This window comes from Schistocerca piceifrons, chromosome 3, assembly GCF_021461385.2.
Source record: "Schistocerca piceifrons isolate TAMUIC-IGC-003096 chromosome 3, iqSchPice1.1, whole genome shotgun sequence".
Taxonomy (NCBI): domain Eukaryota; kingdom Metazoa; phylum Arthropoda; class Insecta; order Orthoptera; family Acrididae; genus Schistocerca; species Schistocerca piceifrons.
Window position 1 is genome coordinate 372,858,695 of NC_060140.1, and position 144,179 is coordinate 373,002,873.

Here is a 144,179-nt window from a genome sequence, read left to right on the forward strand (position 1 = left end):
AGGTTGCATGTATTGCGTAATGCATCATGAAATTTACCTGTTAGCTTGTAATGATCCAGATGCACTTTACAATGGTATTTGTTAATGCTAGCTCACAAATGTAACACTCAACAGCTTTATCATACACTGATTAAACTTTCTGCATAATAGTTAGAGGAATAGTGGTGTGGAAATCTCATCAACTTCCTCTGCAAGCACTTGAAGCTCAGAGAGCAGTCATTTTGCAAGATCTTCTATGTCATACAATTTAAAATAATTATAAATTGAGTAGTGTGAAAGTAAAACCCAATACACTACAGCAGATAGTGCGTGTTGTCCTGGGAGAGTTGGGTACAAGGCAGTGGGGTTACCCTCAGCCAGTCACAGGAACAAGGAGACATTCAATGTTGGCATTCATTACAAAAGATACTCATTACTTGTGTGGAGGATTCTTAAACCTTAATAACTTTTTTGCCTCAGTAGGTGTCCCTACACATACTGGATCTGGGTAAAGCAGTAGAATTATATCATGATGAAAAAGAGCATTTCAGCTAAATGATAAATATTTATTTATGGTCTAACTTGTTTCGTGGCATTAGAGTCACATCTTCATGGATATATCTGTTTATAAACAAGGGCAAAAAGTATAAAGATACTGTTTTGGCTAGAAAGTAGTAAAAATATATACAAAACTTCATAGAAAAGTTATATACTACTCACACTTATTTCATGGCTCAAATGATGACCAGTAAATGACTTACCATTCTCTGTCAATTCTGATAAAAATTTTCAATTGTCAAGAGGTTGGTAGTCCAAGATAAAATATGGCAGAATGCTTGGAACATCATCCCGATAAAGGAAATATAGAATAAGGATAAAACGGTAAACAAGATACATGTAAAAGTACAAAGCAATGATAAGTGTAGGTGAATAAACTTATGTTCATCTTGTAAGATAAAATAAATTTCATAAACCAGAGCCTCTATGATTGCCAGTCAAGTTTGGTAAAGTATTACTTACAAAAATAGACAATCATATTGATAAACAAAGGACTGGGAAGCAGGAAAATTAAAATATCATACAGACAGAGCAAAGGTGAAAGACTGTTTTGACAACTCACAATGACTGCCAAGACTGGAGCTGAGCTGTCAGGGCTGGCACCAATACGGAAAAGTCATATGCATGTAAGAATGTATGTAATGAGGGGCAACACAGGAATTGAATCATAATTGCTGGCAGAGAAGGTTAGGTAACATCTTTACATATAATTTTAAAAGTGAAAGGTAGAAGAACCTAAGATAAAACTGTCATTTTATTTTCAAAGCAAGGGGGAGCAATATTGTCTATTGAATTGTAAAATAAAAGGAATTATAAAGGACTTTGCTAATAAACATCTTTAGAAATAGAAAATACATAACTGGTGATGTAAGAACCTCATATTAATTGAATTTTCTAGAAAGGAAAAAACCACCAGATAAGCATTGTGTCAGCATGACTTTTTCTGAGCCTTGTATGAATTGTTATTTATGGGAGAACTTATTGAAAGTAGGCAACTCTCAATTGAGCTTTGATGATAATGGGCTTGCCATCGGTTATAACTCATCTATAATATATTCAGAGCTTATGAATATACACAGACATACACACATGAGCTCAAAAAATATTTTCACTTCTTACACCCAACGCTACCTGCTACTGCTGCAGCTTCTGCATCTGGTCATCATTTGTAATAATACATATCATGTATAAACCCTATAAAATTAACACATTATTAATATAAAAAGGTTTCTTATCACTTACCAGCTGTTTCTGTTTAATGAAGGCAGTTAAACAGGTCCATAACCAAATCTTCCTTCACCTTATTGACTGTAGTATGGTATATGGAAAGAATTCTTGCATTGTGAATACACACACAAGTTAAGAAATATATTTCAGTACTTACACTCCACTTACTGCTGTGTTTGCTGACTGCTGTTGCAGCTAGCTAAATCCTTGCTGCTGTGATACCTTTCTCTATGTCAGCGATTAAAAAACAACAAAACTGGCCTCCTTTTGTGCTGTACACTGTTGAGGTGTTGCCATGGGTGTGCTGTGTTGCTATGCATGAAGTCAGTCAGTGAGAAGGATGTTGCATAAGGGATCCAGATAGGAGACTGCATGCTGGTAAATATGCAATATCATTCTTTTTAAAAAATCATTTACACATTGTCCAAACTAATATTAATAGCATATTATCATCAGTAATATGAAGTTATTATTCTTTCTCAAAATATTAGTGCATGACATCCATATTGTTCCAATTTCCTCATTGAGGCATTTGCGTATATGGTATGCATCCGAGCACCTTTCTCGCCACCTTTCACATAAACAGCAGTATCATTCAAAGATCCAGAGCAGTGTTACCATAGCTGTGTAGGTTATTCCCAGATTGTTCCAATGTATCATGGTAATTATGTGTTTACCATACTACAGTTTTTCATGTCTTAATACAGTTCACATCTCTGAATGGCTTCTGCAACACAACACTTGTGCTGAAGATGGTAATAAAATGTCTATCATTTGTGAAAGCAGCGGACACTATATTCTTAATCATGAATCAACCATATTAATCATAGAATCCCTGGGTATCAATAATGATGTTTGTAAACTTCCTGGCAGATTAAAACTGTGTGCCCGACCGAGACTCGAACTCGGGACCTTTGCCTTTCGCGGGCAAGTGCTCTACCAACTGAGCTACCGAAGCACGACTCACGCCCGGTACTCACAGCTTTACTTCTGCCAGTACCTCGTCTCCTACCTTCCAAACTTTACAGAAGCTCTTCTGCGAACCTTGCAGAACTAGCACTCCTGAAAGAAAGGATATTGCGGAGACATGGCTTAGCCACAGCCTGGGGGATGTTTCCAGAATGAGATTTTCACTCTGCAGCGGAGTGTGTGCTGATATGAAACTTCCTGGCAGATTAAAACTGTGTGCCCGACCGAGACTCGAACTCGGGACCTTTGCCTTTCGCGGGCAAGTGCTCTACCAACTGAGCTACCGAAGCACGACTCACGCCCGGTACTCACAGCTTTACTTCTGCCAGTACCTCGTCTCCTACCTTCCAAACTTTACAGAAGCTCTTCTGCGAACCTTGCAGAACTAGCACTCCTGAAAGAAAGAATATTGCGGAGACATGGCTTAGCCACAGCCTGGGGGATGTTTCCAGAATGAGATTTTCACTCTGCAGCGGAGTGTGCGCTGATATGAAACTTCCTGGCAGATTAAAACTGTGTGCCCGACCGAGACTCGAACTCGGGACCTTTGCCTTTCGCGGGCAAGTGCTCGACCAACTGAGCTACCGAAGCACGACTCACGCCCGGTACTCACAGCTTTACTTCTGCCAGTACCTCGTCTCCTACCTTCCAAACTTTACAGAAGCTCTTCTGCGAACCTTGCAGAACTAGCACTCCTGAAAGAAAGGATATTGCGGAGACATGGCTTAGCCACAGCCTGGGGGATGTTTCTTTCAGGAGTGCTAGTTCTGCAAGGTTCGCAGAAGAGCTTCTGTAAAGTTTGGAAGGTAGGAGACGAGGTACTGGCAGAAGTAAAGCTGTGAGTACCGGGCGTGAGTCGTGCTTCGGTAGCTCAGTTGGTAGAGCACTTGCCCGCGAAAGGCAAAGGTCCCGAGTTCGAGTCTCGGTCGGGCACACAGTTTTAATCTGCCAGGAAGTTTCATATCAGCGCACACTCCGCTGCAGAGTGAAAATCTCGTTCTGGAAACATCCCCCAGGCTGTGGCTAAGCCATGTCTCCGCAATATCCTTTCTTTCAGGAGTGCTAGTTCTGCAAGGTTTGCAGAAGAGCTTCTGTAAAGTTTGGAAGGTAGGAGACGAGGTACTGGCAGAAGTAAAGCTGTGAGTACCGGGCGTGAGTCGTGCTTCGGTAGCTCAGTTGGTAGAGCACTTGCCCGCGAAAGGCAAAGGTCCCGAGTTCGAGTCTCGATCGGGCACACAGTTTTAATCTGCCAGGAAGTTTTCATATCAGCGCACACTCCGCTGCAGAGTGAAAATCTCATTCTGGAAACATCCCCCAGGCTGTGGCTAAGCCATGTCTCCGCAATATCCTTTCTTTCAGGCGTGCTAGTTCTGCAAGGTTCGCAGAAGAGCTTCTGTAAAGTTTGGAAGGTAGGAAACGAGGTACTGGCAGAAGTAAAGCTGTGAGTACCGGGCGTGAGTCGTGCTTCGGTAGCTCAGTTGGTAGAGCACTTGCCCGCGAAAGGCAAAGGTCCCGAGTTCGAGTCTCGGTCGGGCACACAGTTTTAATCTGCCAGGAAGTTTCATATCAGCGCACACTCCGCTGCAGAGTGAAAATCTCATTCTGGAAACATCCCCCAGGCTGTGGCTAAGCCATGTCTCCGCAATATCCTTTCTTTCAGGAGTGCTAGTTCTGCAAGGTTCGCAGAAGAGCTTCTGTAAAGTTTGGAAGGTAGGAGACGAGGTACTGGCAGAAGTAAAGCTGTGAGTACCGGGCGTGAGTCGTGCTTCGGTAGCTCAGTTGGTAGAGCACTTGCCTGCGAAAGGCAAAGGTCCCGAGTTCGAGTCTCGGTCGGGCACACAGTTTTAATCTGCCAGGAAGTTTCATATCAGCGCACACTCCGCTGCAGAGTGAAAATCTCATTCTGGAATGATGTTTGTACTTTGAGATATTGTTTTTACAAGTTTTTGTAACATGTGAGCTGTGATAAATTTACAACATGGTCAAGTAATATTGATGCACATGTCACTGTGTTTTGGGGAAACTTTTCCAAAGCTTCAGATTCTACATGAACATCAACGGGACCTGATTTTACAGGTTAATTGTGTTTTGAGTAGTCTGTTATGATGATGGGTACAGTATCTCTAAATTCTCATCGACTTAGCATGCACCTATCTTCTCATGGTATGAAGCATGAAATCATGTTCCAAATTGAACAGTGAGCTGTATACATTATTACTCCCATCTTGTTGCAAATTATCATATGGACAGAATTCTGAACTAATGTAAATTTCAGCATTAGTTGGTTCACAACTATCAAAATCACTTAAATCACACTTGAGATTCTGATTCCACAAACAGCTCTCCTGTGCCATTTCCCCTCATACCCCCCAACCCCCCCCCCCCCCTTTCAAGAACCAACCACAAAGCAATGTCCCCTTCATCACCAAGTACCACCCTGCACCGGAACAACTGAACCACATCCTTCGCTAGGGCTTTGATTACTTGTCATCATGCCCTGAAATGAGGGACATCCTACCAGAGATACCTCCCATCCCTCCTAAATTGCTGTTCAGTCTCCCACCCAATCTCCACAACATCCTAGTCCATCCCTATGCCACTGCCAATCCATCCCCTTGTCACAAAGATCATATTCCTGTGGAAGACCTAGGTGAAAAACCTGCCCAATCCACCCACCCAACACTTCTTATTCCAGTCCTGTCACAGATTTATCCTACCCCATCAGGGGTTGGGCCACCTGTGAAAGCAGCCACATCATTTTCCAGCTCTGCTGCAGTCATTACACAGCTTTTTATATTGGTATCACTACCAATCAGCTGTCCACCAGGATGAACAGCCACCGCCAAACTGTGGCCAAGAGCAAAGCAGACCACCATGTGGCACAACATGCAGCTGAACATAGCACACTTGATTTCAATGTCTGTTCACTATCTGAGCCATCTGGATCCTTCCCTCCACCATCAACTTTTCTGAACTGTGTTTTAATTATGTTTCTCTGCAACTTGACATGTCTTCTTTATGGTAGGTAGCAATCTGTCTTTTCCTACACTGCTGAACTGATGGTTTGATACTTTGATAGTCCATGGCTGTCAAGCAGTTTTCAGTAGTACAGGAACTTAATGACAGTTGCATTCCTGAGCTAAATATCTCTAAATGCTTTAATTATTTCTCATCAGCTGCTGAAATATGTGGTATCTTCTGTATTAGTTTATCAATTCCAATCTTATTCACTTTAGGCTTGGATTTCACAGATCTGTTATAAGAATTAGCACCCATTACTTCATATCAGAATGAATCCTTATTTTACATTGTTACAACACATTTCATGTCTTCCAAATACCTAATTAGCAGTTTGAGAGGTAGACAGGCACTAGTTCAGTTGTATTCCATTATTGGCCTCCCCTCTGATTTGTCAGCAACTCATCCTGCATTTTCTAATCTACTCAGATCTGATTTTGATGCAGAAGCATACTTGTAAGGGTAGATGTCAGCCTTGCATTATTCATATTTCATATCTTACTTACTGAAATAAGAGTACAAGGGTCTGCCACATTAGATGTGATGTTATTGTAGTTTCTCCAACCATGCACAAAAATTTTCCTTCCAAGCATAAGGAACTATTGCTTGGAATTGTTAAAACATGCTGGTACTGTATTACAGTATTCTAGTTTATCATTGTTATTAAACATTGCTGAAGTAAAAGGTATGTGTCAGAAATATTCATATCATATAACCTCTTCCTCAAAGACTTCTGGAACAGTAATATCAAATGACATCATAGCGCAGTTTCAAACCTATAGTTTCAAGTGAGTTGTAGTTCTGTGTTAGAAATTGTGTTTCTGCTGTGAAATGGTACACTGGTGGCTGTGTGTATAAGTTTTATACCATACTCCCAATTTCTCCTGCCTTAAGTGTACACATATTATGATTTCTTTATCACAAAAGAAAATGAGGTGTTTGTCTTCATGTATAGTATTCAACTCAAGATTGTCTATTGTTTGGACTATAAGTGGAAGGTATATGGTCTTTGCAGACATGTTATTCATTTTATACCCCAGACCAATTCTAGGGAAAAATCCATAAATTGTATGAATCAGTTTGTCATTGAGATATGTATTTGTTGCACTATTGCCTGTGACTCAAATTGAATTAGTTGAGGTGACTCATAAAATTTATCAGGATTGGCTTTAAAGTTCTGTTCCTTTGAGAAACATAAAAGAGACTGTATAGAATCTTCCTGTTTGAAGTCTATTGACTCATTTGTTATTCATATTTTAGTCTTAAGTGTATTGACATTTGCACGGAACTCAAACCCTTGTAAAGACTGCTCTAAATATGTGTTTAGATCAACATTATTGAATCCACCATATCACATGTACACAACTTTACCATCTCCAATATATAGTTTACACTTTGACAATGTGATATCAGGAAATCTGTTACACATCTCCAAAGCAGCTAATGCAATACTCCAATTAGAGCATACAACACTACATCTAAAGCTCATGTGGTGAACAGATGTGTACAGCTTTTTTATATATATATATATATATAATTCTTCTTTGCAGCTCCCAGGAGGAACATGAGACATAACTGTAAACATATGTATGAATTAAAGTCTTGATGTCTTTGAAGATTGTAGAACACATCGTTGTTGGCATAATAGAGACATAATTCGTTGGGTTGGCATTGGCCTGCAAATGAATCAATTTCTTAACATATGCCACCTAGTAAGTTCCAGGTCTTCCAACAACATCAAAATTTGCAGTTCCACATTATCAATTTCCATAAAATCTCATGTAGCATATTTCACATAAATGTTCCATGTAAACTTGGAATATAAACATTTCTGTTGAATTCAAGCAATTTGTATTTGTAAGCAGTCTTTTGGGCAGTACAGCAATAAGATTTTTTATGGACAGTCATTGTCAACACTGGTATGGTTTTAAATACAGTCTTTTTTGACAGCTACAGATTCCATCACTCTGCTTTTTATTTTCACCACATCGAGCTATTCTTGAGCATTTTTTGTATTGTTCACTGTCTGACCTATGGACATAGCCCCACCAGCTATAAAGACCTGAAAACTAAAAGCTCAGGAATTAAAAGTGGAAGAAATCTACCAGATGGTTATTGCTTAGGAAAGAAACAGATTTTCGAAGACTGGCTTTTCTCGTTAGCAAGAACAAAGCAAAAATCCCAAGTGTTAATGTTAAGTCTCAGAAAGTTGCAGACAGGGGACAGGGGAATGGGAAAGGAGAAAGCAGATGGCATAGGAAAGATACTGACTAAAATACTGAAAACTACAACTGATAAGTTTGATTTTGAAAAAAAAAAAAAAAAAAAAAAAAAAAAAAAAAAAAAAAAAAAAAAAAAAAAAGAGAGAGAGAGAGAGAGAGAGAGAGAGAGACAGAAGACATAGGAAAGAAAGTAACTGGAACAGTGTAAACTACAGCTGATCATTGGTTCAGCACAAGAGAAAAGAAGAATATAGATATCTGATGAACTAACAATGATCTGTACCAAAGAAACTACACAGAAGAAAGAAGAAATCAAGATGTCAATCAGGGCAGCTGTGAACCTATTGCATTTGTCAAAAATGTTGTCCAAGTGACTGAAAAATCTTATGCTGTTGCAGGACCTACAATCTCAGTGGCAACAACCACTCAAGCATCACTCTCACAGCAGAAGACACTTCAACAGGATCTGTGACAACTTCACAACTATCAAACCAACCTCACCAACAGCAACTGCAACCATTTTAATATCTGCACAAACTACCCCAGCAGTAGAAGGAGGTTCAGCATGCCCAGTTGGATGGAACATGTGGGAGCCAAGTCATCTGAAGGATTTTTTATTGCCAAAAGCAGCAGTTACGACACTTCCAAATGAGCAGCATTTAAACTAAAGGTAAGTAGTACTTGTAAATATTTCCACTAGATCTTTCGCTAAAGTATTCATTCCTCATACAAAGAAAGTTGAGGATTTGAATATGCTAATAATGCATGAATAAGAAGATATTTCTGTAATGTGTCTTTCAGAGCATTAGCTTGATGAAACTTTAATAAAATCTGTCTCCCTTTAAAAATCTGTCTCCCTTCAAAATTTGTCTCTGGTTGACAACTATTATTGACCTGGTAGTCACTATGAGGTAGTAGCCATATTCAAAAATGATAATATACAAGTTACACTCCAAAGCTGTGAAAAAGACTTCAAGATGGCAGCAATAAAAGTTTCCAAATTAAGTTTGATAAATACCGCAGTATACAATTCTCTATCAAGAAATATTGAATTATTTCTGGAAAATGGGATGTTTTTACATGAAGTAAGCACAGTAAGGTATGATGCTTTAGTTTGTGTTAAGTTTAACACAGACCTTCTCAGTAAATGTAAAGAGAGAGCTTCTCTAATCAATCTTACAGTCACAATAAACCTTCCAATGAGAATAGCACCCAACAGCCAGACAGCCTTGGATCAAATCCTGACTGATAAAAAGAAATGTAAGTCACCTGTAAAAGTATTCAGTGTCAGATTCAGTGACCATAAATCTTTAGTAATGACCATCACCATTGGAGGGGGACAGGGAAACAACAACATACTCAAGGCCAAAAAAGGATCTTATGTCAGGAGAGCATAAACCACTTTAATTCATTATTGCATGGTGAAGATTGGTCTGCTGTCTGTGAAACACAATGCCTGGACACAAAATTCATCTTATTTATGGAAAACTGATACAGCATTTTGATACAGCCTTCCCACTAAAAATAGTAAATATCAGAAATTCCTAAAGGAATTTGATTGTATTGCCAGAAATAAGAGAACTAAACCATATCTGCAAGGAAAACAGTGTCACAGCAGACATTCTTATTCACTACAAAATATACACAAAAATTTTACAAAAAATCATAAAACAGGCAAAAAAAAAAAAACAATATGATAGAAACAAAAAAAAAAGCAAGAGCTATCTGGGAAATCATAAAAAAGAAAGCAGGCAAAAATAAGAAAACCAATGAGAATATTGTCTTGTAGCATGACAGTAGAAAAATTACAGAGTAAATATATTCAACAGCTAATTCACTAAAATAGACAAAAAAATTAGTAAAAACCATTTTTGCTGGAATCAGCAGCCAGCAGAAAACAAGATAAACAGCTGTAGATTATCAATGTCTATGGATCATGCAAGCAGGGAGGAAACAGTCAAGGCTGTTAGAAATCTAAAAAACAACGTACTCAGCAGGACCTGATGGTATAGCCAGCAAAATCTCAGAGTTCTCCTTCCAAAATATAATTGACACCCTCACTCACGAATGTAACTGCTCATTAGAGATGGGTTCCTTTCCTTTCAGCTAAAAAACATCTTAAGTTATTTCTACATTCAAAATTTGTGACCAGGATAAAGTGATAAACTATTGCCCCATTACAATAACATGCTGTTTTCAAAAATAATGTACAATTAGTTAATAAAGTTTATACCCAAAGATGAAGTATTAGCCACTTCTCAACATGCTTTCCAAAGTAAGAAAGCAACTAAGACCACAACCTATGAGAGCATAACTACTGTTTAAAAGGCATTGATGAAAAACGGGAAACAGAAGGTATATTTTTAGATTTAACTAAACATTTCTATATTGCAAACCACAGAACTCTTCTAAACAAGCTTGAATACTATGGCATCAGAGGATTACCTAATGAATGCTTTCATTCCTTTCTTCATTACCACAAGCAAGAAGTGTGCATTAGACTTGTAGATGAAAAAGCCCAAATAATCTCAGAATACCTGTCAGACAAATGCCCAAGTCCCTATGGAGTACCTCAACTTACAGTAATGGGACCTGTACATTTCCTGCTACATATCAATGATCTGGATCTGCATGCTAAATCATACAAACTAATTCTATTTGCTGGTGACACAACAATATTAGTAAAAGCAGTAAAATGTGAAGATATTCAACATGAGTAAAATCTTTTACAAATCAATTAAGTAAATGGTCAACAATGAATCACATTATAATAATCAGACAGGAAACTAGTAGCATCAAATTTCCATAACCGTCAAACCAACACACTGCATTATCCAGATACTAACAACAATCCACTGTCTATAAAGGGATAAAAAAGTTTCTTGACATTTCGATTCAGAGTGACCTGAAACGGGGCAAACATATTGAACACATTAACGCCTGAGTACAGGCTGCTACCTTTTAAGGACCCTAAAAACTTCCATTAATGTGTGCTATTATGCACATTTTAATGCATATTTAAAATATGGACTCATATTCTGGGGAAATTCACAAGCAGCTCTGGGCACCTTCAGAAAACAGAAAAGAGCCATTAGGATTATTACAGGGAGCAGAGCTAGACAGTCGTGTATGTTGTTGTTGTGGTCGTCAGTCCTGAGACTGGTTTGATTCAGCTTTCCATGCTACTCCATCCTGTGCAAACTTATTCATCTCCCAGTACCTACTGCAACCTACATCCTTCTGAGTCTGCTTAGTGTATTCATCTCTTGGTCTCCCTCTACGATTTTTACCCTCCCTGCTGCCCTCCAATGCTAAATTTGTGATCCCTTGATGCCTCAGAACATGTCCTACTAAGCAGTCCCTTCTTCTAGTCAAGTTGTGCCACAAACTTCTCCCCAATCCTATTCAATACCTCCTCATTAGTTATATGATCTACCCATCTAATCCTCAGCATTCCCCTGCAGCACCACATTTCGAAAGCTTCTATTCTCCTCCTCTCCAAACTAGTTATCGTCCATGTTTCACTTCCATACATGGCTACATTCCATACAAATACTTTCAGAAACGACTTCCTGACACTTAAATCTATACTCAATGTTAACAAATTTCTCTTCTTTAGAAGCTCTTTCCTTGCCATTGCCAGTCAACATTTTATATCCTCTCTACTTCGACCATCATCAGTTGTTTTGCTCCCCAAATAGCAAAACCCCTTACTACTTTAAGTGTCTCATTTCCTAATCTAATTCCCTCAGCATCGCCCGACTTAATTCGACTACATTCAATTATCCTTGTTTTGCTTTTGTTGATGTTCATCTTATATCCTCCTTTCAAGACACTATCCATTCCATTCAGCTGCTCTTCCAAGTCCTTTGCTGTCTCTGACAGAATTACAATGTCATTGGCGAACCTCAAAGTTTTTATTTCTTCTCCGTGGATTTTAATACTTACTCCAAATTTTTCGTCTGTTTCCTTTACTGCTTGCTCAATATACAGATTGAATAACATCAGGGAGAGGCTACAACCGTGTCTCACTCCCTTCCCAACCACTACTTCCCTTTCATGCCCCTCGACTCTTATAACTGCCATCTGGTTTCTGTACAAATTGTAAATAGCCTTTCACTCCCTGGATTTTACCCTGCCACCTTTAGAATTTGAAAGAGAGTATTCCAGTCAACATTGTCAAAAGCTTTCTCTAAGTCTACAAATACTAGAAATGTAGGTTTACCTTTCCTTGATCTATTTTCTAAGATAAGTCGTATGGTCAGTATTGCCTCACGTGTTCCAACATTTCTACGGAATCCAAACTGATCTTCCCCGAGGTCTGCTTCTACCAGCTTTTCCATTCGTCTGTAAAGAATTCGTGTTAGTATTTTGCAGCTCTGACTTATTAAACTGATGGTTCGGTAATTTTCACATCTGTCAATAACTGCTTTCTTTGGGATTGGAATTATTATATTCTTCTTGAAGTCTGAGGGAATTTCGCCTGTCTCATGCATCTTGCTCATCAGATGGTAGTGTTTTGTCAGGACTGGCTCTCCCAAGGCCATCAGTAGATCTAATGGAATGTTGTCTACTCCCGGAGCCTTGTTTTGACTCAGGTCTTTCAGTGCTCTGTCGAACTCTTCCCACAGTATCATATCTCCCATTTCATCTTCATCTACAGTCTCTTCCATTTCCATAATATTGTCCTCAAGCACATCGCCCTTGTATAGACCCTCTATATACTCCTTCCATCTTTCTGCTTTCCCTTCTTTGCTTAGAACTGGGTTTCCATCTGAGCTCTTGATATTCATACAAGTGGTTCTCTTTTCTCCAAAGGTCTCGTTAATATTCATGTAGGCAGTATCTATCTTACCCCTAGTGAGATAAGCCTCTACATGCTTACATTTGTCCTCTAGCCATCCCTGCTTAACCATTTTGCACTCCCTGTTAATTTTCTCCTTTCATCAATTAAATTCAATATTTCTTCTGTTGCCCAAGGATTTGTACTAGCCCTCGTCTTTTTACCTACTTGATCCTCTGCTGCCTTCACTACTTCATCCCTCAGAGCTACCCATTCTTCTTCTACTGTACTTCTTTCCCCAATTCCAGTCAATTGTTCCCTTATGCTCTCCCTGAAACTCTGTACAACCTCTGGTTTAGTCAGTTTATTCAGGTCCCATCTCCTTAAATTCCCACATTTTTGCAGTTTCCTCAGTTTCAATCTACAGTTCATAACTAATAGATTGTGGTCAGAGTCCACATCTGCCCCTGGAAATGTCTTACAATTTAAAATCTGGTTCCTTAATCTCATGTAAAAGTCATGTATACTAACATTTAAAACAATGAAAATTCTTGATACAGTAATATACACTCCTGGAAATTGAAATAAGAACACCGTGAATTCATTGTCCCAGGAAGGGGAAACTTTATTGACACATTCCTGGGGTCAGATACATCACATGATCACACTGACAGAACCACAGGCACATAGACACAGGCAACAGAGCATGCACAATGTCGGCACTAGTACAGTGTATATCCACCTTTCGCAGCAATGCAGGCTGCTATTCTCCCATGGAGACGATCGTAGAGATGCTGGATGTAGTCCTGTGGAACGGCTTGCCATGCCATTTCCACCTGGCGCCTCAGTTGGACCAGCGTTCGTGCTGGACGTGCAGACCGCGTGAGACGACGCTTCATCCAGTCCCAAACATGCTCAATGGGGGACAGATCCGGAGATCTTGCTGGCCAGGGTAATTGACTTACACCTTCTAGAGCACGTTGGGTGGCACGGGATACATGCGGACGTGCATTGTCCTGTTGGAACAGCAAGTTCCCTTGCCGGTCTAGGAATGGTAGAACGATGGGTTCGATGACGGTTTGGATGTACCGTGCACTATTCAGGGTCCCCTCGACGATCACCAGTGGTGTACGGCCAGTGTAGGAGATCGCTCCCCACACCATGATGCCGGGTGTTGGCCCTGTGTGCCTCGGTCGTATGCAGTCCTGATTGTGGCGCTCACCTGCACGGCGCCAAACACGCATACGACCATCATTGGCACCAAGGCAGAAGCGACTCTCATCGCTGAAGATGACACGTCTCCATTCGTCCCTCCATTCACGCCTGTCGCGACACCACTGGAGGCGGGCTGCACGATGTTGGGGCGTGAGCGGAAGACGGCCTAATGGTGTGCGGGACCGTAGCCCAGCTTCATGGAGACGGTTGCGAATGGTCCTCGCCGATACCCCAGGAGCAACAGTGTCCCTAATTTGCTGGGAAGTGGCGGTGCGGTCCCCTACGGCACTGCGTAGGATCCTACGGTCTTGGCGTGCATCCGTGCGTCGCTGCGGTCCGGTCCCAGGTCGACGGGCACGTGCACCTTCCGCCGACCACTGGCGACAACATCGATGTACTGTGGAGACCTCACGCCCCACGTGTTGAGCAATTCGGCGGTACGTCCACCCGGCCTCCCGCATGCCCACTATACGCCCTCGCTCAAAGTCCGTCAACTGCACATACGGTTCACGTCCACGCTGTCGCGGCATGCTACCAGTGTTAAAGACTGCGATGGAGCTCCGTATGCCACGGCAAACTGGCTGACACTGACGGCGGCGGTGCACAAATGCTGCGCAGCTAGCGCCATTCGACGGCCAACACCGCGGTTCCTGGTGTGTCCGCTGTGCCGTGCGTGTGATCATTGCTTGTACAGCCCTCTCGCAGTGTCCGGAGCAAGTATGGTGGGTCTGACACACCGGTGTCAATGTGTTCTTTTTTCCATTTCCAGGAGTGTATATTGAAAAATGTTATTGGAAATAATAATTGTATTAGAAACAATTGTGTCTTCTGTAATTGCAACACTAGATGAAGCCAAAAAAGTTTGTATTGGAAAGGTATTTGCTGTATGGGAATAAAACCATTCAGTAAACTGCCAAATGATGTAAAATGCATACTAAATACCAATCCTTAGATCTCTTTAGAGAATATCTACTGTACCATGTCTTCTATTCAGTAAGTGAATACTTGAACTACGAGAAATGTATAGAACTGTTAACTTTTGTAATGTATAACATTTAGAACTGCATATTATATTGAAAACCATTCTCTGTAATGAACAGAGTTAAGTTCAGTATTGTCTTTTACATTGTACTGTATATAATCATAGTAAGAAGTTACCATTTAGTGTCTTCTGTGATCTTTCCAAGGGCTTTGATTGTGTAAACCACAAGATACTCTTGGAGAAGGCCTATCATTATGGAATCAAAGGGCCTATGGATAACTGGCTAAAATCATATCTTGAAGACAGGAAACAAAAGGTGGTTCTAAATGGCTGCAACAAAGGATCTTCTAATCTAGTGGATTCTGAATGGGGCAAAATACAGCATGGAGTTCACCAGGAATCTGTCCTTGGACCCTTTCTGTTTTTAATATATGTTAATGATTTACCACTGTCCATTAGTAAAAATTATGAATTCACAATGTTTGCTGATGATACAAACATTGTAGTAGTTGGTAAGTCTACTACTGATCTGGAGACTGATGTTAATGATATACTCAGAGAAGTTACAGCATGGTTTTCCATTAATTCTCTTTCAGTTAATATTAAAAAACTAATTTTATACAGTTCCACACAAAAAGAACTCCAGAAAATATAGTAATTGCTCATGACAACTGGGAACTAGAACAGGTGCACTTCACTAAATTCCTAGGGGTTCACATTGACAGTAGGCTCAGCTGGGAACAGCATGTGCCCCTTACTCTAAAAAGGCTTTCATCAGCAACTTTTGCTTTAAGAATCATTACTCATTTTGGGGGCATCAACAATTTAAAATCAGCTTACTTTGGATACTTTCACTCATTAATGAGTTATGGAATAACCTTCTGGAGTAACTCACCAGCCTCAAAAAAAAAAAATCTTAACTGCTCAGAAGAGAGCAGTCAGAATCATATGTGGGGTTCCTCCATGAATCTCGTGTAGAAAACTTTTCACACAGTTAAGTATACTGACTACAACATGCACCACATATACTCTCTGATGAATGTTGTTAATAAAGACTATGCTCAGTATGAAACAAATTGTCCATACCATAACTACAATACTAGAGGTAAAGATGATCTACATATTGAACTAAAAAATTTATCACTTGTACATAAGGGAGCAAAGTATGCTGCTATAAAGAATTTTAATGCATTGCTAATTATATTATATGTACAAGAGAAAATGAAATGCTGTTCTAAGGTACGTTAAAAAAAATCTGCTTGACCATCCACTGTACTCCTTACATGAGTTCTTTTCCAGAAATAATGCCCTCCCCTAATAATACATGTATTTAGTCTCTTAGTTATTAGATGGATGATACAATATTATGTTAATGTTATAATGTTAATGTTATAGTGTGAATTGCTATACTAGGCAATGACAGCTTGTGAATGAGAAGAAGTGATACTTATTAATATCTATACCATTGTATTATATTACTATTCTGTAGCATCAATGGTATTTGTACAATTGTATTGACACGTTCCACATCCAGGTGAATCACTCGCATGTACAGATCCATGGAAGACGCATACCGAATAAATAAATAAAATAAAATAAAATAAACACACAGACACACTCACTCACATGCACACGCCTGTCTCCCTACACTATTCTCAGTCAGCTGAGCACAATATAGGGAGACAGGCATGTGTGTGTGTGTGTGTGTGTGTAAAAAGGAACCTAACAAAGCTCTATATCGTTTGTTTATGTACCTATTGATGACGCAGCACTTTTGCCTTTCAATGAGTCATCTCCTTTATTCCTAAATAATTCATAATTATCAACCAGAACTTTCTGTACATTATTATACAGAAATATTGTGGGGGGTAATATACCTCAACCATTTCTAAGGGTGTGGGTGGCAGTGAGAAGATGTGACAGGTGGAAATATTCAATAACGATGGATATTAGTATCAAATCAATACCGTTTGGAGTCACTCAACTTATCAGTGACAGTCGCTATGAAGTTTCACCCCTAGAGTTGGTGGTAGGAGAGTGCAAATTTAGTGCCATAGCAGCATATCTCTGTGATGCTTGAAGGAATTTCTTTCAAAATTGGCATACTGATCACTTACTATCAGAAAAAATTCACTGTGAGAGGAAGTCCCTCCTATTATGCTATGGCTGAGGGTTTTAGCTGTAAAGCAGTGAAACAGAAACAAAACCCAGGAATGTCTGGAGCAATTTCAACCAAATCTGATACATGTAAAATCCATAATTTGTATAAAAACATTGTGTAAGACACCCCTCCAGCCACTAGCGGTGGAGTTGAGGATAAGAAAGGGTGACATGGAGAAATGTCTGAAAATGAATTTCTGGTATTTCCTTCCTGCCATCTGTCTTTTTTTTCGCTGTCCAACACATCAGCCACATTGTGAGAAATTGCGGTTCAGCATGCCAATAATTTTGCCAGCGTATTTTGGGGCCAAAGATCATGCTTCCCATCTCAATGCCACTTTAACAACCTCTCTAGAACTGTATGGTATAAAACAGCATAGAATCTAACAGTTGTCAGCAACAGTCCTTTTTCTCAGAACAACAAGGATTCCTGGCAAAATGACAAGTTTCCCTAGAGTTCAGATAAAACTACAAGGTGAAATTTGCCAGAGATGCAAATGGTATATGTGTACAAATATGTGTGAGATATATTAAATTTATCTGAAATATACGACACTTATGCACACTTGAGTAAGGCTGCAGGTAAAAAGAAGTTAGTACATAATAAATTCTAGTTTCAAGATCCATCACCTAGCCTGTTAACATATTAAGCTATTTTATGGTGTTCCAAAGCCTTTCAGTGGTGTGTTTTGTGTTCATCTATAAAAATATTCACTAATTCAGCTCTGATGTTTCATCTGCTTGGATGTATCATATGATCATATTTGACCATGGTGGCTTATGTACTGATATACTTACATAAGGGTACATTATCCTTTTTTATACAAAAAATTAAAAAAACCTTGAAAATTTCTTTTGCATCATCCATCATTCAATGTTCTTGTTTTATCACTGAGTAAGAAACCATTGTAGCTTTATGTCTGCCAAAGCAGAAATAGTTAATGGAAAATCTCATATAAAGATGTGAAACAAATACTAACAAAGAGATGGGCTGGCCAGTACTTACCTCAGCTCAGTTCAGCCGATAGATACACAAAACAGAACAGAAAATTTATGTATCCTAGCTTCCAGAACTTTGTTTCTTTGTCAGGGAGGAGAGAGGGGAAAAAAGGGGAAGAAGGTAAAGTGGATTCAGTTACTTACAACCCAGGTTATGAAGCAACAGGGGGAAGGTAAACAGGGAGGGTAGCAAAGATGGATGCCTCCTTCTTTGCATCATAGCCTGGGTTGTAAGTAACTGAATCCACTTCCCCTTCTTCCCCATTTTTCCCCTCTCTCCTCCCTGATGAAGGAACAAAGTTCCAAAAGATAGGATACATAAATTTTCTGTTCTGTTTTGTGTATCTATCAGCTGTACTGAGCTAAGGTAAGTACTGGCCAGCCCCTCTATCTCTTTGTTAGTGTTTGTTAAAGGAGAAATAGTTTCTTATTTGCTCCTGTTTTTTGCAACGTGTGCTATCAAAATTAAAACTGAATCCAGATTTGCCTTGTTATGGATGGTACATATGTCCTATCACTATAATTACTATATGTTAGACCATCAGTACCTGACAATGTCTCCTGTAATAGTTAATATTTGCACTGGAATAATGTTTTTGAAAAGTGAAATCCATTAGCATGTACCAGTAACAACATAACATCATTCATTTCCCTACTGTAGGATGGATCTGCAATTATTTCTCGCATATTGTCAAGAAGAATTGAACCATTTCAATTTGGATTTTTCTTTGTATAAACCCTGTAAAATTTTTTTCTCATCTTTCATGTAAAAAGAAGACAAAATATGTAAAGTGTAACTAACAAAATATTATTTCCCTTGATTGTTAAACATATAAATCAATCATTCTCTCTCTCTGCCTTCCTTTCTATATGACAATGGTGTTAAAGGTAACAGCCTTAAGCTATTAAGATCATATTTACAAATCTGTAAGCAAGCCGTCTGTGATGGGAAAGAAATGTCCAGTATAGAACAAGTTAAGGTAGGTGTTCTGCAGGGATCCTTGCTGGATCCTTTCCTTTTCCTAATAATGATAAATGACCTGCCATCATTTATTAAATCCAGAAAAGTACTCTATGTTGATGATACAACGTTTCTGAACAGCAGTAATGATCTTAATAGCCTTAAAACATGTGTTACAGAGACAATTGAGCAAGCTTCACTCTGGTTTAAAGCAAATGGGTTCTTGCTTAATGAAAGCAAAACCCAGCAGATGGTATTTAGTTTAAAAGACAAGTTTCCATCAGATGATCCTAGTTGCGTTAAATTTTTGGGGGTATATTTGGACGATAAACTTTCTTGGAATCCACATATTAAGTATATTAGTGGTAAATTTTCTAGGGTAATATATTTGTTAAGGCGATCAATGCACTGTGTACCTAAAAATTATGTTAGGGTATCTTACTACTCATTTTTCCAAAGCATCATATCCTATGGTATTATTTTATGGGGAAACTCCACTTGTGTGCATGATATACTATTGCCGCAAAAGAAAGCTATTAGAATAATTATAGGCTCACCATACAAAGCTCATTGTAAACCTTTGCTTACTCAATAAAAAAATCATGACAGTAATAAACCTATATATTTATTATGTTTTAAGCTACACAAAAAAGAACTTACCTAGAGTAAAACGCAGGGCAAATATACATTGTTACAGCACTAGGACTACCACAGACTGTCAAAATCAGTTAACAGTTATGAACTTATGGGCCACAAAATTATTTAACAAACTTCCACAAGCTACACAGAATTTACCAGAGCAACAATACAAACAAATACTTTATGACTGGTTAGTTGTAAACCCATTCTACAATATAAAGGATTTCATGACCTGTGATATTAAACTGTAATGTTCATAACAATTCTGTTCTTTTATAGCATGTACTGTATCGTATTATGTGTATGACTTTGTCTATTGCTGTAATGGCTTAAAGACAATAAAATTATTATTATTATGGATATGATAAAATGGATGATAATAAATTGAAATTGAAATTTTCATTCGTTTTTTTCTATAGTATTGTATGACCAGTCAGTTACAATGAAGCCTTGTAAAGAGGCTGTTTCTCCCACACACTCATTTTGCTAATTATGTGGTTACATTGGTACAGTTTTGATTGAGATTTTTAGTTGTGGGATGGAGGGTTGAGAGGTGGTGGGGGTGGGGGGGGGGGGGGGAGAGATATGTAAACACTTCAAATTGTGTGTTGGTCCAATTCCATAGAGGGTTTGAGTATTTCTAGTGAAAATGACTGCAATTAGCATTGAATTATCATATAGATGAATCCATTGAGTCGTGGGTAGTGTCATTCTGCTGTCACAATGTAGAGGGTTTTTGAAAATCACAAATGGGTTGAATTCATACATCATCAAGGTTGGGGCCAGCCTTAGGCATGTGTAAACAGTGTAACTACACGGGCCCCCATGTTTCTGGGGGACCCATGCAAAATTAGAGATATTTCTCTAACTATCATCTGAAATGTTGGTATTGCAGATAAAATGAAAAATTAAGTAAACCTTGAAAGAAAATCCTGGTCCTCCTAGAAGGGGGTTGAACAGATGGCTGCTAACCAACTCTCAAAAAACACAGACTATTCCCAGTACTCAAATGAGCCTCGGAAACAGGGCGGTCTCAAAGGTAAATGACAAGGCTATGAAAAAGGACAAATGAAAATGGATAAATGGACACATCAAAGTAGCAACCTGCAATGTGAGAGGAATTTCTCAAAAGGAGGTAGAACTAGCAAATATACTAAGCAACATGAATATCGATACTGTAGCACTTACAGAAACTAAAAAGAAATTAAGAGGAAATAAATGTGTAGGGGATTACATTATGTTCTATAAGGGTGTTGAACAGTGTAAAATAGCAAGAAAAGGTGTAGCACTACTCCTGCATAAAAAAGGGAAAAAGACATTCAAGAGTGTACATACATAAGTGAAAGAATACTTCCAGTTAGGCTGAAACTGATAAGGGGTAACGCCTCCTTTATAAGTGTATATGCACCTGAAGAGAGGAAAAAAGATGAGTCTGAAAGCTTCTATGAAGAACTGTAGTTCTTTATTGAAGACTCTGAGTAAATACAATGCTACTGATCAGATTATTATGATGGGAGATTTCAATGCCAGAATAGAAAGTATCCCGGTAAAAAAAAACATTATAGGTCCACTTGGAGAACCAGTATGTAATGAAAATGGAAAATTACTAAGAGATTTTGCCACTAACAACAATTTAAAAATCACAAATTCACTTGTTAAGAAAAAGGATATACACAAGTATACTTGGGACAGCAGAGGTCTTAGATCAATAATTGACTACATTTCAGTAAATGATAAGGTAGCAGACCAAGTAAGGGATACAATAGTTTATAGAGGACAAGATATAGGATCAGATCATTTCTTACTAATCTCCAGAATAGATCTTTTTACAAAATGGAAGAAAATAACTAAACAAGTAACAAACCAACAAGAGCAAAGCATTTATAAGGCATACTTGCTTGAAGAGGACAGTATCAGACATCTATAACAAAGGAGATTAAATGAAGAACTAGAAAACTTACAAACTAAAGCAGACAATATAGAAGAAGAATGGCTAACTCTGAAGAATACTTTATGCAGAGTAGCAGGAAAAGCTCTTGGAAAAAAAAGAAAAAAAAAAGAACGGATAAGAGAAGGCCTAAAAATTTGGTATGTGGATATAATGAAAGCTGTCAGAGAAAAACAGGATGTATGTATAAAATACTTAAGCAACACCACTATTGAGGACAAACAATACTATAAGGAGAAAAGAAATTATGCTAAATGCATGGTAAGGAAAGCACATCAGTAACACTGGGATAGGTTTATTTCTAATATCGAACATGATATCCACAGAAGACAACAAATGGCATATAAGGTTTTAAAAACTTTAAACACAACAGAAAGAGAGAAGATACAAATAAATAGTATTAAAGAACAGTGGATAAATCTTTACAGTGAATTGTGGTACAATAATACAGCACAAGAAACTGAAATTGAACAACTAGATGAGAAAGGATTAGATTAAATACAGTCTGACAAATTAACATCTGCACTAACATCACTTAAGAACAGAAAAGCAACAGGAAAAGATGGCATTAATGCTGAATTATTAAAATATGGAAGAACGATGCTACACCAACGTCTGCTACATATCTTCAATGAATGTTGGAAGAAGAAGAAAAGTATTCCCATCAATAGACGGAAACTTTGGGAAATAATGACGAATCTTAGCTATCCAAAGCATTTTTCAAGAGACCTTTAACTGGTTTACCTCTAATGGACTATCACTAAATTTTGAAAAAACTCAATTGATTCAATTCCATTCAAGCCAAAATATCGAAGGTGAGATTAATGTTAAATACAAAGATGGGAATTTAGCAAGAGTGGAGTCAACAAAGTTCCTGGGTCCACTTGTTAATAGCAGTCTAAACTGGTCCTTACACATTCTCTATCTATATAAAAAACTAAGCTCAGCAATTTACGCTATTCATGCGCTTGCTTCCTTCAGTAACTTAAATACTTTGAAAGCTGCCTATTTTGGTTATTTTCATGCCCTGATGGCCTATGGAATTATGTTCTGGGGAAATCAGCCAAAGGTAAACAAAATCCTCATAGCCCAGAAAAGAGTGATTAGGATTCTGTGTGGTGTCAACTACAGACATTCCTGCAGGAAACTCTTCCAAGAGCTGAGAATACTCACAACAGTATCTCAGTACATTTTCTCTCTCATGTGTTTCTTCTGTAAAAACCATTCCCTTTTTGAAATGAACAGCATTTATCATAACTATGACACTAGGATAAAGAATGATATACATCTTGAACAAAAGAATCTAAGTATGGTACAAAAAGGAGTACACTACTCTTGCATAAAAATATTGAATGCTCTCCCTCAGACAATAAAAATGTCAGTTACTTATCCACCTACTTTTAAAGATCAACTTAAACAATATCTACTAAGTAAAACCATTTACTCACTGGACGAATTTATGTATACGTGAATTGATTTTGATCTATTGTAAGTCTGTTCAATGTAATTTGTAACTTTTTACAAAAAAACAATTCTTATAAACATTTTTTTCTATGTAATATATTATTCATTGTACAACCTATTATTATAAACAAATGTCTCAAATCTATGTGAATGACACGTTCGACACCCAAGTGATTTATCGCTAATGGGTCTACAGAACACAAATGAAATAAATAAAATAAATAAATAAATATATGAAACCAATAAGTGCAAAATTTAACATGGAAATTTCAAAAGAAAAAACTAAGACAATGGCCTTCATGGGAAAAGAACCAAGTAGAACCAAAATAGTGATAGATCAGAAGATTTTAGAGCAAGTAAACCATTTCAATTACCTTGGATGTGAACTGACATATGGCTACAGCAGAGATATTGAAATTAAGCTTAGTAAATTCAGCCAGATATGCAGAACAATTAACAGAAGCCTAAAAAAACAAAACCAGGAAAGACACTCAGATCAAATTTTGCAAAACTGTTGAAGTTCCCACACTGATCTATGGAAGTGAGACCTGGCTGATTACTAAGAAGCAAGAAAGCCGGATTCAGGCACAAGAATTGAAATTCCTTAGAGGTGTTAAAGGTTGCACAAGAGGAGACAGGGTAATAAATCAAGATATTAGAGAATAACTGCAAATCTTTAGCCTCAATGATGAAATTTGAGATTACAGAAGAAAATGGTATGAACATCTACAAAGAATGGAGAGTGAGAGACTTCCCTTAAAGGCAAGAAATTATAAGTGCCGTGGGAGAAGACCTCGACAGAGATGAGTACCATAACAGGCAATACCTGCCTAATACCTGAAGAGAAGATGAAGATGAAGATGAAGGTGAAGCAATGTATTTTTGACAAAAACTTTTAATTTTAATGTAAATGTATGAGGGGCATTTGAAAAGTCCATGCAAAGTTCTAGAGATGGCACCACCAGCACATACTGAGGTCATGTTTAGTTATTAGCATCTTTGGAAAGAACACACACACCAAGTTTCAGCAATATTGGTCTATTTCCTTGTGTTTGGCATTCGTGTAAATCAAGGAAGTTGAGTGATTGTCAAAAAATGAACAAAAAAGAATTTTGTGTGGTGATTAAACATTACTTTATGAAAGGCAAAATTCCTCAGGAGACTAAAGAGAAGCTTGATAAACATTACAGTGACTCTGCACCTTCGATTAGAACAGTTTATAAGTGGTTTCAAAATTTTCGGAGTGGCCTTATGGGCACAAGTGATGCTGAACGTTCTGGACACCCTGTGGAGGTTACGACTCAAGAAATCATTGATAAAATCCATGATGTGGTGATAGGTGACAGAAGGGTTAAGGAGCATGAGATTGCATCTTGAGTGAATGGGTACATATTATTTTGCATAAACATTTGGGCATGAGAAAGCTATCCGCAAGATGGGTTCCACGATTGCTCATGCTTGACCAAAAACGGAATCACGTGAAGTGTTGCAAGGATGGTTCGCAGCTGTTCAGGAAGAATCTGCAGGACTTTAAGCATAATTTCGTCACTGTGGATGAAACATGGATACATTACTATCCCCCTGAAACCAATCAACAATCTAAACAATGAGTTACCAAGGGAGAATCTGCACCAAAAAAGGCAAAGACTATTCCTTCGGCCAGAAAGGTTATGGTGACTGTCTTTTGGAATTCGCAAGGGATAATCCTCATTGAGTATCTGGAAAATGGTAAAACTATTACAGGTGCATATTATTCATCATTATTGGACCGTATGAAAACCGAGCTGCAAGAAAAACGCCAGTGATTGTACCGCAAAAAAGTCCTTTTCCAGCATGAGAGTGCACCAACACACACCTCAGCAGTTGTGATCACAAAATTAATGGAAATAGGATTCCACCTCGCTTCACATCCCCCCTATTCTCCAGACTTGGATCCCTCGGACTACTATTTGTTCCCCAATTTGAAGAAATGGCTGTTGGGACAAAGATTTTATTCAAATGAGGAGGTGATTGCAGCAACTAATAGCTATTTTGCAGACTTGGACAATTCCTATTATTCAGAAGGGATCAACAAATTAGAACAGAGTTGGACAAAGTGTATAAGTCTAAAAGGAGAATACGTCAAAAAATAAAAAAGGTTTACCCCAAACACGTAAGTAGTTTTTATTTTTGCATGGACTTTTCAAACACTCCTCGTAATGTAATTGTGGTATATATCAATTGTGATGTGACTACATGGCTACTGGTGTAAATCACAAAAAAACTATCGCTGCATCAGAGTTGAGGGAACCAAGGACTACAATAGTTATGCATGGTAGTAGTATCTATTGTTAACTTATAACATTCGTAAATTAAAAGATACATGATGCATTGTCTCTCAGTGACCCTCCATGCCCTTGCAACCCACTGTTGTGACTAACAGTCAAGCATTACATTCATCAGTCAGCTGGTGTTTCTCACCAAAGATTTGTTTACTGTTGTGAGTTTAAATGCGCATTTCCAGTTTGCACAATCTCATGTGTTGTGCTTGCATTCTGCATTAAGATATAGTGGTTTTCCTATTCTGTGGAGTTTCAAGAGCCAACAGGGAGGTGTCTTGCAACAGGGACAGATTTAGGAGATAATGATCCAAGTGCTTAAAAGAACAAGAAAAAGCTACACCAGGAACAATTTCTGAACTCACAAAAAGGCACTTTTGAAAAGTTGCTTTGACCAACATCTTTACAAGTAAAACTGAAGTACACTTAAATGGGGATGGGGTGATGGCATCAACAGTAGCCTCTCATCATGTGCAGCTTTAAGTAAAATGAAAATGAAGTATTGAAATGTGAACCTCCTGCTATCCCCATTCAGGTAGGTCTAGTAGTAGCCATATTGAAATAGTCCCAAATCTGGACCCAGGCACTGGACATTATGTGTTAACATATTTCATGGTAGACAAACTTGTATGGATAGGTCCTATTAAAATTGTAAATTTTGATTATCTTTTAAATGAGAACAGAAGAAACTTTTCAACTCATTTTTACATAAGAGCTTTATCCAATGGAGAGAAAAAAGGGGCTGAGAATGGTTTGTATATTTGAAATCTACTGACAAAGTTTTTTGTTATCGCTGTAAATGTTTTGGATCTCCTGCAGACAAGCTGTCAAGCAATGGACTCTGTGACTGAATTCATTTAGGGAATCAGCTTCAAGAGCGTAAACAATCATTTAACCACATAGAATGTACAAAAAATGGATAGAATGTGAGATATGTTTGAAATAAAAAAGGGGTATTGATCAAACTGACATTGGAAGAGAGGGAACATTGGCGTCAGGTTCTAAAAAGAAATGTACCTGGCTCAGCACGATATGGCCTTAATTTATTTATTTATTTGCACGTCAAGTCCCGTAGGACCAAATTGAGGAGCAAATCTCCAAGGTCATGGAACGTGTCAGTACATTAAATTACAACATAAAAGTAATAACAGATAAAAATAAAATGTTTATGAACCCAAAAAAAGTCAAGCCATAAGTTTAAGAAAATGCAATCAACAGTACAACAAGAATCAGCTTAATTTTTCGAGGAACTCCTTAACAGAATAGGAGTGACCCATGACAAAACTCTTCAGTTTCAATTTGAAAGCACATGGATTACTGCTAAGATTTTTGAATTATTGTGGTAGATTATTGAAAATGGATGGAGCAGTATACTGCACACCTTTCTGCACAAGAGTTCAGGAACTTTGATCTAATTGCAGGTTTGATTTCTGCCGACTATTAACTGATAAGCTAATATTGCTAACAAGAAATGACAGTAAGGAATATATGTATTGAGAGGCCAATGTCAAAATACCCAGACTCTTGAACGGGGGTCAACAAGAGGTTTGTGAACTTACACCACACATTGCCCAAACCATCTGTTTCTGAGCTAAAAATATCCTTTTTAATTGGAAGAGTTACCCCAAAATATAATACCATACAACATGAGCTAATGAAAATAATCAAAGTAGACTAATTTTCATATTGACCGATCACTCACTTCAGACACTGTTCAAATATAAAAATGGCAGTATTAAGTCTTTGAACAAAATCCTGAATGTGGGCTTTTCACGACAGTTTACTATTTATCTGAACACCTATAAATATGAACTGTTCAGTTTCACTAATCATATGCACATTCTGTGAAATTACAAAGTCAGTTCTGTTGAATTCTGTGTTAGAAACTGTAAAAACTGAGTCTTACTGTGATTTAACATTAGTTTATTTTCTACAAGCCATGAACTTATGTCATGAACTCCACTATTTGAAACCGAGCCAGTGTAGCACACAACATCTTTTGCTACCAAGCTAGTGTCATCATCAAAGAGAAATATTTTAGAGTTACCCGTGATACTAGAGGGCATATCATTTAAATAAATAAGGAACATGAGTGGCCTGGAGCATCCCCCACTTGACTGTACCCCACTCAGACCTCACATTACAGCCATTCTCAACACCCCGAATTCCGTAATGGTCCAACTTCTGGAGCAATCAACACAATCAAACACCTTAGTTAAATCAAAAAATATGCCTAGTGTTCGAAACCTTTTGTTTAACCCATCCAGTATCTCACAGAGAAAAGAGAATATAGCATTTTCAAGTCTTAAATGACTTCTAAAGCCAAACTGTACATTTCATAGCAAATCAAATGATCAATTATCCTTACATACACAGTCTTTTCAATAACTTTAGCAAAAACTAATGGCATAGAAATAGGCTTAAAACTGTCTACATTATCCCTTTCTCCCTTTTTATGAAGCAGCTTTACTACTGAGTACTTTAATCGTTCAGGAAACTGATCGTTCCTTAAGGAAAAATTACAAATATGGTTAAATACAGGGCTAACATGTGCAGCACAGTACTTTAATATTCTGCTAGGCACTCCATCATATCAATGAGAGTCCTTAGTCTTCAGTGATTTAATTATTGATTCAATCTCCCCATTGTCTGTATCACAGAGGAGTATTTCAGACATCAGCCTCAGAAAGGCATTTGCCAAGAGTTATACAATTCCCTGTAGAAATTAAATTTTTATTTAATTCACCAGAAATGCTCAGAAAATGATTGTTAAATACTGTACATATATATGATTTATCAAACTGACTTTATATCATCGACCTTATGCTGCTGACCAGACACTTCCTTCACAACTGACCATATGGTTTTAATTTTATCCTGTGAATTAGCCATTCTATTTCCATACCACATACTCTTTGCCTTCCTAATAATATTTTTAAGCACCTTACAGTACCATTTGTAATGGGCTACTGTAGCTCGACTGCTTCTAACATTTTGATATAATTCTCTCTTCGTTCTACATGATATTCTTATCCTCTTAGTCAGCCACCAAGGCTGCCTTTTACTGCTGGTACCCCATTTAGAACATTCTAATGGAAAGCAACTCTCAAAGAGCATGAGAAATGTGTTAAGGAAAGCATTATATTTATCATCTTTGTTATCAGCACTATAAATATACTGACACTCTTGTTCCTTGATGAGGTTCAAAAAACTCTCTATTGCTGTTGGATTAACTTTCCTACATAGTTTTTAATTATATGTGACATTTGTTTGAGTATGAAAGCCTTTTAGTGTTAAAATTTGGGCATCATGGTCTGAAAGGCCATTCATCCCTTTACTAACAGAATGCCCATCTAGTAATGAAGAATGAATAAAAATTTTGTCTACGGCTGTGCTGCTGTTCCCCTGCACCCTAGTTGGAAAAACACAATCAGCATTAGATCATATGAATTTAAGAGAGCTACCAACATCCTTTTCCTTGCACCAACACATACAACATTTATACTGAAGTCACCACATATAACTAATTTCTGATACTTCCTATAAAGTGAATCAAGAACCCTCTCTAGCTTGAGCAGAAATGCTCTGAAGTTATAATTAGGGGACATATAAACAAGAACAATTAGAAGTTTAGTTTCACTAAATTCAACTGCCCCTACACAACATTCAGATATCTGTTCAGTGCCGTGATACATCTATGGACTGGAATGGAATACTGCTTTTTATGTACATAGCCACTCTCCCATCCTGCAAGGAACCTCTTGAAAAACAGCCAGCTAATATGTATCCTGGTAAAGGAAGCCTCTGAATTGTCAAATTATTTAAGTGGTGCTCTGATATACAAATTATTTCAGAGTCAACATCTATAAGCAGTTCACTAGCTTTATCTCTAACACCTCTTGTATTTTGATGAAATATGCTAATTCATTCTCTATGGTGAAACATGACATCCTCTGAAGGTGATCTCTTAGTTACAGGGACTTCCTTTACACAGGTATACCTATCAGCTGACTTCAGTCTAGAAAAGGTGCAGCTCTAACACCAACTACTACAGGTATTTTTCCATGAGTGATCCCACCGCCACCCACTACACTGTCACCTATAAGCTGTGCCAGCCTCCCCTTCCCATACCTATTCAGGTGCAGGCCATGCCTAGTGAAACCCGATCTACTGATAGACTCAACTGACCACTGAAATGTGACCCATGCCCTCTGCCATCAGTACCCTCTCCAGTACCACGTTAACATGCCCAACAGCCGCTTTAATACGAGGCTGATCATGATGCTGAAACATATGCATGAAATGCACATTAGTGCCACCAGTTTGAGCAGTTATCTTTACCAGGTCACCACCTACATCATATTTCCCATCCCTATCAAGACTGTTCCCTGCTCCACCCACTATCACTACCTGATCCTCCTTCATAAAAGTCGTACATAACTCCCCTATGCTGTCAGTCACCTGAACTAACCCTGTACTAGGCTTCACAATGCTGGTGACCTGGTACTCACTCCCCAACACTTCCTGCAACTGCTGGTCCACACCTCTACTGTGCGAACTACCTAGCCACAGAACCTTCTTCTTTCTGTTAGACTTGGCAACTGACCAAGGCCTCCTAACTGCTGAGGACTGCTGCATGTTCCCTACACCTACAGCTACCAAAGGTACTGCCGGTACAAGCTTGTAAAACCACAGTCTATATCTTATATTGTAATGGATAGTTTTCAGTTAAAAAAAATAACTACAAGAAAAAAACACTGTACAACTGATCAGTGTGAAAAACTGTATGTGTCCTCCTGCATTGAGGGGTGGGTGCTTACAAGCTCACTCATCTATCTAATAAATATACCAATTCAATAACTACACCTATATCTATAATCTTAAAGTTTTCTTATGGTGCACTGTGAAAGTACTTTCATGCCACTATTACTTCCCTCTTGCCCCTTCTCCTGTTCTCCCATTCCCCCATTCATGTTGTGAGTGGTACATGGGAAGGACAAATACTGGTAAGCCTCTGTGTGAGATTGAATCCCTCCAATTCTACCTTCACTGTCTTTCCATGAGGTATATGGTAGGGGACATAATATATCAGTTGGCCCATCTAGGTATGTGTACACTTGGAATTTATCAGTAAATCAAGAATCAAGAATTTTATTCGCCATAGATCATTTTATAGTGATATTGGCTTCGTCATACAGGATATACAAGTACATACAGAATAATAAAATAAACAAGTGTCAGTACATTGTAGAATACATTTCAAGCATGGCTGTGTACCAAATTACACCAGAATAGCTTTTAAAAGTTAATGCAACTAGCTATACTATAATCTAATATAATATACTGTTGTATTGTTTATTGTATACACTATGTAATTACGCATGATTAACTACAGCACACAATAATATGTTTAACTACAGACAACTTTTAAATGCTAATATCCTCCTCAGACAACTCAAAGAATTCTTTAATGTCATAGAATGGATGATTTGACAGCCAGCTGTACCACTTAATTTAAAAAAAATTATATCCATGGACTGAACATGAACTGGCAGTTTATTGAACATTTTGAGTGGGTTAACTTTGTGGGAATTTCCTGTTCTTGCTAATCTGTGGTGCGGTATGTCTAAATTACCCTTAGCCCAGGTCTTATGTTCATGTATTTCCCTTCTGGCAATAAATTCTGAAATATTATTTTTAATATAGAGTACAGACACATAGATGTATAAATTTATAATTGTAAGTATTCTGGGTATGGAAAAAAGAGGACGACAATGCTCCCTATGACCTCTTTTACATATTATGTGTAAGACCTTTTTTTTCTAATTTCAAGATGTTCTTGATGTGAGGGGAGTGCCCCCATATAATCAGGCCATATGAAATATGTGATTGGAATAGCCCAAAATATGTCACCCTAAGGTACTCTAAGCTCACTACCTCCCTTAGTTTCAAGATAAGGTATGCCACCCAAGATATTTTTTCACATATGTGATTGACATGTTCCTCCCAACAGAGTTTAGAGTCAATGTGAGTACCTAAGAGTTTTACCGACTTATTACCTACTTCATTTGATGTTCCCAATAAAAGTTGTTGGGCTTTATCAGGATTGCTCAGGAGCTTATTAGCTGCAAACAAGTCTATTGCCTTATCAAGTATTTCTTTTGTTAGTTTATTCAGATCTGAAATGTTCTGATGTGTGGTAAGTAGTGTTGTATCATCAGCATAGCACATGACAGGTTTGGCTATGTTTTTAGGTAAATCATTAATAGCTACAATGAAGAAGAAGGGTCCAAGTATAGCCCCCGCGGTGCACCTGTGCTGATTTCCATTATGCAAGAATTTACATTTCTTACTGAAACGAATTGTTTTCAGTTACTTAAATAAAAATTTAGCATCGCTAAAGTGCTCCCTCCCACCCCATAAAACTCTAGTACGTCAACAGGAATGCAATCAAAAGCTTTGCTTAAGTTAAACAATACCAGTGACACCATGTTATTGTTTTCAAAAGCTGTTAAGGTATGGTCAATGATTTCCAAGATGGCCCCTGTTGTGTTTTTCCCTTTGTGGAAACCAAACTGATTGCTACATAGGATATTGTGTTTTTCAAAGAAGCTGGTTATTTGTGTGAGTACCAGTGCCTCAAATATCTTTGAGAATATTGGAACAATGGAGACTGGTCTGTAGCTTCGGGGAAGATGTTTGTCCTCTTTTTTAAAAACTGGGACAGCTTTTGATACCTTAAGTGCATCTGGAAAAACTCCAAATTCTACACATTTATTAAAAATGAAAGCTAATGGTTCGGCAATTGAGTGTAGTGTCTTTTTAATTATGTTATTTGATAACCAATAACAGTCCATACTTTTAGAACCTGAAAATTTGGATACAGCTTTTATAACATCAGCAGGTGTGACAGCCCTGGATTGAAATACCAGGTTAACAGGCAGTGGTGTTCCAACATGGTCCATTGCAGATGAATTTGTTGCTTTAATACTGTTACTTATTTCTTTAAGTGAGTTTAAAAAGTATTGATTTAATTCCTCAGGTTCAACCAGAGCTGTTTCTGTACATTTTGGTGTATTCTGTTGTTTTATTATTTGCCATGCTGCCTTGCATTTATTGAGAGCCCTTTCTATATAGTTTTCTGCTGCTTGCTTTTTTACCGGAAGAAGTTTAGCTTTGTAGTACTTTTTGCATTTCAGATATGATCTATGAATGTTCATGCTCAGTTCTGCTCCTTGGTTAGCGGCTTGCTTATGCATCTGGTACAGCATATACATGTTTCCTCTAATTCCAGCTAGCTCTTCTGTAAACCAGTTCAGACTTTTCTTTTTCATTTCACTTGGATATCTATTTTTTTACTGTTTAACAAGAATACCATAAATCTGTAACAAGAATAAGAATCTTTATTAGCCGTTCAGTATTTTCTTATACAATGGGCTTCGTCAATAAGTTCAATTACAGTATAAAGATGGTTATATTCTCATAACAGTGTATATATAAATCATATGAATGTTAGTGTAGTACAATAGCACACATTTGGAATTTTATATATTGTTAATTTTACAATAAAAAAGAAAACATTATACAGATTTATATTAAGCAGGGAGTATTCATGTTGATGACACTATGTCATTATCATATACACGTTGATAATACTATGTCATTATCCTAAGCTATTGATACAAATATAGAGCACTCAAAATAGATCTATTATGCCTATATGTTAGATATTGTTTTTCCAAATTTAGTTCCTACTACAAGCAGAGGTACCTTTCTCTATGTTAAAAAAACAAATCTGCCATATTACAATCTTTATATTCATCAACTGAGTAAAATGCTTTACCTTTGAGCCATTGACCCAATGTTGTCTTAAATTTACTTTTATATACTGTTTGTACAATTTTAGGGAGCATATTAAACAGTTTGAGGCCTACATATTTATAACTATTATGTATCTTGGACAGTCTAGAGTATGGCAGATCAATTGTGTGGTTTTGTCTTGTATTGTGGGTGTGGACAGATGACGTAAGAGGATATTGAGCTATGTTTTCTTTTACATGTAATAAGCAATAATAGATGTACAAAGAAGGAACTGTCATGATGTTAAGTTTTTTGAAATGTTCCCTGCATGTATCCCTAGGAGATAAACCCACTATACATCGAAGAGCTTTTTTTTTGCCATCTGAAAATTGATATTGAATTGGGAGAATTTCCCCAGAGCAGAATACCATATGAAAGATGGGGGAGGATATAAGCAAAATATGAATGCAGCAGCAAGTTTTGGCTGACATTACTCCTAAGCTTATAAAGTAGGAACATAGCATGTGCAAGTTTAGAACAGACGTATGTGATATGTTTATCCCAGCTAAGTTTCAGGTCAATCACCATTCCTAACAGTTTAACAGTCTTATTTTCTTTGTTTGATACCTTCAAATTAAAGAATATTTCCTCAGTTTTTGTTTCATTTATGAATAGGAAGTTTGCACTAAACCAATGAACCGATTATTCAAATATTATATATTTTTTTCTCATACAGATTCAAGAGTATGTCCTGAATTGATAAAAGTTGTATCATCCGCATAGAGGACTGTTTTACAGGGTAAATACTGTGGCATATCATTAACATACACTACAAACAGGAAGGGCCCAAGTATGGAGCCCTGTGCCACACCTCTTTTTGTTGTTTGTGATACACGATTCTCTTGTACCATCTGACACTAGAGTTGGATAAACAAGTTTTTATGTGGCAGAATGGGGTATACATTAAGAACAAATCAATAGCAGCTCTTGAGACAATACCTTATTAACAGATTGATGTTGGAAACTGTGTTACCCGTATAACTCGCTGTATATGTGAAGTACATTCAGTTCTCTACATTGTGTATCAATGTTATTCAAATTAAACAGACAGTTTGTGATGTAATTAGTGACCTTCCTATGTTATTTCAATGGACTTGCATGCCTACTGTATGGTAAAGATCTTCTCAGTTGCCATGTAATGTAAACAAAAACAGTTACTGCTATATTTCAAATATTGATACACAAAATAACAAATGTATCAAATAAAATACGACAAAAATACATTGAAAATATGCTAGGAGCAAATACTTTTACATAACACTGAAGAAATTAACATTTTTATGTGAAGAATTATTCAGACAAATGAGATTTCTTATTTACACAGTGAAAGTATTTCTGTTAAATTATTATCACACATGAAGTTCATCCAAAAACATATTTGGATTTACTAATCAGCTATACAAAACTGCAAAACCTTAATTATAATTTGTGAGATGGATTCAAATAACAATTTACATGTTCGATATTTATTATTGTAACATTATAAAACAAGTACCGGTATAGTGATAGCCATGCATGTGTTGGTGTTGTAAAAAAGTTTTTGGTGTCAAGACTGTGTTATATGATCCTAAAATTTTGTAATAAATCTTTTGAAGTTAAATTCTCGATGTTGCTAAAATCATTTTGTAGTTAGCACATCACAGATTTCCTGACATTGCTAGGAAATGTATCAGAAGCAGCATGTTTCAGGGAGGAGTTATAAAATCAAATGAGTTATACCACCTTGACTGTGCAGTGCGCACACAAAGGTTTTTTTGTAGTAGGCTGCTCTCCATCCAGTCCAGATAAAGATAACTATAAGGGATCCAGAAATATTAGGATTAGAGCCAAAGAAATGCTCCCCACAGGCATGTGTATTAAAATCCTACTGGTTAACTGCCAAAGCATTTATAATGACGTGCCAGAATTTGAAGCTCTTCTAAAAAGCATGGAAGCTCACAGAATAAGATGTACAGAATACTTATTAAACATGAAGTTGACTGAAGTGAGACTTTTGGAGAAAATCTGAACATGTATCAAAAGGACAGACTAATGGCAAGGGGAAGTGATGTATTTCTCACAGCAGACCAGATACTAAAATCTACTAAGACAGAAATTGTAGCTGCTTGAGAGACTGTATGGTCAAGACCCAGTTTCAGGGATGTCCATAAAATTATAAAAGAATCATTCTATCAACCACTAGACTCACCTCCTGATGCAACCAAAAAGTTTATAGGAAACCTCAGTTCACTAATATGTAAGCTTACCAATCACACCAAGATCATCAGAGGAGACTTTAATCATACAACAATTAATTGAGTTAGTTACAGTTTTGTTAGTGGTGGGTGTGGCAAGCCATCCAATGAAACTTTACTAAATTCCTTCTCTGTAAACTACCTAGAACCCAACTCATGATATAAACATATTAGATTTAATGGCAATGAATAGACCTGACCTCTGTTCAGTAAACTAGACAAAGAAGCAGTAGTGTCATATCTCAATCATAACTTAAGACCTTTAGTTCAGGACAGGAACATATAGAGAAACTATGGTTCCCATTTAAAATAATAGTTGACCAAACACTGGATAGACACATATGACTAAAGGGATGTTCCGTGGTATATAGTTACTGTAAAGGAACTTGTAAAGAAAAAAAATTGATGCATTATAAAATTGAAACAAAGTATAAGGACTCAGGTGCTGAATGAAACAAGTTTAATTGTCAAGAGCAATGTGTTACAGAGGGCCCAAGTGGAAACACCTCAGCATGAAGCTAGGAAAACTATTGGAAACTTTGAAGCATCTTTGATGCTAGTAAAACATTGTTAGAGTCAACCATGTATTCACTATGTTTACAATTTATTGCTCCCCTGCACCAGCCTTGGCTGTTGCTGATTCAGCTGCATGTTGAATTCTAGCTGATGTCTGTCCCACCAACTCAATGTCTGCACACCCAGGAGAAGATGTTAGCGACACTGGCACCATGACATGTTGCCCGCAGGCAGGCGCAACTGTTGCCGAGTGCTGGCTGCTGGAATGTTCTTGGTCTCACTCCAGGTTCTACAATGACTCTTGATAATCCATAAGTGAAGTACCTGGTATCAGTAGTTGTGTCATCACTTGATCTCCTCCCAACCAGCCTAATAGGTTTCACTACCTGAAGATGCCTGGCTATTGAACAGGGAAGTGGACCCCAAAGGGTCTATTGATGGCTTCTGCATTGAAGATCAGTGCTGGCAGCACTCTGCAAATGTGGTGTAGTTGGAAGACTGTCAGTTCCTCCATCAGTAGATGGTAGATGGTGAGCAGAATGAAGTTCATCATGTGAAAATCATCATCTCGAGTACATCTTCGTCTAGTTCATACACTGTGCTGGAGCAATTAGGACATAGGTTCACTGCAGTATGATAATCATAAAATCAAGTGTAGTTACTGGGAATGTCATTCATCCCAATAATCAACTGACGAGAGCTGTAAAAACAGAAGTATTTAGAGGGAGCTACTGTGAGGCTATGACGTGAGACTTGGTTCATAATAACCACATGTGTCCTTGTTCTGCCATATTCACCTAACTGGTTGTTAATTGCTATATCAGGTCCTTACCACAGGTTCTTGTGGAAGAGATAGTTTCTTGCACCATGTCTTTGAATCTAGCAAATACACTTGTTCCACCTCCTTGGTTTTCTGTCACTGGCCTCTTTCTACTGAACATGTATTCTCACTTGGCAGATGATGTCACAATGTGTGCAGCATACTGGCATGCTTCAGCTTCATCCTCTGTTTCTGGCTTAGTTGGATATATCCTGTGGCAATGCAAATGAGTTTTAATAAAAAAAATTAATTTCCTACCCTTTACTGTTCTGTGCTGTAACAGTGTGCAACCGTCAATGACTATCACAGCAGAATACTGTCAAGAGATCTTTCATAAAATCCAAAGAAATTCTGCTTACTTGTAAAGACTGTTAGTGGCATCAAAGTTAGTGTTGAAACAGTCATGGATGAGACAGGAACTGAAATTCAGGGTAGTAAAGCAAAAGCTTTCCTTTAACAAAGTAAGCCCAAGAGTACTGCCCCAGTTTAACTTTCATAGCACTGAAAAGATAAGTAAAATAGATATTAGTGTCAGTAGCATTGACTAACAGCTGAAACAGCTAAAACTGAACAAAGCTCCAGGGCCCAACAGAATCACTATCAGTAAATTTGTGGTTGAGATGGACCCCCATTTAACTATAATCTACCATAGATACCTTGAACAAAAAACCATGCCCAGTAGTTGGAAGAAAGAACAGGTCACAACCATCTACAGGAAGGGTAGCAGAAGAGATCCACAAAACTGTTGTCCAGTACCCTTTACAGTCATTTGTTGTAGAATTTTGGAATATATTTTGAGCTCTAACATAATGAGATATCTCAAACAAAATGCCAACCAGCATGGATTCCAAAAGCATAGATCATGTGAAACCCATCTTGCACTTTTCACACACAGCATACTGTCAGTCTTGTAACAAGACAGGTGGGTAGGTATCTTGATCTTTGAAAGTCATTTGACTCAGTCACACATCCACACATCAGACATATGATCATATGGACTATTGAGTGAAATTTGTAAATTGCTTGAGGATTTTTTGGTAAGGAGGATGCAGCATCTTGGATAGGGGTTTGTCAACAGATGTAGAAGTAGCTTTGGATGTGTTAGAGGGAAGTGTAATGGGACTTTTGATGTTTGAGTTGCAGACAGTATTAACAGTAACCTGACATATTTCAGTCATCTTTAATGAAATACTGTATGAAAGAAGCAGCACCAGATCTTGATAAGATTTCAAAGTGGTCAGAGATAGGCAACGTGCTTTAAATGTTCAGACTTTTAAAACTAAGCACTTCACAAAATGAATCATCATAGTATCTTATGAGTATAATATCAGTGAGTCACAGTTGTAATTGGTCAAGTCATACAGATAGCTGTGTGTAACAGTTCATAGGGAAATGAAATGGAATGAACATGTAGGCTCAGTCATAGGCAGAGCAACTACCAGACTGCAGTTCATTGGTAGATTGCTAGGGAAATGCAGTCAGTCTACAAAGGAGACTGCATACGGAATGCTCATAAACCAATCATAGAATATTGCTCAAAACACATACCAAATTGGACGGACAGCAGATATTGAACAGAAATAAATAAGGGCAGCATGAATGATCACAGGTTTGTCTGACTAATGGGAGAGTGTCAAGAAGAAGCTGAAAGAACTGTACTGGCAGATACCTGAAGATGATTGCTAACTATCCCATGAAAACATAGTTAGAAATTTTCTAAACCAATTTTAAAAGGTGACTCGATGAATATGTTATGACCCCCATATGTATCACTCTCATAACTATCATGAAGACAAGATTAGCCTAATTACAGTATGCACAGAGACATTTAAGCAACCAATATTTCCAAGCTCCATACATGACTGAAACGCAAAAATGTCCTAAATGTGTAACAAAATGTACCCTCTGCCATGAACTTCACAGTGGTTTGTATAGTATATGTGTAGAAGAAGAAACTTTTTCTAGCATGAGGTCTGTAACATGAAGGAATTGTTTAGTTGGGAAGTGGTGTGATGTGAACTATGTACTTCCATCAACAATGCACAGCACTTCAGACATCATTACATGTGTCATGAGGTCAGTGATTGACTGAGGGATGGCAAGTGAAGAGCAGTTTCAGTAAGCTATCTACTTGGGTAAACTGTCTGCAGATACAAGGCACACTATGTCCATGGGTCAGTGTTGCCTACTGATGTGGCAAAATCCCAGTAAGATTCCAGTTTCCCTTTAAAATGCACTAGTATCATATTGAACACATAGCAGCCTTCGTAATTACTTAAATCTCATCTGTTGATACAATATGAAAACAAACTCCTGATTCTGTAGTTGACTGAGTCAAAGCAATCCCCAGAAATCCATTATTATACAAGTGTGTTTGCATTTCAATAGATACACAACATGTTATTGCCATGTTGTAGACTCTAGCACTCAGAAAATTCAGTTCAAGGCACTTTTAGGCTATGTAAATAAATTTTTAATGTATGTCTTGCAATGTTACAGATTTTTTTTAAATCTCCCAGCAGGGGTGCACAGGTAATTTTTTCTCTTTTCTTTCTTTTCATTCATGCATTATATCCATATTTCCATATGAACTTTTCTGTATTATCCTCTCAGGTATCTGCAGTAACAGTGATTTTGCCAGATATATATATAATAGAGGGAAACATTCCGCGTGGGAAAAATATATCTAAAAAGAAAGATGATGAAACTTACCAAACAAAAGCGCTGGCAGGTCGATAGACACACAAACAATAAAACAGAAACCATATGGCACATGACAAACAGTGACACAAATAGGAACATAAAACCTGACAATAATAAACACAAAGTTGTAGCCTCAGATTTCAACAATTTTTTCTCACTATAGCTGAAGAAACAGTGAACCATAATAAACAGTCTGACACAGAAGCTATTGAACTACTTAACCACATGCAAATAACATCTAAAGTAGCAATTCATTTCAGAAGTACAACCCCTAAAGAAATTGAAAAAACCACAAAATTACTCAAAAATTCAGATTCCTGTGGATATGATGGCATATCAAGTAGGATTTTAAAATCATGTGCAGACTTAATCAGTTATATATTGTGCTATTTGTGCAACCAATCTATGGAAACTGGTGTGTTCCCAGATAGATTAAAACATGCAGTAGTGATGCCAATCCACAAAAGTGGGGCAAGGGATGAATATCCAACTATCGGCCCATCTCTCTGCTGCCAGTGTTCTCAAAGGTATTTAAGAGGATAGTGTACGATAGGATTTATAGTCACACTACACAAAATGGCTTACTGGCTCCTACACAGTTCGGCTTCTGTAAGGGCTCCTCCACAGACAGAGCTATATTTAACTTTACATGAAATTTTAGGTGAACTAAATTACAAAAGGTATCCAATGGGGATATTTTGTGACATTGCCAAGGCATTTGATTGTGTAGATCACAACACACTCTTAAAAAAGCTTCCACATTATGGCATTAAGGACAAGTCTTCGACTTGGATAGAATCATACTTATAGAACAGGAAGCAAAGAGTTGTCTTAAGGTGGACAGGTACAGCATTAAAATCAGACTGGGGAAATATAAAGTGTGGAGTCCTGCAGGGCTAGATTCTTGGACCACTAATTTTCCTGATTTACATTAATGATCTACCAATCACAATTAATAACAGAGCAAAAATAATAATGTTTGCCGACAATACAAGTATCCTCGCAAAAGGACCCAACTCCACAATGCAGGATACAGCCGTGACAGTCTCTACTGAAATACACAAATGGTTCACTGCGAATAGCCTAACCTGAAATCTTTAAAAACCACTATGATACAGTTTCTGACAAAAAATAAAAAAATAAAGTTCCTGAAATACATGTTAACAATCACAAAATTAATGAAACCACACATACAAAATTCCTGGGTATTCAGATAGACAGTCACCGAAGATGGAAAGAACAAATGGATCAGCTGGTCAAGAAACTTAGCTCATCGTGCTTTGGACTAAGAGCTCTCCATCAGTTAGTGGACTGGGAAATAATGTTGTTGTCATATTTTGCATATTTCCATTCTGTTCTCTCCTATGGCATAATCTTCTCTGGAAATCCTGCAGGTGTTGAAAAAGTCTTCAGAATACAAAAACAAGCAGGGATGCTAATATGTGGGGTCCCTCATGGGGCATCTTGCATAGGTCTCTTTAAACCTCTCAGGATACTTACCATCACAGGCCAGTATATATACTGGTACTCACTGATGTTATTTGTAGCCAACAACAGAGAATTGTTTCAGAAAAATTGTGACATCCACAACCATGACACAAGACAGGTGAAAAATTTTCGCCAATACTCTGCAACTCTCACTAAAGTACATAGGAGAATTACTGAGTCAGGTGTATAGGTCTTCAATAAGCTCCCTATCAATATAAAAAATGAAATAAATAATATACTGGTTTTCAAAAGGAAACTAAAATGATTCCTCATCGAACAAATTTTCTATAAAATGAATGAATACTTAGAGTTATAAGCTATAAGAGTGGGGGAAACTGCCTAAGAAAAGGACTCCCTTAAAGATAAAGTGTGATGCTGTTACTTGCAGTTTAACTAAAATTGTGGTGATAAAATGTAAATTTATCTATGTCATTACGAGAAAATGTGAACTCCCATGTGTCCCACACTCTTGAGCATTCACTTAAACCTCTTCTTAAGGAATGCAGTTAAAATTTGTATTCAAACAAACCATGACCATGAAGCAAATTTACCTGCTTATATATGTCAGTAGCATAAAAAATATGCACTATCACTTATTCTACTATTTTAAACAGTCACTTAAACTGTTTTTGGCATAATGTAGTCTTTAATACTGCATGCAAGTAATTGTTCTTGTTAAATAAACAAATATCTGTGAAATGTGATGTATAAATGTTCATGTACTACTGTAATTGTATCAATTGACTTGTCCTATATTACATGTACACTGGTTGTATAATATGTAATCATTAGGCAGGTGGGCTAAGCCATGGACCGCGTTGAACATCCTCCATAACATCTGTCACTTTTCACATCACTTCTCTTGCAATGCATACAGCCCATATCACCTACAGACTTGCCTCCACAGCATTGGTTTTGCTACTGGTTCATCACACATTCCATCATACAGCTGGGATTTCTAATATCCATCCTGTTCACAGATGATGCTAATTTTAAGAGGGTTGGTATTGTTAGTCTTCACAATACACATCTATGAGCTGTAGTAAACCATTGACACTGATTCAACTACAGTGCATGGATGGGAATTATTGGTGACTGCCTCATGGGAGCAGTCATCTTTCCACAACATCTCACAACTTAGGCATATCTGTATTTTCTACAGGTGACTCTGCCTCCTCTGTAGGAAGGCATGCCTTCAGTTGAATGAAGGATTATGTGGCTACTACATGGTGGTGTCCCAGCTCACAACCTTTTTGAGTGTGGGGCTCAAGCACTGGTACAGACAGAATATTCCCAGGGGCCAGGGTGTTCTCATTTGCATTTTCAGTCATTGAAACCTACACTCTCAAAGATTTTCCATCTCCACCCTCTAATGAGTGTAACTTTCTTGGAATTCATTTCCAGCTATAACCCAAATGAGCTTTTCTACACCTCTTTCACAGAGGTCACTTTCTGCTGTTTGTCCCAGATTATATATATACATATACTAGTGTGTGTGTGTGTGTGTGTGTGTGTGTGTGTGTGTGTGTGTGGGTGGGTGGGTGGGTGCACGTGTGGTGTTATGTTTTAATTGTTACATTTGATTGATGATATTCCAGGAGGTCTGATGTAATCTAATTACTATTTTTATTTATGCTCATTATTTTGTTTTAGAAGGTAATACCACTGAAAATAATAACATTATGGTGACACACAAATTTGTTTTTGTGAACATACTCATCTGCTGTAGCATACAGGATAGAATCACAGCACACAAAACATCACACAACATTGCAGGCCATGTGTAACAACAAACAGTAGTTATGTCTCTCGTAAACCTCTTTGCCAAGAATGTGTTTTCCCATAAAAACCACGCAGCAGACAACATTCTTCTTGACTGCACTTCCTGTGGAGACACTGAGTAATGCGCATGATGTGTCCATATGTGTCCATATGTGTTTTACTGGTGACTATGAATTAAATTTTGTTAGAGAATGCCGTCAGATATTTAACTGCTTGCTGAGTATTTAGTTAGGCTCAACCACGAAGATCACGTACTGGGTGAGTAGGTTTTGAAATACATAACAACATTGCAGCCACTGCACTGTTTTTGGAGACCTGGTGGTAGACAAAGAAAAGGCAAGGAGTAATTACAAACACTTATTCAGGCCAATAGCAACTAGACAATTTGCGTAAATGGAGCATCCAATTAACAGAGTCCGCTAAACTACTGCAACAGTATTAGATATGTGCTAATCCTTTTATCAGTTGGAAAAGAGGGAAAATGGCACCACACGCATGAACCTTCTGGACTAAGTCTTACCCACCATTAAACTCAACTTGCTAGTGTCAATGTCATGAATTTCTATATATGTAGACATAGTGTAATAAACAAGCCATTATCATGAGCACTGTCCACTGGACAGAGCTGTTGCCTCTGAACATTTGTAGAGTAGTTGAGCAACAACAACATGAGGTTTCCTCTCAAGACTATCTTAAATTTAAGGTTAAATTAACTTCTTGAGTAGCATCATCAAAAGTCATCTATTTTTACCAGACATTGTTAGGACCTGTTGCCCCATACAATTGGTCCACATTATTAGTAACAAATGATGTGTTTCTTAGTATTAGACATATTGTTAGTTTCACTGCATTACTTGTGGACTCATAACTTGTAAAATTTTAAATTGTGTATCAGTGCACCTGTGTTCTCTCCATGCACAGTGCTAGCTTTTTGTTTCTTACTGTTTAGTCCAAAGTGCAGATGATCACATCTATTTGATAATTGTAATTGGCTTATTGTTTTCTCTTCTTTCATTGAATAAAAATATTATTTGTGACATATACACAGTAGATGTGAATTTTGTATGTCCTGGACCATTCCATCCAGTCCATTCCCATGCCACACTTAGATAGATCAGAGCAGTTCTTTGGATCCACAGTGTGGTTCCCACACTACTGACCTGTGGACTGACTATTAACATCACCTTTTACCCCATCCAACCACTGCCACCACTCTCCACCCTGCATATGGCGTAATTCTATGCTCCATCCAGCCAGCACCCTATGAGCATAGTGTCATGGATCATACTGAGAATGATTCTGACCTCAGCTAACCCCTTCCTTCGAGTTCAGCCCAAGCCAACTCCAGGCACCCTGGTTTCCTGTCACCCCAGCCCCCTCAAAATGGTCACGCAATGGGCCGCAAAGGCCAAAATCGAGGCAGCCTGGGTGTCACACCTGTCAGAGAGCCCATGGGCCTCTGCCTTGCACCTCATTCCAAAGAAAGATGGGATTTGGCAACCACATGGCATCTTTTGCGCCCTCAATGCCAGGACAGTTCCCGACCATTATGCAGTTTTACTTCTGTGTTAATCACGCCATTTTATCTATTTAAAATATACCTTTTGGACTCCACAACACCATGCAGATCTGGCAGCGTTCCCATGATAATGTCCTATGTGGTCTTTGGGGTTGCTTTGTATACCTGGATGATGTCCTCATCTACTTGTGCAACCTAGTGGAGCATTGCCATCACCTCTAGGAGGTTTTCCCTCACCTCCAAAGGAAAAGTGCATTTTTGTTGTTATGGAGATCAACTTCCCAGGGTATAGAATATCTCCAGCCAGCTCCCACCCTCTCTATGAAAAGAATTGTGTGACTGCCAATTTCCCTCGCTCCAAAACATGTAAAGAACTCCAAAGATTCCTCAGAATGGCAATTTTTTTTGAATGTCAGCTACGGAAAGTGGCTAGTGTACAAGCAGTGCTCATTACTGCTCTCCAGGTTGACTGCACTAAAGGCTATAGACCCAAACCCTGGACAGTGCAAATGACTGATAGCTTCAGGTTAACAAAACAAGACCTCTTCAATGCTGCCCTTCTGGTCCACTCCCACCCACCTGCCTCTTGATGATTGTTATGGTCACCAACCAATCTGCCATAGGGGCTGTCCTTCAGCAACATATCAAAGACTCTTGCCAGCACCAGCCAATGTCATTTTTCTCAGCAAGGCTGTCTCAGGTGCAACAGCATTACACCACATATGACTGCAAGCTTCTTGCAACGCATGAGGTGATAAAGTGTTTCCACCCCTCCATTAAAAGATCCCCTTTACAGTTTTCTCTGACCACCTACCCCTCACCATATTTTTCTGCCAAAAAGAAAGCAACCAGATTTTCCTTCAGCAGTTCCACCAGCAGGAATACATCACACAATTTACAATCAACATACAACACATGACAGACATTGACAACATTGTCGCCGATTGTTCTAGTCACTCCTGTGCCACTACAGACCCTCTCAATAATGCTGCCCTGACAGTTTCTCAGGCAGCTGATCCAGAACTACGAAGGCTATGCAGCAACACATCGACCCCAACCTGTGATCATACACAGTTCCCTATGCAGCATTATGCTACTTGCCATTGTACTTGTGCTACTTCTGCATGAGTCCCAACGGTCCAGATGGCCCCACAGAGTGCATATGTCAGTACCTGCCTCTCAATTTCCCCCATTCAGCTTTTGAGCACCTCCATAGCCTGTCTCACACCCATGTTTGGGCACCCACGGCCCTTGTATGCCCAGTGTACAACAGGGCTACACCATTTGGGTATGATCTTGTCTCCCTTGCCAGTATACCAAAGTAAGTCACCACATCCACAGTCCCATTGTTCCTTTCCCTCAGTCAACCACCACTTTACTCATGTACATAATGACCTCACTGGATCCCTCCCTTCATCAAACGGCCACAGACACATACTCAATGTCATCAACAGGTTCAGCCTGTGGCCAGGGATCATACCTCTGCCCAACATCACAGCTGATATGATAACTGTGGCTTTCATGGACACTTGGATCTCATGTTTTGTGTGCCCTTGCCACATAACAGTGGACCACAGATGACAGTTCACATCAGGCCTATTTAAAATACTGGCTGAAATATGCAGCACACTTGCACATTTCACAACCAGTGCCACTAACAGCATCATGGAAAGATTTCACAGGACATTCAAAGGTGCCTCAACATGGCACACCACAACCTGGTCTACCGCTCTGCCACTAGTTCTCCTATGTTTGCATGTGGCCTGTGAGGCTGACTTCGGTGTGTCTACCATCGGAGTCATCTACGAGCAACCTCTCATCATTCCACGAGACCTCATCGAGTGCCAAGCCCTGCCAACCACCACCTGTGTTCCAGCCTTCATTCGATAGCTCCACGACTGCCCAGCACACCCATGCCACCATGGTGAGCACAAGTAATTCACACACAAGGACTTCTGTACATGTACATGCGCTACACTCTGAGGTGACACCAACCAGCCGCCATTCTGCCTGCAGTACCTCAGTCAGTCCACGCCTGGTCTCCATCGACCATCTAAAGCTGGCATACATGCTCAATCTTCAGGCACATGTGCACAGCATCATGTTGAGATCAAGCTACCAGTGGAGGCTGCAAGTGAAAAATCAGCTGCTGCCACTGACTTAGCAGGCAACACGTGGGACCCCACGTTGGGGGCAGTGCTACCATTCCCACCACTGCATGGCTCGGGAGAGTCACACGTGGTTTAGCCACAGGGGCATTGCTGCCACATCCGCTACCGCCTACCTCATCAGAGATATCCGTGATGCCTGTTGCGAGGGCTGTGCTGTCACTTCCACCACCAGCTACCTCAGCAGAGCCACGCATGACACCTGCTCTGCCAAGCTTGTGCCTGACACAAGCGTAGATCAATGACACCACAACAGTAGTCCATGCCAACATGGCAATGTGTGACCCACGTTCCTGGCAAGGGACTACAACAGCAGAAACATGTGGTGCTGCCACACAATGGCATGCACTTTACCACCACTGTGGGATGCACAGTGGGTCACCCACATTGTACGACCTGCCCCGACTCCAGTATGCCACCACATGCCCTGCAGCCTTTATTGGTAGTGCAGTGGGCAGTAGACCACATGCTTAGCCCGCAAGGTGAATCTCCCAGGGGTTCCCATATATGATCCCCCTTAACATCTGCCATAACAACTGGTCTCTTCTCAATGCCACCAAACTGCCTCCTGCCACAGAGTGCTGATCAATGCAGGATTTGGCCACCATGTCTGTCAGCCAGCTGTCCCTATCTTGCAGGGGGCAAACTGTATGGCAATGCACAGACTCTTTTTTGGTGTGTGCCATTCATCTACTGTAGCAAATGGGCTAACATCACAGCAGCAATGCATCAGCCGGAGCACACAGCATCGCAGGCCACATACAGCAATAAACAGTAGTTATGTCTCTCACACACCTCTCTGCCAAGAATGCCTTTTCCCAGAAAAACTGTGCAGCAGGAAACATTCTTCTCGACTGCAATTCCCAAGGAAACATCTAGCAACACCTAAGGTAGATGTGTCCAGAGGTATTAGCTAGTGACTATTAATTAAAGTTTGTTAGGAAACACAATTAGATATTAAATGGCTTGCTGAATGTTTAGTTGAATTCAAGGAAGAAGACATGTAGTGGGTGAGTTGGTTTTGAAACATGTGCAGCATTGTGGCACACTGCATTGCCTTTGGAGAGCTGGCAGCAGACAAAGAAATCACATGGAGTAATTGCAGACAGTTGTTCAAGCTCACTAGGAACTAAATGATTTGCATACATGGAGTATCTGACTAACAGAGACCACTCACCTGCTGTTACAGTATTTAATACGTGCTAATTCTTTTATCAGTTGGTAAAGAGGAGAAACAGTACCACACGAATGGTCCTACTGGACCAAGTCTTGCCTCTTACTAAACCCAACTTGCTAGTGTCATTTGTATGTATTTAGACATAGCGTAATTATCGAGTCATTATCATGAAGACTACTGCAACGACTGGTTTCTGCTCAAGACTGTCAATTTGAGATTACATTAACTAAATGAGTAGCATCATTAAATGTCGTGTGCTATTACCCACCATACACTGTTAAGACCTGTTGCTCCGCACAAGTGGTCCATATAATTATTTATTTATTATTCACATATGGGCCCATTAGGACCACGTGAGGCACAATTAGTAAATGTCGATTTTGATGGTTGGCCATCCTTTGTGTCCAAATTTGTTTCACCCTTTCAGAATGAAGTCTGTTCTTTTATCAGACCACAGTGTTCCAGTCTGCTTTCTAATTTCCCTCTGACCAACTTCCCACTCACGTATCTTTTGTCTGAATGGTTTTCTATCTCTAATGTCTGCCTCAGTTATGCCGGATACTTTAAGATCCTCCCTAATCGCAGCGATCTATTTAATTGGCTCAGTTTTGACCTCACTTCTGTTTTCATATTTGTTTTGTCAACTTAGTGGGTGGCATTCTTTTAATGCGCCCATAAAATTTAAGTCTTCATTTTCTCATGTCACCATGTATGTCTGCGTATTCTTCCATTTCCCGATTACTTCTCAGCCTATAAGTTTCTCCATCAGTAATTTTTGGGCCTAATATTTTCCTAATAATATTTCTTTCTTTGTTTCGAATTTCTTCAGTATCCCTCTTTCTATTTAAAATTAAAGTTTCTGCTCCATAAAGACATTCAGGTTTGATTACAGTACTGTAATGCCGAAGTTTACTGAATTTAGAAAGTGATTTTTTTGTTACAAATATTTTGTGTTAATCTGAATGCAAATTCCCATTTTTTGACAGCGAACTTCGTTTCAGCTTTTTCCAGACCGTTTTCTTCTATGATTTCCCCCAAATGTTTAAACCGAGGAACCTTTTTTATTTGTCCATATTTCGTGTTCAAAAACGTTGGTGCTTGTTGTTGAGTGTTACTCATTCCGATTTTTCGAATGATATTTGTAGTCCTACTTTTTTCGCAATTTCTTTAAGAATTTCAATTTGTTTTTGAGCTGTGGTAATATCCCTAGTTAAAATTGCCAGATCAACTGCAAAGGCGAGGCAATCTACTCTAATAATACTTCTACCTAACTTGATTGATTGATCTATATTTTGACTCGACTTTTTCTCTCGCCATTTTTAATTACCTTTTTCCAAAACACAGTTTAACAGTAATGGGGAGAGTCCATGTCCCTGTCTAACACCAGTCTTTAAATCAAATGGTTCAGAAATTTTTCCCATGAATTTAATTTTAGAGCTAGTGTCGGTTAACATTTCCTTAATCATTGTTAGAAATTTTTTATCCAGCTCTTGTTCCTTTAAAATTTGAAAAAGAGATCCACAATCAACTGAGTTGTACTCTTTTTAAAATCCACGAATGTACATACAATATCGTTACTAGGAATCCTTTGGTGCCTAAGGATTAGTTTTAAATTAAGAATTTGTTCTGGACAGGATCTGTTTGGTTTAAAGTCTGCTTGGTATTTACTAAGTTTAGGTTCTAACCGTTCTTGGTATGAATCAAGTAAACATTGCAAGAGAATTTTGCATGTAACCAGTAATTATTAAAATTCTTTATTCAATGGATGAATTAGGGCAGTTTTTCAGTCCTCTGGTATTTTCTCAGTTTTCCAGGTACGTCCTATTAGTTGAGTGATCTCTTTTATGGTGTTAGGGTCAGCTGATCTAAATAGTTCTTCTTCTCCAAATGCTTTATTGTTTTTAAGTCTCTTAATTCGCTTAGTTATTTCGATTTCTCTAAGTTCCTTAGAGTTAGGGTTGATGTTATAAGTCTGCTGTGGTTGGAATTTATTGACTGGTTCTGAACAGTTTAATAGTTTTTCAAAATAATTTGCAAGTACTTTACAATTTTCCTGGTTGTTAAGAGCCAAACTGCTATTTTCATTTTTGAAACAAAGTCTTTGAGGTTGTTAACCAGTTAGTTTTATTTTGAATATTTTATAGAAGTTTCTTGTATTGTACTTTTGGAAGTCTTTTTCGATTTCTAATAATTGAGCATTTTCGTAGTTTCTTTCAGTCTGCCGGACTAATTTAGATATTTCTTTTCTTACAGTACATATTTTCAGTTTTGTTACTATTCCAGTTTCGAATGCCTATGCCTAGACTTAACTGCTCTTTTACAATCCGCGTTCCAACAAGGGTGTTTCTGTTTCTTTCAAAGGGGCATTAAATTTTGTGCTGTTTTGATGAACTTTTCTTTCAGGCTTTGGATTGCTTTTTGTCAAGTTCGTTTATTAGAGTTGGGGTTGTTTTAGCAGTGTCAAATTTTGGGATAACTTTCTTTGTTTTGAAGAGCTTTTTAGGTTGAAGTTTTACATTTATTCGCCTTAAATAATGGCCAAAATGAGTATTAGCCCATTTCCTAACTTGGACAGTTAAAATTTATTTGTAGTTAAGGTATGAAATTGCAACACGATCGATCTTAAAATCCCCAATAAAATTATTGGGTGCCCGCCAAGTTCTTTGTTTAGAGGGGTTCTTTCTAAAATGTGTTGGAATGATTTTAAGGTTATAACTTATAATTTTTGCAAATTTCAACAAGTCCTTAGCCATTTTTGTTTGTCAATTTATGGGGAGGAAATCCATCCACCGTTTTCTTTAATTTTTTCTCTTTAAAACCAGTTATTAAAATTTTAACATGGTTCGAGGGAATTTTCAGGATAATGCTTTCTAAAGTTTTCCAAGCTTCTTTAAGTTCTTTGTGTTTCTTACGGTTTTCCTCATTGACTGCCATATGGTCATTTATTAAAGTGTATGCTTTATACGCACATTTAAGAGAAATTGTCATTAATGGGTTTTACCTCCGTTATTGAATTTAAAATATTTTTGGAGACTGAAAAAGCAGCTCCCAGATGTTGTGTATTATTAACTATACTTTTAAGAGTTGTACTTTTAAAAGACGATATCCGCCGAAATCCATCATGTTATTGTCCATCATTCGTGTTTCTTGAAGTTCCAAAATTTGAACCTTCTGGTCTTTTAATGTATGTTTCAATTTATTAAGTTCACTTGGTTGCAAAAGTGTTTGTATCTTAAGCGTTGCAAAAAAAGTGTTTATTTTGGTTTTAATTTGACCAGTGGACTCTGATTTCGTCTACTGAATCACAATGCATTTTAATATGGCCACCCTAGAAATCGAAAAACCAGTTGTAGGTCTACCAGTAATACTGGCGGTAGATTGAACACCTGGAGTAATACTGTGATTATCAAAATGCTCCACGATGGTTTTACCTGTAGTCGCGTGGGACTGAATAGAGTCATTGAGTGAACTCTGGGTTATAAGATAGGAAGGATTAGTTCCAGAATATACATTTCAGCTGCACTACTGGTGAACAGACGCTGACTACTTTGCCACTTGCTACAAGACAGACTCAGAGTGGACCTGGTTTTGTTTTGCCTTGGTCTGGGACTGCTTATTCTGTATCGCAGCTGTCCACCATATCTGACGGAATGTTCACTATTTGCCACCTGTGACCTGCCGTTTAGGCAGTAATGGTAATTTTCATTGCATGTGGGAAGCGCACAAGAAGCTGTTTTTAACTGAACATCTTTGAGGATACTGAACTGGTATGTCTTCCTTGTAATAAGGTTGGGAATGGAGTGTGGTTGGCGCCACAATGGTCGGTGATAAAATGTGATGTTCGTTATGAGTAAACAATAATTCGTGTTTAGGCGAACTGTAAGTATTGTTTTTAGCAGCTTGTGTATGAAATTTGTTAAATCTTCACGTTCGTTGAAATACTTGGTTCGAAATTGCGTAGTGGAATTACGAACAAAAAACGACCGACCGGGGAGGACCCCTACTTCCAGCGAAAACAATTTGTTTTTATGGGGTGTGAATACGTCGATTCGTGAAGCGATGTGAAATTACAATTTTTATGTCCTATGGTATCGTTGTTTAATTAAGCTACTGACGCGAGAGCATACATTGCAACATGCAAGCCATAGTCCGGGGGATACCTTTATGCATTTTAATCAGTGTTATCTTGTTTTTCTTATTTGATGGGTATCAGAATTGATATTATACGATTGGAATTATTTAATGGTAAAAAGTAGAGCATAAATTTGTCGTTTCTGCGTGGATTAGTTCGTTTGTTTCTTTTTAAGTATATACAATTACTGAGGTTCTCATGGCTTCTGTCGTGGCAAAGAATGGGGGAAGTATACAATCAGTGCTAGTAGGGTGACCTAGTATTGACGTTTGTTTACATTATAAATGGTTTATTTATTTAAAAGTGACAAAAAAATAAATATTACCCGAGGTGTTGCCGATATTTTTGTTTAGTATTATGGATAAAAATGAAGGCAATTTTGAATGGTGCTTTGTGGATGACGTTTGCGTTAGAAAATTAAATGACAATGGTCTTTCTGCTGTGGAAATTATTAGAATCGGTGCAGGAGTTGTACTTTTTCGTTTTGGCGACGAAAAGTGACTGAGACTATGAAGATCAGGTTTTGTGAACGACACGGTGTAATTGATCGTGAGATTATTGATCACTAATCGTGTATTACGGGAATGATCCGAGAATATGAGACAAACTTTTTTTTAGGTCGGTGACTGAGGAAAGAAGTCATTTCTGCTCAAAATCAAATTCACATTTTTGACAACTTCACATTAATAGAGGTTAAATTTCCTTTAATGTTTATTTTTTGAACCGTAGGTTGCAACTGATTTTGTAGCTTAAATGAAGTGACGCGCATTTGTCACTACAATTAGGAGATAATACATATTATATGTTTTTATTGAAAGTCATATTTTCATTTGTTTTGTGTATATGTATTTCATCTCCCGAGTATGAGCTCATTTTCTTAAAAACTGCATTGCCTCTTTCAGCTAGTCCCTGTTGTACAATATTGTTTTTATTATACACAGTTTGCACTAGATGACCTATGTAATAGTTTTGCGCTGCATCACAGCACATGTTAAGGACCTTTGCTGGTGACTCCTATAGGCTACCACGAACATGCTGTTAATATCCCTTGCACTCCCTCCAGGTTCGTGAACATGTGTCCGTGTCCCATGAAAGAAATTGGGAGCAAGTGGTGACTCAGTGTGCTTGCCTTCTGACTTGTTGAGATCATGAGGTTCTGTTCTTTCTGTGTGCACACACATTTATTACATTACTACTAGTAGGACCACCCCATGGAAATGCTGAAGAATATGGGGACTAGTGCAGCAGGGGATACAACCCGTCGGCTTTGGACATTGACGTCACAAGTCGCCAATCGCGAAGCGATTCTTCTTAGTGTTGTAGCTCCCTTCAGTGGCTGATAAGTGTTTTTTGGCTTTTAAAAAAAAAAATCTCAAGAGATAGAATAAACAGATCCACTTTATTAAGCAATCAGTAAAAAAAACGAAACTGAAACATAACAGCAAAAGCGAAAATGGTAAACTACTATCTGGCGACTTGTGACGTCATTGTCCAAAGCCGACGGGTTGTATCCCCTGCTGCACTAGACCCAGAATATGATGTTTCATTCTGCTTCAATTTTTTTTTTTTGTTATGTGTGTCTGTTTTTATAAGAGCAGTAACTAGAACCTCTTTGACATCCAGCATAACATTTTATTACCGCTTATCTGTGAAAGAAAGCCTTCAAAATTATGGGACCCTGTATCCAGACAGTTCTATTTGGAATTAAGTAGCCTTTCTGTTCTTCGACAGACTATTTCTACCAAATAGATTGCTGTAACATCTTATCAATAGGTAATATTTAGCTCTTCATAGTGAGTAGGTGCACTTAAATAAAATGATCACATGTTCATCATGGACAAGTTCCCCAAGCTCAACTTCTATTTGAGGTAGTCAATTAGTAAAACTTTTTAGCATGACTTATGGTATTTGATCTCATGTGATGATAAAAATCTACATATGTTCGGGCTACTGCCCTGACATACTGCAGTAAGTGTTAGGTACGTCTCGTGATTTGCAAAGGGAGGAAATTAGTGTCCTGAATAGGTATTGGTTTAGTCTCTGTGAGTCAACACCAAAGTGTTTAGTTCTCTTCAGAATACGGGCTTTAAATGGTAAAACACCTCCAACAGGAGTAAAGCACTGTGAGGGTCAAACTAAATGCTGTGGTGCTGCCAACTTTTTGCTTAAGTTTGTTTGATCACACAGTGTTAACTCATTGGTGAAATTTTGTGTGCAGCTTTGACCTTCTTTGCAACCACATGAAAGCCTTACACTGAATACATAAAGCATATTTGTTTTCAGTATCATGGTAGGAGCTTAATGAAAATGTTGAGTCCCTACATATTTTTACACAGTTTTTGGCTCAGAATTCGCTATTGAAAATGACTCATCAGTTTAGCCACTGAAGATTTTGTTATCTGACTGAGGTTAACTTCAGCGTTAAAAGAAATACTTTTGAGCTAAAAATCTCCAACACTGTTATCTCCTTCCTCACTCCCCCCTTCCATCTAGTATTCCTAGGGACAATAAAAACACCTACTGCTACTGGCCCATGGGAATTCCTCCTCCTTTTCCTTTCTTCTTCAATTCCTTACGCTTTAAAGTGTCTAGGAAACCATGGTAACTCCCGTATATAAAATATTTACAACATTACTTTCTCAGTGCTGCATCTCTAGCAAGAAGAAAAATCTTGATTCATTTAAGTTTGTTTTACAATAAATAGAATAATAGGGGTAATTTTTTGTTTTAGATATTGTAGGTGAACATGAACGATGGACCTTGCTGTTGGTTGAGTGGTTTGCTTTCCCCAGCAACACAGATAACCCTACTGTAGGTGCAACCACAATGGAAAGGTATCTGTTGAGAAAAATATGGTTGCTTAAGGGGGGCCAGCAGTCTTGTCAGTAGTTGCAGGGGCAACAGTCTGGATGATCGACTGATCCAGACGTGTAAAATCAACCATAATAGCCTTGTTGTGCTGGTGCTGCAAACGGATGAAAGCAAGGGGAAGCTGCAGCCATAAGTTTTTCCTAAAGCATGCAGCTCTACTCTGTGGTTAAAATGTTTGCATCCACTTGGCTAAAATAGTCCCCCATTCTCATCCCTTGTGCAGGTGTACTCGGTAGGATGTCGTCATTAGGAGTAACAAAACCAATGTTCCATGGATTGTAGTGTGAAATATTAGATCCTTTAATGGAGCAGGTAGGTTCAAAAATTTACAAAGGGAAATGGCTAGGTTGAATTTTGATATACTGGGAATTTGAGGTTTTGTGGTAGGAAGAACAGTACTTATAGTCAGGTGAATAAAGGTTATAAGTTCAAAATCAAATAGGGGTTATGTGGGAGTAGGTTTAATAATGAATAAGAAAATAGGTGTGTGGGTAGGCTACTATGAACAGCACATTATTGTAGGCGAGATAAGACAGTAAGATCATGGCAGTACTGCAAGTTCGTATGCCAACTAACTCCACATATAATGAAGAGATGGAAGAAATATATAAGGTAAAGAAATGATTTAGGTAGTTAAGGAGACAAAAATGTACGGGTGGTGTGGAACTGGAATTCTATAATAGGAAAAGGAAGAGAAAGAAAATTTGTTGGTGAATATGGAGTAGGGGAATGAAAGGGGAAACCACCTTGTACAATTATACATAGAGCATAATTTAATATTTGCTAACACTTGATTTAAGAATCATGAAAGAAGAAACTGCAAGACATCTCTAGTGTCCGATGCAGACTTTTTGGTAATGGCCTATGGATTAAAACTGAATAAATTGCAAAATGGTAGGAAATTAAGGAGATAGTACCTGAATAAGTTGAAAGGGCGAGAGGTTGTTCTAGAGTTTGAGGTAGCATTAGGCAACAATTGATTAGAACAGGAGAAATATAGTGGAAGACAAATGGCTAGTTTTGAGAGATGAAATAGTTAAGGCAGCAGAGGACCAAAAATATCACAGTAGATACTGAATTTAATTAAGGAAAGGAGAGAATATAAAAATAAAGCAGGTGAAAGGGAGTACAGATGTCGAAAAAATGAGTGTGACAGAAAATGCGTAATGGCTAGAGGGCAGATATAAACACTTAGAAGCGTATTTCACTAGGGGAAAGAGAGATACCACCTACAGGAAAATTAAAGAGCTTGGATGAGAAACCAAGCAAAGAAAGGAAACCTGAAAGGTGGAAGGAGTGTGTAGAAAGAAGGGAGATGAATTTGAAAGCAATGTTATAGAAATGGAAGAGGGCGTAAATGACGATGAGATGGGAACTATGAAATATGAGAAGAATACTATAGAACTCTGAAAGATCTGAATCGAAATACGGCTCTGGGAGTAGACGACACTCTTGGCAGAACTACTGACAGTATGGGGAGAGGCAGCCATCTGGACAGGTAAAATACCCCTTGACATCAAGGAGGCTGTAATAATTCCAATTCCAAAGAAAGCAGGTGCTGACAGTTGTATTGGTGAACTGTCAGGTTAGTATGTCATGGTTGCAAAATACTATCAAGAATTCTTTACGGAGGACTGGAAAAACTGTTGGAAGCTGACCTCAGGGAAGATGATGGGATTCCAGAGAAATCTAGGAACATGTGAGGCAATACTGACTTATGACTTCTCATAAAATACATCTTTAGGAAAGGCAAAATTAAGTTTACAGTATTTGTAAATTAAAAAAAGCTTTTAACACTGTTGACTGTAATACACTGTTTAAAATTCTGAGGGTAGTTGGTATAAAATATAGGGAGCAAAAGGCTATGTACAGAGACCAGACATCAGTTAAGAGTTAAGGCGGAAAAAAGGCCAGCATTAGTTGGGAAGGGAGTGAGGTAGGGTTGTAACCTATACCCAGTGTCATTCAGTGTATATACTGGGCGGGCAGTAAAGGAAGCCAAAGAAAATCAGCAGTAGGAATAAAAGTTCAGGGAGAAGAAATAAAAACTTTGAGGTTTGCCAATGACATTGTAATGTCAGAGACAGCAAAGGACTTGGAAGAGAAATTGAACAGAAAGCACATTATCTTTAAAGGAGGATATAAAATGAACATCAACAAAAGCAAAACAAGAATAAAGCAATGTAATAGAATTAAATCAGGTGATGCCGAGGAAATTAGATTAGGAAATGAGACATTTAAAGTAGTAGATGAGTTTTGTTATTGTGGTAGCAAAATAACAGATGATGGCCGAAGTGGAAAAGATATAAAGTTTTGACTGGCAGTGGCCAGAAAATGTTTCTGAAGAAGGGAAATGTGTTAACATCGAATTTAGATTTAAATGTTAGCTTGTCTTTTCTGGAGTGTGGCCATGTATGGAATGAAACGTGGACGATAACAGAAGAGAATAGAGCCATTTGAAATAGTACCACATTCGACCCCTCAGCCCCGTGTGTTGGTGGCTGGGGGCAACTTTGAAATATTCAATGGGAACCTCCATTTATTATTGCAGATCATGATTCTACTGCAAAATCTACATACACTGTGTGATCAAAAGCATCCGGGCACCCTCAAAAACATATGTTTTTCATATTAGGTGCATTGTGCTGCCAGTACTCCATATCAACGGCCTCAGTAGTCGTTTGACATCGTGAGAGAGCTGAATGGGGCACTCCGCAGAACTCACAGGCTTCGAATGTGATCAGGTGATTGGGTCTCACTTGTGTCATACATATGTACGCGAGATTTCCACACTCCTAAACATCCATAAGTCCACTATTTCCGATGTGATAGTGAAGTAGAAACATGAAGGGACACGTACAGCACAAAAGCGCACATGCCGGCGTCGTCTGTTGATTGACAGAGACCGCTGACAGTTGAAGAGGGTCGTAATGTGTAATAGGCAGACATCTATACAGACCATCACACAGGAATTCCAGACTGCATCAGGGTCCACTGCAAGTACTATGACAGTTAGGTGGGAGGTGAGAAAACTTGGATTTCATGGTCAAGCAGCTGCTCTTAAGCTACACATCACATCAGTAAATGCCAAACAACACTTCGCTTGGTGTAAGGAGTGTAAACATTGGATGATTGAACAATGGAAAAATGTTGTGTAGAGTGACGTATCACAGTACACGATGTGGCGATTCGATGGCGGGGGGTGGGTATGGGCGAATGCCAGGTGAACGTCATCTGCCGGTGTGTGTAATGGCAGCAGCAAAATTGGAAGGCGGTGGGGTTATTGATGTGGTCGTGTTTTTCATCGAGCGGGCTTGCACCCTTTGTTTTGGGTGGCACTATCATAGCACAGGTCTACATTGATGTTTTAAGCACCTTCTTGCTTCCCACTGTTGAAGAGCAATTCGTGGATGGTGATGGCACCTTATAACATGATCGAGCACCTGTTCGTAATGCATGGCCTGTGGCAGAGTGGTTGCACGTCAGTAACATCCCTGTAATGGACTGGCCTGCACAGAACCCTGACCTGAATCCTGTAGAACACCTTGGGATGTTTTGGAACACCAACTTTGTGCCAGGCCTCACCAACTGACATCGATACCTCTCCTCAGTGCAGCACTCTGTGAAGAATGAGCTGCCATTCCCCAAGAAACCTTCAAGCACCTGATTGAATATATGCCTGTGAGAGTGGATGCTGTCATCAAGGCAAACTCTGGGCCAACATCATATTGAATTCCAGCATTACCGATGGAGGGCGCCATGAACTTGGAAGTCATTTTCAGCCAGGTGTCTGGATGCGTTTGATCACATAGTGTAAGTTTTGTCTGGAGCATTTTCTTCATAAAAATATTCAAACCTAGTACCTCCAACTTCAATACACTTAGTGATCCTCTTTTCAAATGATTTTACTGAAGACCATGCAGGCCAATTAATAGGGCCACCTGTACTGAGCCACCGACCAGCGTAAACCGGCTGTAATACCTCCTGTCTTCAGTTGCATAATGTGCTGGGCAACCATCATGCTGAAAGCACATACATTGTCGAACGTCCAGGCCAACGTCCTGCAGTAGCACTGGTAGTTCCTGTTTCGAAAACATTTGATATTTGTGTCCATTCAGCCTGCTGTCAATAAAATACAGACCATTGAGATTGTTCTCCATCACGCCATACCGTATGTTAACTGACAAAAGTCAATGATCAGCTTTCCATAACCAATGGGGATGTTATGCCAAACGTGCAGTGGTTTGTGAGTGTAGACTTATTGAAAAATGGTACCTCAGCAAAGAACATGGGGGTCGTTTGCATTTGTTGCAAAGGGGAAGTACCGTGTTGTAAATTACAATTACGTACCCATTTCTATTCCTCTGATTGCAGTACCATCTTGGCAAAATGAAGAAAATGCTTCAGCAAAACGTATGTAGATTTTACTATAAAATAGTAATCTGCAATAAAATACGAGGTTTCATACTGAACATTTCAAAGTTTCCACCCGCACACGGAGTGGGGTGGTGCGTCAAGTGTGGTATCATTAGATGTCCTGTCCTCTTCTGAGACAGACAAATTGGAATTGTAACTTTTTTTATCCAATGTGTAGCTTTAGACACATTTTTGTGTCTTCAGTGCAAATTGAACACCCTGTATATGTCTTCCCGTTTTACTTGGCCCTTCTTTGCTTGGTAACCACATGACCTCTTGATTTTCATGCAATTGTATCCTTTCTTCTCCAAAGGTTTGTTTAATTTTCTTACTAACAGCATCTATTAACACAAAAGTAAGGCATGCGTCTGCAGATCTGTTTTTCTCCTCTGTCCTTTCCACATAGCCATTTTGCTCTTCCAGTCAATCTCATTTTTTAAGAATGTCTATTCCCTTTTGTCTGCTTTGTGTATTGCATTTTTATATTCCTCCTTTTGTCTGTTGAATACAAAATTTCATATGGTATCCAGGGATTTCTATTTAGCCTTATCTTTTTGCCATTTGATCATCCGCTTTCTTCACTATTTCATCTCTCAAATCTACCCATTCATCATCTGCTGTATTCCTAAAGTCTAATTTCTCTATTTTCCTATGCTTTTTGAGTTTTAATCTGTAATTCATAACCAATAAATTATGACCATAGTCTACAGTTGCCTCTGGAAATGTTCTTCAATCCAAAACCTGTTTTCGAAACCACTACCGTACCAGCATCCATCTGAAACCTTCCTACATTTCCCGGTCTATTCCAAGTGTACAACCTTCTGTAATGATTCTTAAACCAAGATTTAACAATGATTAAATTTTACACTGTGTAAAATTACACCATGTGGCATCCCTCTTCTTTCCTCTCGCCTCATCCATGTTCTCCTACTCGTGCAGAAATATTCTCAGAGATTCTGGAGGGTAACGGGATGTGGAGCCATGCTGACTCCAATGCCATGTATAGGTGTGCTAGGTTTCTCAGTTGAGGATCCGTGGTGCGAACAGCTGGATTCAGGTGGTCCCATACTCTTGTTGATCTCTTGTGCCTTCCAGAGTGATTATAGAGATTACCCAGGGAATGCCACGAAAACATTCCCCAGACAATAACACTCTCTTCTCTGGCCTGGAACCTTCTGGTGATTGTTGTAGAATGTTTGCTTTCAGATGTTTTACCCCGTTCCCGCTAATGGCTATCTGTCCGAAGGAGCATAAAATGTGACTTATCTGAAAAAGCAACATGTCTCCACGTAATGGATTTCCAGTGGTTGTATTCATGTGCAAATTCCTGCCTTCATCGTCAGTGACCAGCTGTCAGCATGCCTGTCATCAGTCGTCCACACCTCTCATCAGTGGCCTGTGGTGCAGAATAGTTGCCTCAGCACCAGTTTTACCTTGCACTGTACACTTTAACCATGGTGGCACACGAACAGTTCACAGACTTAACTTTTGTGGAAATGCTTTCACCCATGGCCTGTGAAAGCTGATGATTGTGTCCTTTCAGACAGTAGATTAACTGCTTCCTTTCCCCATTAAGGCAACAGCTCCAATGTTTTCCGCATTCCCTGACATGTTTTATATACCTTCCACTGCTAGTGCTGCCACCTGCCGTCTGAGAGTGGTTATTGCACACTGACGTCGAATGGTCGCATAAATGTGGCTGGACCGTGTGTTTGTGTCTTTATTTTTTTTAACAGCAACCAAGTCCCATTAACAGGTGTAGTTCACCAGCCTTGGAAGGAGGTTGTTCTCCTCTGCATTCGTAAAGGCAGACATGCTGTTGCAGGTGAAGAAAACAGCCTGCTTCAGACTTTGAAACAGTGTATCCGCTGATTGAATTTATTTTTTGCACACTTAATGCCTATAAACTTTCTGCCTTGTCTAATCAACTCCTTATGACTGGCTTTGTCTCCACGTACTGTTTCACTCAGACATTACTCTTTGTTTTCCAACCCCTGGGGGTTCAGGGGTAAGAATAGGCCCGCAGTATTCCTGCCTGTCGTAAGAGGCGACTATAAAGAGTGTCAAAATTTTCGGCTTTATGTGATAGTCCCGTCTCGGGTTTGACCTCCATTTTTCCAAATTCTTCCGAAGAGCAAGCCAATTGGGGAAGGGCGCCTTACATGGTGCATTGTATCCATCGTGCATTGAGAACTTTAGCCGGCTTCCTCGTCGTTGCAATGCTGTCTTGCTCGTTTTCCATCTCTTGGGCGAGGATACGTTCCTGGGTGCAATTACCACTGTGTACTGTGTAGTGTTGCTTTTTGCAGAGACGACAACCGTGGACATTTTTGCACCTAATATCCAGCACGGTAGCCAGTCCGTTGATGCCTGCGCCGTTAACTCCCCACACTTGCCAAGGATTAGATACCTATCTTCCTGGGGTATCGGGACTCCCGACAATGGCCATCCTGCCAGATGGCCCTTGCTGAGGCTGGATGGTGCTCGTGGGTCGGAGTAGGTGGCATCAGGGCGGATGACCCACAATGAAGCATGGTACATCATCTCTCGCTTGTGGCCAGCCACCAGCAGTCTCTGTGCATTCTCGCTCAATTCAACGGTCAAAAATATGATCCCAAAATGTTCCCTTCCCTGCCACACCGTAAGTCTCAGGATGGCAGTGACCCTTATTCGCCCTAGTTCCTAGTTTGTAAGGGAGCTGATGGGGAGTTAGTCATGTCGACAAAGCCTCAATACTTCGTAGAGCATTTAGAGGATAAGTTTGGGGAGGTGGAGGGCTTGTCCAAAACGCGCTCGGGGTCAGTTTCGATAAAAACAGCATCCTCTGCCCAGTCACGAATGTTACTTGCTTGTGACAAGTTGGGGGGAGTTAACATTACCATCACACCACATAAAAGTTTAAATATGGTCTAGGGTATTATTTTCCATAGGGACCTACTTTTGGAGTCTGATGACGAGCTGCACGCCAACTTAGAGCGTCGAGCTGTTCATTTCATCCTGCGCGTTCATCGGGGTCCAAAGGATAATCAGGTTGCTACCGATGCCTTCATCTTTGCCTTTGAGGGTGATACATTACCGGAGAAGGTCAAGGTGATGGTCTGCCGGTGTGATGTCAAGCCCTATATCCCTCCCCCTGATGCAGTGCTGGAAGTTTGACCATATGGCTTCCCGCTGTACTTCCAGCCTCGCATGTCGAGATTGCGGACGCCCATCACATCCCAATACTCCATGTGCCCCGCCTCCCATCTGTGTCAACTGCAGAGAGCATCATTCACCTCGCTCGCCAGACTGCAGGATCTTACAGAAAGAGCGCAAAATCGTGGAATATAAGACCCTGGACCAACTGACCTATACTGAGGATAAGAGGAAATATGAACGGCTGCATCCTGTGCAAATGACTTCCTCACATGCCGCTGCAACGAAAACTGTGTTAGCACCATCTGTTTCGCGAATTCCAGTCGGATCGCTGAACCATACAACACCTGCCCCCTTGCCCGTAGGGGGCACTATCCCCCCCCTGTTGCTCCTGCACCACCTACTTCGGGAGCAACACACCCTCCCACCCCCACCCATCGGGGACGTCCGTCCCCGCTTCTAAGCCAGAGAAGCGTCCAACTTCTGCTTCTTTCGCTCGCAAGGGGTCCCTTGGGTGCCTCCCTTCCCAGGCTTCCACAGGTGGGAAGGTTGACGCCCAACAGTGGCATAAGTGCCCACAACCAGCTGGTCATAGGGCTTCGCAATCCTCCTCTGTTCCGGAGACTGAATCGGTGAAGTGCTCCCAGCCAGTGAAACCCAAGGAGCAGTGTGAGAAAGCCAAGAAGAAGAACACTAAGACCAAGGAACTCGCGGTGGCACCCACCCCTTCGCAATCTTCAAGCTCTGTGTCTGAGGATGAGGTCAAGATTTGGCATCCGCTGAGGACCTGGATCTCGCCGGTCCTTCAGATGCAATGGATAGCAGTTGCACAGGTACTAGTCGGTGGCAGCAGGTGACCAGGTGGCGTAATCTACCTCCCCAGTCCCTTCATGCTTTTCTCGGCCATGGATAATGTCATCCTCCAGTGGAACTGCAGCGGTTTTATCCACTATCTTGCTGAGCTCCGACAACTTCTCAGCCTTCACCCTTTCCTCTGCATCGCTCTTCAAGAAACTTGGTTTCCGGTGATGCGAACCCCCACCCTCCGTGGCTATCGGGGTTATTATAGGAACCGGGCAGCTTACGACAGGGTCTCTGGTGGCGTCTTCATCTACGTCCTTCACTCCCTTCACTGCGAGTCTGTTCCTCTCCAAACACCTCTAGAGACTGTCGCTGTTCGGGTGTGAACGCCTCTGGCTCTTACTGTCTGCAGTCTGTATCTTCCACCGGATGGTGATGGCCCGCAGCATGTCCTGGCTGTGCTGGTAGCCAAATTGCCACCACCTTTTCTGTTACTGAGCGACTTCAACGCCCATAACCTTCTGTGGGGTGGATCAGTGGCAACAGGCAGAGGCAGATCCGTTGAGCATGTATTGGCACAACTCGGCCTCTCCCTCTTAAATGATGGTGCCTTCACACATTTCAGTGTGGTGCATTGCACATACTCAGCCATCGACCTTTCAATCTGGAGCCCTAGCCTGTTACCGTCTGTCCAATGGAGTGTGCACCACGACTTGTGCGGTAATGACGACTTTCCGATCTTTCTGTCACTGCCACAGCGTCCCTCTTCTAGGTGCACCTACAGATGGGCTATGAATAAGGCTGACTGGGACTTGTTCTCCTCCATTGCCAGTATTGAGCCTCTTTCCAATGACACCATTGATGCCGTGGTTCACTCAGTTACCACCAGCATCGTTAATGCAGCAGAATCTGCCATTCCCTGTTCTTCTGGGTCCCCTCGGCGGAGGACTGTGCCTTGGTGGTCGCCCGAGATCGCTGAGGTGATTAAAGATAGCAGGCGGGCGCTCCAGCATCACAAGCGGCATCCCTCATTACAACACCTCATTGCCTTTAAATGGCTCCGTGCGCGGGCCTGCCGCATCATTCGCCAACACAAGCAGGAGTGCTGGGAACAATATGTCTCCACCATTGGTCTCCGTACCTCCCCATCGTGGGTGTGGGCTAAGATTAGGCGACTCTATGGCTATCGGACCCCCGTCAGTGTCCCTGCGCTTTCACTGAATGGAGCCGTTTGTACTGACCCCGACACAATTGCCAACCGCTTAGCAGAGCATTTTGCTCAGAGTTCTGCTTCTGCGAATTACCCACTGGCCTTCCGCTCCCTGTAAGAGCCGTTGGAACGCCGGAGCCTTTCATTTCACACGCGCCACCCTGAATCCCACCCTGTTCTGTTCAGTTAGTGGGAATTCCAAAGTGCCTTAGCCACTTGCACTGATACGGCTCCCGGGCCAGATCGCATCCACTGTCTACAACCGTATCTGGGTCGAGGGTGAATTCCCGTTGCAGTGGCGGAAAAGCATCGTCATCCCTGTTCTAAAACTTGGCAAGAACCCACTGGAGGTGGACAGCTACCGCCCCATTAGCCTCAACAACATTCTTTGCAAGTTGCTCGAACGCATGGTGAGCTGGCGCTTGAGTTGGGTACTCGAATTTCGTGGCCTTCTGGCTCCATCTCAGGGTGGGTTCCGTAAGGGCCGCCTTGCTGCCGATAATCTGGTGAGCCTGGAGTCTGCCATCAATACGGCCTCTGCCCGCTGTCAGCACCTAGTCGCTGTCTTTTTTGACATGCAGAAGGCATATGATACGACACGGCGACATCACATCCTCTCTACGCTTCATGGTTGGGGTCTTCGGGGTCCACTGCCGATTTTCATACGAAATTTTCTGTCGCATCGTACCTTCCGTGTGCAAGTTGTGGCCTCCCATATCCCCCCTCCGAGTTCAGGAGAACGGGGTACCGCAGGGCTCTGTCTTAAGTGTCTGTCTGTTTTTAATTGCAATTAATGGGATCGCTGCGGTTGAGAACGTCTGTCTCAGCTTCCTTGTATGCTGACATCTTCTGCATCTACTATAACTCCATTGGCATTGCAGCTGCTGAACGTCAGGTGCAGGGTGCTATCCGCTAGGTGCAGTCTTGGGCTGTAGCGCATGACTTCCAGTTTTCGGCTGCCAAGACCTGCACTATGCATTTCTGCTGGCGACGCACTGTTTGCCATGAGCCACAGCTTTATCTTGACGGCGAACCTCTTGCTGTGGTGGAGACCCATCGGTTTTTGGGTGTGGTTTTTGATGCCCGGTTGACTTGGCTCCCTCACATTCGGCAGCTTAAACAGGTGTGTTGGCGGCATCTTAATGATCTGCGTTGCTTGAGCCACACCAGCTGGGGAGCCGACTGATCTACCCTCTTACAGCTCTATCAGGCGTTAATTCAGTCCCGTCTGGATTATGGGAGCCTGGCTTATGGTTCAGCATCCCCTTTTGCATTGCAGGTGCTGGACCCCATCCCTCACAGCGGGATCCGACTTGCCATTGGAGCTTTCCGGACCAGCCCTGTGAACAGCATACTTGTAGAGGCAAGTGTCCCTCCACTGCAGTTTCGGTGCCAACATTTACTGGCCTCTTATGCTACACACGTTTGTAGCTTGCCTGGGCATCCGAATTATCGTCTCCTGTTCCCTCAGTCTGTCGTCCATCTACCGGAACATCAGCCCCGGTCGGGTTGTACGATTGCAGTTCGCATCTGAGAGGTTCTCTCCAGGCTTGGAGTTTTCCCTCTTCCAACTCTTTTTCGGGCCCCTCTGCGTACACCCCCGTGGTGTGTGCCCTGCCCATGCCTTCGGCTCGAATTGGCACAGGGCCACCGCTTTCTTTCCATCCTTGCCACATATCAGGGCTCTAGCGTTGTCTACACTGACGGTTCGATGGTTGTGCTGGTAATGTTGGTTATGCTCTCACTCTAGGGGGCCATTATGAACAACATTCATTGCCGGCTGGCTGCAGCATTTTCACTGCTGAGCTTTTCGCCATCTCTCGTGGCCTAGAGTATATCCACTCCCGCTCAGGTGACTCCTTTGTTATCTGTAGCGACTCCCTGTGCGGCTTAAGAGCTATCGACCAGTGTTTCACTCACTCTCGTCTGGTGATGGCTATCCAGGAGTCCCTCCATACTCTTGCCCATTGCGGCTGCTCTGTGGTCTTTGTGTGGACCCCAGGTCATGTCGGCATCCCGGTCAATGAATGTGTTGACATGCTGGCCAAACAGGCTGTTGGTGCACCAGCCTTATCGATTGGGCTTTCGGAGAGTGACCTCAGAGCAGTTTTGCGGCAGAATGTCCTTCGCACCTGGGGTGAAGAATGGCGCACCCTGCTTTCACCAAACAGACTTCGGGCCATCAAGGAGGCTACCAGTGCGTGGCACTTCTCCTTGTGGGTCTCTCGCAAGGAGTCTGTTGTCCTCTGCCAGCTGCGCATTGGGCACACCCGGACAACGCACAGCCACTTACTGCGCCGTGAGGACCCACCTCTATGTCACTGTGGATCTGCTTTGACGGTGGTCCACATTTTGTTGGCCTGTCCCCTTTTAGCTGTGCTCAGGCAGACGTTAGCGCTGCCTGATACTCTCCCTGCCCTTTTAACAGATGACACTGCCATGGCAGGCTTAGTTTTGTGTTTTATTTGGGCAAGGGGCTTTTATCTCTTAATCTGAGTGTTTGTCATTTTTTTTTTTGTTTTGAGTCTGGCCCTTGGCCTACGATTTTAGACTGGGTTATTTTTTTTAGTGTGTTTCTAGGTGGTTGGCTTTTCCTTTTTTGTCTCTATGGTCAGCCAACCAGTCACACTTATGGTCAGCCAACCACTGTCACACTGTGTGTGATTTTAATTCCTTTTGTCTGGTCTCTGTCTGAGTCTTTCTTGTCCTGTGTCATCTGTTGTCATCTCCATTGTTTGTTTTTATTCTGTGTGGGTGTTTGAAGTTTTGGAAAAAGGGACTGATGACCGTAGCCGTCTGGTCCCTTCAATACCATAAACCAACCAACCAACCACCCCCAGAGGGCTCACATCTCTCTTGTGAGTACCTGGTTGACCACCACAAGGGCCCAGACCTTGCAGCACTACTTCACTTTCTGTGCTGCAAGTTTATTTCTCTCGTATTCTTTTTTTTATTTATTTTTTTTTCCATTGGCTGGTTTTCTTGGTGTTGATTGTGCTTGTATCTGAATTGTGTTTTAGACACATTGTCTTATCTTCCAGCCTTCTACAACTTTTCGTTATTAATTGTATGGTCCTTATGTTGGGGTTGACTTGCTGCAATTTTTCTAAATTTTACAGAAGTGCGGTACATGCATTGAAGGTTGCCGAATACAGCGTGTATTCCACCTTTGTGCCGCTCAAAACCAAGCACGGTAGCCATTCTGTTGCGATGGGGGTTGGGGATCAAGTATTTGCACGTTGGTAGCCCCCTGACCACACAGGAATCTTATTGTTGGTGCCTGAGTTGAAAATTCCCCAAGCAAGCAAAGGAGTATATGCCCGTCACGGCTGGGGCACAGGCACTACAGGCAACAGTTTACTGGCCTGGGTATTGTTGCTGTGGGTGGTGGTGCCGTTGGTAGGGTAATCGTTTGGAGTGGTTGATCCCATGGCAGGAGATTTGCACGTAAAGTAACCAGCAGTGTCTTCTGGAGCTAAGACAGTGTGGAGAGGTAAGACCCCAAAAGGTTCCCTTCCCTGACTATGCCATGATAGGGGCAAAGGCTCAGAGACAAGACAAAAGAATTGCGCCTCACCCCCCCCCCCCCCCCCCCCCCCCCCCCCCCCCCCCCCCCCCCGCAAAACACACACACACACAAAGCTTGGTTTGTTTTCGGATGAACAGGGACTCCATTTTGACTACAAACCGTTTAATGCTGTTTAATGTGTCTCCCCCTGCTCAGTTGCGGGTGCTGCTTGCATGCAACAAGCTGGGTGACATTCCTGTCACTATAACTCCCATGTTGCAGGCTATCATTTTTCACTGAGATCTTCTTTTACAGACCGATCTTGGCCTTCGAAGGTGACTTCCTGTGAAGGTCAAGCTGTATATTCATCTTAGCATGCAATGCTACAAGTGCAAGCGATTTGCATATATGCTTGCAATGCCAAACCTTTCTGTAGGAATTGTGGCTGTCAGTTGTGCATGAACATTCCTTGTGCTCCTCCCCCCCATGTGTATCAACTGTGGGGGGTTCACCAGACTGCACCATTTTCAAGTGAGAAAGAAAACGAGGAATACAAGACCCTAGACTGTCTCACACATCAGGAGGACCAGAAGAAATGCAATCGCCTACATCCTGTACATAAGACAATGTTGTACGCTACGGCTACGATGACAATGCCCTCTTTAGTGACCATGTCAGCATCCTCCATGTCTTCATCTGGCCATTGAGGCCACTCAAATACAGCCGCTTCCTTGGTGGTTGGATATTGTCCCCAACACCCCTTTTTGGAGTGTCAAATCTCTGTCCATTGGGGATACCAGTCCACAACCCCACCTGGAGAAGTAATGTCCTCCTTCAGCAGACATATCCAGAGAGGGATTCGTTGGGACACCCCCTGCCAAAACTCAGCTGTCCTGCTATCAGATGCCAGCCAGTGGCTGAAGGAGTTGCAGGTTGTAGGACTTTGTGTTCCTCCACTGTCCTAGAATCAGGTGCAGACTAGCCCTCACAGGAGTCTAATCGTCTAAGGACAAGAAAAGTCCTCCATAAATAGGGAGATTTTGATGGCCCCCCTCCTGTCAGACCCCTCATGTTGTTCCACCTCTGTATCCTTGAGACTGTTACTGGGGTGACGCCAATTGCTCTGGACACCTCCCCCTCCCCTCCCTCGAACCGTGATACGCAACAAATGTGTGTTGGTGGTGTATCTTCATACCAGATGGCAGCACCGAGGCATGATCTGCCTCCTTGGTCCCTTTGCATCCACTACAGGTTACTGAGAATGTGATCCTCTAGTGAACTGTAGAGGTTGTCTCTGCCACATGACAGCTACAGTGTCTTTGTGCATTTCACCTGTGTCCCCCCCCCCCCCCCCCCCTCCCCTTCCCCGTCCTCGCCAGGAAACTTGTTTCCAAGCAATGTGGAACCTCCAAGGCTAATGGAACTATTTTAAGAATCACACTGACCATGAAGGAGTGCCGGGTGATGTTTGCACATATGTTCTTGACTCCGTCTACAGCAAGTGTGTCCACTCAACATGCCCTTGGAGGCTGTGGTAATTCGTGTGTAGACATCTGAGGAATTCACCATCTGCAGTCTGTATCTCCCTGCCAATGATGAAGTGAATCAGAATGCATTGTCTGCACTGTTTTCTCAGTGCCCGCCGCCCTTCCTAATACTGGAAGACTTCAATCCCCACAACCCTTTATGGAATGCAACTGTGGCTACTGTTCACAGTAAGCTGTCAGAAACTTGCTTGCAGAGTTCAATCATTGCCTCTTGAATGCTGGTGTTCCCACACACTTCAGTGTGGGACATGGGTCTTGACCTTTCCATATATAGCCCAGGTCTTCTCCCATCCCATCACTGAAGAGTCCACCATGATCTGAGTGACAGTGATCGTTTTTCTGATTGTTTTGACCCTTCCTCAGAATCACACGCCTGGGCCCCCACCCAGATGGGTACTCTCCAAAGCTGATTGGAATGCTTTCAGCACTGCCGTCATCCTTTGCACCCTGCCTCATGGAAGAATTGATGTGATTCAGAGTACAACTGCAACTATTCTATTGGCAATTGACTCAGTGGTTCCCTCTTCCTTGGGATCCCCCCATCAGAAGATAGAATCTTGAAGCACTCATTGCCTTCTGTGCCAAGGTCAGTCATCTCATAAAGTGACAGAAACAGAAATGCCGGGAGCAGTTATGTTACTGCTGTTGGACAATGTACCCCTCCTTCACTGGTTTGTGCAAAAATTTGATTTCTCTGTGGATGGTGATGTCTACACTGATCCAGACTCTGTTGCCGAACATTTTGCTTTTCAGTATGCTCAAACCCTGCACCTGAGAATTAACAGCTTGCATTTTGTGTCCTTAAATAGCAGGTGAAGTGACTTCCTTTACTGTTTACTACATGTCACCTACAGCTATATAATGCTCTGTCCAGTGAGTGCAAATTCCTCAGTGCCTATCCCTTTGTCCTGACACAGTCCAGAGCTGGGCTACATCCACATATGCAGCCAAATGCCCAAATTCTTATCTGTGGATTAGCAAAGTCATAGCCTTGCCATTTTTCAACTGTCTGGAGTGAGAGTGAATCTTCATCTCAATTGGTCGTGATCACTCCAGTACCGAAACCGGATGAACATCCCATTGAGCTGGTCAGCTGTCTCCCAATTAGTCTCACTAATGTTCTCTCCAATTGCTTGAAACTATGATGAAACAACAGTTGTGTTGGTAACTTGAGTCTTGGGGTCTTTCGGCTCTGTCCCAAGCTGGTTTTCACCAAGGCCATTCTGTTGCTGACAATATGGTCTACCTGGAGTCTGCTGTTCAGTCAGCTTTTGCCCACCATCAAGTTATTACCGCTGTCATCTTCAACTTGCTCAGGGCTTATGACACCACATCCTCATTACCCTCAACAATCACTATCTCTATAGCCAGCTCCCAGTGCTTGTCCCAAGCTTCTTGTCTCACTGTACTTTCCAGGTTCAAGCTGGTGTTCCTGCAGTGCTCCCCATGTACAATAGAATGGGGTCCCCCTTTTCTAGTGGTTATCAATGGTCTATCTGCAGCTGTGGGGTCTACAGTGTCACCCTCCCTGTTCACTGATGACTTTTGCATCTACAGTTGATCTGCAACTATGGATGTCGCTGAACACTGGTTATAGGATGCCGTACAGAAGGTGCAGTCCTGGGCACCCACTTGTTGCTTCCAGTTTTCTGTAACCAAAGTGTGTCGTGCATTTCTGTTGTCTGCGTATTGTCCATACCCAGCCTGAACTCTTTCTCTCAATGACCATATCAGATGCCTAATGTGGTGGACTGACATACACTGAGGCTAAGAGGAAATTTGAGTGCGTACATCCTGTGGCTATGACCACCTCTTATGCTGCCACTACGAAAACAGTTGTCTCCCCATCAGTACCTCGCATTCCTGTCGCTTCTCAGAACCAAAAGACTGCACCTGCCCCCTTGACGGTTGGGGACACTTCCCTCCCTTTTGCTCCTGCACCAGCTACTTCAGGAGCAACACCCCCTCAACCATTCTGGGTTATCAGTCCCCACTTCTGAGCCGGAGAAGCATAAGTTTTCTTTGGCTCCACTCACTAGGAAGGGGTCCCTTGGGTCACTCCCTTCCCCGGTTTCTGCCAGTGGGAAAGATGACACCCACCAGTGGCTGAAGAGCCCAAAAGCAGCTGGTTGTAAGGCTTCACACTCATCCTCAGTCCCGGAGACTGAATCAGTGGCGTCCTCCCAGCCAGGGAAACCCAAGGAGCAGTGAGAGAAATTCATAAAGAAGAGAGATAAATCCAAAAAGGAGGTCACCAAGACCAAGGGAGTTGCTGTGGCACCCACACCACAGCTACCTACAAGCTCTGCATCTGCAGATGAGGTGGAGATTCTGGCATCCGCTGAGGACCTAGATCTCGCCAAACTCTGTGACAATGGATATAGACTGCTCAGGCAAAAATTTTGTGGCAGCAGGTGACCCAGAGGCCTCATTGAATGTTCCATGCCTTCCCGGTCTCACGATGACATCCTCCAGTGGAATTGCAGCAGTTTTTTTCACCGCCTGGCTGAGCTACAGCAATTGTTAAGCTTTACACCTGCTTTCTGCATTGCCCTCCAGGAAACCTGGTTCCCGGAAATGCGGACCCCTGCCCTCCGCGGCTATAAGGGGTACTATAGGAACAGTAGCCACTATAATAGTGTATCTGGTGGAGTTTGCATTTATGTCCTAAACTCAGTCTATAGTGAACCTGCACCCCTTCAAACTCCTCTTGAAGGTGTGGCTGTCAGAATAAGGACGACGCAGGAAATAACTGTTTGCAATGTGTATCTTCCTCCAGATGGGACAGTGTCCTTGAATGTATTAACTGCATTAAGTGACCCACTCCCTAAACTTTTCCTACTTTTGGGAGATTGGCTGAGCCAGAGATGTCGAAACTTCACTGTATCAGTTCGACCTCTGCCTCTTAAATACTGGGGCCACCACACATTTCAGTGTGGCTCATGGGAGTTACGAGGCCATTGATTTATCAATTTGCAGCCCAGGACTTTTCCCATCTGTCCACTGGAGAGCACTTGATGACCTGTGTGGTAGTGACCATTTCCCCATCTTCTTGTCACTACCCAGGTGGCAGGCCCACGGACACCTGCCCAGATGGGCTTTAAACAAGGTGGACTGGGAAACTTTCACCTCTGCTGTCACCGTTGAATCTTCCCCACATGGCAACATCAATGTGATGGTTGAGCAGCTGACTACAACAGTCGTTTCTGTGGCAGAAGACACGATCCCTCGCTCTTTAGGGTGCCCCTGGTGAAAAGCAGTCCCTCGGTTGTCACCTGAAGATGCTGAAGCAATTAAGGAGCTTCGGTGAGCTCTACAGCGGCATAAGCAGCTCTTTTACTTGGGGCACCTCATAGCCTTTAAACAGCTTCGTGCGCACATTTGCCAGCTTATCAAACAACGGAAACAGGAGTGTTGGGTGGGAGAAATATATCTCGACCATCAGGTGCCGTATGTCACCTTCCCAAGTCTGGACAAAGATCAAATATGTTGTCAAGTACCAGACCCCAACAGGTGTCCCCAGTTTTAATGTGAATGGTGTGTTACCTACTGACACCAACACGATTGCTGAGCACGGTACTCGAGCCTTTGTGTCGAAGAATTACCCACCAGCCTTCCTCTCTCAAATAGCGACTGGAAGGGAAAGTCCTCTCATTCACTGCACACTACAGTGAATCCTATAACGCCCCACTTAACAGTATGGGAGCTCCTCAGTACCCTTGCACATTGCCCCAAAACAGCTTCTTGACCAAATCGGATCCACAGTCAAATGATTAAACATCTCTCATCTGACTACAAGCAACATCTCCTCATCATCTTCAACTGGATCTGGTGTGATAGTGTCTTTCCATCTCAATGGCGGGAGAGCACCATCATTCTGGTGCTCAAACCCGGTAAAAACCCGCTTGATGTGGATAGCTATCAGCCCATTAGCCTTACCAACGTTCTTTGTAAGCTGCTGGAATGTATGGTGTGTTGGCGGTTGGGTTGGGTCTTGGAGTCATGTGGCCTACTGGCTCCAGTGTCAGGGTGGCTTCCGCCAGGGTCGCTCTATCACTGATAATCTTGTGTCCCTCGAGTCTGCCATACGAACAGCCTTTTCCCGACGCCAACACCTGGTTGCCGTCTTTTTTTACTTACGTAAAGCATACAACATGACCTGGCGACATCATATCCTTGCCACATTGTATGAGTGAAACTGAAACAGTTTTTCAAAATTTTAATGCAACTAGTTTAAAGTGTTTAAATTGCCATTCAATTAATGATACCTTTTTTATTCACACCACACTACTCTTTGTGTGAAAAACAGTTAAATTGCTTTCCCTACACACTATTTTTCATGTATCACATACACTTTTATTGTAATATAATGATTATTTATAGATTATTATTGTAATTTACTTTCAGATGATGACTCATTCATCCTCGAAAATACAAGAGGATCTCTGGAATAAAAGCTGTGGACGATTGAAGACTTTTCCATTTACTGTTCTGGCGAAGCGAAGTGCAATTCAGCTTCTGCGCATGGGAATTATGCACTAAACACAGGTCTTTAGAGAATACTAGAAATTTTTCACAGTGGCATTAATTGATTTGTATGAAATTCAATTGTTAAACGCTTTCGGCATTCTTGTTCACTTTTCCAGTTTTCAAAGAGAGAGAGAATCTGCTTGAACGTATTAGTGTGGGAAGGACAATGAGAAAAAGCAGAACAACCGTTAAACCTGCAAATGAGGTTGACAGTAAGGAACTTCTCATGGAGTTAGACAAAACAGCAAATACGTTTGCACGTGAAACCGAAACAATTAAAGACAGTTTCAAAGAATCGCAAGAAAGTAAAGGCAAACTTCCAAAGTCAAGAAAACGTGGTTGGCAGAAACAGATTTATGTTGGTAAAAATACAAACCTGCCACATATGAAGAGTATTAAAAGACAAAGTGCAGTTGGCTTTATTAACATGACTAGGCATAAGCAAAATAAACAAGTCCTCGAAAGAAATAGGAAATCAAGCAGTGATGCAGTGGGTACAAAAGATGGCTACAGTGAAATACCTGACTCTGAAGAGGAGGAATACGTGGGAAAGATGCAGTTGAAAGGATTTGAAGCTGTAGAACAGAACCTGCAAAGTACTGAAGAATGTTTTAGTGCTAGAGAGGAAGACTGTCAAGACTGTCCAGAATACAAGTCTTCAGCAGCGTTGTTCTACTCTAATAATGTATAGTATTGTTCACATATGGCATTGCATACACTAATTGTCAGTACATTATGTTCCATGGTTCTAAGTTATTCCAAATCAATTTATTTTTACTGTTCATATGCATTTTCAAGGCAGTATGTACGAGCAAATTTTTTGCTCCACTTTTTATTTATTTGTCTATTTTTTATGTGTAATGGATACAGTTACGTTTCATGCTGATTTTGACTACTTCACTAAAATACCTCAGTTCATTTGATTTACTTTCATATATTGTTTCAATAACTATTTAATTTCATTTTCTATTATGCTTATAATGCCAAAAATCATTGAAAGGCAACTCGAGGGAGAAGCAAAATGTCGCGTTCCAGTGTGATGCTGACTCAACAGTATTTGGTGGCAATCGTAACACAGTTAATCTTTTGATCACTGTAATTAGCCTTTATCTAGAATTCAAGTATTGTTTGATAATTATTCGTGATGGATTAAAACTGTTTGGTTGACGGGGACACAGACCTGACCACTGCCTTGTAGGGCAATGCACTGCCAATTAGTTACTGGAGCATGTCATATGGACCAACTCAAAACTTCAAGTTGTTGCTTGTTTTCTGTCTGTCTGATGAGTTTTTATTTCGCAATTTACTGGCATTTACAGCGTTACGAATATTTGTGACATTTATGCCTGGGCTGTAGTTCCTCTCAGGCACGCAGTGCAACTTGTTACAAATGCTCATTGCAGCAGATACTCTACTAAAGAGAAAAAACACATTATCTCATTGTCATATTTCAGTGAATGAACTAAAATTATAATCAGGTATCAGCCCATTTAGAGATGTTTTTGCAACCTGTGAGAGGGAGTTTGTTTTTATAAACTTTTATATGAAGTACTTTAAATTCTCATAGATTAAAACTGCGTAGAGGACTTGGACACAATTCTGCTACTCTGACTTGCAGGATTTAGAATCCCAGTACTGTATATATTTTTAACTCTACTAGGAAGTTCCATTACGAAACATGAAATCCTAATAAGTTTCTCTACAGTTGACAGTTGTAATTTCTCTGTGAATTGTGTTATATATCTAAATCTACTAAGAGAAAAGAGTTTTCTCAAAAAGATAATTGCACTACTCAAAGTGAATAACTCAGAGTGGACACACTATATATAAATATGCAGAAAAGAATAAATACACCATAACAGAATTGTAGGAGCGGAATGATACACAGTTACCTCGACACACTCAAAGCAGTTAACGTTGACAAGTGCAGTTCTGTCTCGAAAGGGGGAGAGGGGTAGAACCAACAAAAAGTATGTGTGTGTACTTTTTTGTGGGCAGAAAAACTTTGATCAGATAGTAAAAAATCGCTTCAGTTGACAGTAATTTCTTATTTATTGCTCAGCCAGTTTCTATGCCTAAACCCTGACCTTGAGGTGTCACCTAATAATTAAGAAACCATATATGTACGACAGTCAGTTGTGCAAAACCATGCCTATACTAAACAAATGCACGGGAGTGTAGGACCAGCATCTGGGGCACCTACCTCAACAGCTGACAAGGAAGGTACTTGTTGGCTCTCTAGGCAGGCACCCCGATTCCTCGTCCTACATTCCCATGTGTTTTTTACATAGAATCATTCTCAGTTTTTGGAAAGTACAAAGGGTGTTCAAAAAGTTTTGCACAGTCGTGTCTAATTTTTTTTATTTTTTGCGGGAGGAGAATAAAATTTTTATAAACGTACTTGGATCATTCAGCTATACATAAAGCCTGCTCAATGTAGCCTCCATCAGCTGTGACACATCTGGCCCAATGTTCTTTCCATGATATAAATGCACTATGACAAAATTCTGGGGATTGACTTTTATTTCATCGCTTGATACAGGAAATGAGGTCTTTCTTACTATCAAATTTTTACCGGGCAGGTGGGCCTTCAGACGACCAAAGACGTAAAAATCAGATGGAGCCAAATCCGGATTGTGGGGAGGATGAGGAACAATGTTCCAACCCATTTTCCTGATTTTCTCCTGCGTCATAAGGGCTGTATGGGGTTTGGCATTGTCATGGTGTAGTCTGATGAGCTGACCCTGAAGCAGTGGTCTGTGGGTCTTGACGGCACATCACAGCTTGTCCAATCACAAACAGTAACGGTTCCGGTTAATTATGGAGCCAGTCTTGAAGAGGAACCCCATCACTGACCATTGTTGCAACCTGGCATCTATTTCACAGTCCATTATGGCTCACCCAAGTATGTTCACAAAAAAAAATTCATTCTCCTCCTGCAAAAAAATAAAAAATTAGAGACGACTGTGCAAAACTTTTTGAACGCCCTTTGTATCATTCTCAGTTGATCAAATGTGTAGTGTGGACTGAAACTGAAGCCGCTTCTCCAGTTGAAGTATGGTTGCATAACATTATCGGTAAGAGATCAGGTCTTACTACTTTGTTTATGCTACTGCCATTCTCAGCAAGCACGTGTGCATTAGCTGTTACTGAATTCTTTGAGTACTCCTCTTTGTGTTGTGTTGTGTTGTGCAGTTGCCCATTGTTTTCTTTTCTTATTGTACTGTAGAGTCAGCATAAGCTGATTCCTGACAGCTGCCAGTGGTGTTGCCAGTTTTCAGCTGCAGAGCACAAACGGCTGCAGCAAAAACATTAGCTGTCTATAGAGCCCCAGCAACACTGAGGCAATGCCATAGAAACATTTACAACATTGCAGTGTGTGATTTGTTGAGATGGTGCACAAAGCAGCTGTGCCCAGCCCACTGCAACTGCCAGGAATTTAGTTACACCAATTCAAGTATAGACTATTATGTGGGGTTCAAATATGACTCCCATGACACCAAAAAGAACCTGAAATCTCTATGACCATGTGTTCATTCTACTTGCCTAAATCACAGGCCACGCTGCCAGTCCTACAAGACAGAGGTGGGGCTTTCTCCCACACACCTCTCATCTCCTCACAACAGTATACGTTCTCGTTTGTTAATTCTCCCAGTTGACTGCCACGTTAAAGTGTCCATACTATATAACTTTATTATTATATCAAAACCATATAAAGGCAAACTATGTAAGAAAGAGCACACATGTGAAATCAAAATCTGCTGCTGGGTAACATTCAGTAACATTTCTCTCCTTCCCTTGCCTGTTTGGATTCTCCCCGACATTGCTGGTCAGTCCCGTCCCACTCTTTAAGTGTCTAATCATCCATAAATATCAGGAGTAGGAATAACAAATGAGAGTCCAAGTTTTGAGTCGCTTGAGGATTTTTTGATGCTTATCCCATAAAGCAAGCCATATGAAACTCTTAGAAATGTAAACACACTTTCAGTGTCATAATTCAATGGCACTGTGAAATTGTGAGAACAAACAGGCTGGGACTCTTTTTAGGAAAGACCTGTACTCAACGCAGTGCTTGTAAAGCATATTTATGGCAATGAAGAGGAAATTGTGGTCCTGAGAATAATGTCCTTGAGTATAAAGTGCAATGGCATATTGTATACGGTATATTAGTTTCGAAAGCCAAAATACAATGGGCATGATATCCAATTTTGAGAACCAGGAAATATTTCAAGGCAGCTGGGCGTCAACTGTAACGTTCCGAATAAGTGTGCTAGGTTTTTCTATGTTGCTAGTAAAAGTGTATTTGGAAAAAATTACAGGTTATTGTTTATGCACTAGTTGACTATTTTTCCACATAATCACCATCCTATTCATTGGATGTGTTGATTCTTGGCACAAGCTGCATTATGACTCCTTGAACTCTCTCGTCTGCTCCTTCCCCCACATGATAATCTGGAGGGGCCAAGTTAGGATATGTGGGGTGATTCAAAACATCTGAGCCAAATGAGGCCAAGAGCACTTTGGTGGCTAAGGCTGTATGGGGACAGACATTGTAGTCCAGCAAGCACACTCCTCCATCAGCATGCCTGTGCTTTTGTTTTGAATCCTTCTTTATTTTAGGGTCTTAAGATATCATTGTGCATTGATGGTCTCGCCCGGATGCAGAAATTCGACCAGAGTGATGCATTATCAGTCCCAAAACACTGACGCCATGATTTCTTTTTGCATGAAATTGTGGCTTGGGAATTTTGTAGCAGATGGGGAATCGGTTTGGTACCACTTCACAATTGGTCTTACGTCTCGTGTGTAATGATCCACTCATGTTTAATCTGCAGTCACAATAGAGCTCAGAAAATCCTCGCCTTCCAGGTCAAGTCGCTCAAGAAACTTGTGGGCACTATTGATCTGATTTTTCATGTCCTGCTCCATCAGCTGTTTTGGGACCCATCTTGTGCCGTTTCTGGTATCCCAGTGTGTTTCTGTGTGTGTCTCGTATGAGAGAGTTGTGGAAACATAGGGTGAACTTCATGCACTGTCAATTGGCAGTCTTCACAAACAGTTTGCTCAATTTTTTTTGCACCAAGTCATCAGTCGAAATGGAAGGTCTTCTCTCTGTTCGTCAGGTCTTCCCTCCTCTGTTCGTCATGAACATTTATTCTGTCTCCACTAAACTCCCTAGTACACAACTCAAACACACCTGTTCTGTTCATAGCACTTTCACTGTAAACATTTTAGATTCACGATGAAATTTGAGCTGCTGCTCTGTGTATTTTAGGTGCGAGTTTACAAATTAGGCGAATCACTGGTGTTCCCCCCATCCCCATAGGAAGAATGATTGTGTTTCATCATAGCTGAATATACAATGTTCTTAGAACAGTTATGACTTCATCCCATGGGAAAAAATAAGATGTCTGTTTCTGAGAAGCATCAAAACTGGGTTTGGTTGTCATTTTAAATAAACAGTTATTGCCATATAGACTTAGAGCAGACATTCCAGCAAATCAATCAACATTTCTGTCACTCAAGAAGTCATGTTTAGATATGTGCAATGCCTGCATATGAATAGTCACAGTTGAGACTCTGACACAGTTGGCTGATACGCAGCTCAAGTCAGTAGATCCCAAGCATGTTCATTCAGCTTAATGTAGGCAAATAACTTGAATCATTCCATTCAGCTGATTCTTCTCTTCCAGAGGACGCTGTTCACTAGGTGTGTACATTGTTCTTGTGCGTTATCACCATGAAAGACAGCAGTGTGAAAAAAATGACTATGCTTTTTATTTAGTCTAATCTTGTCTTCACAGGCCCTAAGGGACTGGCCTGTGGGAGGCTGTAGCGTATTTTTCAATTTCTCACATAATAGTGATTCTTGAAGTTTTGTAAGTAGGCTTCCACAAGATAGTTGCTATCTATCTTAAAGTTCCGCCACTTCAGATTTTCACCGAGCGAGGTGGCGCAGTGGTTAGCACACTGGACTCGCATTCGGGAGGATGACGGTTCAATTCCGTCTCCAGCCGTCCCGATTTAGGTTTTCCGTGATTTCCCTAAAATCGTTTCAGGCAAATGCCGGGATGGTTCCTTTGAAAGGGCACGGCCGATTTCCTTCTCAATCCTTCCTTAACCTGAGCTTGCGCTCCATCTCTAATGACCTCGTTGTCGACAGGACGTTAAACACTAACCACCACCACTTCAGATTTTCAACATATCCTTCAAACTCTTCTGGCTATGAAACAAACTTATGAAAATTTATGCTGCTCTAATTCGTTTAGATTCAGTACTTCAAGTTAGTTCTATTTGGTATGGATCTCACATACTTGGTCAATATTTAGGATTGATTGTGAAAGATTTTCGTTAGTATTCTCCTTTGCAGATTGATTGCACTTTTCCAGTATCCTACAAACAAACTGAAGTCTACCACCTCCATTTATCTATAAAGGAGCCTATGTGATCATTCCATTCCGTATCCTGATAAATTGTTACACCTAGACATTTGTATAAGTTTACTATTTCCAAATGTGACTTATCGTAGTTAAAGGATATTACATTTTTATGTTATGTTGAATGCACAAATGTAAAGGAAGTTGACAATATTTTTTGCACTGCTTCAAAATTTTGTACATATCTTGCATTGTTTGTGAAGCTTTTTTCACATAGTACTTAACTGTATGATCTGGAAAATGTTCGAAATTGCTGTTAATATTATCTGGTAGGTCATTAGTATACAACATTAACAACAAGGCTCCCAGTACACTTCCCTGGGGCACAACTGAAATCACTCCTACAGCTGTCAGTGACTCTCCATTGAAAATATCATGATGTGTCCTTGTACTAGACAAACGTAAATCATTCAAAGATTTCATTTGATACACAGTACGATTGTACTTCTGTTGATAATTGAAGATGTGGACTCGGTCCAAATGCTTTTCAGAGGTCAAGAATTACTGCGTCTATGTAGCTGCCTTGGTTCATGGCTTTCAGGCTGTCGGGTGAGAAAAGTGGGTGGATTTTGCATGATGATGATGATATGGAATCAGTCTAGTATGAAATATATCATTATGTTTCATCTCAGAATATATGCTAAGATTGTACAACAGGTGGATGTCAAGGGTATAGGATGGTCTTTTTCCTGTACGTTCTTTAAACTGTTGACAACATTTTTGTTTAAGCGATCTATAGTCATCATCATCATCATCATCATCATCATCAGTTTCCTACTTTGTTAGCAGGTCCTTGGTATCTCCATTCCCTGGGATCTGTTGCTGCCTTATTAATTTGACTATATGTGCTGCCATCCATTACATCATCCAGGGTCTGAAATCTCTTCCTCCCTCAACTCATTTTCCTTTGCTTATGCGCCTCTAAAACTGTTTCTTTATACATACCTCCTTTCTTATTATATGTCCATTTCAGTTTGCTTTTTATTACATTCAGTAATTGCCTTTGCTCTCCCACTCTTTTTACCACCACCCTCATTTTTTCACACTATCCATCCGGAGTATTATATCCATACTTCACCATGGCTACATCTTTAGGAAGGTTCAGCCTTGCTCTATCTTTATTCCTCAATGTCTGCAGTTCAGCATTGTACAGGAGCACACTCCATCCAAAACATTCTCTTACATCTTCTTAAATCTTTGTCGATATTGCTGCAGAAAATTCTCCTTTCCATACAGAATATCTCTTTTTTTCCATTGCTCACCTGGTTTTAATTTGTGTGCTGTGCTGACAGCTGCTTTCTGTTCTGCTTCTTAGGCATTTAAAGTTTGCACATTTTCTACTGTTAGTCCATTCAGCATTATCTTTACCCTTTTATTTCCTCCTAGTGCCATCCATTACTTTTGCTTCATTTGTTTATTACAGTTAAACGAGGAGCTAACTTGGTCACAAATTCTATGTAGAACATGAGGACCTGTTCAGTTTTAGCGGTTTCATTTTTTTCTCAACACTGATGAGTCTAATATCTTATTACTCGTCTTCGCATTGATAGAAAAATTAAACTCGGGCAATAGCCTTCTGTCTTCCTTTGTAAAGGAATATTTGAAAATGGCATACAGCACTTCTGCTTTTATTTTTGTGCCGTTAATTTGGGTTCCTCTGTCATTCTCAAGTGTCCAGGTACTGCAACTCTCAAGTTATCCACAGTAATGATGAAAGCTGTCTTGACACTGTATATTCCGAAGGTAAAGCAATCGTCAACTCAAGGGTTTGTTTAAACACCACTGTGCTGTACTAAGCATGGTATATGCCCTTGCCTTCCACCAAACTTTGAAACTGATGTACCCAACCAGTTGTCCTACAGTTTAATGTGGCCTCTGAAACACAATGTAACTCGGCATTTTTCACTTTAACAAATATTACCGGAGATAAAAGAAGCACTAAGACAAACTGGGAACTGAAATCCAGACTTTCTAATCCATTATGTGGCACTGAGCCACCAAAACACACAAAAAAGTGACTGTACCACTTCTTTCTTAAACATGTTCAAGTGACTTTGTTATGGCTTATACCAATTCAGTGACATTTTCCGATGCAATAATCACTTCTCGCCTTGAAATTAGATGGTCTACTCTTGAAAGATCCATTGGCGTGTGTTGACAAATTGAACAGTGTAGACAAGATTAGACATGCACCACACTCTGCTGATCTGCTCTGATAAAGCATTAATAAACAGATGCTTGTGTGTATAGATTTTCTATTGTCAAAAGAATATTTAGGAAGAGATTTCAATTGCATATACTTAGGTTTTCAAAAATTCATAGGAAAACATAATTTACAAATGGTTATTGCATCACTGTGTACTGAAATTTCCACTGATGAATTGTGTACAAGTAAAAACATTCCACAAAGAGCCCTTTTTAGTACTGTTGACAGTGTTAAAGGACTTTCAATTTATGTGCTATGAGTGGTTTAGTTTCAGGTTATTAGTGCAGCTACAGAAAACATACACAATATATATTAACTGGGGGATTTTCGTGAAAGCAAAGCAGTGAATTTATGAAAATTGCATAAAAACTTACAAATTTCAGGTTTATTAGACCTCGTTTTATCATTAATAGAACAGACCACCACTTGAAGCTAAATGTCTGGTGTGGTTATAGAGAAGGTTGAGATGTCTGCTTACTTACTGACTTTCATTCTTCAGGCCTGCTACAGATGACAGAAACTTGATTACTGTTTCAGCAATTATAAAGATAAAATGAACAGTGTCAGCTAGGCAAAACATTTTAGCTGTCATTCCTTCTACAATCTATATGTGAATGGAACGGGAAGCAACTGTAATATTTTGCACAGTGCAGAGCATCATCTGTCATGCCACCCAGTGGTTGCTGAAGTGTGGACGATTTCTCTTTCTCCCTCCCTCGATTCTGAATTGGCAGCTTTAATATTTGTACCGAGACTCATGTTCATTCAAAAGAAGAAAACTTTCTTTACAGGAGAAACACTCAAATTGCACAAGAAATATCAGAAATTGTTGGGAATACACTCATTTGTAAATAATATACACAACTTCAGCTTAATGATGTCTACTGTTGCATGAATCAATGCCAGTTGCATTGCAGAACCCATAATTGCTTGGTCTCTAGAATAGTTGTATATTGTTACATGTTTAAAATTTCATGTAAGGCATTTGTTTGTTTTTTGGTTTTTTAGATGATGCCTCATCCAGCATCGGATATAGCAAAGGTGTTACAAAGCAAGAAGAACATAAAAACAAAGAAGAATTTCCAGTTCAAATTTAACAATTTCAGACGGCAAAACGGGAGTGTTGGAACTATTTTAAGCACAGAAGGAAAGGTGCTCACATGTTTTACCCGAAATGTTGAAGACAATTGGTGTGGGGTAATCAGACCGTGTTCAGTTAGGCTATCTCGTTTGTCTGAAAGAGAGTTAATGAGTGGTGGTCACTTAGTGATACCGTCAGATACTCATAAGGCAGGAAGTATTTCTGCAAGTGCACCCAGATATAGACAAACAAAAATGAAAAAAAGCAGGTGTGATACATCTGTGAAACCAGCAGTCAGAGTTCCAAATGAAGTCGATAAAACAGAGCTTCATCTAGAGTTGGAGAAAGCTGCCTCTACTTTTGCTTCTGAAGTAAAACAAGATAGTTATATTCCATTTGAGGCAGAGTTTGAGAATACAGAAAGTTTGGTTGTCTCAGAAAAAGACGAAGCTAGTAAAGTAGCTTCCATTAATAAAAATTGTGATAAAAAAGGACACATGAATTCTTCCAAAGGTGATTCAAATGTGTTGACAAGCAATGTGGTCCAAAAAAATAGGGGAAAGAGACACTCTGGCAGGATTAATAGAAATGTCAGTGACTCACAGCATGCACATATGAGCACTGCCGACTCTGAGGCGGAAGAAGAAGATTGGCTGGGGTGGAACTCTAGGGTCACTCCACTAAATACAATTCCAGGAGGAGAGATAGTTTCTGTAAAAGAAAATGACCATGTGGAAGAACTAATAAACTGGAACATGAAGGTGGAAAGTGACAGTGATATGGACGTTGAAGAAGTGTTTCTTCTTACTGATTTGGTGGAGATAAAGAAAAAATATGTCAGTACTGAAAGTCTTTCCAGTGATAGTGAAGACGAGTGGCTGGGGTGGCCAGAATACAAGCCTCCCTGCACATTATATTACATTTTTAAAGTATAATTCATGTTCACAAGCAGTGTGTGACCTTCCATTGTAAGCTAATTTTAATGATGATCTTTTTAAAAATATATATATACACAAAAGTACAGGTTTTGTATGCAGTTATAAGGAAGATAATCCTTAAATATAATGATTTGTCTGTTTACTGAAAGAAAATGTAATCTCGGTTTAGCATGTTCATTTATGAGTTAGTTTTTTATTTGCATACTCATGTACATAAATCCATCATCATGTTATTACAATAATAAAAAGTAGTGTGAACCTCTTGCTGTGTATTTTATTGAGACATTAAAAATAAATGAGCTGGAGGAGCATTTGTTTAACTATGTGGCCAAAAGACTGTAGATCTGTAATTTGATATGCATAATGCCATTAAGCATGTCTGAGTATAAAAGTGCAAGAAAAATGTTTGACCTTTGTGGATATGTTTTCTGTCAAAATAAGTCAACAGGCAGATTTTAGTGACTATGACTGTAACATGATTTTTGGGGGTCCCTAGGTGTTAGCATCTCTGTAAATTGGAAATTTCAAAAAAAAGAAAGAAAAGAAAAAAAAAGTTTAACTGAGAGAGCAGTGAACTCTTTAAGGATTGTTGTAGAACCAATAATCGGACTTGCAGCAGAGAACATTTTGCACTCCAGATATAGAGAATATTGTCAGAAAGCCCTTTAAAGAAGCAAAGTAGAACTCTGTGTCAGGATCATGTCTTGCTATGTAGAAATCTCTGATCACAGTACAAATGCTACTCAGAATGATTCCAACAATGCATTCATTTGATCAGTGGAGAAGTTTAGGTAATTTTACTGGGTAATAACTCGCACCGTGCAGTTAGCATGGTAATGCACTTGGGTCATTCCATGTCAAATTGCCTAATTTCAGAACATTTTCTTGCTTCACACTCACAGATTTCGACAAAATTTTATGTGAATATTCGCACGTGTTCCTGATGCACATGGGTAAAATTTAACATTCATCAAAGCAATACTGGCCAAGATACAGTCCCTTATAACTTACGTGTGACTGCGCAGAGCAAGTGTGAATTTCTGACAACTTTGAGCTGTTATATCTCAGGCAATATTTTGGAAAGACCAAGGCTTTAACCACCTAAAATGGTGTATTTGATTATCTAACATAACCAAACCGTGTTCAATAATTTGAATTAGATTTGGGCGCGAAAATTGTGGCATGGAAAAATGTAGCCTCGTAGAGCAAACGCACACTAACTATGAAACTTAATATGATATAGCTAAATAGTTACAGAATGTGGAATACAAAATTTCATACACCTACTATTTTCCAATAATCTGCAAATACATTAAACAGCTGAGAGTTTTTGTGAGAAGGTGAAAATATTGTATATTATAAATACAGTTTTCGGTTAGAGCTTCAAAACCAGTCTCATTTGAAACATGTTTTAAGCCCTGCAAAAACAGTGAAAGTTTCCAGCATGGGCTAACAGTGCTGCATAAATTGAGGCAAACTTGTCGGAAAAATAGCTCTGTGAATAAACTTTTAACTTTGGCTTCTTATATCTCGCTGATTAAAGGTATGATAAACATAAAACTTTAGACACAACTTAGTTACATAAGGTTTTCCAACACAAAATATCATTCCCATACTGCTTTCTAAATTTTTATGGAATCACTTCAAATGTGGTTTTCAGAAAATTTGCAAAAGTAAATACATTCAATTTGCTTTTAGAAAATGTGTTTTCCGTAATTGATTTCAGACTAATCAGAGTTGAAAATAGCATGTTTTAAAGAATTCAGAAAAACATGTTTGATTATCCAGTGTGCACTAATATTACCTGTAAATGACTGACATCTTTGAGAGAATGTACCACGACAGCAGCTATACAGTAGCAACCTGTTGTCCATGTTTTGTTGCATGTTGTTTTTATTTTTAAATTGACAAGTAATGTTTCACTATATTGCGTTAATCCATGATGACATTGTTACTGTCTGTTGAAGAATAGGAACTGGCAACCCCACGCCATAGGAGTCACCCCGATAGCTGTGTAATAGCAGCAGGGTGTATATGACCCGGGAGATTCGGGAAAAACCCAGGAATTTTTCCATCCCGGAGAAAACCGGGAAAAACCCGAGAATTTTTTAGAATTCGGGGACTTTTTTTGTTTTAGTTTTCAGTTAAATTTTTGTAATTTTGACTGGTAAGAAACAATACTCTAACAAAGGATATTACTGTATCCCTCTACTGCAGAATAACATTGCAGCAATAAAACATGAACGAGAGAGAAAAAAATGAAAATAAAACTTAAGTTGGAAAGGAAATGTGCCATATACAACAACAAAACACAGTGCTGATACAAGCGTCTGCTAACAGCAAAAGTCAAAGGCTTTAGGAAGACTGTGCATTGCTTCATAACAACAAATTGCCTTCGATGAGCACATCGTCACAACTGTTTACCTTAGGTTCGTTCAAGCAGTTGAGGGGAAAAAACCTTGTTTCATAGAGCGCCTAGTATCCCAGCGCATGTTGGTCTATCGATTATTCGTATGATTTTGAAACACATACCTGTTGGTTTTTGAACATATTCTAAGTTTATTTCTGAATGAATCATAAGTTAGAATAAGGAAGGAGACGAAACGGAGACATCACACAAATAATGGAAGATATGACTATTCCAAATTTATATAAAACTACTACTTTTCTATCTCATGCTTGAGAAGCTGGAGTTTATGAATGAAATGTGCAATTATTTCTGAACATAAAGCCTTTTGCTTGTAGTAGGCGTAATCGGCATTTAGACAGGCCTATTTCATTTTACATAGCAGACAGTGACAAAATACATGTAATCAGATCCAGAAACCACACCAGCCATGGGTACTTATTGTATTAACAGTTTTTTCGGTATTAGACAACATTTCGTTTTTTCATGTAGCAAAACGTTTGATGAGGTAATAGATCCTTTCGCAGAAAGGAAAGCACACCATGTAAAGCTGTAGCAAGATTAGAGAGAAAAAATGCTAGGACTTAAAAAGATTGAAGAAATCTGTACTGTCTTGCTTGTCACTTGTCTCTGTTGGTTTCATGTATCTCATATTTAATTTTATGTTACACAAAAAAGCAAGTTATTAACTAATAGGCAATAAAGAGCGCAAATTTTATGGAGAGTTCTCGTTCTTTGAGGTACAAATAATGCCATCCAGTATTAATTGCAAGGGTTTATTTGCAGCTCTCATGTTAAATGGAAAGCAAAATAATTCTGTGGCCGGGAGCTATCAAGTGAATTAAAATAATTCACATAATTACGGAAGGCTAAAATATGTTGTTAGTTTCAGTATTCTGATTTTATTTTATTTCCACGTTTTTGGCAGTCAAGCATTAATTGCCTTGCAGAACAATTAAGTTATTTTTGTCAATCTGCTAAAGAAATTTGCCTTTTATTAGTCTTTTTCGCAGAGGCAGTAAATTTATTTGAAATGTGTTTCATTCCACACCACTGGCTAGTTTCAACTATTAGTATTATTTACAAAATTCCATTGTTTCCAGAGTATCATGTGATGTTCTGTTTCGTTTATGACATAATATAAGATCTCTTAATGCTATGGAAGATCTGTAGACGCTATATACTTACGAACATACGGGCTTCCTACATCATCGTAGTTGCGCATGGGCAGTAACACCTGTTTTCTGGTGTTGTCTGATAATTGGTGAAACGAATTCTAACAGGTCGCAGGAAAATATTGCGAATGGTGGTTTGAAAAGCGTTACTTTCAAAGTAAATTTAATTTTATGCAAGGTGAATTATGTTACGTACGAGAATGTCCATGAATTTCTTAAATCACAGAGCGAAACTTTGAAGGCCAGACATTTACGTCATTATTTAAAATTTTACTGGCACATTTGTGCAATGTATCTTAAAGTGTAACACATGCAAAGAAAACGAATACTGTAGGTGAAAGCTTAGCTTTTCTTGTAGCTACACTATGTACATTAATTTAAACCATTAATTTTTCCTATTTGTGTGTTAACGCTTCATAACAATGATGTGTCTATTGTCTGACTACATCACATGCCCTGTCTTCTGAAGATCGGCTGTTGAGATCACATGATGTGATCTATGACTGGCTTACAAAAGCATCACTATCTCGATTTCACTAAAGTGCTGTGATTGGTGAACTCAAATATATATTTTCGTAATACGAAAACGGGCAGCGTACATGTTGCTGCACGTAGATGCTTGTCCCAAAACATGCGTGTGTGGTGTCTTCCCCCCTCACCCCCCCACCCCGGTGTGTGTTCGTTTTCTAAAGTGCCCGGAAGTTCTACACCAGTCTCTAAAACCTAAACCATTCAAAGATTGATAAAAAATAGTTCTGAGGGAAAGTTTACTGGCGCTTAAACTGGGAAAATGTGTATTTTCACCCAGGAGAAAGTGTACTTTTAACTGGGAAATCTGGCTTCCCCCTCCCCGTATACACCCTGAACTTAAATAGTTTCAGGTACCTCATACCCTTTATCAGGAGAGGTTCTTTTTATTTATGAGCTTGCAGTACTAAAAGGGAACAAATGATGTTTTTATGTTACCTGGTATGCATGCGCCCTTGAAATGACTGGCCATGTTTCCATGCAAACTCGCTAGGTGGCAGGGCTGTGCTTAGCAACACATTGAGTTCTTGGCATATTAATTACGGTGACACAATGGATGATGATTGTTAGCACAGAGCAAAAGTTAAGCTTGGGAAAACCCAAGTGAAATGTGGACAATGATTAAGCAAGCATACGCAGATGAGTCACTTCCAAGAACTCATGTTTTCAAGTACCACAAAAGGTTTTGTGAAGACAGGGATTCAGTACAAGACAATACCAGAGTTGGTCACCCATCTACAGCACATACTGATGCAAGTGTGGAGTGTATGAGGTAGTTATTGTAAAAAGACTGTCATGTAACTGTGCAAGCGATATCGGAAGAACTTTATTCGAATTGTGACGCATGTCATAAGATTTTATGTGAAGATTTAGGAAACGGAAACTTAATGCAAAACTCTTCCCTTACAGACAAACGGAAAGAGGAAAGGCAAAGAATTTCTGCTGAACTACTGGATAGAGCCAGAAGTGATAGCACATTCCTGTCAAAGATTATTCATGGGGATGAAAGTTGGTGCTACCAGTATGACCCCCACATGAAGTGTCAAAGGTGCTGAATGGCGGAGTCCTGTATCAGCAGCCTCGAAAAAAGTCAAATGACAACCTTAGAGAAAAAAAGCAATATTAATTGCATTCTGTGATAGTGAAGGATTAGTTCACCACAAGTCTGTTCCTCCAGGTCAAACATTACATTGAAGTCTTGAAATGTTTCTGATTAGCAATTTGATGTCACTGCCCTGATTTATGGCATTCCCAGGACTGGTTTTTATTGCATGACAATGCAAGAGCCAATAATGCTTTATCTGTTACCAAGTATCAGACCAGGCATTCTGTTATTGCCATCTCACATTGCCAAATTTGCCCAACCTCTTGCTTTGAAATTTTTTCTTGTATGTGCATGGACCTTGCTGTTGGTGGGGAGGCTTGTGTGCCTCAGCGATACAGGTGGCCGTACTGTAAGTGCAACCACAACGGAGGGGTATCTGTTGAGAGGCCAGACAAACGTGTGGTTCCTAAAGAGGGGCAGCAGCCTTTTCAGTAGTTGCAGGGGCAACAGTCTGTATGATTGACTGATCTGGCCTTGTCACACTAACCAAAAGAGCCTTGCTGTGCTGGTACTGCGAATGGCTGAAATCAAGGGGAAACTACAGCCATAATTTTTCCCTAGGGCATGCAGCTTTATTGTACGGTTAAATGATGATGGCGTCCTCTCGGGTAAAATAGTCCCCCATTCAGATCTCCGGGTGGGGACTACTCAGGAGGACGCCGTTATCAGGAGAAAGAAAACTGGCATTCTACGGATCAGAGTGTGGAATGTCAGATCCCTTAATCGGGCAGGTAGGTTATGAAATTGAAAAGGGAAATGGATAGGTTCAAGTTAGATATAGTGGGAATTAGTGAAGTTCGGTGGCAGGAGGAACAAGACTTTTGGTCAGGTGAATACAGAGTTATAAATACAAAATCAAATAGGGGTAATGCAGGATTAGGTTTAATAATGAATAAAAAAATAGGAGTGCGGGTAAGCTACTACAAATAGCATAGTGAACGCATTATTGTGGCCAAGATACACGAAACCCATGCCTACTACAGTAGTACAAGTTTATATGCCAATTAGCTCTGCAGATGATGAAGAAATTGATGAAATGTGTGACGAGATAAAAGAAATTATTCAGGTAGTGAAGGGAGACGAAAATTGAATAGTCGTGGGTGATTGGAATTCGAGAGTAGGAAAAGGGATACAAGGAAACTTAGTAGGTGAATATGGATTGGGGGGCGAGAAATGAAAGAGGAAGCCGTCTGGTAGAATTTTGCACAGAGCATAACTTAATCATAGCTAACACTTGGTTCAAGAATCATAAAAGAAGGTTGTATACATGGAAGAATCCTGGAGATAATAGAAGGTATCAGATAGATTGTATAATGGTAAGACAGAGATTTAGGAACTAGGTTTTAAATTGCAAGACATTTCCAGGGGCAGATGTGGACTCTGACCACAATCTATTGGTTATGAACTGTAGATTAAAACTGAAGAAACTGCAAAAAGGTGGGAATTTAAGGAGATGGGACCTGGATAAATTGACTAAACCAGAGGTTGTACAGAGTTTTAGGGGGAGCATAAGGGAACAATTGACAGGAATGGGAGAGAGAAATACAGTAAAAGAAGAATGAGTAGCTCTGAGGGATGAAGTAGTGAATGCAGCAGAGAATCAAGTAGGTGAAAAGATGAGGGCTAGTAGAAATCCTTGGGTAACAGAAGAAATATTGAATTTAACTGATGAACGGAGAAAATTTAAAAACGCAGTAAATTAATCTGGCAAAAAGGAATACAAACGTCTCAAAAATGAGATCAACAGGGAGTGCAAAATGGCTAAGCAGGGATGGCTAGAGGACAAATGTAAGGTTGTAGAGGCTTATCTCATGAGGGGTAAGATAGATACTGCCTACAGGAAATTTTGGAGAAAAGAGAGCCACTTGTATGAATATCAAGAGTTCAGATGTAAACCCAGTTCTGAGCAAAGAAGGGAAAGCAGAAAGATGGAAGGAGTATTAGAGATCTATACAAGGGTTATGTACTTGAGGACAATATTACAGAAATGGAAGAGGATCTAGATGAAGATGAAATGGGAGATACAATACTGCGTGAAGAGTTTGACAGAGCACTGAAAGATTTGAGTCGAAACAAGGCCCCGGGAGTAGACAACATTCCATTGGAACTACTGATGGCCTTGGGAGAGCCAGTCCTGACAAAACTCTACCATCTGGTGAGGAAGATGTATGAGACAGGCGAAATACCCTCAGACTTCAAGAAGAATATGATAATTCCAATCCCAAAGAAAGCAGGTGTTGACAGATGTGAAAATTACCGAACTATCAGTTGAATAAGTCATAGCTGCAAAATACTAACACGAATACTTTACAGACGAATGGAAAAACTGGTAGAAGCCGACCTCGGGGAAGATCAGTTTGGATTTAGAAATGTTGGAACACGTGAGGCAATACTGACCCTATGACTTATCGTAGAAAATAGATTAAGGAAAGGCAAACCTACGTTTCTAGCATTTGTAGACTTAGAGAAAGCTTTTGACAATGTTGACTGGAATACTCTCTTTCAAATTCTAAAGGTGGCAGGGGTAAAATACAGGGAGCGAAAGGCTATTTACAATTTGTACAGAAACCAGATGGCAGTTATAAGAATCGAGAGGCATGAAAGGGAAGCAGTGGTTGGGAAGGGAGTGAGACAGGGCTGTAGCCTCTCCCCAATGCTATTTAATCTGTATATTGAGCAAGCAGTAAAGGAAACAAGAGAAAAATTCAGAGTAGGTATTAAAATCCATGGAGAAGAAATAAAAACTTTGAGGTTCACTGATGACATTGTAGTTCTGTCAGAGACAGCAAAGGACTTGGAAGAGCAGTTGAACAGAATGGACAGTGTCTTGAAAGGAGGATATAAGATGAACATCAACAAAAGCAAAACGAGGATAATGGAACGTAGTCGAATTACGTCGGGTGATGCTGAGGGAATTAGATTAGGAAATGAGACACTTAAAGTAGTAAAGGAGTTTTGCTATTTGGGGTGCAAAATAACTGATGATGGTCGAAGTAGAGAGGATATAAAATGTAGACTGGCAATGGCAAGGAAAGCGTTTCTGAAGAAGAGAAATTTGTTAACATTGAGTATAGATTTAAGTGTCAGGAAGCGTTTCTAAAAGTATTTGTATGGAGTGTAGCCATGTATGGAAGTGAAACATGGACGATAAATAGCTTAGACAAGAAGAGAATAGAAGCTTTCGAAATGTGGTGCTACAGAAGAATGCTGACGATTAGATGGGTAGATCACATAACTAATGAGGAGGTATTGAATAGAATTGGAGACATGAGAAATTTGTGGCACAACTTGACTAGAAGAAGGGATCGGTTGGTAGGACATGTTCTGAGGCATCAAGGGATCACAAATTTAGTATTGGAGGGCTTGTGTGTGGAGGGTAAAAATTGTAGAGGGAGACCAAGAGATGAATTCACTAAGCAGATTCAGAAGGATGTAGGTTGCGGTAAGTACTGAGAGATGAAGAAGCTTGCACAGGATAGAGTAGCATGGAGAGCTGCATCAAACCAGTCTCAGGACTGAAGACCACAACAACAATGTGCAAGTGAAAAGGCGACTGAAGGGAAAGCTTCATCAAGATATCGTGGGCATCCAACGGGCTGTGACAAGTGAGCTAACAAGCATTGCAGATGAAAATTTCTGCGCCTGCTTCCAAGACCCCCAGAAACATTGGCAAATGTTTGTAGATAGCCAAAGGGATTACTTCAATAGGAGCTAGGATCATATTTGGTACACTGGACTTGTATTCGGGAGGACGGCGGTTCAATCTCACGTCAGGCCATCTTTATTTAAGTTTTCCCTTATTTCCCTAGTAACTCCAGGCAAATGCCGGGATGGTTTCTCTGAAGGGGCACAGCCGACTTCCTTCCCCGCCCTCCTCTAATTCGATGAGACCAATGACCTCACTGTCTGGTCTCCTCCCCCCAAAACAACCCAACCCATTAATTGGCAAGGGAAATTTTTGTTTCTTAAAAATTAAAAAAAAAACTGTCCTGGATCATTTTTGAGAAAGGGAGTAAGAAGCCAACTTTGAAATTGCTTTGGGCAATTTTGTATAGCATTTTGAATGGTGTGTAAAATTCTTTTCATTATTGTTCTTAAGAGAGTGCATACAGTTGTACAAGATGGCCAAACTTCGTTCCTTTCGACAAAATATTGTCTGAGATATAACAGTTCATTCGCCAGAAATTCATGTTCACTCTGTGCAAAGTTGCTCATCGAATAAAACAAGCGACTATTTATCTGCCAGTATTGGTTCGATGAACGTTGAACTTTACCAGTGTTCATCAGGGACATGTGAGAATATTCATAAAATCCATGATGGTTGAGCAGAATGGCATTGGTGAGTTGACATGGAATAACCCACTTGTCCCCAAAGCAAGTATTATTACAGTGCTTTAAAGGAAATCCATGCAGGACTATCCATGCAGGACTGGCTAGCTTAAACCCCAGCCTATACATTAGTGATCTACTTTAGGATGAATTAAAGCATTTGTAGTGTACCAATTTATCTAAAACTTGGCAGCAATTATTTACCACACTTCAGAAAGAGGAGACAAATTCCACTGTCAGTATAAAGCAGACTTCTTTTGTAATAATGGTAAAGGGAAGTCGTACATTTCCTGTGATTTCAGAAAATAGCTTAAGGAAAATGTTAGGGTGGTTCTGTTGAAAGGACATGGCCAATTTCCTTCGATGAAAGGACATGGCCGATTTCTTTCCCCAATATACAGCTTTGTGCTCCATCTCTAGTGACGTCACTGTTGACGGGACATTGAACTTTAAATCCATGCTTCTTTTTAGTATTCCTTCCAGTGTTGACTGTTCTTAGATGTCGTAGTAACCTATCCCATCATCTGATATATGTTTTTTACAGGCTACTCAAAAATTATTTCTGTAAGTTTATCATTTAACAATTATTTTGTCAAATTGATTATTAACAACTCCCTGTAGTACCACAATTCAAATGTTTACAAATACCTTCATTTTTCAGTTCTCCTACAAACTGTCTCAGTTGATACGATGTTTCCAATACTAGTTTAACAGTAAAGGGAATAAATTAAGACTTTGCTTTATCTCATTTCCAACTTGTTTTATTTTCCCACCTGTATTATTCTCACCATATTTTTTTTTACTGCATCCTCTCTTTTTTAGGATTTTGAACACTTTATTTTACCTGTCCCCTCAAGCAAAAACAATGTTTGTTCAGCCCTCCACAGAGTTTTTGTTATGTTGTTTGTATATTACTGTAACCTGCTATTTACAGATGGTGGTATCTGACTGATTATGCAGTAATTAAAGATATTCACATATAGTTTCTTTGGTAAGTATGATGAAATGTTGTAGATCTTTCAAATTGCAGAGACTTTTGGATCAACATAAACAGTGTTTAGTTCCCACACTGTGTTATAATTTTACATTTGAATGTTTCATTGCTCTGTCAAACTCTGATTATATTACGTGACTGTCTGCTCCTTTCATATCATTGTCTCTTATTTTACATTGTGGGGCAGTTTTGTTCGTAATATCCTGTGTTCTCTTGCCATGTATCTGCCATTTCCTCTTCAGAATCCTCTATCTTTTATTATGTTACCCCAATGTTTTCCACCTGTCCATCTTCGTTACATCCAGGACCTCTTGAACTGTCCTTGTTTTTATCAAAGTGAGCATTAAATAATTCCCACTTCATTTCATTCGTTTTGTATCCTGCAACCACAAAGTATTTTTTGTTCTGATCTTTGTTTTTCTATATTTCAGATTCTTGTACAAATCATGTCTGAAGTGTCAACTGAAATCTTTTTCCACAGGGAAATTTTTTAATTGTATTAAAAGTAAATTGCTTATTTTGTAACCCTCTATAGAAATCTTATACATTGCATTAGAAAACACATTGGTATATGTTTTCTTAAAAATGCTATTTGCATTCCGCATCCCTGGTATGTCTTTTCAATCTCCTTAGTGTCCTGGTGAAACCATTCTCCATGTTCTTCACTGTCATCACCAAGTTTCACAGAAAAAAAAAAACAATATGTGAAAATGAGGCGTCACACTTATTGCATTCTACTTCCTCGAAACTCCGCAACATTTTTTAAACCCTTCTTTTATAATTTGAATGTTTGTTGATGGCCAAAAATTTGCCCACTACTTTCAGCGGAACCTGAGCCCTTTTTCCACTAGAATCACTCTGCTTTTACACAAATTTTCTTTAAGTTTTAAATCTGCGGTCCAATGAGAGTCCTCCTTTAAGTTTCTCATAAGATACTTGTGGAAATCTTGTTACCAAATACAGGATTAGTCACCATCTTTTGGTAGTGCTGTGGTGAACTGTTTCATTAATCAAAGCTGGATGTGAGGAGGGGGAGGTAATAGTATTTTGCTTGGTTGAACAGTTGGTTGGTTCATTTATTATACAGGATGTCCACAATGAGACTCCAACATTTGAACTCATAAAATCTGACGCAATTTATTGACGAACAAATACAGGGAAATCATACATCAGCTCATCAAGTTTTCATACACAGGTGGACGGTTCAGTACACTTGAACATGGGCGCCACGGGTAGCGCGAAGAATATCAAGTCTATAATCGATTTCGGGCCATACGTTGCGGCGGAGCATCTGTTCTGTGACAGAGTTGATGACAATTCTTATGTGCTGTTTCAAGTCTTGCAGGTCCTTTACTGGTGGAGCGTATACCCAGTCTTTCACATAACCCAAGAAAAAATCGAGGGGGGAGTTATGTCGGGCGAACGTGTCGGCCATGGAATTGGACCTCCACGGCCAATCCATTGTTGCGAGGCTGTGTCATTTAAAAATTTTTGGACAGCAAGGCTCCAATGGGGTGGTGCACCGTCCTGTTGAAACATCACATTTGGCTGCAGGTCTGTTATCTGTGGTACGGCAAATTGTTCCAACATGTCCAAGGAGATGGCTCCATCCACAGTCAGCTCCTGAAAGAAAAACGGCCCAACAATGTGATTTATCATCATACCACACCATACAGTAACTTTTGGACTGTCGCGCATGTGTTCCTAGGTACATGTGGATTTTCGGATCCCCAGATGCACACATTGTGACGATTGACAGCCCCTGACACGTGAAAAGTTGCCTCGTCAGTAAACATCACGCACTATAAAAATGTCTTGTCTGCGGCAATGCGATCTAAGATGGCAAATGCAAATTCTTCTCGCTTTGGTCGACCATCAGGCTTGGTATCTTGCACAACCTGCACTTTATATGCATACAAATGTTATCACTGATGAAGCACTTTGTGCACTGTTGAACATTTCATGCGATAATCTCGTGCTGCCTGTGGCACTGACTTCTGTGGACTTTGTTTGAATGACTGCGGCACTTGTTCCACATGATGTTTGCTGATCCTAGGCGTACCACCACCATGCCCTTTCGCAACACTCCCAGTAGCCACAAACTGATCACACCACTTCTTTATAGTCTTGAACGACGGGGGTGCTTTTTTGTAAACTCGACAAAAGTTTCTTTACACTTGGGTCGCCGATTTTCTCTCTGCATACCACCAGACCGCTTGTGCATGCTCCTTCATATCCTCCATTTTGCCAAAACTATTGATTGCAGCTCCACAACAGCCACTTGGCGTATCAAATTTGCACACCACAAACTTGTTGAGTTGCTCTGTCTGCCCCTTCAGGATTCACAGGTCCACCATCTGAAATGAGAAAGATATAGGATATTAATATGTTGGAGTCTCATTGTGGACAGCCTGTATTGTACGAATGTGGTTGGAGGGTGTACCTTCCAATGCTTGTCTTTGGCTTGTCTGTCCCACTCACAAATGAAACAGCAATTTTGTGTAGTTGGCAGGTTGACCAAGGAACCTGCTAGTAACTTTCAAATCCCCACATATTGTTTTTCATAGTTTATGTATTTCAACACAACTTTCTGGTTTTCATATGTCTGCTTCTGGTGTTGTGAACAGGTAACAGGTATTGAGCCAAACAAATTTCCATTACGCAAAAGTACACCTTTCAGGCTAGAATTTGAAGAGTCTCCAAAAAACCTCCACTGACTTGGATCATAACTCATGTTACAGAAATTCATTAAACCCTCAATTCCACAACAAAAAATTATATGGTCTTCTCCTTTAAAGAATTTTGTTAGTTCCGTTTCTTTGTTCCTGCACCAGTAGAATGATGCTCTGGGTAGTAGATGTTTTGCCACACACATTATCCTGTTTCAGGGCATGCTCTACAAGATGGGTCACCAAACTACAGCCCACAGGCCAGATCAGGCACATCCTTCCAGCCAGCGATACTTGAATTTGCTTGATAAAAATGTTTGAAATGTGAGACGTGATACCTTAAATTTGAATACTTTAAGCAGAATATGAGATCATACGTGAGGCCCCCTGGCTGCCATGTGCCTTAGATTTACTATGTTCAATTTTAAATTATTGTATCTAGATTTTGTAGCTTATTGTAATGTTTGCTTATTTTGTGCTATTCCAAGATTTTAGTTATGTTTATAATCCAATGTGTACTTCCATGTTCACCCTTCATTATGCTACCAAGTAAAGAAAAGAAGTCTGTGTGTTGTGTTTTCTGTGAAGAATGGAAACTAAAATATTTCTTTGTTGATATAAACGACCAGAAACTGTTTTTATAATATACAGCAAAAGTGTTGTCAGTTTGAAATAGTACTGTCCTAGGCGTCGCTATGAAACAACACATCTATCAAAATATTCAAACTTTTCTGGAAAGTCATGCTCTGAGAAATATGAATCCATGAAATGTAATTAAGAAAGCCAAAGAAATCTCGTGATGAGAAAGTTTGCTGGAAATGAATGTCACTAGTAAAAGCTACAAAATAGTGCAGATATGTGAGAAATCTAGGAGCTTCACATGCTTTTATCTGTTTCTGGATGAGCCTACCAATCTCTTGACTACTTCATGACTTCTACTGTCCAATTCATCGTATCGATTTAGACTTTCAGATAACGGAAGAGTTGGTATCTGTTTGCAGCATGTATCAAATAACTGGAAGAAGATATTCATGGAAGGAAAACAAATTGCAAGACTATAACCTTCAGTGTAAGCAGCTTTGAGATCTTACAGTTGATGGAGTAAAAAATGTGGCTGGAGTGAGGAAAGACCTGGTGGGGCAGATCTGGACTCAGTTGGAAGCTTCACAAATTCCAAGTGCTCTGTTCATACTCTGCCTCACACATCAGCAAGCACTCTGTAGAAACGCCTAGATATTTCACATGTAATGTAAATAGTAAATATTGGAGTGAAGTTCATGCATCATCATCAGATCCAGTCTTTTTGTGAAGAAACTGCTTCTGAATTATGACTTGCCTTATCACACAGCACGGAGGCGGCTCAGCTGTGGTCAAGTCGTGTTCCATTTCTATAAGCTCCAAAATGAAATAATTGTTTTTTCTCACTAGAAAAGAAGAGATGCTCCACAGCTGGGATCCTACCTGGCTGTCAAATTTGTCATCTTTTGTTGACATCACATCACTAGAAACTTGAAGGAAAACGATAACCTCACCTGTGATCTCTACACAATCATCAAAGGATTTTAGAGAAAGCTGTCAGTCCAAAACACAGCTGAAAGGAGAAAATTTTTCTTGTTTACAATGTTTCAAATTTTTGCGCTAAAACCCCTGAGGATGTCAAGTCTGGAGAGATTTTAAGATTTTGACAGAACTGAGAGTGGTATTCTTGTTATAGAATTCATTTGAATGTAACATTGATGATGTGCCAGTTGAGCAGCAGTTGGAGCTCAGTGACTTGCATGGCGAGGATTTGTTGAAAGAGAAGCACAGAGGAGGAAAATATGTTCAGTTTTAATGCTGCTTACTTGATGCTGAGTTTCCAAAACCAGAGAAATTTGCTGCTGGTGTATAGCACCAGTGTTTGGAATGAGCAAATATTATCAAAAATTAAATATCTGAAGACACCATGTTGACAAGATTGACTGATGAACATTTGAAAGCAATTCACTTGATTAGATGAAACAATACTAAACATTGATTATATCTTGGAAACGAAACAACAGTTTGATAAATCTCACTGATGTTTTTTGCTGCTTAGTTCCCGATATTCGGATATGTGCACATAGGTTCTGATGTCGCCTTTTTTGATAACTTTTTAACAAATAAATACATTTGTTATCTGTGTTTTTGGTGCATTACATCAAGATTACACTGAATGCTGAACATAGTTTTTGTCTTGTTCCCAGAGCTTTTGTTCTGGATTGGAAGTATTGTGCAGAACGATGATGTGGCCCGCACTCTTTTTGTCATTTATCTGGCCCATGGTGAAACAAGTTTGGTGACCTCCGCTCTGCAGCATGACAGTCAGAACTTTGGGTCCTCTTTCAATATATACACCATCTGGATTCTCACCCCCTGACACCCGTGTCTGAGAGCTCTGCAGGTGGGAACTGGCAATAGACCATGTCCTTAGTCCTTGACAACCACGTGGGCGTAATTTACATTAATTTCTTCAGTCTCAGCATTTGTTTCCAGTATCTATTTCTTTCTTTGCTCTCTTTTAGTTTTCTATGTATTGTTGTGGCGGCTTCTGTCACCAAATGTATCAGAATGACCAAATGTAGCGGGAAGACACCAAATGTAGTGGAGGGCTGCCGTATTAAAATTCGGTGAGAACTTTCCAAATGATTTATTTGTTTCCACTACAGCGTTCCGTTCACCTTGGTCTGCGTCACATGGCCCCGCAATGCTGAGGAAGCACCCCAGCAGCCTGTGTATCGCAATGCTGTGTCGAGCCGGCCTTGTACGCCAGCGGAGTGCGTCGTCGTCAGGGTGCCATGGTTGACTTGGCGGTCTGCATCCCTGCTGACTCAGCGCCGCTCATTGTGGCCAGCTGTGTCCTCCTCCTCGCCGGCGTGGCTGAGATTGCAGTGGCTTATGCGTCTGCATCTGTGGCCCTCGCCTCAGACGTCTCCGGTATGTCAGGAGCCGAGACGACTGCCCGCGGTAACGAGCCAAAGAGTGGCCCGCCGTTGGCTAGCTGTGGACCCTGCGGTAGCCTCAGAGGGTCGAACCAATGACCCACCATGGACTGGGACATTGGTGCCCCATCTGTTGTTTCGTGTAGCCGGCAAAGTGACACGCCTCGCCATGCCACACTTGAATGAATCTCGTTAGAAAACAGCACCTATTTATACTTAACTGTGCGCCTCTGTTTTGCCAAGCATGCCAGTTCGCGTCACATATGTGTAACACTTAAGTTGGCCAGTGGCCCTCTTCTGCCTGTGACTTACACCATGGAAACTGCTGTGTGCGCCCTCTCCGGCAGTTCTATGCCCGTGGCCTCTATTTGCCTTCGCAACTGCTGGTATGCGTAACTTACTGCAATCTGGCCCGCACCTGGCTGTAACTCGTGCTCCGAATATTGCACAAAACTAACTTTCCCTATCCTAGGTGCTGCTACATTATTCCCCTTTGGAAAGACCCAGTCCCCGGGGTGTCTTTTAACTAACTCTTAAACTTGTTTGGATTGGCACTTATGACATACTTACTTACTATTAGCAAATTTAAATGTGGTCTAGTGCTCCTAACTACATTACATGAGGGGAAAAACATAAAAAAATCCTTAATGGATGACTACTCCGCTGAATGCACATTCAACCCCTGACCTACACTCTCGGTATCCAATCTACTGGTACTTGGACTACCCTCACATCCCTCTGGGAATTGGCTCTCTGCCTGATCAGAAAGAAAACAACACACAACAAAGTTAAGGCTGCAATGAAACTAGGCACAGGGGTGCCCAAAATGATTGTTATTTGCTGTTGCCTTTCCCTATACTGAGTGACATGTTGAACAAGCTGTTCGGCTGATACGCGCCCCTCTTGCTCTAAATCTCAACAGACCTGGCTCCAGAGTTTGATTTAACAAGGTCAGATTCTGCCTTGGCAAAAACTCTAAAGTGGTTTCTGGCCAGTATAGCTGTGGCTCCGTAACATTCAATTGCGTGACTCCTGAATTGACACTGGCAGAGGAAGGTTGGTCCTATTATGTTACACTTAGTCCCATTGATTAAAATTCCATTTCATTCAAGCTCTACACGTTTCGCTTTCATAAACACTCCTTGCTCAAAACAACTTGCTACTACTACCAAATTCTCGTAGGTGGAGAAGATCCGTTGCAAGCTCAATTTTGGCTACACGATGTCCCTTGGACAGTCTATTCCTTTTCCCCTGGCTAAAAATAACTGCACTGTGCATGTGTCCCATATTTGTAGCTTCATAGATTTTCCTCCAACATTCCCTATTCTTGATCCAAACTGAACACTGACTGTGTGATTACTTTCATCCTTAAATTTAAGTTATGTGAACTGGTGCAATAAACACGATTTTCCTGACCCAGCACTAAAAATTTAAACAAGAAATCGTACGACTCTGACATTGTTCAACACATATTTATTACAACTTTGCCGCAAAATTTACTCCGACGGATTTATTTGCCCAGAATTGTGTTTGATTTCTCCTCCAACAACACTCCACATATGTCAGACGCTACACTTCCGTTTTCAGTGACCTGAGGACAGGGATTACCATCACTCTTCCTCCCTCTTCAAAAAGACTGCTGCCCCTAGCAGGCTCACAATACCCGAAAACACATATACGAAAATAGACTGTCTAATTAATCTATGCAAACCCAATTATAAATGACAAGAAAACAAAACAAAAACTACAAATACTCTACTGCTTCCTCGATCGCAAAGCATATGGTACTTCATGCTGTACTCTATCTTCCTGGTTTTCTCTGTGCTTAGCACCCCTCTTCACTCTTACTTTCTTCCTCTTTCCTTCCTGTGACACACCTGGAATCACATCCGGGCAACCCTTGAATGGCCGTAACCGCCTAATGTGTACTATTGTTGTTCTAGTTGGCAGCTGAAGCTTTAAACGGGAGATGTGGTTTCAACAACTTGGTATGGCCCTTGATACCTCATGAGGAACTTCTTCGTTTTCCCTTTTTGCATATAGGGGCTGGACAGCATTACCCATTGTCCCACTTTATACTGCGGTAAACTTCCTTTCCGCTTTACTGCGTCTTTCTGCCTTTCCAAAGCCTTTGTATTCGCCTTTTGTACATACACTACCTCATATGGAGACAAACCGGTATTTGTATGGACTTTTGCATGGTACGCACATACAATATGCTTCAAATATTCATCCCACTGATGGTGATGAGAATCCACATAAAAACTCAGCATCTTCCCATTTGTTCTGTGTACCCGTTCCGTCCTTCTGCTGGCCTGTGGATGCAACGCGATCATCCTCAACTACTTTACATTCAATAATTTACACAGTTCCTTCATTAAATCCGACATGAAGTTGGTCCCCTGGTCAGTAATTATTGTCTCTGGTACACCAAACTTCAAAATCCAGCTGTTTACTAACGCTTGCGCGACCATTGCTGCCTGTTGATTTGGCATAGCCACCATCTCCACGTACCTTGAAAAATGGTCTATTATTGTCAAAATGAATCTGTTCCCTGATGGTGTTCGCCTAAAAGGTCCTAAGACATCAATCCCCAGCAAAGAGAATTGACATGTTGCTTCTGGTAATCGTTGTAGCTGTATCTGTTTCCGATTCAAATCTGCTCTCTGCGCACATGGTATACAATTCTTGACATACTGATCCACATCTCCTTTCCTACCTCTCCATCAATACCTCTCCGCCACTCTCCTATTTGTTGCTCTACACCCTCCATGACCAGATAACACATGATCATGTGCTCCCTTTAAAATCTCTTCCCTCAACTTCGCTGGCACTACTATCTTTGGCCCTGACTTCGTTTCCCTGCACAGAAGACTGTCGTACACATTAATCTGTGGCTGTGTCTGATGCAATTTATAATCATTGTCCGCATCCTGTAATTTTTGCCATACTGCTAGGTCATAACCTATGACTTCTACTTTTGCCACCTTCCTATTAAGTGCACCCGCATTACCGTGTTTCTTCCGAGGCTTGTGCACCACCTCGAAGTCGAATTCACTACGCCTCACAGCCCATCTAGCGAGTCTAGTGGACGGATCCTTCAACCACTTCAACACAGCATGATCTGTCACTACCAGAAATCTTCTTCCATATAAATAACATTTAAAATATGTGATTCCATAGATTATGCTAAGCATCTCCCTCTCTGTAGTTGAGTAATTCTTCTCTCCTGCATTCAACTCCCTAGACGCATAGGCTACAGGATGTTCTTTCCCATCAATTTCCTGACTAAGAACACACCCTAATGCTTGATTCGATGCATCGCATGCTAGTATAAACTCCTTTTCAAAATCTGGAAACACAAGAACCGGACTTGATGTTAACCCTTCTTTCAGTTTGTCAAACGTTTTCTGACACCCTTCTGCCCACTCAAATTTCACACCCTTCTGTAACAATTGTGTCAACAGTTGTGCGAAATCTGCAAAACCCTTCACGAACTTTCGATAGAAATTGCAAATTCCAATGAATGATTGCACTTCCTTAACTGTTTTCGGTTCCCGAAAATCCCTTACAGCCTGTACCAACCTCGGATCTGTTCGCACTCCGTCCTTACAGATATTATGACCCAAATATTTTACTTCTTCTAATTCGAAACGACACTTCTCCAGGCTCAACGTCAAACGAGCTGCTCCTAACCTCATAAAGACTTCCCTTAGCCACTGTCTACATTGCTCCATACTACTTGAAAACACTATAATGTCACCCAAATAGACAAGACACTGCCGTGGTTTCAAACCCCTCAAGACACTATCTAGCAACCTCTAAAATGTTGCCGGAGCATTTTTCAAACTGAATGGCATTCTAATGTACTGGTAATGACCTCCAGGTGTAGAGAAAGCAGTTTTTGGACGATCCTCTGGAACCACCTCGAACTGATGATAACCACTTGTCAAATCCATCTTGTGGTTTCAAACCCCTCAAGACACTATCTAGCAACCTCTAAAATGTTACCAGAGCATTTTTCAAACTGAATGGCATTCTAATGTACTGGTAATGACCTCCAGGTGTAGAGAAAGCAGTTTTTGGACGATCCTCTGGAGCCACCTCTAACTGATGATAACCACTTGTCAAATCCATCGTAGAAAAGTACTGGCACTGTCCTAAGTGATCCAAAGTATCTGATATGTTTGGAATGGGGTATGCATCTGCTGCTGTCTTTTTAAGGTATCGGTAGTCGCAACAGAACCTGTATTTCTTAGGTCCATCCGCAAATATTTTAGGCACAACGACAATGTCTGCTCCCCAGCAACTATTACTATGCTCTATAATAGCGTCCGCAAGCTGCTGATCAATGAAATCCTCCACAATCGGCTGCAAATACCTCGATATTCTGTATGGTTTACGGTAAACAGGTGCTTCATTTCCTGTTGGTATCCTATGTTGAGCTAATAGAGTTGCTGGCAACGGCCCTTGTGGAAAAAAACAAATCCTTAAATTCCCATAATAATTCTTCCATTTACTCTCTTTCTTCTCCTTTCAGATGGTTAATTTTGTCACAAAATGCAGTGCTATTGGCAGTTAGTGGTTGATTCGCTTTACCTACCTCTCAAACACCAATCTTCATCATCTGGCACATCCAAATTTGCTACTAAAACTCCTTTCCTCAAATTCGCGTCTACAGCATTAAAATTATCCACGTTCATGGGAACAACTCGCCCGTTGTTCCCCTCCTGTACGCATACAACACTACATTTCACAGAACAACCCAGTGAACCCAAACCTTCATTATCCTCCAGTGGTTCAATAACACATACTGTACCCACAGGTAGATTCGACTCCACACTTACCCAAGTGACTTCCCAGTGCTGCTAGACACACACTCATGCGAATTAAGCCTTAATGCTAATGAACGCGGTTCAGTTGTTCTGTTCATTACGTTGAATGCCCCTCATGACAGCTCTGCATTGACAACAGTTTCCCCTAGCTGAAATAACATTCCACCAAGTTCCACAGTTCGTTCTCCAAGGTCAGTTTTGGAATGATGTTGATGCAAGAAATCTACTCCTAGCATCATGTCGTAGCCCTCACTTACCCATGGTACCACCTCCATGCATGCATTAAATCGGACTTTCCCTATGCGAAAGTCTATTGTCACTGACCCCAAAGGCGTGACCCCCTTATCCCCCACTCCACGCAACCTATAACATGGTGGGTCTAACTTCCTTCGTCCCATTATATTCTTAGTAGCCACTGACACTTGCGCCCCTGTGTACAAAAAAACCTTAAACTTTTTAGTTCCTACGGATCCTGCCACTGAACATTCCCCCTCTGCATATGTATTCGTAGCATTGAAATTAAACGGGACCTCCCTTAGGTGAGTCTTGGGCCCCCTCTGCCATTTAACGACTGTCCACTTCTCCTATCTCCACTTCTCCATCCTCCAAGCTGGTGATTTCCACCCCTTCCTCTACTCCTTGGTGACTGGGTACATTGCCTCTGCAAATGTCCCGTACGACCACACTTCTAACATTTCATACCTGCCGTAAACACTGTTTGCCTCTCGCGTACCCCTGTTGCCACATCTATTTTCTCACACTGAATTGCCAGCTGAATGGCCAAATACAAATCTTTCAGAGTTCCTTCACGCACTTTCTGTGACATATGCGCCGGTAACCCTCTCAAAAATACATCAAGTGCCCTTTGCTCGGCCTCCTGCAACAGAACACTATTCGCTTCATCACTCTGTCCCAACTCATCAGTATACTCATTAATTTTCCTTATCCTGTCTGCAAATTTCTCCACCGTCTCCCCCTGTCTCTTTGTCATTGTACTTAATCTCTCCCTAAAGAACCGAGTGCTATTGTGTTTCTTGTACCTTTGTAAAAGCCCTTCCTTTAACTGCTTAAACTGTCCTGCCTTCCTTAAGACCTCAGAACACCTTACATATGTTTTCGCCTCACCCAGTAATCTAATCTTGACTATATGTAACAACTGCTCATCCAACCAACCAATGATCACCGCTGAAGTCTCCAAGTCCTTTGCAAATGAACGCACATCCTCAGATGCCTTGCCAGAAAACAGAATAATCAGACTCGCGGCAGCTGGATCAATCTCCTGCACTCTAGGTAACAACAACTGATCAGATGTCGTTTCCTCCTCACTTATAGATGTTAATTCATTTCTCGGCTGCATATTGTCTGCTGTCAATTGTGCTACTTTTCCCAACAAAATCTGCACAGCTTCTGGTTCTTGCGTCCTTGCGTCCTTGACTCTGCCATTGTGTTGCTTTTGTTCACCGTTAGTCGTTTTGTTTCAGGACTAAGTACAAGAATAACCCGACTTCCTGCAGCTCCGTGACATCATACTCAATTTAACACCAAAAGTAATTAAACGCCACAAAACTATGTTACTCCCTAAACATACTAACACTTACTCTGACAACAAAAAATATTATGCCCACGCAAAACATCTACAATGTGGCTTGCCAGGAGCCATACTCGAAAAAACAACGCTCAAAAAGAACAATTTTGTCAGCACTCACCACATATTGTGACTGTACTGCAGGTGGTGGGCTCAAACATCGTACTAGACAGACAACATCCGCTATTCTGACACCAAATGTAGTCTGGTGCCATATTATAACTCGGCAAGAACTTCCCAAATGATTTATTTGTTTCCACTACAGCGCTTTGTTCAGCTCGGTCCGTGTCACAGGCCCCTCAATGCTGAGGAAGCACCCCAGTGGCCCGTGTAACACAATGCTGTGTTGAGCCAGCCTTGTATGCCAGCAGAGTGCGTTGTCGTCAGGATGCCGCAGTTGACTCGGCGGTCTGTGTCCCTGCCGACTGACGCAGTGTGAGCTGCAGGCGGCCAGATGGGTCCTCCTCCTCGCTGGCGTGGCTGAGATTGTGGTGATGAACAAGCGCCCACTATCCGGAGTCCGCATCTGCGGCCCTCGCCTCGGAAGTCTCCAGTGAGTCTCAGGTTTCGAGATGACTGCCCGCGGTAGCGAGCCGAAGAGTGGCCCACTGCTGGCTGCAGACCCCACATCGGCCTCAGAGGGTCGAACGAAGGACCCATCATGGACTGGGACGCTGGTGCTTCATCTGTTGCTGCGTGGAGCCGGCGGTGTGACATACCTCGCCGTCCAGGAGAGTTGCCACTCTTGCATGAATCTCATTAGAAAACAGCACCTATTTATACTTGGCTGTGCGCCTCTGTTTTGCCAAGCATGCCAGTTCGCATTACGTACGTGTAACACTTAAGTTGGCCAGTGGCCCTCTTGTGCCTGTGACTTGCGCCACAGAAACTGCTGTGTGCGCCCTATCTGGCAGTTCTACGCCCCTGTGGCCTCTATTTGCCTTCGCAACTGCTGGTATGCGTGACTTACTGTAATCCTGCCTGCACCTGGCTGTAATTCGTGCTCTGAATATCGCACAAAACTAACTTTCCCTATCCTAAACGGTGATGCCGCTACAGTATGTTTTATGTTGTGATATATCTATTTTTCCTCGACCCCCCCATCTCCACATGTCTACCACGTATAATACACTTAGCTTTCCATGCTTGTTGACTCTCTGATAAATTTTTTTTTTACAGTAATCTCTGTTTTGCTTATTACCCTATCTTTCATCTCCAAACTCTTGAGATTTTCAAATCTCTTCCAGTGCAGTGCCCAACAATCCCATCTGGTAGTTCTCCCAAGACATGGGGTTTTGGGTGACTTTGCTGTAACTCTCCACATTTCCTAAACCTTGCCAGTCATTTTTCTTCATATCCTTTCAACAAGAGGAAGAGCCACTGGCTCTGAAAGCTTGCCCATTCCCTTGCCTTTTAAGTGTGTTTTTTTCCCGCTGCCAGTTGGTAAGTAGATTTTTTGTCTATCTAACTACATTTTCATAAAACTGATTATTTTCGGAGAAAACTTAGGATGTTTTATATCCTTTTTACTTTTTGCATTATATCCTTTAAAGCTAAACATACAAAAGTAACATTCACCCGATTTCGTGGCTCTCTCCAAACCATTGATTTCCTCTTTCCATTTTTCCACAGTCTTAGTGCCTCAAAACATGTACAACATACCTTCCACGGTGCCCAGATTTTGTCTTGATCACTAAGCCTTATATCAAAGTATGCGTAGTAAACATTTTACATGACACTATAATGTCCTGTCATTGAACAATTACATAGCTACCAAAAACATAACTGAATATGTTTGGGTTTTTGAAACACTTGTAGGAACTGATTTCTAAGAAATTAACAAAACTACATTTAACAGCACAAATATAACCTCACAACACTATAGCATGTCAGCAGGGAACTGAAGTTTCCTGCCTAACAGCCAGATGGTTGTGACACATTTGTCAAACTACCCCATCTCACTAAAATAAAATTTCCCTTCCTTGCAATAAAATTTCTCTGTGTGGAACTTACAGGCGTACCATTTTTCATAACACGAGGGAACCCAGTGCACTTTGTTCACGTGTAAAGAATAGCTGTATTCATGTTACCATAGTGAACAAAATTACAGTTTAATCTTAGTCTAATTAAAAGATAAAACAAACTACATTGTATGAGCTAAATCACTGTTTGTTTAAACAATAAAAAATAAATCTTTCATAGTACCACTCAGTTACTCTGTTGCCACACACAAGTGTTACTCCATGATAATGACCCACTCAAAGCATCAAACAGCGCAGCTGCATCAGATTACTTATTTGATTAATAAGTATCTCATAGATAAGTGTCTCATTATGGGATTGTGCTGCTAGCTAGAAATCTGGGTCATTTCCTTGCATGGATCGTACATTTTTTCTCACCTAGTTTGCTGTTTATTCTATATTACTGCTGCTCACTTGGGTGTATGACAATGCAACTCATTACTCCATTAGCTGAAGCCATAATGAAGGAATAGGCATGGCCTCACAATTGTAAAACAACAGTGTAACTGTACAAAACAATGTTATTTGTGAATGGCACAGTTTATACACTGGCGCACCTGCTTGAGGGTCAAATGAAAAATTAGTTTACTTAATTTGTGAAAAACTGTATATTATAGAGAAAACTAACAGCCGAATGAAACCAATGCAAAAAGTACTTCAGGAACATCAAAAATCATATTGCGTAATGATAATTATTGCCACTCTTAATTCAATATTCAAAGTACATTGATGACCCGAAACATTATGACTACCTGTTTAATAGTGTGTAGGTTCACCTTTGGAATGCAGTACAGCAGCAGTTCTAAGGGGCATTGATATGACAAGGCACTGGTAGGTTCCTGGAGGTATGTGGCATCAGATGCCTATGCATGTCATGCAATTGCCATAAATCACAGACATGTGGTTTGTGGGCACAGAGCTGCCACTTGAATGTTCGAGATGTGTTTCGTCAGCCTCAGCTAATGCCCATTTGGTGGCCAAGATACCAACTTAAGTTCACTGATATGGACAATTATCCTGCTAGAAGATGTAATGGTCACTGGGGAAGACCTCAAGCACGAAGGGATGCAGGTGGTCCGCATTAATGTTCACATCGCCCACAGCTGTCACTTATTTCCAAATACTACTTTTTTTATTTGGATGTAAAATGACCTTTTGTATGTGGTACTGAATATGTGAACTTGTGTGATAAAATTTCAAACCTTTTACATTTTGGGACTCATTGTTACAACTCCTTTGTGATCACTGATCCCATTTTCAAGGAGGTTAGGTCTGTTTCTTGTCAACAAATCTACTGTATTTCTGTTTCACAGGAATTTTTCATTTGTCATCCACCATCCCATTATAAACCTGTATTTTCTCAATCAATGGAAATGATTTTCTCTTCCAACCACTATAGCAAAACTTGGAAACAGATGTACCAGAACATGAATGTTTTCTCAAAAGTTATCAGCTGCTTCTGTGACTTAAGTCTAGTAGCTGGTAAAAGGATACAATTCATATTTTATCTCATTTGTGATTTTTACTTTTATCTCTTTTGTGTTTGTTATTCATGCTCAAAGCATTTCACACCCAGACTCAATTTTTAACTCAGTTGATTTAAGATTCTTGCCAACAGCCCCATATATACTACCTCAAGTCCTAAAGAGTCTATCTTTTTCATAAACATTTATGTTTGCACTTGCTGTGCTCAGTTTCTGGTTTTAGCTATCTCTCTGCACTGAGTATTATGTGTGTTCCAGAGCTTTTTCATAGTGCTTCAAACTGTGGCACTTTTTTGTGAATGTGTTGCAACCCACAGTCGTAGATGAGCATAGTCCACAAGGTCCTATGGAGTTGTCAGGAAGTCACTCCCAAGTATACTCATCCCCATCCCATCTCGTGCGCTTGGGTGTGATTGCCAGCCCTAGATGTCCTAATGCCAAGCAGCAATGCCGTGGTCACCTCCCAGGGTTCGACTAGGATAGTGGCCGACGACATCTTTAAGTGGTTAGGAGGCTGCACCTAACCTACCTGTAATGGAAACAGCTTTCAGTCCTTGGCCCAAGTCCCTCCAAGGGCGGAGGCTGGCCGGAAGCAAGCTCCCTGTATCTGTTGAGATTTCCCCAAGTCTCACAGCCACCACACTGCAGTTATTGTGCATCTAGCCAGAACTTGATGAGTTAATCAGTGGGAAGGTTATGAGCCAATCTTCATCACCCAGTGGTAGCTATGGTTTCTCTGAAGCACAAATGCCAGTCATTCTCCCCGTTTGAAACTCAGGCAGAATGGTGGCTCGACTGAATGCCTTGAGCCCCTAAGCATTTGTGATTGTACGCACCATGGCCGTGAGCAGTGTAGCAATCCCATCTGGCCAGGACATTGTGAGGTACTATCAACAATAGTGTCCAAAGGCTTAGTTGATTAGCACATTGCCCAAGCTGGCCTCCACTGCGTGGCCATGGCCACAAACATTTACGATTCGCATGCCCAACTTTCTCGGGGCACAGTGCGGTACGCCTCACCTCTTTGCTGACAGCAACACCAAACTTTAACCATTATCTCTCCTTCATAGATTTCTCCACCACTCTTAAAGTGCAGTTTCCAGAACCTTATTACAATATAATCCTTAATCTTTCACAATTTAAATACAGTTGTTTTATTTATATCAACTGTTCCATTGTTGGATCTATAGACTGTTCGCATCTGTATTTATTACAGAAATAAAATATCCAAATACATAGTAGAAACATGGCACAACTGGTAGCTGAAGTGTTTATCAATATTAATCTTGTCCTGACATTTTTCATGAAAATTTTGAACCTGTTGTAACATCTAGTCCACTGAAATTTCCTCCTGCTGTAACTCAATAAATTTGTGTAATGAATGCATAAGTTCAGGTTTGAAGGTAGCATTAAGGTAAGTTACAATTCGGATGGGTGATGCCTGTAATGACCCTTCCAGCCAACGGAATGTATCCTGCATCAGTGCCATGACAGTTGTACCAGTGAGCATATCTGGAAGGTGAAAATCATTCCCGACTATCTTGCACATTGTACCATTAATAACACTACCTCCCTGCAACTCTAATCTCTTCAATTCCTCATAGCTCCCTTTTTCATAGCAATTTGCCAACACAGTCTCTGGCAAGAAGACCAAGTACAGCCAACGAATCCTTACCTTTTGGAAGTAAGACATGTGGTCAAGATTACCTTTTCACAATTGTCTCATTTGTTTTGCTCCAAAAACATACTTCCCTCATATCAGTCTGTCTGGACACACCACCACTCCCTTGAGTGTGCTTCTCCAAATCTGTTAACAATAAGTAGAAAACAAGAAACAAAAGCAAAGAAACCTGGCAATAACCCTACAGCAGTAAAAGAAAAATGTGTGTGGCAATTACATGAAAACGCTAAATCCATCTCCAAACACAACACAATGGACAACACTTTCACAAACTCAAATACTAATAATAAACCCAACACCAACATAACATTGCAAATAATTATGTGACCTCAAAGCGTAAGGTATGCCATGTGCCCTATGTTGTGTAGCCACTAGAGAATCCTTCTTTCTGCCTGCTTCATCTTTGCATACTGGGTCGGTCGCAGGTAACTGTAGTAGCCATCAATCTTTAAATGGTTTTACCAAATACATGTGAACGATAGATGTTTTTGTAGGAAACTGTATCTTTACATTAACCAGTGAGAGTATCTCCATGACCAGATATGGTGTGTGATATTTGGCCAAGAACTACTTTTCCTCTCCTTAGTGACCAACATTCAGCTGCCCTACACAATATTGCGATAGTTTACCCATGCACCTATTGGGTTGTTCCTGCCATTTCAAGGCCTTTTTTTGCCTTCTCCATACTTCCTGTATTCTTGTTGCAAACTTCTTTACTGATTCACAATCCCAACCCAATTTAGGACTTAAAATATGAAACAGAGATGGCATCTTCATCTCATACACCAACCCAGGTGGTGACATGCCTGTTACCGTTCGAATTTTAAGAGTTGTGTGCTCAAACCACATACAGAACATAGGCTATCCTAGTCATCTTGTCTGGCATTTATGTAGAAGCTTAACATCTTTGAAGTGGTCTTGTGAACACACTCCATCCTATTGTTGATTTGAGGGTGTAATGGACTTATTCATTACTTCCAGATACGTGATGCATGGCATAGCTGTTTCATAAATTCTGAATCAAAGTTTGTACCCTAATCCATGACTAAGATATCACACACTCCAAACCTCAGTATCCAACTGTTAACTAATGCCTGTGCCATGGTACTGGGTGGCATTCATAACCATTACTGTAAGCCATGAAAAATGATCGGTGATTGACCATAAGCACATACCTATTCCCTGCAGCTATTTTGATGAATGGCCTGCAAATGTCGGCTTCAAAGCCTCTGGTAACCTCTGCAAACGGATTTTCTTATGTGAAATATCTGCCTTTTGCAAGCATGGTACACAAACTCTGACCTACTGCTAAATGTAGTGCTTCCTGTTCCTTCCACAACATGCCTATCTGTGGCTCATTGGCCACCATGACATGACAAGTGGTCATGAGCCTGGTGTAAAACCTCCTTGTGAAAAACTGCTCTGATCACAACACGTGGTCCACGTTTTGTTCTCTACACAACAAATAATCATGTATGTTAAAGTGCGACTGTGAAACAAAAGTCTGACAATCTTTGTCCTCTGCCTGTGCTTTCTGCCACTCCCAACTTTTTCCCAATGTACTCAACATTCCTAATTTGTGAGTTAATGTGTCTGCGTTCATGTTTTTCCTACACGGCTTATGGGTGACCTCATAATCAAACTAGCTAACCTTGAGAGCCTAACATGTTAGACGACTAGATGGGTCTTTCAGACCAAGCAACCATTTCAGTGATACATGATCGGTCACAACCTTAAACCTCCAATGATACAAGTGAAACAGGAAATACGCAATACCATATATGACTGCTGACGCTTCCTTCTTGGTTGTCTGATAGTTATGTTCCACCTTATTTAACTGCCTTGAAGTGTACTCTACTGGATGCTCCTGTCCATTAACCATCTGACCAAAATACAGTTGACTGCTTCATTCAAAGTGTCACATGATGAACTGATTTTCAAAATATGGGACAACCCAATATCAGGTCTGAAATCAATGCCTCCTTCAGTTTCTCAAACACTAGCTGACTCCCTTGTGCCCAATGAAAATTTATACTCTTTGTAAGTAATCTGTTCATTATGAATCTATAGTAGTGGTTACGCAAACCAACAAACAACTATCTGTTCAATTGGTCATGGCTTTGGGAAAATAAATCAAGTTATGGCACTGATCCATGCTCAGTGTCAGATGTGCTGACCAAAATCTACTACACACATCCTACAACCATTTTATATGCTCCCATATATCCTTTGAATAAACTATCATGTCATCTAAAAACACCATACAGGCTTTAGGCTTTAATCCTCATAAAACTCCATTCAGTAACCTCTGAAAAAGTAGCAGGTGCATTTTTAAAACCGATTAGCATCTGCTTATACTGATAATGACCACGTGGTGCCATAAATGCTGTCTCTAGTCCATCCTCAAGTGTTACTTCCAACTGATGCTAATCACTTCTGAGATCCAGTGTAGTAAAGTAATGACACTGGCCAAAATTATCCAAGGTTTCCGTAATATTAGGGATTGGAGAAGCACCTATAATGGTCTGTGCATTCAGAAACCTGTAACCACAGCAAAACAAATATTTCTTCATTCTATCCAATAATTTCTTGGGGATAATAACTGTATTTGCACTCCAGGACTGTCATTAGGTTCAATGAACTCCTCCATCAGTGCTCTTGTCCGTGACAAGAATTTTTGCTGTGTGCCAGGCCAGCATGTTTGCTAGGTTTGTAGTGATACATTGTATCTTATGAGAGGATGTCCATGAGACATCACAGAAAACAACTGGCCCAGCTGTTGGATGTAGCTCTGGTCTCCCACTGTGGAGCCAGCAGCCTGATGTGTGCCTAGTTCTCAGGCGAACATTTAATATGTCTGCATGTCCACGAGCTAACACATCGGCGGGTGCCTTGAGTCTCATTAGTTGTGTCTCAACTCCTGTATGAGCTAGCTGTTGGGGTCTCGTGAAGAATGCTGAATTCAGTATTGACTGTGAAGTTTTGATTACATAGGTGTGGAAGAACAACTAATCTTGTAGAACAAGACAACAGAAGACTATATAAAGACAGATGACTGACTTTGGAAGGATGTACCTGTACACCTCAGTTTTTCAGATGCTGGAAGATAAAGAAAGAAATGATATAGGTATGTAGTTTAATGTCATCTCATATTTATTTTGTTTAATGTTTAGTAATATACGAACATGTTCTCTGTATACTTACTGTGTTTTTCACGTAATGTTTGAATCAGTCTATGTCAGGCGAAGTTACTCTGCCATGTGATTTTTTCAGATTCAGGAACTGATTTCTGAGTTCTCATAGTTCAGAGTCTACATCTATAGTCATTCAGCATGTGCCGGCCTGGCACACAGCAAAAATTCTTGTCACGGACAAGAGCACCGATGGAGGAGTTCATTGAACCTAATGACAGTCCTGGAGTGCAAATACAGTTATTATCCCCAAGAAATTATTGGATAGAATGAAGAAATCCTCCTCCTTTATGGATGAAATTGCCTTCACTGTGTCAGCTGCAAAAAAGGTGGAGACATTCAAAGGTCATTGATAAATCCTCCATTTACTGGCCGTAATGCCAACACACACACTAAAAATCTTCTAGCTTTACTTAAGCAATAGTAAAAAATACACTTATTGAGGTCAAGTTCTTGGCCACCATAGGGAAGAAGTAAACTGTTATGCAATGCAAATGCTTCATCTCCAATAATACATAAGGCATTTCCCGCAGAATATTCAGGATTGGCCTGGGAGGAGATAGTTCAGTGTGTTCCTCTGCAGTCTTTTCCATAAAGACACTTCTTTCAATACACTTGCATCACAGTCTTTATCGTGAGCAGCAACATTCACAAAAAAAAGAATTATAATTTGCATCCACTGCTAGCAGCAGGACTGATGAATAGTAACTTTTATAACTGAAAAACATTGAATCACTTTCCTATTGTTCGATAATACTGATGGGTTTACCACCAATGGCCCCTGTCCAGTTTGGAAAATTTGCAGTAATTTCAAACTGACACACCATAGTGATCCAGTCATGTTCCTCTGGAATGGCCCATATAGTGCCACACAATAACGACCACATCTTCATGCAAACCTCACGTACAATCCTACTAATGGCTTTTATTTCCAGTCTGAACAGTAATGGAGATCAGTGAGTGTTTTCTGTTGCAAGTTACCTGAAATAATAAAAAATACAATGTTTTGTTTCTATTCGGGTTTTTTTCTTTCAAGGAAAGATGCTAATAAAAATGGGTTAATGTCAGAGCTAATAGAATGAAATGTCACAGAAAATTAAACAGAATAGGAGCGGTTCAGGAGCAAACAAGAATGTGTGTTTTATGAGTAACTAAAATTTCTATTAAAATAATACATAGACAAGAAAGTTCTGCAAATATGACGTATAATAGTGACAATGTAAACCCTGCTGATTCACAGAGTGAAAAACATTGTCACCAATGTAAAGCTAACCCACAGAAAAAACAAGAAAGCTACAAATGAATTGGACAGGAAAATGCCATCATTGATTCATATATTGAGTAGGGTCAAAGTAGAAGCAAAGCAGAGCCCTGCTAATCCAAACTCTGGTAATCCAAACATGAAAAATGTTAGTTTAAGTATGGAAAACTGTGCGGTAAACAGCTGTACATACACACTATTTTAATTTACACAGTACATTACACATGTATTAGAAAAATTGGCAAGAAAACGTTAGGTTTAAACAATGAGTAACAATGAAAGAAAAGCTGTCAAACTTAATAAAATACAGCAGACATTTTATCCCTACTTTTTATGTGACAAAAACTCAGCCATTGTTTTTTGGCGTAATGAAAACAGTCTGTTATACGACGCATAGTTGCGCCATCGTCTCCTAAACATCAAATCTGCAGGTGTAGCACTCTCCTTTGGCGCTTTCAGGCTCAACTTCCGTCATAGCAGTCCACTTCTTCCTGGTTTTTTGTCACAGCAGCAACAGTAAGGTTCTCCACATGTGCCCCATCCACTCGTCGACATCTCCTTCACTAGCTTCTTCACATCTAGGGATTGTATCATTTGTAGTAGATTTTCCACTGGGTTAACCTGTAATTTAAGAGATGTCCACAGCTTTCTCAGAGTATTTTCTGAAATATTCTGCCATACCTCAGCACCCCAATAAGCAACATCCTTCACATTGATATTTTTCATTTTGTACACTAAACGAATGTTATCTATCATCTGCATTCTTAAAAATTGTTTTCTGTAAATCATTTTTAATATTTGCAGTACACCCTGGGCCATCGGCTGTAGAAGTGGTGTAACATTCAGCGCCAAAAACTTCGCCACAATATCTCCATCACATAAATGGCGCATTATCAATCAAAAGGATTGCACAGAGAGACAAATGATTTAACCTTAGAAAACCATCGAACAGGGGAACAAACTGGCAGTGAAACCATTCTTTCAACAGCATACCATCCATCCATGCTTTTTTCTGGTTGCAATAATATACGGGCAGGGACTTCATATAGCAGTTTTTAAAAGCTCTGGGCCTAGCAGATTTGCCGATCAGCATTGAAGGCAGCTTGTGATTACCAGCAGCTTTGCTGCACGTAAATAGTCACAGGATCTTTACACATTTTAAAACCAGGAGCTTGGTCTTCTGCTTTTGATGCCAGGCTTTTTGTTGGCAATGCCCTAAAATTAAGACCAGTTTCGTCAGTGTTGTAAATTTGTTGTGGGGAATACTTTCCCTCTCTTTTTATTTTTTTCAAACTCACCCAAGTATTCCTTCGCTGCTTCACGGCCAGAAGAAAGCATCTCTCCAGTAATTGTTAGATGACGGATTCCGTGGCATTTTTTGAATCTGTTCAGGATAACAGCCTTCTCCTGAACCAGTGCTGCACTCAAAGGAGTTCCCATTTCTGTTTCCTGCGTAAACTAAAGGAAAACAGCTTCATCCACTTTATCGTACAGGTACTGTTTCAAAGTCTGCCGAATTTCGAGTGTTTTTCCCGAAGACGTTGCACAGGACTGTTCAAGCTTCACTCGGTTCTTCTTCCAATCACAAAAGGTTGCTTTACCAACACCCATTTCCGTTGCCAGCTTAGATACATTCTCACCATTGTCTATCCGCTTCAAAGCATTCAGTTTATCTTTGAAAGTTAATGTTGTATGTTTTCGTTTACTCGTGACGAAAATACGTACACCACTACACCTGAACGAATACAATACAACTGTTACGCGTGCCAGCGATCGATAACTAACATAACTAGTGGTGGGCAGGAAATCGCGTATCTGTTAGAAATCGCAGTGACTGAGAAGTCACAGATATCACAGTAGCAACTTTACAGAATCTAACTGCGATTTCAGTCACAGTTAGCAGTCGCAAGTAGTATTTCACATTCAAAGACGTGAGCCATCTATTGGTCGAATTTAGCACTGCTTTCTGCGATTTCAGTGACAAGTCGCAACTAAGAGTCGCAAGTAGCAACTAAAAAGCGCGGTTAACAGTGGCATCTGTTGGCCAAAGTTCGTACTACGTCCATCTCTGCGGTACGCTATGGAGTCTAACTGCGATTTCCGTGACAAGTCGCAACTAAGAGTCGCAAGTAGCAACTAGAAAGCGCGGTTAACAGTGCCATCTGTGGGTCAAAGTTCGTACTACTCCCATCTCTGCGGTACGCTATGGAGTCTAACTGCGATTTCCGTGACAAGTCGCAACTAAGAGTCGCAAGTAGCAACTAGAAAGCGCGGTTAACAGTGCCATCTGTGGGTCAAAGTTCGTACTACGCCCATCTCTGCGGTACGCTATGGAGTCTGCGATTTCCGTGACAAGTCGCAACTAACAGTCGCAAGTAGCAACTAAAAAGCGCAGTTAGCACTGCCATCTGTTGAGCAAAGTTCATACTACGCTATTCGCTACCGAGTCAAACTGCGATTTCTGTGACAAATCGCAACTAAGAGTCGCAGGTAGCAACTAAAAAGCGCAGTTAACATCCTTTTCCCAGTGTCATCTGTTGACCGACGTACGTACTTCGTTATGAGAGCCTTGTGCCTCACGAGATCGATGTGCTGTGTGTGCATATGAAGGGCTTATTTCAATAGTGGTACAAGTCCATTTTTGTTCATTTTGAGATATAGAGTCGTAAAGTTAAATGAGTGCTGAAAAATCTGCAGTTGAGATACCAGAAATATTCAAGCATATGGCTTCTTGCTAGAGATGAACCTTTATTTATGTTTGTTTGGATCACTAATTTCAGAAGCATTATAGACAGAAAAGTGTAGGTAATGGACTTGTACCACTATTGAAATAAGCCCTTCATATTATATGACGACATGCACATTCAGCATCAGTTATGGTTGGTCAAATACTGCTGTGACTCTGAATGTATTATATTAATAAGAAGCAACATTGCCTTTTTCTCCTGAAAATATCAAGTAACGTAACAAATGTGTTTGATTCTGCTTCCAATATGACAGTTTTGGTTAATACTCCACATGCCTACAGGACTTTGCAATGTTAACACAGCAGAACTCAGACATCTGTATAAGTGTAGAGAAATGAAAACAGTCATATGAATGCCTCACTTTTGTTCCGACACAGTTCAAGACTCGGGAGAAAAGTTTTACACCTGGTGTTCTACATGGCAACTTCACACACAAGAACTTTTTGCCGACACTACTACCACCTACATAAGTAAGCTTTTCCTGTGTCACTTTCAAGTAATGCACTTAAGCTATTCCTGATTTAACTGGAAGATCTGTACTTCCCACTTTCATATCAACAGCCTCAAAATGCATATTGTAGACTTCGGGATATGTTACAGGTCAGTGTCACACCAAGATTGTGGAGAAGGGGGGGGGGGGGGCGGCATGTCACTCTCCAACAAGTGTTTACCAGTAAATAAGTGGCGGAAAATTACGGGTATAGGACGGCTTAACATGTGGAAAATGAGATTTTTATTATTCACTCAATGTATTTAACATTTATTATTCCTTTAAAATCGCACAACAACTTCAATAAAACACTTTAATCAGTCACACACTTATTTCATAATTATTTCACTTTTAAACTGCAAATCCTCTAAGAGCTGTCTTGAATCTTCACGAGTCTCTCTCAACAGCCTTGATGTGGATAGATATGTACAGCAACCAGTAATCAGTCAGAACTGTGTCTGCAAAAACACAAGGATTATTAAACAATTTTTGCTGTCGCTTTACTAGCAATATAATTGACAGAGTAGATTGCTAATATTTGCTATATCACATTCGCAAGAACGATCTCACTGAAGTAATTAAGTCCATCAAAACGCTTAGAAACTAACCTCTCGTCTGACGAAAACGGTCTAAAGACTGGCAATTTCTTCAGCTCTGTTGACAATGATATTTTGAATTATCACTTTACTGAGTGACTGAAATGTAGTTCAGGTACCTATGAACATAACAATATGTTAGAATTCATTTTCTAAACACGAACTATTACGGTACTGTGCGGCTACTTACATATTAATTACACTATTAATATTTTCACAGTTGTTTCTTTAATACAAAATTAAAGCCAACGGAAGAATAAACGTAAAACATACTTACCAATGACAGGTTTGTTGAGATGCAATTTTCTGTGTGGACGGATGTAACTTTTTCATACGGTGGTACGTCGCAGAAATCGCAGGAGTCACAGAAATCGCAGAAGTAGCAGAAGTCACAGAAATCGCAGAAGTAGCAGAAATCGCAGAAGTAGCAGAAGTCGCAGAAATCGCGGAAGTAGCAGAAATAGCAGTGGCGGAGGGATACGCGACTTTGGTTCCTTAACTGCGACTCTTAACTGCGACAAATCACAGTTAAGAATAACAGATACTGAAAAGTAGCATTCACAGAAATCACTGATATCGGAAAATCGTAGTTTAGCCCATCACTAAACATAACCAAACGCTTTGTGAACAAACTCGCAGGGCAATGACCACAGACGCTATAAAGGTCTTAACGATGCACAACAACAAGAGCAGGGAGTGAGAGTGAGCCATTTTTCCCACACTTGTTCCCATTTGTTACCGTGGTGTACCTACTTCATTCTACAAACTCATCACTGTAATTCCAGCTAATCAGAACAAGGTCCAGTCCCTATTAGTTCGGATTAACGGGACTCTACTGAGTCTTTATTTAAAGGGGTTACACTAATTGTGGACAAATTTCATGATGAAAATATCGCATCAGCAGTCTCGCAACATTTCCTAGAGTCATGGAGTACATGATAACCAATCTTTTGACGATACGTCGTCATACCAATCATCACAGCCTACTCAGCATAAGTTCTATTTGAGTCCTACTTCCACATGTCTAATGTTTAAGAAACTTTCGATTTTTGAAAAAAATATGAACAGTGATATTTCATCTTAATATAAAACATAACTTTATTCACTGATGTTCAACTTGGTCTAAAGACCGTTGTATGTAAATTGCGGTGTTCCTTTTTGCACAGAAAAGAAATATTTCCTAATAAGTAAAATTCAGTTTGTTGTGTATTCACCTCAGTGTCACTGCAAGCATTTCAGGAGGAGTTGTTTCACATGCTGGTGTCTTCATGTTGCAAATGAGTTTGCAAAATAGACAATAATGGTTTTTGATACCTTGAAGAATTTAACATGATTTGTTTCGCCCTCTCATAGTTTTTCATATAGTTCAAATTTAAACAGATCTTAGAACACAGGATGCATCCAACACTTTCTACGTTGACACTTTTTCTTTTTATAAAAATAATGGACCAATGAGAGTGCTAGCATCCATATAATCCATCCTACCACTCCACTGCACAGAGCTCGACTGCAGCATTTCCGGTGTGCCTGCCATCTCCGTGGACGAGGCTACCTGTTTTTTTACTGGCTGGCAGAAACACTGACCGACTGATGACCATGATGTTAAGTCTCATAGTGCTCAGAGCCAAACACTGACCTAGCGAAAATTCTTGTCATGGACAAGCACTCGTAGCAGCTGTAAATGTCCCGTTACGTGATACAGTTTTCTATGATTCAGTGTACTATTACTTTTGGCATACAGTGCTGAGTTACCTGCGTTTCTGGTAACCATCCATCTGTACAAAACAAGTCGTTTGCTTCAACAATACCTCTTTTACAGCTGTGCAATCATTGCCCTTCAGACGATCCCCTTCTTGCTGCTGCATCAACTGTTTGCTGTGGCTTACATTCAGACTCGACCTATTAAAGTCTTCTTCCTCTAGTACTCCTAGAATGTGGCTATAACTTTCAACAGGCTAACCTCGCCTCTGCCTGAGTTATCTATGCTAACTGGAACCATATGTTCCCCATTAACCATACTTGTGTGCGTTATGCTCCTGTGTGCAAAACAGTGTGATTTGTCCAACTCCTCTTTGCGTGAGGGTAGCTCAACCACGTGCACAGCCCCACATGCTAAATTGGTACCCCACTGTAATTCACACTACTATTTCTGTACCTGCTGGTATTTTATCATGCTGATCAATCTTCAGTGAAGTTATCTATAGTTTAGTTGGCATCACCTTCATGACAGATGAGCCCTGTGACATGCCTTTATTTGCAACTGTATCACCCATGTGGAAGAGAGTCCCCCTGAGCTCAATCGTGTGTTGCTGAAGATCAATCCTAGCATGATATTTGTCGAGAAATTCTAGCCTGAGAAGCACTGGATATGTTCACCCACAAATGGCAAAACATCGAAGTGTTCCGTAAACTTAGTTTTCCTAATAGTAAACTCTAGTACGTCATGCACAATGACTCTATTGCCAACCCCACATATCTTAAATCACAGTGGCCCTCGTCTCCTCCTGCTCACCATGTCCAGACTGGTAACGGAAATATGCGCCCCCGTGTCTACGACAAACCACTGTTCCACAGCACTCACTAAGCAGAATATTGTCTGTGCACGAATTTGCGCTTTTTTAGCATCTACTGGGACTGTTTTTCAACAATCGAAGCTTAACAGCCACTTCTCCCGACAGTACTTCCTATTCTGACAATCTGAAGCTTGGTAGCCGTTTTCCCCATATGAGTAACACTCTGGGTGCCTACACTGTTTCTGCATATGGCACAGTTGACCTCCAAAGTGAATAAAAGGTGATGTACCTGTTGCTGCATGGCAAAATATTCTCCTCCAATTCACTGCAATTCCAAAAGATGCTGTTAAATCACTAGGATTCTCATTGTAAATCTTCATGACATTTCTGCGAGTATTCCATGCAAGAAAATGTCTAATGCTCTGTTTTCTGCTTCCTGCAGTAACACCTTATTGCCCTCCACATTCTAGGTAGAAACATACATCTGCACATTGACTTTGCGGATACTGTCCGAAAATACTTCCAGTGACTCATTACGTTCCAATGACAAAGTACTGAGCTCCTTGCAAAAAAAAAAAAAAAAAAAAAAAAAAAAAAAAAACTGTGTGCAACTTTGTTTTTGGCAACGCCGGTGTAATTTAGCGACTAACTGTTGAAATGACTGTGCTTTACTGAGCGTTTACAAGTTTACAATACATTTGAGCTGGCTTCCCCTGCAAATCGCAAGTTCGCCACACAAAGGGTTACTTCGTCTGACCAATCACTTATTGCAGCTGTAGTGGTAACATCACTAATGAATACTGTTTGTTTTATTGAAAGGAGATTGATAAGTGCAGCTGCAGCTGGATCGAAAGAATAAGAAGAAGAACCCGTCCCCAACTCTGCCTTATTTTCCCCACGACTCGGACTTTGATTGAACCTGAGTAGCTTTGAAAGCCTCAAATCTATGAAGGAGTTCCTCATACTCCTACTTCTGGCAAGAATTTTTATTTGTTACATGTGAACTTGATCTGTTTGATCTGAGCAGCAACAGACTCTGTAATAGCAATAACTGTGAACAGATATTGAATCAAACATAAAGTGAGACTCACCATACATCACACTATTGAGCCCATATTGGTGAAATGGAAGTATGTGAAGTGGCGCTGCTTGTATTTACATACAAGCAAAGTACCCTATCAGACTATTCAACACCAAACCCCAGTGTTTGGATACCCAACAATCACTTCTCTTACCAAATCATACGTTTTGACCGTTGGACACTTTTCAATAAAACATATTTTGTTGGGAAATGTAAAAACTGCTTACAGACACCAACTGCAATGACCCAGGCTATGTTGACCACTACACATCAGGATAGGTGAGAGAAATGGTGAGGGAGAGGGCAAGTTCATGCCACAGCCTGCACTTAAACAGTTTATTCAAGCATCCTTACACAGCTCTCTGACCTCCCTCAGGGCTGCACTGTGTGCATGTAATGCAGCTGGTTGCAGAATGTGTTGACACCCTGATCATGCCAGTGATATCCATTGTCATGGGATGCAGGCGGCAGCTGTCACGGTGTCATGTGGGTTGCCTGCAGGCGTAGACGAGTTCAGCCTGTCCAAAACCTATGGAACTGTGTCACCTCCGAACCTCTCATCACCATGTTGCGTTCTTAGGTGCGATAGCCGACACTACCGGAAACAGAATAACAAAGTGATTGGCAGTAAAGCACAGCTGAGTGTAGAAGGGGACGATGTTGTCAGTTTGCCAGTGTGTGCGCATGCATTATGATTGTAGCAGCAACAGCTATGCGGTTTCTTACTGGACTAACTTCTCACGCTGCCTTTTAATAGGCGGTATTGAGTTCACTTTACAGGATCATTATATCCTTGTGGCTTAACAAACGACTCCTATATATAAAACGATGCCATGTTCCTATTATTTGTATACCCCAACAAAAGCAACAGGAGGAACACTGTTTTTACAATTATCAGAATGAATCACGTTCAGTTGTCGTATTTGTGTGTAAAGGGTGTTAAAATGGATCTGAAACATTCATGTAAATGCATCAACTAACAACATTAAAATAATATAAACTGCTTGAATACTTAAGTCACTGTTGTGTGTATGCAGTATGCCATACTTGTGCGAAGGAGAATTCCTTAAAAACGAGATGAGATCTATTGTGCAACTGCAGTACACGCCATTCAGTCAATAATACAAAAAAAAATAAAAACGAATTAAGGCAAAGGGTCCAGAATCTCACTCTTCCTTGATACTGTTGTCAACGGAGATCTCATTCATGGACGAGCCACTAGAATTGCCCAAGGATATAATTAAATTTTCTATATTACTCTCAACACACACTTCACTTTTCCACACTTCTTTAACAACCGTTTCTGTGTGGCGTACATTTCTCCACGTCGTTATTTGTGTCACTCCTTCCTCTAATAGTCTTTGAATTTCTGTGACAGTGAGGCTTTTGTTATTTGTTGCCACATAATTTTTAATTTGTACTCAAATAAATTCAATGGTGTTAAAGTGGCAGTGGTATGGTGGACGCCTAACCACCCTGTAGCCATGTTCTTTAGCTACCTCGTTCACAACTTACTGAAACTGTGGTTTATTTTTCTTTACTATTTCCAGAAGCTCCGCCTTACATAAATCGTCCTGAATTTTCACATAATGGCATTTCAACCATTCAACATTGTCGCCTTTTTTGCCATCATTAGAGCTTTATCTTTAATAACTGTATGGTATGTGGCATTATCCATTAAAATGACAGAGGGCCTATTTAAGTTTCCCAGTAGTGGCCCTTTGAGTCGCTTCAGAAAACTGTCGTCGTTCATCTCCTCACGGTAGTCATTTGTTTCCCTCTATTTGTAAATGAGTAGACAGTTAGGTACAAAACCAGATGCAGTTCCAGCTAAAATTCTTGAACCTTTTCCAGCAGGACAGCAATACTTTCACATATGCCATCTGTCCAGTCTTTTCTGACAGAATGATCGGCGTTTATCCAGGTTTCGTCAAGCCACACAATGTCTTCAAACGGCACTTTAACTATAGTTCTTAAAAATCAACAACGCCATGCTACAATGCCCTTCCATTATAAATTTCCATCCATTAATTTTTTTTACGGCGAAAACCGAGAGCTCTGACAACCGTTTAAGAAAGACGTTTTGCTGCCACTGAATAACTCTGCCTCGCGAAGAGTAACTCAAGAGTTTTGTAACAGTTGGATATTGTTTTCTCTTGTAAAGGTGCGTGTCCACTAGCAAGTGACTTCTGCAAGTACTTGCTGAGGTGTTTACATTAGTACTTGCGCAAGTTAGCTTCTGCATGTCGCTTCGGCAAGTTAATTTCACGAACTTGCTGCAATTACTTGCGGAAGTGTATCCACTACAGTTTGTGTTGTGAGACAGGCAAGTTGTAGATTACAATGTCGTGTGCACAAACTAGAGCAGCCGCCAGTGTTGTTGTATTGTTATTGTTAAATAAAAAGTGACGAAAAACAAAAAGTTAAGAAAAAGAGAAGTGTTCGGGTAAAGAAATGGATACAGAGGCGTTTACTGAACGAACTGAAATCAGGACTTTGCTCAGATTACAAACTGTCTGAGAAAGTCTTTTGCAAGTTTTGAACACCTCTTGTCAATTGTAGAAGCAAATATTCGGAAACAGGATACAAATATTCGGCGAGCTAAACCACCAAGAGATCGTCTTTTAATTACCGGTACTCTTCGATTTTTAGCCACAGATAAGAGAATAAAACACGTAAATGTCAAATAAACATTTATTGTCAATAGTCGTACATTTGTATTTATTTCACTGAATTACGTTTTTAATTTTTGGGCGATACTTTTCACTCTTTGATGTACCTTTTCCAAGTACCCGTTTGCAAAATCTCTCGAGTTGTTACGGACTGCTGTGTGGCTCTATATGAATGTTTGAAAAGAGAATATTTGAAGGTTAGTATTTTGATGATGCCACGTAGTCTCCGAACACCTGACGTTCATCAACAGTTTTGTGCATCGCTCCTAATGCCTTATTTAGTATAGTGTCTGAATTTTCCTCGGTATTTTTTTTTTCAGAATTCTTCTTTCCTGTGATTTTTCCTAGACTGTAACCATCATACACTCATTATCTTCCCTGGCGTTTTCTGATCCCTAAAATAAACATTGCAATGTAATATTTATCTTCAAAGGGATAAATTTCATATATAATTTTGTTTTCTATAATTTTAGGTGCCTTCAACAGAAGAAGAATGAATACGAATCGCTACTGGTTTTGAGAATAGATGGGATTTTCCCAACCTGTATTGGCGCTATGGATGGAAAACATACAGTCATACAGGATCCCAAGAAAGAAGGCAGTGTGTACTTTAATTATAAAGGGAACCACAGTATTGTGCTATTGGCACTGATTGGACCTGACTACAGAGTTATATACTTCGATGTGGGCAGTAATGGTAGCATATCTGATGGTGGAGTTTTTAATAATTGTAGATTGTCAGATTGTCTTGAGTCTAATTCTTTGACTGAACCAGTTCCTCGAAATTTACCCGGTAGAACTGTGCAGATACCTTATGAAATTGTTGCTGATGATGCATTTGCTCTAAAAAATTATATTTTGGAACCCTACCCTTATAGAGGCCAACCAGTGCAAAATTGTGCGTTTAACAATCGGCTCTCTCGAGCAAGAAATGTGTCTGAAGGGGAAGAAGCCTGGAAATACAGACGCCTTTAAACTTCAATTGATTTCTGTTCAGTTGAAAAAAAAAAAACAATACGCATTTGAAATTATTGCGTCAGAATTCGACACTACAGAGCCAGAAATAATGAAAAAATCCACAATTTGCATACGCAATATAATCAAGAACTAAATAAATCGAAGAAAAGAAAAAGTAGGCAAAGTTCAGACGACTTATATAAAAGTAAATGGAAATTCTTTGATTCCATGAAATTTGTTCCGTTCCTACATACCGAAAGAAACAGAAGATAACATGGTAAGTGAAACAAATTTAATATTCTGCATGTAGTATTTATGTTTATACTCTCATCAGAAATAGGGCTGTGTGCAACCCGTAGACCCTTACATCACTCTCCTCAGAGAAAAAGAGCAACCTCATGTGGCTCAAAACGACCTCCTGGGCGTTATGAATCTATTTCGCCATTTGTGGCATCAGAAGGCATTGCACGATGTATTTCATTTGCAGACACAGTAACGTTCGGTACAGAGAAGCGTGCCTTCAAGATGACAATTTCATACATGACAAGTGCTGTTGACAAAAGACAAATTAACAAAATCAATAAAAACACGATGCTAACAATCAAATATGCATTAACATTACCGGATGAATCGAAGGACTTAATTCTATTTGCTGCTTCAATGAAATTCAACTCATTATTTGAAGAGATTACATTTTTATTGATGTCCTTAATTAAATTATTGTCTTCAGAAAAACTTGATAAGGAATGCTTTCCGTATGTTAATATGTATGGATCATTGTAATAATCAGATAACATTCTAGTTAATGACAAATACGCAATTGCATGAAATGTAGTTGGCAACACACTAAGCATGTCAAATAGTTCACATGATAAATCACAATGTGAGGCATTCAAGATTAATCCACTATTGTTCAATTTTAGTGTAAAGGGTAGCTCGGGTGTAAATGTGACATCAAGGGTGGAGTGCAATGAGAAAATTATACCTTCAGAACATCATTTAAGAAATGGATGATAAAGATGCATTATAATTCTAGGGCAATCATCTCTTGGGGAATGATTCATAAACAATTCTTTCTCTCAGCTGTATCCTCTGCTGTCTAAGAATACTGCCGATAAAGGGCAAATTAACTTACATTTACACATATACAAATCATTTTGATTTAGGGACACACAATATCTTCGATCCTTGCTGATCCATAGATAATCATTCAGTACATACTTAACATGAATAGCTGCCTGTCTCCATTTCACAGGGTAAGTATAATGTTATACATTTCGAAATTACGCTTTGATCTAGCAATGGGAATAGAAACAATAACAGTTAATGCATCTACAGTCATTAAGGAGTGTGTGGTGATTAACTTATAGTAAGCATATAAATTATAACAGTTAACAGGGTAAATCATAGTATATGTTGCATCTAGCTTTCGTTCAATTGATAGTAGGATCTGTAAACATTGTTCTGGATTTAGTAGTTCACTGCTCAAACAATCATTTGAACTACTTTCTAAGGCTGTTCTCAAGTTAAGGGCATCAATTCTAGCATTTGATAAACTATCAGTAATCGTTAACAAATGAGTGTTCAAATCTAAGTGTGCACTCACAGCATTTAATCCTTGGAACAGTTCTTGGATATTTGCGTTCGTTTCATTATGAAGTACATGGAAATCAGATAAATTGCTTTACAATGAGTTCAATGAAAACTGTGTGGTTAGTAATGGCTCTTTGCTTATTATTTAATATGATAATTTCATTAGAGAGGTTAGCTGAATCTGCACTGGACTGTTAAAGAGCTAATATTTTGCCTTTAACTTCCATTAGATCTCGACTAGTTAAAGTACAAAATACAGTACAAAGGATACTCCCTCCATAATCAAAACAGGTACGTTTATACCTAATTAAAGTTTTGTGTGGCAAAAGCTTTAAAAAACAGTAAATCTCTTGTCCATAGTCAGCAAATATATACTCTACCTGCATTTTGGCTGTGATCCAGTTATTATATCAAGATTTGCTTCTTTACAGAATTGGACTGTTGCTGGATTTCACTCAGATTGTACTTGAGGACAAGTTTTGTATTACTTGTTGAAAATACCATGTCTGATCGTGGTTCAAACAAAACACCTGTACTCTGTGGTACTATTACTACAGCATTACTAGAATACGCTATCATAGCAAGCATTAGAATAAAAATGAACTTGATTAATTAGTTCTAAATACTAGAGTTAACAATGAACATAAAGTAAATGAGTTTCTTGTGGTAACCTGTGGAATAAAAGGTTTAGTTTCACTTGTGCACTTGTGCAATAGCTTCAATACAAAATTATCCAAACACATTCACATAAGGACATGGCTGAAATAAACACACACATTGCACTCTCAAATACTATAGATGTTCGTTTGTAGCGGTGTCAGGAACAGGATCACTTGGAATGTAGCGATGCCTCGGCCTTGAAGTCTGGACTGTGAGCTCACGATTCTCGCTTCCTGGGTTTGAGAACAGTAGGTCTGCCACTCACTCAGTCCTCGTAGTCTTGCAATACTACAGGAAATCTACCCACAAATGGCTTTACACGATTGACATGAACGACAATCGAACGAGAGGGCAGTTGGAGCTTAAGAGTGAGTGGCGACAACACTTCCAAGATTGGATATGGCCCTTTCCAAAACTTCTTAAACTTTTTGACTTGACTCTTCTGTAACACTAAATTGCTCAGATACACAAGATCTCCAACTCGATACTGTGGCACTGCTGCTTGACGGTCGTGTTGTCTTGCTTGCTGAAGAAAGGATTGATGATTCCGCTGTTTCACTCCGTTCTATGCTTATACATATTAAGAAAGAATGACGGACTGATAAAAACAGTTTTAGAAGGTTACGTAGAAGGGAAAAGGAAGCGAGGAAGGAAGAGATTCCAGATACTGGATGACATGATGGACAGTACAACATACAGCAGCCTTAAGAAGGAAGCAATGGATCGCAGAAAATGGAGAGGCAAAGGACTTGCTAATATAGCAGATAACTGATGATGATGGTGCTTCCTTTAGCTTGCGTGCTAGATCCCTTACATGTTCATTGCTGATTCTGGCAGTCGATCATGCAAAGTTCATGGTGAATGCATTCTTTTTCCGTAGACGATTTCATATGGACTTAGGCCAGTTGAGCTGTGCATTTTGACATTGTAACAACTTACCAAGTACAGTAAACAGACATCCCAATTGTCGTGTTTGCTGCTCACATAATGGCTAACCATTTTAATAATTGTTCTGTGGACTCGCTCGACTCTTCCATTTCCTTCAGGGCGTGCTGGTGTAGTCCTAACTAAGTTATTTACATGAGCTTACAAGTCTGTTTAAGTAATTCACTCATAAAATTGGTTCCTTGATCACTAATTGTACTTAATGGTGACACAAACTTAAGAATCCATTCTTTTACAAAAACTTTAGCTATGGTCTCAGCGCTCTGATCAGGTATTGATACCATGAGAAGATATCTATAGAAATGATCTAATATTGTCAATATGTATTTGTTTCCATCTTCAGTCTCAGGCAACGGTCCCACGACATCTAGTCCTACTCGTTCAAATGGTTCACTTGTTTCTGGCAGTTCTTGCAAAATGGCTTTAACTTCTGAGGTCATCAATCGCCTAGAACTTAGAACCAATTAAACCTAACTAACCTAAGGACATCACACACATCCATGCTCGAGGCAGGATTCGAACCTGCGACTGTAGTGGTCGCTCGGTTCTAGACTGTAGCGCCTAGAACCGCGGCAGTTCTTGCAATGGTGCTTTATTTTTTCCTACATTATTCCGTCTGTTACAGGAATCACACCGTGAAACAAACTCAAAACGTCAGCTTTGCGGCTCAGCCACCAAAACATCTGAGCTATTTGAATGTTTTTTGCCTTTCTACAGCAATGCCCTTATAATAAAGAATCATGTTGCTCTCTCATGATTTGCTCTTTCATTCTTTCTGGAATAACTAGGCGTTTTCCCTTACTAGTGATTTTGTACAATAATCCATTTATTTGGACAAAACTTTGATCATTTTTCCATAATTTGCATTGTGGATCTTCTTCCTGAGCTGCCTTTACCTCTTCTTCTCGACTTAATGTAACACAAACATTGACTTTTCGACTCATTGCATCAGCATTCACATGTTGTTTACCAGGTTGGTGAGTAACCTTAAATTGGTACTCACTCCATCTTAATGCCCATCTTGTTAATCTGGAACTTGGATCCTTTAAGCTCAATAACCATTTAAGTACGGCATGATCTGTAATAACTATAAATTATTTTCCTGCTAAGAAACATGTTATGTGTTATACCAAAAAGCGAAGCACAAAGCTCCTTCTCAGTAGTGGTATAATTACATTCTGCTTTGTTTAATTGTCTGGAAGCAAATGAGATTGGATGTTCATGACCATATACTTCTTGAGACAAGATTGCACCTATGGTAAAATTGGATGCATCCGTTGAAAGAATAAAAGGTTTACTGAAATCTGGATAGGCTAATACTGAGGCTGTGGTTAGAGCAGGTTTAAGTTCTTCCATTGTCCTTTTGCATTCTGTTGACCGATTAAATGTGGCTCCTTTCTTCAGTAGCTGTGTCACTGGAGGTGCTATATTCGCATAACTGACTATAAATCATCTGTAGAAATTTGACAATCCCAAGAATGATTGTAGTTCTTTCAAATTCTGTGGTTCAGGAAAATTCTTTACATCTTCAGTTAATTTTGGATCAGATCAAACACCTTCACTGGTTATAAAATGACCAAGATAGTAAACTTTACTTTGTGCAAAATGACATTTATCCATTGATAAAGGCAGGTTTGCGCTTCTTATACGCTCAAAAACAGCTTCTAGTCTCTCAGTATGCTGCTTCATGTTTTCAGCAAAAAATTACATCATCAAGGTAAACAAGTGCTTGTGTTGAGGTGAGCCCTCATAAAATGAATCCATCAGGCGTTGAAATGTAGCTGGAGCATTACGAAGTCCAAACGGCATACGAAGATACTTGTATAGTACTGTTGCTTTTACAAATGAAGTTTTTGCTTGATCATCTGGATGCACTGTTAACTGGTGATAACCACTTGTTAAATCACATACTGAAAAAATTCGACATCTGCCCGGGTAATCCAAGGTTTCCACTAAATTTGGTAAGAGGTAAATGTTGGGTGTGGTCACAGCATTCAAAGATCGGTAATCAACACAAAAACGTAACTGTGGTTCTCTTGATTTGTTCTTTACAATTACAACAAGCGAACACCACGATGGGTCTGACGGATGTCTTTGTTTTATAATTCTGGCTTGTAATTGTTCTTTAACCATGCCTTCTACCAACTCTCTTTGACTGAATGGTATTCAGTAAGGTTTCTGTGTGATTTGGGCTGCATTCCCTGTATGAATATGATGCTGAAGTAAATGAGTGACAGGTAAATTTGCACGTTCTCGGAATAAATCTGCATACTCCAACAAAACAGGCGCTAAAATCTTCTGTTTATCAGCTGTCAAATGTTCTATCTTCTTCCAAATCTTACGCTTCAGTGCATTGTTAACTTCGTCTCCTCGCTGTAATTTTTCGGTACTGTGTTTATAACTGCAACATTTGTTACCTCATCTGGAATGTGTATTACATAACTTTGACTTATGTTCGACACTTCAGCAACTTTTGTTCCTTGCGGCAAAACAACATCCTCATTGCTCACATTCGTTATTGTAACTGGGACTTTTGCGACATTCTGTCTCACCATTATAGCGATACCTACACTTCTAGCAACATAACAATGCATTGTATCCAATAACTCACTTTTCTTGGATCGCTCAATTAATAACAAAGTTCCTTGCATCGGGGTGATTTAACTTCAACGTAGATTGTCTTTCCTGCTCCCTTGTGAATTTGCTGAGCCTGATCAATTTGAACATCAACTCGGACGGTTTGGACTGATGCATCACTTGGACGCTCCATTCCCATGATGTCAGTATTGCTGCTCCTTTGAGTATGACCTGAAGAACGATTTCCAAGGTTGCAGTTACTACGGCCTAGTCTGACATTCCTTTCTGCGACAAATATCTCTGCCTCGTTAGCGGACAAGAAATCTAATCCAAGTACACCGTCGTAACGCGTTTCGTTATTTGAAACTACTTGCACCATTGTTGTGTATTTATCTTTATTTTCACCTTCATCTTGGCATTGGCCTAGAATTAATTCTACGTCAACTTCTCCATAGTTACGTAGCTTCCCTCCGTTTAACCCTCGCACTTTTAATAATGGCGGTTTCAATTTATCCCGTTTATCTATGCAACAACACATTAATGAGGTCTGTGCTCCTGTGTCAATAAGTAGTTTGATGTTTCTCCCACGATATACAGCACCTATTACGAAGTCATTTTCGGTCTGATTTTCGCTGGAACTAACAGGCAAGGGGCGGACTGAGTATTGGCCCGTATGTCCCAGTACTCATTTAAAGGTCTGGCAGATTGTCTGTTGTTCGCAATACCTTTCTTCTGGTTGCGACAATCTCTCGAAACATGACCCTGCATCCCGCAATGATAGCAGATTCGATTCTCTTTACAATCATTACGCTTGTGACCCAGCTTATTGCATCTGTAGCATTGTACTGTTGTGTTGAAAACTGTGCGTTCTTGTTTCTGCATCTCATTCAGTCGTCTTAGTGCTTCAACGAAACCAACAGCTTATTCTACTGCTTCCTGAAACGTTTTACATCGCGCCAATCTAACAGCTTTGCTTACTTTCTATCCGTGCAACCCATGAATGAATTTGTCCAAGCCTCTCTGGTCGGCTTTGAACAACTGAATGCGATTTTCATTTTCTACAAACTCGTACGTTTGAGCGTTGATGTTTCGAATTCGGTCGGCAAACTGCTCGGTAGATTCGTCTCATCTCATTCACAAGCTGTGAAGCTGCTCTCTGTAAAATCTGATCGCGTTTTTACGTCTAAAACTCTGAACAGAAATCGTTCTTAACTCATTGTAATCTTCTGTTTTCACGCAAATAGGCTCCGTGCTAATGAAATCTTGTGCTGCTCCATGAATTCTTAATTTGGCAACCACTACCTTCTTGGAATCTGTCCACTATCCTAACAGGGTGGCACCTTCAAGTTTACGAAAAATCACTTTCACATCATATTCAGGTTTCCCGCTGAACGCTGGTACTGATGCCAATAATGAAAAATTCTTTATTGTTGTTGTACCTGTAATGCATGAAGTATAATTTGCCAAGTCTTTCGGAGTGTTACGTTCGCTTCTTAGCTTTTAACTGCCGAATCTCTACTTGCAGTTCATTAACAACGGTTTGTAGATCGGCACCGTTACTCTGACTGGATTGCGACATTTCGTCTAATTTAACGCCAATGAGTCACTCAAATGTAAAATAAAAATCCATCACTGCCTTTCGTATTGTAGAGGAGTAGACCAACCTAAATTCCAGCATTGGACGTCCCTGCATAGTCGGAAGATGTTCACACTGCTGCTCCTCTTCAGGATTGTAGATTATCCGTAATTATCCCACTTCTGACACCACTTCTATAAGGGGGTGGTTTGTGTTGTTACCCGGATGATGATTACGTGAACATTTTGTCAGGATTTGTAAGCGGTGGGTCCTTGAGGTAGAGCAATATGCAAACATGAGAAGCAAGTGGTGGTGGTGGTGGTTAGTGTTTAACGTCCCATCGACTACGAGGTCATTACAGACGGAGCGCAAGCTCGGGTTAGGGAAGGATTGGGAAGGAAATCGGCCGTGCCCTTTCAAAGGAACCATCCCGGCATTTGCCTGAAACGATTTAGGGAAATCACGGAAAACCTAAATCAGGATGGCCGGAGACGGGATTGAACCGTCGTCCTCCCGAATGCGAGTCCAGTGTCATGAGAAGCAAGTCTAAACAGTTTTATTAACAAAGGCGGATTATAAAAAAACGCACACTACGCGCACCTATCATCACTGTGTCTGACATCCCAACACCGGCTAATTACGGTCATATCGAAAGGCTCCATGATGAGCTAATAAAACAGACATATTTGCGCCCGAGGCCGCACTAGTTAATACCGCTGCGGAAGACGGCCAGTCGCATTCTTCCCGTTGCAGTGCGGCCTGACGCATGTCTGCTGACCAAGCAAATTGTCAGCATTCCAGATAGGCCGGCTGGCAAGCGGAGGTCCGTGCCGTTCGGCTGCGTGCAACCCATAGATCCTTACATTGTCTAACATACATATTTCAGGAATAATCTGACGGTGTTTGAACTTTATTCACATCATAGCTTAACACAAATTGGAAATTATGTCATCACCAAATCGACAGGACTAATGAGTTAGGTATTATCAGACAAGGAATCATCCTTTAATAAGGGAGAAGAACGATTTAAAAACTGAGATGCACTTCTGTCTGTGGAAGTATCTTGCATTTTAAAATCTGGTTTCTAAATACCTAATAATTACATAATCTATCTGAAACCTTCTGGTGTCTTCACATCTCTTCCGTGCACAAAATTTTCTTTCAGGATTCTTACACCAAGTTATTACTATCTTTAAATTGTGCCCTGTACAAAATTCTACTTGGTGTCTTGCTGTTTCATGTTCAGTTTTTCCTTCTCTGCCTTTTCTTACTGTCAAATTGTACTCACCGATTATAATTAAATTTTCATCTCCTTTAACATGATATATTTTATGCCCTCATAAATTTTTTTACCTCTTTGTTATCTGCAAAAAAAGTTGCACTACTGTAGTGGGCTGTGGCTTTGCCTCCATGATGGCTACAATAAAGCATTCGCTTTATTGTTCGTAGTAATTCACCCGCATGTCTATTTTCTTGTGCATTATTAGACCATGACCTGCATTGCTCCTATTTGCTTATTTGTTAATAGCCCTGCACTCACCTGGCCAGAAATCTTGTCCTTTCTAACATCAACCTATCCATTTCTCTCTGACCTGTAAATACCAGATTATTATTATTATTTTAAACAGGAAATGTACTCTACACAAAGATCCAGTTAGGGACCATTTTACTTCTGAAAAATTTCACTGATGAGGATGCCATCCTCATGAAACCATATAGTACTGCTGCATGTCCTCAGGAAATACAATACCTGTATTTCTCCTTTGCTTTCAGCCATTATTACTAAGGACATGTTGGCTAATCCTCATTAACTGCTGAAATGGCCGCTGATTCTCTTCAGGATCCATGTTACTGTGGCCTCACTACAGACACCGCTACTATGTAGTTGCGCGTATGCTATAGTCATATGTATAATAAAGCATGTAAGCCACCCACACTGAGGTCCACATTTCAGTTGGGTGGTATATATGTGAGTATATATGGAGAAGTAAAACCTACTGTTTCCTTGTACACTAAACAGTGGACAATTACAAGAGTTAAGATGCCACAAAAGAGCAACATAATGAAGCAAAAATTCTGCCATGAATAATCAATGAAGGACTAGTAAGACCAATGACATATTTAGGAACTCCATGCATCTGCAATCATACGGGACAAGTTTTATATCTATTCTTACAAAGGTTGGATTTTCTCCACCTGAGACATTCTGCATATTTTGTTTTTACATGTCACACTTGCAATGAAATTGCATATAATTATCTCCATTATTCTGTGTAAGTTTAAGCGGAAAGACGAAAATTTCAGTATATTCTAGGAAAACTGAGGTAAGAGCCTTTACATAAAAGGCTAAAAATCTCATCACAGAGGAATAAGAAATGATTGACTGATAGGATTAGAAGAGGGGGAGAGAGACCAAACTACAAGGTCATCAGTCCCTTGTTCCGAATAAAAAAATGCCACAAGTGTGAGAATAAAATGAACGAGACTGACAACTAAAAACGGAATGAAAGGAAAAACCACAAGAACGATGAAGGTCAACAAACATGTAAATGGACAAAAGGGGACAACAAAGCCACAGAAACGGAAGAAGCAGGATGAAGAGATTAAAACAACAAAGCAGACTGCCATGGCTGGCTGAAAATGAGAATAAAATGGAGAAGCCAGCCACTTTGCAGCACATTAAAACCTCCACCCTAGAAGCATTAGCGTGGAGGACACAGAGGGACAAAGGACATTCGCTAAAACTTAGATCAAATGATAAAAACCACCCCCACAAATAAAACATAAAACTAAATCACCACGATGAGGTGTTGTCAGATAAACTTAGCAACAACAAGTCTGGTAACCCAAGATTTCGTCGCTGAGCAGTCAAAGTGGGACAGTGCACCAGAATAAGGGCCACTGTCAACTGGGTGCCTCACCGACACTCAGGCAGGTTTTCACAGTGCAGGGGGTATCCATGGGTTGTCCAAGCATGGCCAATGTGGAGACGGCAGAGGACAATTGATTCCCTGCGAGAGGCCCGCATGGAAGACTTCCACACAATCGTAGTCTCCATAATGACACGCAGTTTGTTGTGTGTGCTGTTATGCCATTCCATCTCCCAAAGCCGAAAAACCCTACAGTGCAAGTCAGAATGCAGATCAGTTTCACAGATGCCCATCTCCAGAAGCGGTTTCCTCGTAGCCTTTTTGGCCAGCCAGTCAGCAAGTTTGTTGCCTGGGATACCGACGTGACCTATGGTCTACACAAACACCACTGAACGACGGGACTGGTCCAGGGCATAGATGGACTCCTGGATGGACGCGTTTTAGACAGGTACGTGCCGAGTAAAACTGTGAGGGTTGGGAAAAACCCACCGTGGTTCAACAATGAAGTTAGGAAACTACTGCAAAAGCAAAGAGAGCTTCACTGCAAATTTAAACGCAGCCAAAACCTCTCAGACAAGCAGAAGCTAAACAATGTCGAAGTTAGCTTAAGGAGAGCTATGTGTGAAGCGTTCAGTGAATTCGAAAGTAAAATTCTATGTATCAACTTGACAGAAAATCCTAGGAAGTTCTGGTCTTATGTTAAATCAGTAAGTGGATCGAAATAGCATACCCAGACACTCTGGGATGATAATGGCATTGAAACAGAGGATGACACGCGTAAAGTTGACATACTAAACACCTTTTTCCAAAACTGTTTCACAGAGGAAGACCGCACTGCAGTTCCTTCTCTAAATCCTCGCACAAACGAAAAAATGGCTGACATCGAAATAAGTGTCCAAGGAATAGAAAAGCAACTGAAATCATTCAACAGAGGACAGTCCACTGGACCTGATGGGATACCAATTCGATTCTACACAGAGTACGCGAAAAAATTTGCCCTCCTTCTAACAGCCGTGTACTGCCAGTCTCTAGAGGAACGGAAGGTTCCAAATGATTGGAAAAGAGCACAGGTTGTTCCAGTTTTCAAAAAGGGTCGTCGAGCAGATACGCAAACCTATAGGCCTATATCTCTGACATCGATCTGTTTTAGAATTTTAGAACATGTTTTTTGCTCGTGTATCATGTCCTTTCTGGAAACCCAGAATCTACTCTGTAGGAATGAACATGGACTCCGGAAACAGCGATCGTGAGAGACCCAACTCGCTTTATTTGTTCATGAGACCCAGAAAATATTAGCTACAGGCTCCCAGGTAGGTGCCATTTTCCTTGACTTCCGGAAGGCGTTCGATACAGTTCCGCACTGTCGCCTGATAAACAGAGTAAGAGCCTACAGAATATCAGACCGGCTGTGTGGCTGGATTCAAGAGTTTTTAGCAAACATAACACAGCATGTTGTTCTCAATGGAGAGACGTCTACAGACATTAAAGTAACCTCTGGCGTGCCACAGGGGAGTGTTATGGGACCATTGCTTTTCACAATATATATAAATGACCTAGTAGATAGTGTCGGAAGTTCCATGCGGCTTTTCATGGATGATGCTGTAGTATACAAAGAAGTTGCAGCATTAGAAAATTGCAGTGAAATGCAGGAAGATCTGCAGCAGATAGGCACTTGGTGCAGGGAGTGGCAACTGACCCTTATTATAGACAAATGTAATGTATTGCGAATACGTAGAAAGAAGGATAATTTATTGTATGATTATGATAGCAGAACAAACACTGGTAGCAGTTACTTCTGTAAAATATCTGGGAGTATGTGTATGGAACGATTTGAAGTGGAATGATAATATAAAATTAATTGTTGGTAAGGCGAGTGCCAGGTTGAGATTCATTGGGAGAGTCCTTAGAAAATGTAGCCCATCAACAAAGGAAGTGGCTTACAAAACACTCGTTCGACCTATATTTCAGTATTGCTCATCAGTGTGGGATCCATACCATGTTGAGTTGACAGAGGAGATAGAGAAGATCCAAAGAAGAGCGGCGCGATTAGTCACAGGGTTATTTGGTAAGCGTGATAGCGTTATGGAAATGTTTAGCAAACTCAAGTGGCAGACTCTGCATCGCGGTGTAGCTTGCTGTCCAGGTTTCGAGAGGGTGCGTTTCTGGATGAGGTATCGAATATATTGCTTTCCCCTACTTATAGCTCCCGAGGAGATCACGAATGTAAAATTAGAGAGATTCGAGTGCGCACGGAGGCTTTCCGGCAGTTGTTCTTCCCGCGAACCATATGCGGCTGGAATAGGAAAGGGAGGTAATGACAGTGGCACGTAAAGTGCCCTCCGCCACACACCGTTGGGTTGCTTGCGGAGTATAAATGTAGATCTAGATGTACCAAAGGATGGTGATGGTAGAACTGGTCGATAGCTTGTAGGCTGCTCAACGAGTCAGTACACAGAAGAAACGATTCCCCCGGGCATGAACGGATATACTGAAGTGCACAAGAGATGTCCACCAGCTCTGCAGTAAATACACTGCAGCCATTGGGCAAGGAATGCTGTTCAATATGTCCTACATAGACATACGAGAAGCCGATGTGAGCATACCACTTCGTGGCCTCGGTACTTGTCAAGAATCGAGAGGAAGTGGCAGCAGCGAGCCACGGTTTTAACTGAGTCCTTAGGAGTATGTGAATGGCCCAGGCGAAGCTGCGGCCTAGGTGTACACCATGGAGGTGTATGTGAATGGACCTCAAGTATAGGTGGTAAAGGCAAGGACTCCAGTTCAGAAAAAAGGGATCGGACACAAACTGGAATTGGAAGCCCTGACCTGGCCCGCTGATGCGGGGGATGATCTGCTGTGGGTGGGAAAAGGTTTTGGATGCACAGGAGAACTAGAAACATGTGCTACGCAACTGGCCAGCAGTTGTGCACGCCTAACCTGCAACGGAGGCACTCTGGCTTCCACAAGGACGCTGGTCACCGGACTCGTAAGCTCCTGTCACTCGGCGAACGCCACAGTGCTGCACTGGGTCGAGTAAATGCAACGATGAGGGCGCCGCCGTACCATAAACCACACTCTCATAGTCAAGGGGGAATAGATCAAGGGCTCTGCAGAGCTGCAGCAGCGTAGAGCGATCTGCACCCCAGCTGGTGTTACTCAGGCAGCAGAGGGTATTGAGGTGCTGCCAGCACTCCCACTTAAGCTTATGAAGGCAAGGAAGCCAAGTCAATCGGGCATCGAAAACCAGTCCTAAGAATCGATATGTCTCTACTACAGTGAGTGGATCATCATTAAGGTAAAGTTCTGGTTCTGGATGAACGGTATGGCGCCGACAGAAGAGCACAACACATGACTTTGAGGACGAAAATTGGAAACCGTGGGCTAGAGCCCATGGGCGCAACTTTTCGACAGCTCTGTGTAGGCGCCACTCAGCAACACCAGTACTAGTGAAGCAGTATTAAATGCAGAAGTTGCATATAGAAAAGGTGAAACGGACATCCCTACAGCTGCTGCTAGATCTTTAATGGCCACTAAAAATAGAGAGACATTCAATACAGAGCCCTGCCGGACCACATTCTCCTATGGGGGGAACGATGGGAGGCACTAACTTGGACACGAAAAGTATGAAGCGACAGGAAATTCTGCATAAAAATCGGGTTTTTCGTAAATCAAAACAGACCACGGTAAACAGGTGTTGGCGTCTGGAAAAGGCTGTTCGGATGACAGACTCTAGGGACACAAGTTTATCAGTGGTAGAGTGACCCTGGTGGAAGCTGCCCTGACATGGAGCCAGTAGGCCATGTGACTCCAGGACCCAACCCGACCACTGACACACCATACATTCCAGCAGCTTACAAAGAATGTTTGAGAGGCTGATGGGCCGATAGCTACCCACATCAATTGGGTTTTTACCGGGTTTGAGCACCGGAGTGAAGATGCTCTCCTACCATTGCGATGGAAAGACGCCATTGCACTAGATCCGGTTGAAGATGATGAGGAGATGTCGCTTGTTGTCAGATGAGAGATGTTTAATCATCTGACTGTGGATCCAATCTGGTCCAAGAGCTGTGTCAGGTCAATAAGCAAGGGCACTGAGGAGCTCCCACTCTGTAAATGGGGCGTTATAGGATTCACTGTGGTGTGTAGTAAACGACAGGACTTTCCCTTCCAGCCGCCGTTCGATAGTGTGAAAGGCTGGGGGGTAATTCTCCGACACAGAGGCTCGAGCATAGTACTCAGCAAAGTGCATGGCAATTGCATTTCCATTGGTAAATAACACGCCATTTATGGTAACATGGGGAACACCTGTTGGGGTCTGGTACCTGAAAAGAGGTTTGACCTTTGAACAGACTTGGGAAGGTGACGTATGGCACCCAATGGTCGAGACAGATCTCTCCCAACACTCACACTCCTGTTTCCGTCATGTGATAAGTTGGTGAACGGGAGCACGGAGCCATTTAAAGGCATGAGATGCTCCATCGAAGGATGCCGCTGTAGAGCTCGCCGATGTTCCGTGATTGCTTCAGCGACTTCCAGCAACCACCAAGACCTTATGCCTCGGGCACCCTAAAGAGCAAGGGATCGCGTTTTCTGCCACAGAAATAATTGTTGTAGTCACTTGCTCAACAATCACATTGTTGCTACCGTGTGGGGGAGATTCAACGGTGACAGCAAAGGTGAAAGTTTCCCAGGCCGCCTTGTTTAAAGCCCATATCGGCAGGCGTCTGTGGGCCTGACGCTGGGGCAGTGACAGGAAGATGGGGAAGTGGTCACTACCACACAGGTCGTCATGTGCTCTCCTGTGGATAGATGGGAGAAGTCCTGGGCTGCAAAGTGATAAATCAATAGCCGAGTAACTGCCATGAGTCACACTGAAATGTGTGGCGGCCCCAGTATTTAAGAGGCAGAGGTCGAACTGACACAGTAAAGTTTCGACATCTCTGCCTTGGCCAGTAAGCACGGTGCCACCCCACAAGGGGTTATGGGCATTAAAATCTCCCAAAAGTAGGAAAGGTTTAGGGAGTTGATCAATCAGTGCAGTTAATACATTCAGGGATACCACACCATCTGGAGGAAGATATACATTGCAGACCGTTATTTCCTGCGTCATCCTTATTCTGACAGCCACACCTTCAAGAGGAGTTTGAAGGGGCACAGGTTCACTACAGACTGAGTTAAGACATAAACGCAAACTCCACCTGACACTCGATTACAGATGCTGTTGTTCCTGTAGTATCCATTATAGCTGCAGAGGGCAGGGGTCTGCTTTGGTGGGAACCAGGTTTCCTGGAGGGGAATGCAGAAAGGAGGTGTAAAGCTAAACAGTTGCCTTCCCACTTCCACTGAAGGATGAAGTCATTGTGGGACTGGGAAGGCATGGAACATTCAATGAGACAGTTTACGACTCAGGGTCACCTGCTGCCATCGACTTTTTGCCTGAGCATTCTATATACATTTTGTCTGAGGGTCCAGCGAGATCTAGGTCCTCATTGAACACCAGAATCTCCACCTCATCTGCAGACGCAGAGCTTGGAGGTAGCGGTGGTGTGGGTGCCACCGCAATTCCCTTGGTCTTGGGGACCTTCTTTATGGATTTCTCTCGCTGTTCCTTGGGTTTCCCTGTATGGGAGGACTCACTGATTCAGTCTCCAGAACTGAGGACGAGCGTGAAGCCCTGCGACCAGCTGCTTTGGGCTCTTCAGCTGCTAGCGGGTGTCATCTTTCCTACTAGCAGAAACCGGGGAAAGGTGTGACCCAAGGGACCCCTCCCTAGCAAGAGCAGCCGAAGAAGTTGTATGCTTCTCTGGCTTAGAAGTGGGGACGGACATCCCCAATGATTGGGGGGATGTTGCTCCTGAAGTAAGTGGTGCAGTAGCAACAAGGAGGGAAGTGTCCCCCACCTTCAAGAGGGCAGGTGTAGTCTTCTGGCTCTGAGAGGTGACTGGGGTTGGCGGAGCTGATGGGGCTAGAACTGTTGTAGCGGTGGCATAAGACGATGTCATCCATACAGGATCTAGGCGTTCAAACCTCTTAGCCTCAGTGTAGGTCAGTCGGTCCAGGGTCTTGTACTCCACGATTTTCCTTTCTTTCTGGAGAATCCTGCAGTCAGGTGAGCAAGGCGAATGGTGCTCTCCACAGCTGACACAGATGGGAGGC

The 144,179-nt window shown here is 40.5% G+C and overlaps 1 protein-coding gene across 1 annotated transcript; it reads left to right on the plus strand.

The window, feature by feature from the left end:
* The first annotated feature begins 51,480 nt into the window (after nt 1–51,480).
* On the plus strand, nt 51,481–84,826 carry LOC124789867. The gene is made up of 4 exons (XM_047257379.1): nt 51,481–51,588; nt 73,737–73,877; nt 73,976–74,544; nt 83,511–84,826. The coding sequence occupies exons 3-4, from the start codon at nt 74,026–74,028 to the stop codon at nt 84,516–84,518; spliced, it is 1,527 nt and encodes a 508-aa protein (XP_047113335.1). The 5' UTR covers nt 51,481–51,588; nt 73,737–73,877; nt 73,976–74,025; the 3' UTR covers nt 84,519–84,826.
* Nucleotides 84,827–144,179: the final 59,353 nt, after the last annotated feature.

Excerpts from the sequence above, each read along its gene's own strand:
- LOC124789867 (XM_047257379.1), top strand. The coding sequence starts at position 74,026 with ATGAGAAAAAGCAGAACAACCGTTAAACCTGCAAATGAGGTTGACAGT. Across the intron at positions 74,545-83,510 it reads CGTTGTTCTACTCTAATAAT|ATGATGCCTCATCCAGCATC; the intron begins GTATAGTATTGT and ends TTGGTTTTTTAG.